Raw genomic sequence first — 121,896 nt, 5'->3', positions numbered from 1 at the left:
CCGAGAGAATTAGTGTACAGAGAGAAGAGGAGGGGACCCATGATGGAGCCTTGAGGGTTTCCAGTAGTCAGTGGGCAAGGATCAGACACAGATCCTTTCCAAGTTATCTGGTAAGTGTGGTAGGACCCATTGAGGTAGGATGAGAAAATATAGACTTCCTTTCAGATGCTGGTACCAAAAACCATGCACATGATAATACATGCCTCAGTTCTGATCTTCTCCATTGAGCTCAAAGTGCCGAGTAATTACAATGTTCCTGGTTTGATTGTGACCACTGACTCTCTGTCCACATCACCCATCTTAACTGTCAAACATTAGGCTAAATGCTCCATCATCACATTGTTGGGAAAGCTGTGGTTGTCTTTGCCTCGTAACACAATAGTTTCCCCCTCACTATTAGATCATCTCTCACATTTTCTTGAAGATTTTCTGACAGTTTTGTTATTTCTGTTTAGTAAATTCTATTTTGTTGGTAATTGTACGTTTGTCATGTCTATGTAACATGCCATATTTGGCCTTGCTTAACCCTCCTGTTGCCTTAGGGTCAATTTGACCCCATTCAATGTTTAACCCTCCTGTTACCTTTATATTTACTGACATATTTTACCCTTGGGGTCAATTTGACCCCGGCAATTAAAACCTCCAGAAAATTATTAGAATAAATATTGTTTTCCAAGTTTAAGTGTGAGGTACTTTATGTTTGTTTGTTGACTACCTAAATAGCCCTTTAAATAAATAAAAAAGTTGATATTTCTTATATGTTTGACACAGTGAAAAACAGCCTGGGATCAAATTGACCCGAAAGAACACCGACATTAAACATTGAATGGGGTCAAATTGACCCTAAGGTAACAGGAGGGTTAAACATTGAATGGGGTCAAATTGACCCGAAGGTAACAGGAGGGTTAAACACTTGAACAATTATTCATATTTTCATTTTACAAAATGGCTCCCACAAACTTCATACTGACATCTGCCTCTGAATGCATCCGTCAATGTGTTTCCTGACCCAAAGTATCTTCAGTTGCCTGGATGTGAGAGAATGAAGCTGGTGAGCCACTGTCTCTTTCATGTGTTGTAAGCGCTGGGGCTGCATGCAGGTCCGCCCACATAAATCAGTGCCAAAGGATCAGACGGTCTCGCCGCTGATTGGCTGCGCGCTGCGCTCCAATCACTGAGCTGTAGTGATTCCTCTCACACGAGATGAAGCGGGCGGCTCGTAAAGTTACAGCTCAGTTAAATGTCACACAGAGAAAACACAAACAGGTTTTCACTACAGGTCGGAGTGACGTCTTCATTTGAATACGAGAAGAAAGCTAAGGGAAGGAATAAGAAAGACCATTTGGATTAACTCAACGACTGTTTATAAATGGATTGAAAGAACCGAGGACGAATTTGGATGCGAAACGGTCAAATGTGAGATCAATGTTTGTTTAAAACGTCACCAGCTTGGAAATTTGAGTGAGGATGACTGCCCTCATGAGGAAGGTGCAACAGGTGCTGTGCGTCCTGCTGCCCTGTGCTCTCCAACTCTGCAGCGCACAGACACAAGGAGGTGGGCTCACACACTCACAGACACGCACACACACACACACACAATCAACTTCTCTGTTCAGCATAATTATTTTTTTAATCTCAAACCCTGGATAAGAGTCGCTCTCTAGCCTGCTCACAAAACACCTGTCCTACCTCACTAGCCATTCACGAGAACCTGTTCCGCACACGTACAACTTGTTTGCTGAGTCACCCGCACCTCTCTCACGACTCTGTGTGAGCTTCACCATGTTTGTCTCAATTGTTTCAAGGCTTTGCGACAGAGGAGCTCAACCTCCGGTTTCTTCCCTTTTTTTTCTTCCTGTGAAAGTGTTTTTTTCTATTTCTTTGGGAGTTCTTCCTAATCCGATGTGAGGTTCTGGTACAGGGTTGTGTGTACAGATTGTAAAGCCCACTGAGGCAAATAGGTAATTTGTGATAATGGGCTATACAAAATAAAATGAATTGAATTGAATTGAATTGAACCTTACACCGCCTGTGAACTCACAGCCAGTCAGCCCAAAAGATAAAACTTTAAAAGTAGATGAAAAAGCTCTCTGACAAGTATAAAACTCCTTTAGTAGGTATTATGATTTAGTAGTTAAGTAAAAATACAATAATGTAAAAATATTAATATTAATAAAAAATTACCGCTTTAAGTATTGTCAAAGTGCTTACTTAGCAGAATGCAAAGCAGCAACACCTCACCATTGAGACGCTGCAACGTAGTAATGTAACAATGACTCAAATGAAAGTAGCTAAGTAAAAAGTGTAATGCTTCCCTCTGAAATAAAGTATAAAGTAGGATAATATGGAAATCCTTAAATACCCCAAGATTGCACTTGAATAAAGTTCTCCAATAAATGCATCCACGTGATGTGTTATAGGCAGACAGAGGTGTTGTGATTTGAATCCCAGTGAGACTCATTGAACTTTGACCTCAGGCTCTTGTTGCAGACACCTGGCTGCAGGTGAATTAAGTGGTGCTCTGATTTTGAGAAAAACAATGTGAACATGAGATCATCGATGATTAGGCCGTTGATGCTCATGTGACAAAGCCTCTGGCAACTGAAGTAAAAACAGTATAACACAAAATACAGTCACATGATTACATGAGAAGGACGATTTGATTGTTTGTATTAGGTTCTGTAAAGTAATGGATGCTGTATGTGTTATGAAATCCAGAACAAAGTACACAACACACATAAGTTAACTTGGTGTGTAATTAATATGTCATTAAACATTCGTCAATTGAAGAGGAGCATGGATGCAAACATTGATGGAAACAGTTGTTTGTTCAGAGTTAGTCATTTCCATAAGCTGAAGACATTTCAGAAGTATATTTTCTCCCAGCAGCCGGCAAGTTGTTGAACAGGATTGTGTTGTGTAACCTAGTTATGACAGTGATGATGTTGATATGTTGACGTAGAAAGGTGTACTCCAAACCTTGGCTCGACATGTCAGTTGTAATATGAGGTTAATTGGCCAACCAGACCAGAATAAAATAACCAATGGTAATATAGTTGTGTGTATGTTTGGGCACTCGTGGTGTCTTTTTATGTTGAAATTCAAAGCCAGTTGTCATTTTAGATCCTCACGGCACTTTTCTGCAAAAAGCAAGGTTTTGATTAGTCAAATTAAGTGAACATGCTTTGGAAAGCACACACACATTAGACACACATTGTCAAGTTGTAAATAAACCACACAAGCCAACTTGTAGCACTTTCATTTTCAAATAGGTTTTTTATTCTAAAAATACCATCATTACAAAATGATGCATATGTCATGTCTGATGGTTTGAATGTGTGATGTTTCAGGGGAGGCTCATGATCAAGTAACATTTCAACGACAACAATCGGTGGTGCCTCTTTAAATTGCTTTTACTTTTACAGGTGTGACATCAAAACAACCGATGTGTCAAAAAGCAAATATGCTGCCGCTCCTGTTGCCAAAGCATGAAGTTAAGAAACTCTCATTTGGCAGTGAAACCACAAAACGAAATGGTTAATGTGCTCAGGTGTCTGTGTGTGTGAGTGTATGTGTGTGTGTGTGTGTGTGTGTGTGTGTGTGTTAGCTCATTTGTGAGGTATGCAGTAATCTCTGGCCCATCCTGTGCCAAGTTTCTGTTTACCTCAGTCATCGTCTCAACCGCTTTATTGAGCGTGTTTATCTCCTCCTCCCTCTTTTCTTTCTCTCTCTCTCTTCTTTAAAAAAACAAACTTGACCCGTGTTGTGTTTTCGTCATGTGTTGGGTTACACTTTACTGCCGAGGACAATAAGCCCATTTAGCGTAAAGTTCCTGTCCTGTATATGATACTTGGCAATGGAATAAGAAGGAAGGCAGACATGCAGTGTCTGAACAGTGAGGAGACACAGAGAGTGAAGTGTCAGGACAGACAGCAAGAGGCTTGGCACCAAGACAGTCTTTAACAATAGGGCCATTGCGTGCATGTGTGTGTGTTAATGTATGTGTGTGTGTGTTTTAACTCTGAACCCTCCACCCCAATCCCTTTTTCTCCATCATCCATCTGCCAACACTGAAAGTCCTCCTTTGACAGAAAAAAGCCCACTCAGCCTGTTGAGATTCCCAGCTTCTACGTCCACAGCGTGTGTATTGCCTGCATGGCTTTGTAACACACTGTGTTGCATGTGTACACACCGGTTTGTCCCCTTCTAGAGGGGGTTGTGCTTGCGCTGTATGCATAGTGTACATACTGTGGCGTGCGGAAGGTTCTTGAACGTACGTGCGCAGATGTTCTTGAGTATTTCCCAACAGGCCATTCAGACGAAGGAGAGTCAACAGCAGCAAGTCATCCACTGATAGCTTAAGGTGGAGTTGATAAAGAGCTTCACCCTTGAGCAGCTCATAAACTGACAGCATTTCAATTGAATAGCTTCTAATGGGCAAAAGTTTCTGAAAGCATATTGCAACTCGATGTGATAACCCAGACATAAAGCCAATTGGAGCATCTAAGAGTATAGAAAGGGTTGATGTTAAAGATAATGTCCTGTTTCATTAAAGGAGATATGGTCACAGCTGAAGCCGAGATATCGTCCCTGTTTGGGTCAATTACTAAAAACACTTAATGCAACTGCAAAGATTTCTGCGAAACTTTTTTTACAAACCACTTTTTGCTTGACAGATAATAACAGATGAAGATTTAAGTTTTTAAATCTAAGTGTTTAATATTTGATTGAACATAAATTCTTTAGTTTTGAAAGTAACATTGATCCTGAGGCAAATTTGCATAATGATTATATATCAAAGTATCAGTTTAATAATCTTACATTTGAATAGCAAAAGCCTTTATTCAAATTTTTCAACATACAAAAAATACGTTAAACCATTTAAACATACATTTCAAGTTATTGCTATAAGTGAGACGTTTAACAAATGAAAAGGGCGTGATATGTTCAGTAAAGATTGAATAAAGGGGAGGGAGGTGGTGGAGCATTTAATCTACAGAAATACTTTGATGTAAATAATTGATAGCACAGTTATTGATGATACTATGGAGACTTTGACAATTGAAATTAATTCTACTAAATTAAAGAGAATATTGTTGAGTTGCATTTATAGAACACCGGGTTCCAGCATTGACGATTTAGTTGAATTTCTTCTTTTTTTGGGATGTATGTAAGAAGAAATTACTTTTTGTTTGAAGTGACTTTAATATGGATCTATTAAAATGGAAAGAACCCAAATAAACAACAAACTTTGAGAATGCAACGTTTAGTTTTGGTCTCTGGCCTCTTATTGACAAACCTAGTCGGATAACTAAGGACAGTGCCACACTTATTGACATTTATTTTTACAAATATTCATGTCCAAGTAACAAGTGGTTTGTTTGATATCAATGATCATCTTCATATTTTTAATCGATCTTATATAATTCAAAATAAATGCTACAAATCCATGTCATTACACCTCTGATGCCACCGTAGACCATTTAAGAAACATTTCAATCATTATGATTGTTGTCGGTGTTGGAATTACTCTGGCAAACAAAATGGTTGTGCCTGATAACAAAACATATTTGTTTGTTAACCTTATAAGGATAATATCAATTCCATGTTCCTTCTTGAATTAAATTAAATGGATTTAATTTAATTTTGATAAAAAATATTGAAAAACAACTATCTGTGCACTGATGGAGATGATTGAAGGAATAACAAAGGCAATTGAAAATGATAAGTTTTCTTTTGGTATTTATGTAGACCTCCAGAAGGCTTGACCTGTAAAGACACCATTAACTAAATGATACAGTATATTAAAATAGCTGAATTGAACATATTAGTGTGACTTTTGGAATAATGCAGTCAAGCTCCCAGGTCAGAATAACAGTTTTCCTGTTGTTCCCATTTATATTTTACTTGGAAAGAATATACAACTTGATCCTTTCTGCTGAGTAATTGCTAAGATCTTTCTAACTGTATGACCCCTGTTTGAAATATGGTCTGTAATATATGTTTAGTCCTCTTAAATCCAGATCACCTGCAGGCTTATGTTATCAGAATTTAGAAAGCTCCCTCCAGAGAACCAACTGACATCATAGTCGTACTCGTCCTTACAAGGAACTCATCTTGGTGAAGACAGTGAGGATTCGCTTTAAAGGGTCAGTTCACCCAAATTACACAAAAACATATGTTCCACTTCCCACTAGCCACACTGACTCTACCCCTGGACAACGTATTGAAATATCTGACTCTGAGCCTCCTGCTTGCATTGTTACAATTACATTGTTGCATTTAAAGAAATCAAATGCAATGTGTCGTCCTCGGGAACAATGTGCTGATTATTCCTGCTAATCCAGAGATGCCACTTTAATAAGAGTAAGACATTATTTTTGGGAAAAAAACTTGAATTTCATTCACTAAAGGACTTATAGATATAAAAAAATAATTCATGCAATGTATGTTTTTGTGATTGAAGTGAATTTACCCTTTAGTACAATTACGCAACATTCTCATAAACACATTAAGGTGATATAAGGTGATCTTATCAGGATTTTATGGATGTAGGTGCATGCGTCTCTTTATTTCTCTCTCTCTCTCTCTCACACACACACACGCACATGCACACACACACACACACTATGCTTGGACTCCCCTGCTTTGCCTTGTGAGGTTAATAATCATAAGCCCTTTTATGCCCTTGATGATCATGTTGTTGTACTCGGCTCCATTTTGACTCTGTTGTCAGTAGAAGGAATGTGTTTGTGAGTGCCAAGCGTTCATCAGGTGTGTGACCTGAGTACAACCAAAACATTCTTTAGATCCTCAATGAGTACAACAAAATCAACAACAAGTCAACAGTCGAATGGTTCATGATTCTGTTTAGATTGAGGTTTCAGTTCCCCCGAATACCAAAATAAAATTACCATTGTTTCCAGTGATATCCGGTTACTATACAGTTGTATTCACAGTTGTAAAACTATTGACATTGTATTTTATTATCAAGAAAAAACATATATACGGACAGAAACTTATCTTTTTTGCTGTTGAATTTTTCACATTTTTATTTTCCAATGCTGTGAGAGCACTAAATTAAATTTCACATCACAAAATCTCGCCGAAAAAAACCCAAATCATCAACTGGGTAAGAAGCAAGACCATATATTTGAGAGTAACGTTAGGAACGAGTAATGTCTTCATAAATTCAAAAAACATTGTATGCTGAATCTTTAAGAGTTTCTTTCAGATGAACAGAGGAGACGAGACACTATTGAAAAACAACCCTTGAGCAAAAGCATATTGCGCTTGTACAATGTGTACATTCTCCAGTATGTGTTTGTATTTTTAGTCAAAGTACATGACATTAAGAACAACACTCATGTTTAATTCTCCCTCCTCTCTGCCCTTCCCTTTCTCTCTGCTGCATCTCTCCTGTCTGACATTTGAATAGCAAAGCAGCCTTCAAGTGACGCTTAATGGCTGAACTCCCACAGACCATAAACAAGGCCTGGTATGTTTGTCTCAGAGAACGACATGCCTTGGTACAATCCTCAGCTTGTTCCACGCTGTTACAGTACATTCATTGATATTGTGTGAGCAGAGAGCACTGTGGTGGTATAAAGCATACAGTGTTCCCTCATAAATTAGTTAACAGACTACTTTTATTTGGATTGTGATACAATTGCGTAAAACATCAGTGAACGTTTTTTCTTTGCGTTTTTTGTGATACATAACCTTTACTTCCCATCTGGAAAACATGCATAAACTAATACACTACTGATGACTGACAATACTGACTCTAACATGCAAAGAATTACAGATAAAGCTGTTTCTTGTATATATTTTTACAACAAATCTGACTACTGTTCTTAGCTAGACATGAAGCGAGCCAACACGAGTGAAGGATTTTTATGTTATTCAATTCAATTTTAATTCAGTTTATTTTGTATAACCCAACATCATAAATTACAAATTTGCCTCAAAGGGCTTAACTATCTGTACACATACGACATCCCTGTCCCCGGACCTCACATCGGATCAGGAAAAACTCCCCCCAAAAAATAAAAGCTTTCACAGGGAAAGAAAAAACCCTCGGCTACAAATGTCAATTGGATATTGAATGAGATTTTCTTCATGCTTTAACAAAACCCAGAACTCGGGGGTTCACTTCGGCTCTTTATATAAAAAGGCTACACATTTTTTTATTTTTTGAAGACATTTTTAGTTGCGGATTAATACATATTTGTGGTTTGTGAATATTTACAGCCGTGTGTAGGATCAGCTGAATGAGTTGTGGATAGTTTGTGGAGGGTTAAGCCAGAAGAGGTTTTGGATATAAAGACAACAGTTGTGTAAAGGCTCGACTCATTTTGGTTTTGTTTTTGGTATTTTAATGGGATCAAAACATCTTGACATGAACAAGAGTTTGTTCTTTGCTTTGGCAGTTGTCATTTGTTCCGGCACCAACAACGGTCTGAGCACGACGGGAAACTCTGAGATCCAGTACAACCTGATGGTAGAGATGTACAGTGGCTGTGAGATTGTGATGGGCAACCTTGAGATTACGATGATGGATCACACCAGAGACTTCTCCTTCCTGCAGGTGAGGCTTTGAACACATGGAGTCATTAAATCAAATATATAGTGAAAGAAGATCATATATACTACTTTCACAGAGCTATTGTTTCTGTGTCATTGAGGAAAAACTGCATGGCAACCAGTCGAGACAAAGATATGGATTAACATAACACAAGCCAAATCTTTGTCTCCGTCTACTATCTCAGATGCACAATGAGTTCATTATGTCCTTTTCTAAATCAATCATGGCGGTGAATCACAGAAAGACCAGACAAGCAAAACACATGTACATGTTGTGACTGATATTAATCACTTCAACAAAAAAAGTCAAAGGAAAGTTGATTAGCCTTATTCTGAACGCCTGGATTTTCATTAATTTCCTCTTCTCATTATTTGCATGCAGTCTATCAGGGAGGTGACAGGCTACATCCTGTTCGCTGTCAACGAGTTCAGCCGGCTGCCTCTGGATCACCTGCGTGTCATCAGAGGCACCACGCTGGTTGATGACCAGTACGCTTTGGCTGTGATGGTCAACTACCAGAAAGAGGGGCAGCACGGCCTGCAAGAGCTGGGTCTCACACGCCTCACAGGTACACAGGAAGTCACTCGGTTAGTGTGTTCAAGTGTAGGAGGCTGGATAAGGATGTGACACTCGGTTACTGTTGGAGCTCCCACACCCACACTATGCAGCCACACCCTCACAGTGTACCGGTCGCCGGCGAGCCGCGGTGTGTGCATTCGCAGTGATGTGAAGTTCCTGGAATGTCTCAACTGCCAATGTAATATAAGCTGGAGCACATCATACTGAGTTTGTTTAAGCAGTAGTAAAGGATGAATCATGGGCCCGTTCAGGCTTGCTTTTCTAATTTCCCTATTTAAATGCCTGTGTGCTGCTCACAGAGATACTGGAGGGAGGAGTCAAGATCATCCAGAATAAGTACCTGAGCTACGCACCGCAGATAAACTGGCTGGACATCATGAAGGATGGAACAGCTCATATCATGATCGAGGACAATGGGCCTGAAAGTGAGTGGAAAAAATTAAGAACACAAGCATCACTTACCTTCCATTTTAATGTCAGACTTTTGATTTAGTCTGCTTTAAAATGTACAAATGCATCTTCTGATAATACATGTGTCTTGTAGAGCCCTGTAACGAAGCATGTGAAGAACTTCCATGTTGGGGTCCAGAAAATGACACGTGCCAGATCTGTGAGTGACATTTACTTCCCATGTATCAACTCACTTCTGTAATGCAGTAACCAAGTCGTTTTTTTCTCACAAAGTTGCACATGTATGGATGTTGTATGGGTTGGCATGGAGGTTATAATAACTATGAAGCGCTGGCTTTTTAAAATAAAGTTACCATCCTCTCAACTCTTTCAGTGACAAAGACGGTGTGCGCCCCTCAATGTAACAGCCGATGCTTTGGTAGAAACCCAAGCGAGTGTTGTCACATTGAGTGTGCCGGAGGCTGCACTCGCCCCCTGGATACTAACTGCTTTGTGAGTGTACCGCTTCAATAGTCCTTTTAACACAGACGACATCTTTCCACGTCACAGCAGGGAAAGCACAGGTGTATAAAATGAAATGAATGGTTGCTGAATACCATTAAGAAATAATGCACTGAGACATTTGAGAAGAACAGACCCATCATGTTGTGCTCTTCCTCCTATGACGGGTCAAAATGTCTGCTGTGAAAAAGGTGTATCATAAATATAAACAAACACAACATATCTATAAGCTCTGCTGTGTGTATGTGACACTTTTCAGGCTTGCAGGAACTTCAACAACTCGGGCGCCTGCGTGCCTCTGTGTCCCCAGACACTCATCTACAACAAGCACACATTCAAACTGGAGCCCAATCCCAATGCCAAATACCAGTATGGCTCCATTTGTGTGGCCCAGTGCCCTTGTGAGTTGACACATGATGCCTTTTATGTTCACACAGACTCACAGTTTATAAACAGTTGCTGTTCTCCTTATAGCATCAATGCATTCTTTTTTAATGATTGTACAATACTTTGTTTAGCATTCCAGGCTTTTCATGAAGCAGCAGTATAATTGTTTTGTTTCTTTTTTAAAGCTAACTTTGTGGTGGACGGAAGCTCCTGTGTAAGCAATTGTCCATCTGATAAAATGGAGGTGGAGAAAAACGGAGTGAAGAGATGTGAACCTTGTGGAGGCCTCTGTCCTAAAGGTATATTCCATTTAATAAAGAAGACACTTGTGTGTCAGCAGCATGTACTGTATAGCTGGTCAAGATGGAACCGATAGTAATTACTTTTCTGTGCTGTTGGGTATCTAAATCACAACAAGAAATGAGGTTATTTGTTGATTGTATTTTTTGTATTATAAATATGAATCTGCTGTCACATAAATGTGTTTAAATTCAAATGTCCCGATAAAATGTGAAGAAGGAGTAGAATAAAGTAGCATAAAATGAAACTGATGACATTTGAGAAATAATAACCTTCAATTTTATATAGCGCTTCTCTAAATACCCGAAGTCGCTTACAGAGTGCAGAGTCCAGTAGTCATACACACACAGTCATCCCGGTGGTGGTAAGCTACATCAGTAGTCACAGCTGCCCTGGGGCAGACTGATGGAGGCGTGGCAGCCAATCAGCGCCTACGGCCCCTCCGACCACCACCAACATTCATTCACATCCATACGAGGCTGCGGTGCATGTCTTGATGGTGGGGGAAACCGGAGTACCCGGAGTAAACCCACGCAGGCACGAGGAGAACATGCAGACTCCACACAGAACGGACCTGGAACGACCAGGACGACCTGGATTCGAACCCAGGGCCTTCTTGCTGTGAGGCGACAGTGCTAACCACTGAGCCACCGTGCTGAGTAAATGTACTCTTTCCAGCACCATACTGGTTGACTCTAACTGAATGTATATGTTCTTCCTCTTCTTCCTGTTCTTCATCTCCCTCCCAGCTTGCCAAGGCACAAAAGAAGGGACCACTAGACAGACAGTAGATGCTCTCAACATCGACAGTTTTGTAAACTGCACGAAGATCAAGGGCAGTCTGCATTTCCTGGTGACTGGGATCAAAGGGTAAATTCATACACAGTTGCCATTAATTCATTAGTTCATTATGTGCAGTATATAGTAGGTTAATAAATATTTCCCTTTGTGCTTTCTGGATGTTGTTTTTTTAACAGATCTATATTTTTGTATCTTTTGTTTTCTCTTTTCAAAGTGATGATTACAACAATGTACCAGCCCTTGATCCAGAGAAACTAAAAATCTTCAACACTGTTCGGGAGATTACGGGTGTGTTTAAATGCTCAGTGTACTTTTGGCCTCACAGTGTTTGCAGTCTGGTAAGTTCTCTGTAATTACAATGTCTTTATTTTCAGACATCCTCAGCATCCAGTCGTGGCCTGAAAACCTGTCTGACCTGTCAGTCTTCTCCAACCTCCAAACAATTCTCGGCAGAAAACTTTACACGTGAGCTTTGTTCGAACATTGTTTGTGTTTCTCTTGTTGACGAAGGTCCTGTTATAACTGTGTTGTTGTATCTTTCACTGTATTGCAGACTAAGCATCACTGACATGAATCTCATTGTCTTGTATTTTTTTGTTCCCTTGTTATACCTTGTTTTTACCCCATGTAGAGGAGTGACCTCTGGAAGGTACAGTAGATATTGAACATATATCCACCTCTATCCGCCTCTTCATGCACAACATCTCGGTTTAAAATCATTATTCTTGGTTTAGATATTATTATGCTATATTTTTCTTTGGTACTGGGATTGTGTGATTGAGATGGTGGTGGGTGCAACTCCTTCATTAATTTACAAGGCTTACTTGCATGCTCTTTCTGATTAAAACTGATCGGCTATTTGGGTGCAATATTTTGGAATGTGATTTCTTATTTTATGGAAGCAAAGAAATAATTTGAACCGTATAAGCAACTGAACTCCTCATGGAAAAGTGGGATCACTTCTGACTTCTCAAGTAATGTTGAATGTAAATACCATGTTGCTTGTTTTATAGCTTTACATTTTTTTACATTGAAACACATTTACTCGATTATATGTGGTTTGTATTTCTCTTTCTATTTTCTATTACAAGTTCTGCAATTTCAAAGACATAATTATAGAGGGACTATTGTTTTTTATGGTTCCAAATTAAGACATGCAATCAAGTAGAAAAAAAAAGAAATTCTCAAATTGGATTAGTGAAATTCACTAAAAAGATTAAGTAACGAGCCGGAATAAAACCAGACCTGTGTGCGGTCAGTTCATGTCCCGTCATTGATATGATTTTGAGTAACTGGGAACCCTGTTAAAAAACTTCCAACCTCACAATTTCTGAAACGGTTTAAATACTCAGTTGTGCATAACATTATGAGGCAATGATTTGCTTCTTCAGTATTTTAAACACAATCAGAACATTGTCGACTTGTTTCTTACACTGCATTTATTCTCTACCTTCTATTTCAGGGGCTACTCTCTTCTGGTGATGAAGATCCGCTCGTTGACCTCGCTGGGGCTACGCTCGCTGCGAAAAATAAACGATGGAGGCGTCTACGTCACAGGAAACCAGGAGCTCTGCTACCATGACACCGTCAACTGGACGCGTATCCTGACCAGCGGCTCTCGCCAACAGCGACGCCACAAGCACATCGACGTCAAGGAAAACAGACCAAGAGATCAGTGTGGTGAGTGAGGGAGGATCATTCTTAACCAGCTCAAGTGTTCAGTGTTTATGATGATACAGTAATGTTTTGTTCTGTTGTGTTTGCAGTTCGTGAGGGCCATGTGTGTGACCCCCTGTGCTCCTCTGATGGCTGCTGGGGCCCGGGGCCAAACCAGTGTCTGTCCTGTAAGAAGTACAGCAGAGTAGGAACGTGCGTGCCAGATTGCATGTTCTTAACTGGGTGAGTCTTAACAAACAAAAAATTTGATATGGTATAATTCACAGTGTTTGTCTTCATATGAGTAATGTTTGCTATGGCGTTGCTGTCCTAAGGGTTTCAATCTTATCTGGAGTCTGTTGAAAGATTCTGAAAGTGATTAACTTTTTGCTCTGACTGCAGGAAGAGGCGAGAGTTTGCTACTCAATCAGGGGAGTGTAAGCCATGCCATCCTGAGTGTAAGGTCCAGGAGGGGAAGCAGACCTGCACAGGCCCGGTATGATTCTCTCACTTTAGTGAGACAAACAACAGTGATATTCACCAAACAAGTTCTCTAATCTTAAGATTAGTGTTGTAGTTACTTTGGATTGGTTGCTGCCACCTAGTGACAGATTCATACTCCAGATTGCCACTTCGCTTTCGTTCGTCAACTTAATTGTCCCTACATCTTTTCAGGGGGCGGATCAGTGTGTTGCATGCGCCAGCCTGCAGGACGGTCCACACTGTGTCTCCTTGTGTCCTGACGGCGTGATGGGAGGAGAGGAAGTGATCTTTAAATACCCCAACAAGCAGGGCAGCTGTGAACCATGCCACATCAACTGCACCCAAGGGTGAGATTGGAGTAGAGTTGTTTATGTGTGAATTAATATATTTGCGTTTGATTGAAGCTCACCTCTTTCTGGTGTTTATAGGTGCTACGGCCCAGGAATTGGAGACTGTGAGGGGTCTTCCCCGTACCTTTCTGGGTAAGTTGAGCCTGACGTGTTTTATGTAACTTAGACATTTTGATTTACTAACAGGTCAATTGACATCTCTTCTTCCTTCTCATCTGTCATCAGACAAGCGACCACAGCCATCGTCCTGGGAGTGATTGCCCTTCTCTTTGTTTTGTTGTCTGTTTTCATGCTAACTGTTCTGTATCGACGAGGTCTTGCCATCCGTCGCAAGCGAGCCATGAGGAGATACATGGAGAGCGGAGAGGTCAGTCCGGGTCTGAGGTCTTTACGATGTCGTTGTGCTTCAGTTCAAGTATGTTTGAACATATGATCTGTGGGTCTCTCAGAGTTTTGAACCTCTGGATCCTGGAGAGAAAGGGTCTAAAGTCCATGCTCGGATCCTGAAGACCACTGAGCTCCGTCAGATCAAGCTACTGGGTAACGGAGTCTTTGGATCAGTCCATAAGGTAATGTTGATTGTGGCAGTTGTCTATTCCATCCTCTTCTTGCACATTTGATTTTGATTTATTATCAATCTCTATCTATTTCTTACCACAGGGCATTTGGATCCCTGAGGGTGATACAGTGAAGCTTCCTGTGGCCATAAAGACGATTCATGATCGCAACAAACGGCAGACCTTCTATGAGCTGACAGATGTAAGAAAACATGACTGAAAAGAAAATATATTTTGTGTACCAAATACTCACTGAAGGAGGTGTGAAGGGTGAATCTGAAAGGTTTATAGCTTGCAACTTTGAGGAGTCATCTTGGGTTTATAGAAGTTACCAGTCGCAAAAAAACGGAATGATAATTCTGTGATTTATTTCAGGAAACTTCTCGAATCACTGCTGTTCAAATGATCTGTATGTGAAGTCAACTAATTCTCTCCGCAACAGCATTTATTGGCAATATGAGGATTATTTATTTACAATATATTGAACATAGAGAGACGTCTAATATGTTGCAGGAACTTGATAAATGTGAGAGATGTATATGGGCATTATGATGATCTTCCCTTTCTCTCTTGAATCAAAGCCTCCTTGAAGAAGTAAAATCTTCAAACTTTTCACAGCCTTCAAGAAGTGAATGTTTGATGCTGACATGATTTAAGTATTTCTCTAAAACCTGAATTTTAATCGGTCATGATTTTACTTTATGCTCACTGCAGCACATGATGGCCATTGGAAGCATGGACCACATTAACGTAGTCAGGACACTGGGTATCTGTCCTGGTGCCAGCCTGCAGATCGTCTCCCAGCTCAGCGGTCAGGGCTCCCTGCTGGAGCACATCAGGAACTGCAAAAACAAACTCAGCCCACAAAGGCTGCTCAACTGGTGTGTTCAAATTGCAAAGGTAAAGGACCAACCTTTTATTGTTTGTCTATGTAGGCTGTGGAATAACACTAATTGGTCTATTCCACTGATATTACAAGCCCTTAAAGGCATAGTTGTTCTTTCTCTTCAGGGGATGTATTACCTGGAGGAGAAAAGGATGGTCCACAGAAACCTGGCCGCGAGAAATGTGCTCCTGAAGAATAATTACACAGCACAGATCTCCGATTACGGCATTGCAGACCTACTTTACCCTGATGACAAGAAGTACTTTTACAATGAGGTCAAGGTCCGTAGCTCGTTTGAGAAAAGATGCAATACTCAGTAAAATGATCAAAGTTCATGAACAGAGCTTTTGACATCATGTTGCGTACATTCACTGAACACTTGTTGTGTTGTTTTCAAATGACGTAATTCATGAAGACATTCTCTGTTTATATCTGTAGACACCGATCAAATGGATGGCCTTAGAGAGCATCTTGTTTCGCAGATACACACATCAGAGCGATGTCTGGAGTTACGGTGAGTTTTAAACCATCTTACAAATCACAGTTGGGGTAATATTGTTGTTAATATAAACACATGGGGAGGTGTGGATGTACCAGCTGTACTAGTCGTGCTGTTTTATGCCACATTATATTTGTCCCTTTTATTTAGGTGTGACAGTTTGGGAGATGATGTCCAATGGGGCAGAGCCGTACACTACAATGCGTCCACAGGACGTTCCTGATTTATTAGAAAAGGGCGAGCGTCTGTCCCAGCCTCAAATTTGCACCATTGATGTCTACATGGTCATGGTCAAGTGTGAGTGCTTGTCTTCTGCACTTCTCTTACATCCGGTCCGACCCACAAAGTGAATGCAGTAATATTTGCTTGAGCCATGATAGCAGATGAATCAGACTGAAATACCTCAACATCTATTGGATGGATTCAGTTTGCCATGACATGTTGTAGTCATGGGCTCCAGAGGATGGAACCCTATAATTACTTTGGTGTTTTCCTGACATTTCCTATTTTTTCACCATGATGTCCATTTTGACTTTTAGTAAATTTAGTCATTCAGTGGACTGTGGGTGACATGTAAAATCCTCAGTGATCCTCTTTCTTTTCAAGTACCACCATCATCAGATCTTAATTGAATGTGTCCAATACTGTTCATGCCATAAATAGCTGCTAAACTAATGACTTTCACTTCTGACTTTGTGTTTAGATCGATCTAGAAAATGTGAGCAAGCTTACAAGCCGCAACTGAGATAGTGGGTATGCTAAAATAGGAATACCTGCTGCTTAGCATTGTCAGTCTGTTTACATGTCTACTTTATCATTTAGCTCAGAGCTTCGCTATACAAGTACCTTACAGAGCTGCTACCATGGCTCAAGACTCTAAGTTGTGTTTATGTTTTATTTCATTAGTTTCAGATGCTGATTATAGTGCATTGGTTCCATAGAAATGAGTGGCAAACTTTGGCTTTTATTTTTTATTTCAAGGTTGGATGATTGATGAGAATGTCCGTCCAACATTCAAAGAGCTGGCAAATGAATTTACTCGAATGGCCAGAGACCCACCTCGCTACCTGGTGATCAAAGTAAGTGTTTATCAGTATTGCAACCCCTCAGTCCAGCGCTTGTGTTTTCTGTGGGCTGAATAGTTCTGTTCATTGTGGGACTGTAGTAAAAACATACATGCAGTACACTAATGTATGTCTTACCTTTGTCCACCAGGAGGACTGCAACCAACAGGACTCAGCCCCGGATGAACTCGCCCAGCGGAGTGCAGACCTGGACGACCTGGATGATCTAAACATTGATCTGGAGGGCCAAGGGGAGGAGGGGGTGCTAGATGGGATGACTCGAGCCCCTCACTACTTGTCTCAAGCCAGGAGCCTCAGTCGCCTCTCCAGGATGGACACTCACAGAGTAAGAGATGCCTCTTCCTGTCAATTTCATGACCAGTTTTATATGTGGAAATGTCTTTTCTCTCACCTCCTGGATCTAAATCTCCCTCCCGTCTTTTTAAGGTGATTATTTCTACATCGAACGTGGTGGGTTACCTGCCTATGACCCCAGGTGTTGACAACCCAGGACAGGTAGCTAAAACGGAATTGTGTTTCATATAACTGAGCATAATTAAGTGAAACTCTTTTAATATATTATCAACATCATTCTACTGCACATTCCTATTTTTGCCCTTTTACTAATGCCGGTGTGTCTGTGTTTTCTTGTGTAGGCCACGTGGCAGTCACGCTCTCGGCTAAATTCAGCACGCACTGTGTCTGAGAGCTCGGAGGGCTGCGGTACAGCAGTGGAGCTGGAGATGAGTGAGGACTTTTCTCTGACAGGTAGCCTGAAGAGGCGACGTCAACGTGAGGACAGTGCTTACATGTCACAGAGGGACAGCTTATCTGGCGGGCCACCAGAGACTCCATCACCAGAGATGGAGGAAGAGGACCAAAATGGATATGTGCTTCCTGGAGAAAGCCCAGAGAGAGGTGATAGCATCATCATATTTGAAGCATATTGAAATTATATTGTCAATCATCTTTCCTCCGAAATGGGTCACAACCAACCTTTTAGGAATGAATTCAACATTTCTGGGTCAATAGTATTTTCTTCAGAGCTCCTCACACATTACTATACTGCAAATCTCATTTTATTCACTTTTTGTTTTTTCAGATACCCTACTTTTTTCATCTCGAGGCGGTCATGGCAGGATGAGCAAGTCTCATTCCTCAGGCCTCCTGGATGACCCGGATGAAGAAGAATATGAGTATATGAACAAGCAGGCATGTGTAACAGCTGTCTCGCCCAGGCACAGCAGCCACTGGCTGAAGCCGAAAAAGAAGCGAACCTCTTCTGTTTCGTCACAAGCGACGGCGTGCTCAGGTGACACCACATCGTCCGTGTGGGTCAGGGGAGGTCACACAAAAAGCAATCACAACTCCGATTCAGAGCAGCTGGGATCTAATGGAGTTGAATATGAATACATGGACATCAGAGGTAATGAAAAAGACGAAAGCCCTGACACTCCTCCTTCGACAGAGACGGGCAGAGAGGTTGAGGAGGAGCGGAAAGAGGAAGAGGAGAAAGAAAAGGAAAAAGAAGAGGAAGTTGAATATGTGGAAGACAGTGACTATCATTACACAAACAGACAGCCGAAGCTGCGTCAAGCTCTTCAAGACAGGAAGGAGCTGAAGGTCGAGGGAAGGGATGAGGACGAGGACGAAGACGAAGACGAGGCGTATGAGTATGAAGACATGGACTCCTTTGTTGCCATGCGGCCTGGAGATGCGGTGGTGTACCACAACCTGCAGAGAAAAGGGGATGGAGCAGTAGGGGACACGGAGGCACATCGATCTGGGTTTGAACCCTTGGTAAAAGTGCGAGCTGGAGTTGGGGTTGGGGAACCTGCAGCTGGCGACAGATCTTTTGACAATCCAGACTACTGGCACAGCAGGATGTTTCTGAAACCCAACGCAGTGCCGACATGAAGAACAATTAAAATCTCATGAACTTCCCTCTGAGACATTATCATGAAGGACCCGAAACAGGTACTACAATCTAAAGTCATGTCAATAATGTAGCCTATGGTACAATACAATATAAATGACATGCTTGACTTTTCAACAGGCCGGTTACAGGCTGATTTTATTTCTTGTATTCTGGCCCATGATTTGGGGCGTTTCCAAAAATAAAAGCACTGTAAAAAATAACATGAACAGAATACAAGCTATATTTTTCTGTTTACATTTTTAAATGAACAAAGTTGAACAAAAATGAACAAACAAAAATGAACAAATTTGTTTGTTTAGAGTTTTAAATGTTTTATATTATGAGACCTCTTTTAATGATGAAATACGTTTTTTACTTATTAAAATATTTTGAATAACTATTCTGAAGCCAAAACGTTTTATTTGAACTTATGTAATATGATAATGTGTGCATTGTGTGAAATGCGGTTTATATTTTTCAGTCAAGTCTCATATTGAATGTAAAATATATTTCTGGACTTTCTCAACAGTAATTTGACAAAGATAAATCTCATCGTGTTGTCAATTACATTCGGTGAAGGGGTTAACACTCCCACTTGGGCCATTGGCTGAGTTTCTGCACTGGCCTCTACATTCCACCTCTTGGGATCAATAAATGTCTTTCCATCTCATGCATGGCCTTCATCAAAAGGCCAATGAAATCAGTAGTTTCGTGTTTCACACAAATACTTTCATAGGATAATAAAACCTGTAAAAAATATATATATATGAACGAGATAATTAGAATATATGTATAATAGCATTTCATAAATTTGCCGAAACTGCTATTTTGTACTTGTCATCATGAGTTTTTTCTGAGCACTTGTGGGTGATTCCTTTTGAAATGTTCATATAGCACCTGACTATTATTTAAGTTATCCTTTAGTACAACATTGATATTGTTGAACAACGAATTGCTAGATATGTCACTGCATCCAGTGCCACGAGATTTTCGGCAGTGTCCCTGCATTTTGGCGGGTCGTGGTTGCTGTGACTCTGTTAGCGTCACGATGAAGGGGGAGGGGCTTGGAGGGGAGGGGGAGGGGCTTGGAGGCTCTGGTGTTAGCAGCGGCCGTGAGAGTGAGAGGTGCTGAGCTTCCGGGGAGCTGTCGCTGTTCAGAGCCCACGAGCGACTGAAACTTCACTGCCAAGATGTCCGACGACGAACCAGAGCAGACTATAGCTGAGGACCTGGTGGTCACCAAGTACAAGATGAGTGGTGACATCGCCAACCGTAAGTAAATGTAGCTCGCAGCCGCTGCTGAATAGGTGAGCGATGAGCTGCTCTAGTCGGCCGCATGTTAAACGGTAACACCTGTCGTGCAGCCATTAGTTCCCAGCAGCAGCAGCAGCAGCAGCCATGTGGTTTACCTGCGAGCCTCACGTACGCCATCATAACGGGCTGGCTGGCGAGCAGGTACAGTTGATTTAATAGTAGCTCATGTTAGCTCCTCGGTTACTGCTGACCAGTCTGTCTGTTTAGCTACACTAGGAAGCTATTCAGCTAGCTTAGCTCAGCCTGTTGCCCAGTAGTCAGCTCACGTTACACATGGTAAGCAAAGGTTAAAAGATAAGCAGGAAGTCATCGGCGTGAAGCCTCCTTGACATTAATTATAGGCTGACATATTCGTGCTAGTTTATCTTTAATTTTAATTATGGTAATGTTGACAGAGCTGACGAGCCGATATGTCTGCAGCAGGAATATTATGAGGTCAAAGCTACAGCTTTCATGTTACTCTTAACAATATTCAGATGGCATTTCCGTTCCGCATTAGTGGGATATATGGATAGGACCTCCTGTCACATAGTTTCCCTGATTTTTAAGTTATGAGTTGTCAGTAATTACATTTTACGTAACTGCTACGAACAAGTTAGTTTTCAACAAATTCAGCACGTAATACTTGACTGACGAAGTTATGCCATCATATTCATCAAAATCATATCAACATCTAATATTATAAAGCTGTTTATTCAATGCTTCCTGCTTTTATATCAAACAGTATATACGTGCTGCTAAATAACGGATGATTGACAGGTGTATTGTCCTATCACCCAATCATATTTAACACCTAGAGTTTGACAATATTGATAAATTCAAGTTGATGTGATCTCTCTAAAACATTTCATAACTTGTGGGGGCATTCAGTGTTTGTTTGACTTGGTGTTAACAGTCAATTTACTGAAACTCATCACTTTTAGATGATAACGATTCTGATATCTGGTCTCATACCTGCTCTTCTTGGTTCCTCTGCTGCACCTCTTGACCATTTGCCGTGTGTCACCCAGAGGCTCTCCGTCTGGTTGTGGAAACAGCCGTTCCCGGGGTGTCGGTGCTCAGCCTCTGTGTGAAGGGGGATGCCTACATCATGGCTGAGACTGGAAAGGTCTTCAAAAAGGAGAAGGAAATGAAGAAAGGTGAGCCGAAGATGATACTAGTGAGGCTGTTGTCATTCGGATGCACTGAGTTAGACCATCAAGAAGTCCTTCAAATTGTTGACCAAAGTGTCACTCCCTCCATCCTTGTACAGTTGTTTGCTAAGCTTGTAGATGATTTCCAAATGAAGACTTGGTGGTTCTCCTTTCCCTCTTCTAGGCATTGCCTTTCCCACCAGCGTCTCAGTTAATAACTGTGTTTGCCACTTCTCTCCCCTGAAGAGTGACCAGGACTCCGCACTTAAAGATGGAGATCTGGTCAAAATGTAGGCACCACGCTTGGAAATAATGTCACCCCGTGTTCTCCCGTGTGTCATGAGTCTGCTGTCCTCTTTCTATGTGATGTCTTGTGTGTGAGGGTTTTATCTTGGCTGATGACTGTCTGCTTCATCAATAAAGTATTGTATTCCTGTCTGTCCTGTGTGGCAAATGACAACTATGGTTGGACACTTTTAAAAGCTTTTTTCAGCTTTTAAAGTGAAATGTCAGATTTGAGCTTTGATGTCCAATCATCTGCTAAATCCTGATTACCAAATATTTTCTAATGCATTTTTGTGCTTTGAAAATAAGAAGTCAGCTTATCTTAGTTGTTGTATTGCCACATGTGTTTTTGTCCTCTGTAATGTTTTGTTCCACTGCATGTGGATTTTCAATGTTTTATAGTTTGTTGTTGCTCGTGGTTATGTGGTTACACACTAGGTTTTTGTATCTTTCTAATTTTTAACTCATAGAGAAGACTTCTGTCGGCTCCTTTGAATTAAAAATGAGTCCTTCACTGTACTCCTGCTACAGCCAAACATATATTAACCTTGAAGTATATCTTCAGTTTTAATGTTATATTTTTGTCTGACCTTTGTTGTCCTTGTTTTTCAAAGTGGATGTTAGCTGACATTCTGTCCTTCCTGAGTTTGTTGGATTGAGTAATTGGTTCCTGTCACAACACTTGTAAACTTGACAATTTACAAGTTAAACTTGTAAATAATTTGGCTCATCTCTTCTTTTACTCATTATTTTTTATAGTGATCTAGGAGTTCACGTTGACGGCTTCATTGCCAATGTTGCTCACAGCTTTGTCGTGGGAGCCAGTAAGGTGAGGACCTTTTCTAAAATGCAGCTTTTTTTCACCATTTTGTGTCCTCCTGTGGAGCGCTCCTTTAAGTCCTCTTCTCCCTGTCTTGTGCCTGCAGGAGAACCCCGTTACAGGCCGTAAAGCTGACGTCATCAAAGCGGCTCATCTTTGTGCGGAAGCAGCTCTTCGCCTCGTTAAACCTGGGAACAAGGTACATGGAAACACTTCCTCACGGCTTTCTCCATGTCCATGATGAGTTACCTTTTCTATATCTTTGGCTAATGAAACGTTTTTGTGTCAGTGTGTGTCTCTTCCACTAGACCAGGGTTTTTCCTGGGTCAAAATGGGTCTTCGGTGCTCCCCAAAAAAAAAATTTGCCGCGCTGGGCGCGCATGGTCTGTATTACCATGTCACCGTAATTAGCAGACGTCTATGTTTTTTGGGGTTTTTTTCAGAAATAATGGAGGCAATGCTTGAGGAAATTTTGCTAAAATAGTTAGGCTAATAGATTGACAATTAGAGATGCACCGATCAGGTTTTTGGGTGCCGATCACGATCACTGAAATCAGTATCTGCCGATCTGATAAAACCGATCACGGTGTTGATTGAAGCATTCTATTTATTGTGTAGCATTATTGCCTAGGAATATGAGGAAATACTCAAACATGAAAGAAATTACAGATTTCTTTAAACATTTAGGACTTTTACTTTGAAAAATGTCCTAATTGATACATTAAAATTGTTTGATTGCTATTGTAGGGGATTTCAGATATGTATGGAACACATCTGTATTATTCATTGCCTGGAACTCTTGGGGAAATCTATTTACAGGACTTTTTTTAACATACAAAAGTCTGACTTTTTTTTATAAACTCTTCCTTGGCATAGTAAAAATGTTTTAATGTTAGCATAATTTAAGCTAAATCTCAGAAACGATCTCTAAAGATACAAAATCAGTTCATTGTTTACTTGTATATGTTCGTGTATGATTTGTCGACATCTTATTTTGATGAACGGATGTTGTTTCACGTGGTTCTTTCCGCTAACTTTGCAAAACCGGATGTTGTCACATAAATCCTTCCGCTAACGTTAACAAAACCCTCGCGCGCTCCGGATAGAATGCGTGTACCGTGAGCATCAGGCTATAGGGGCTCAGACATGTGAGAGTCGGCTGAGTTGACCCAGAGATTCAACTCGGGGGACGGGGACGCCGCTCGGTGGTGAGGATCCCCTCTGACCTCTCACTCTGCGGCCCTCGCCGGGCGCATCGTCTCCGTTGCGGTGCGCGGCGATTGAAACATCTGATAGTTCTCGCAGATGTTACGTCATCTGATCGGCCAAGTTTGATCGGCCGTTTGAGAACGCCGATCAAAACCGATAATGGGAATATCGGCCGATATGGATCGGCGCCGATCAGATCGGTGCATCCCTATTGACAATAGTCCAGGTGTATTCGTGCACGTCGGGCTGTTGAGTGACCAGCAGCTGGCCGCTCTGTCCATTCGCCTCACAGTTGCGTTTTGATCAGACAAGAAGACACGCTTATCAACTCGATTACTATTGATCAAAACAGAACGAGGGTTCGGCTGTAGCCTACTTGAAACATACTATTGAGAACATATTCGCTGACGTGCACCTGATGAATACAGGGTTTTTTTTTTTTTTTTTTCCATTGCAGACTTTTTTTTGCCTTAGGCGCTCGGGATTTGTCATAGGCGCTCGGGAAAACGGCGTAGGCGCGCGCCCAAATGTTCTCTATGCAGGAAAAACCCTGTAGACATGTGAAAGTAATGCATTTTTTTCTGTGTCTCAGAACACTCAAGTGACAGAAGCCTGGAACAAGATTGCTCAGTCTTTCAAATGCTCACCGATAGAGGGTGAGTGAAAAAGACTCGACATTTTGACTTGTGTTTATCTTTTCTGATTTGTTCATGTCATGTGATGACCATGACTCTTACAGATTTATAACATGCAAGTGGATGTTTTGATGAGTTTTCTGCTCTACTCTTCAAGGTATGCTGTCTCATCAGCTAAAGCAACATGTCATAGATGGAGAGAAGACGATCATTCAGAACCCAACAGATCAGCAACGGTAAGTTTGGTAAACCTTTACATGAAAGAAGAAGTGGGATACGTCTAGGGCACGCTGTTGGCACGGTCACACAAATGCAAAATTAACCTTCAACTCCTGTTCTCTCGCATTTAATGCCAGTGAAGGGCATTTGCTAGCAGCGAGGAAGCACTTTCAGCATGAATGTATGACCGTGCCCTGTGGGTGTTTTGAATTGTAGTAAATCTTTTAGACTTAAGATGAACTTGAGTCTCACTTTAGTGTCAATATAGACAGTGTAGATAATGATTGAATGTATCAAGTGAGTTTGTCCTTTTAATCAATATCACCATTCAAATATTGCACAACACCAGTCGTCTGTCTGTTGGGTCTTGTCCTTATTTTTCATTCATTTCACAATCCACCCATAAATAAAATATTTTTCTTAAGCAGGTAACATTTTGTTGACACTTGTGATGTCTACGGTCTGATTGGAATATTACAATAGTAGCATCATGACTGCTGACACATTTAGGGCTATTCACCCAAATCACAAAAAATGCACATTATACCTATATGTTACATATACCATGTCCCCATCTCGCCAGACTGTAAGTCTTAGTTGGATGTTGTAAGCTCTGAGACTTGTTTCACAAGTATTCATATAGTAGAAATGAATGAAATTAGATTTACGGTGCTGAAACCAAACAACCAAATGACATTTGGAGAATTGAAACAGTAAATTGTTTTTAGTTTTTCTCTGGCTGATGTTGACACTCAATTTCAGGAAGGACCATGAGAAGGCAGAGTTCGAGGTACATGAAGTATATGCTGTGGACGTTTTGATAAGCACTGGAGAAGGAAAGGTCAGCGTGCTCTCTCGTCCTTTATTCATACCCATTGCTGCCAAAAGTGTTTATAATAAACAGACAAATTATTGTTTTTTCACTCTTTTCATTTACAATTAGGCCAGAGATGCTGGTCTGAGGACCACCATTTATAAGAGGGACCCCAGTAAGCAATACGGCTTGAAGATGAAAACTTCCCGTACGTTCTTCAGCGAAGTTGACCGGCGCTTTGATGCCATGCCTTTTACTCTCCGGTATGAACACCACACGTGTTGGTTCACTTCTAATGTACATAATTGACCATGTTTTGTTTCACTTCTAATATACATAATCTACCACGTGCTGACGTTTTAATGAATTTATTTAATTCCATTGTCCGTTAGTGCGTTCGAGGATGAGGCCAGAGCCCGTCTGGGTGTGGTGGAGTGTGCAAAACATGAATTGATACAGCCCTTCAGCGTGCTACATGAGAAAGAGGGTGAGTATTTGCCTCTCTTTTAACAAGTTTTTGCTCTGTAACATTTGTCTGTTTTTACTTACAACCCCTACTTCTTTGTGTCTTTGTTAAAGGAGAGTGTGTAGCTCAGTTTAAGTTCACAGTGTTGCTGATGGCCAACGGGTCTCACAGAATCACCAGCGGACCCTTAGAGCCAGAGCTCTACAAGTCAGAGCATGAAGTCCAGGATGCAGAGCTACGGGTAAGATGGTTATTTATCTTCACCTAACATCAAGTGCCATAATCACACAGAAACTGGCTGCATTAAACATCTTATTACTGTTTTACGAAAACATCTCTTCTCTTCCCCAGACTTTACTACAGAGCTCTGCAAGCCGTAAAACACAGAAGAAAAAGAAAAAGAAGGTATGTTATTATTTGCTGTCCTACCATTCACCTCCTTGACTTGTATTCAATTCAGTTTATTTGTATAGCCCAATTTCACAAATTACAAATTTGTCTCGGAGTGCTTTACAATCTGTACACATAGACATCCCTGCCCCAAAACCTCACAATGGTTCAGGAAAAACTCCCAAATAACCCTTCAGGGGGAAAAAAAGGGAAGAAACCTTCAGGAGAGCAACAGAGGAGGATCCCTCTCCAGGATGGACAGGTGCAATAGATGTAATGTGTACAGAAGGACAGATTTAGAGTTAAAATACATTCAATGAATATGACAGAGTGTATGAATAGTTCATAGTAGGCATATTCCACGATGGAGACCTCCACGATCCATCAGGCAGATGGCGGTAGGGAGGAGGAGTGGGCGGAGTCTCAACAGCGGGCGGAGTCTCAACAGGACAGTGGCGTAGTCCAGTGGCGTAGTCGGTAGCAGGAATTCCACGACCCAGACCTCGATGATCCATCAGGCAGATAGGATCTATGTCGTCTCATAGAGTCCGATGACCCCATGAGACGTGAAGTCAAAAGGACTCCGGGGAGAAAGCAGAGTTAGTAACGTGTGATTGAGAGATGAAAATTCATCCTTAAGGAGATAAAAAAGAGGAGATAGGTGCTCAGTGCATCCTAAAACGTCCCCCGGCAGCTATAAGCCTATAGCAGCATATCAAGGGGCTGGACCAGGTGAACCTGATTCAGCCCCAACTATAAGCTCTGTCAAAGAGGAAGGTCTTAAGTCTACTCTTAAACGAGGTGACTGTGTCTGCCTCCCGGACTGAAATTGGAAGCTGGTTCCATAAAAGAGGAGCTTGATAACTGAAGGCTCTGGCTCCCATCCTACTTTTTAAGTCTCTAGGAACCACAAGTAGTCCCGCATTTAGTGAGCGTAGCTCTCTAGTGGGGCAATATGGTACTACAAGCTCCTTAAGATATGATGGAGCATCACCAATCAAGGCTTTGTACGTTAAGAGAAGAATTTAAAAAGTGATTCTTGATTTTACTGGCAGCTAGTGCAGGAGTGATGTGATCTCTTTTCTTAGTTTTAGTGAGAATACGAGCTGCAGCATTCTGGATCAACTGGAGGGACCTAAGAGACTTATTAGAGCAGCCTGATAATAAGGAGTTGCAGTAATCCAGTCTCGAAGTAACGAACGCGTGAACCAATTTTTCTGCATCTTTTTGAGACAAGATGTGCCTGATTTTTGAAATATTACGTAGATGAAAGAATGCAGTCCTTGAGATTTGCTTTACGTGGGAGTTAAAGGACAAGTCCCGATCAAAGATAACGCTAAGATTCTTTACAGTGGTGTTGGATGCCAGGGCAATGCCGTCTACAGAAACCACATCACCAGATAATTGATCTCTGAGGTGCTCAGGGCCGAGTCAAAATACTTCGGTTTTGTCTGAGTTTAACATCAAGAAGTTGCAGGTCATCCATGTTTTTATGTCTTTAAGACATGCTTGAATTTTACTTAGTTGGTTGGTTTCCTCTGGTTTTATCGATAGATATAGTTGAGTATCATCTGCATAGCAATGAAAGTTTATGGAGTGTTTCCTGATAATATTGCCCAAAGGAAGCATGTATAAGGTAAATATAATTGGTCCAAGCACAGAACCTTGTGGAACTCCGTGATTAACGTTGGTGGTTATCGAGGCGTCATCGTTTACAAATACAAACTGAGATCGATCTGATAAATAGGATTTAAACCAAATTAGTGCCGTGCCTGAAATGCCAATCGACTGCTCCAGTCTCTGTAACAGGATGTCATGGTCAATGGTGTCGAATGCAGCACTAAGGTCTAACAAGACCAGGACAGAGAGGAGTCCTTTATCTGCTGCCATTAAGAGGTCATTTGTAATTTTCACCAGTGCCGTCTCGGTGCTGTGGTGTTTTCTAAATCCTGACTGAAACTCCTCAAATAAACTATTATGATGTAGAAAGTCACACAACTGATTTGCGACCACTTTCTCAAGGATCTTGGAGAGGAAGGGGAGGTTAGAGATCGGTCTGTAGTTAGCCAACACCTCTGGATCCAGAGTGGGCTTCTTCAGGAGAGGTTTAATGACAGCTACTTGTCACCTTACCTTACTGATCTGTTCCTCCTCTGTTTACTTCCTACAGGCCTCAAAGACAGCAGAAGATGCGATTGGACAGCCAACCGACGACACAGAAGCCGTACAATGAATTCTGCCTTCCCACACATACAAGACCCCAAAGAGAAGCAGGAGGAAATATGACAAATTGCCCCAAATTCTCAGTCCATTACACATCTTTGATTTCACAAATGAAACGGCTGATTTTTAGATCTTACATGGATGCTTAACCCTTTCCTGCACTCATTGAAAGTGCCATGTTACTTTTTCTTCCCTTACTTGAGAAATAAAGAATATTTCCAAATAATTTTACATCTTTAAAAGTACATGTTTCCACATGGTACATGTGAGACTGGTGCCTGCATACCTTATTTTACTTGACTAATTTTTTGATCCTCGTCACGTTTATATTATTCACAACTTTCAAGTAAAATGGAAGCTTACAGTGGGCATTAACGTCAATGGATCAGTCTGTATTTTACAACTGAAGGATTATTGAATGACACAAACCAAAACATGAGTCACAACGGGTTTATCAAACCTGTTTATTATGTAAACAAAGATTTATAGTGAAAAACCTCTCATAAAATATATATATAAGAGTGAAATCAGACGTTGAGTTTATTCAGCCGGTGCTTTATGAAAAAAATGACCTTTTAGCATTTAAAAACATTGGATCAAAAGCTGTAAAAGTTAAATAAGTGTTCATGGTTAGTCTTCCATCATCAAGGCTGTCATTTAGTTGGAACTAGGGTTTTAACCAGACAATAATTTTAAAGTATGAGCAAATGAAAAGTCTGAGCAAAAGACTAATATTTGTAGGAATACAATACATCATGTCTACTTTAGGGAACCAACTGCTACATGTACTGCCATTCCCCTGACCTTTTTTGAAAAGAAAGAATCTTATATGTTTCACCTTTTAAAGACTTTTCTATTAGCGACACCCGTTACTTGCTTTACTACGTCATTGGTCTTGTGAAACATAACATTTAAAGCTGACCAAGTTTAATAATATATTTTTTGTATGGGTGTCTTCATGGGATTTGGACAAGTAAGAGATCATTTCAGGTCTTGACTTTCATTTCGAGGTCTGGGTCAGATTTATCAACAGCTGATTATGTTGAGAACATGAAATCCTGCTTTGTAGCTCAATCAGTGGGCAATGGAACTTTACATTTAATGAAATAAAACACTTTCATACATTTCTGTTGGTTTTGTCTGAAGGTTTTTGTCAACGTTCAGTCTTGAAAATGTTTCCATCTATTTATCATGTTACTCCCTACTTAAGTCAAAATGGTAACTTAAGACATTGAAAGATGGATTCGATTTTTTTTGGTTCATCGACTCTTATTTGGCCGTTGTATGAAATGTTGGAAATCAATTACTTCAGCTCCTTTATAGAAACATATTTAATTTGTCTGACACACCTGCCTAGTTATTTGATAGATTTCCAAATGGTTTTACCATAGAATATATATTGATAACACTTTAATTACATATTACCTTGATAAAAGTATTGTATCTACATCGCCTTTTCCTGAGAATCAGTATGTTTTCTTTTGGTTAGAGAAGTTGTGCTATGATCAATTAGAAAGTGAATACAATTTGTTTTAGGGACAAATTAAATAAATGTCGTTTCAAGCTCATGCAGTAACTGTCCTGGAGCTTTTGATCATTTCACACAAGCAGATATGAAACTAGCAGATGATGGTCAATTGCATTTCCGTGACATCTAGCATTTAAATTGGTAATTTATTTATTTTAATTTACCTTAATTAACTTGTTTATGAACTTGTCTGTCAATTCACCAGTTAGAGAGTAAAGTGAAAAACCTTTTAAAAACCCAGAATCTGCTCAATTTATTTTCCAGAATAACAGACTAGTTTTTGTTCTAAAAACGGTTCTCTTTTCTATAAAGAGTCTTTAAAAAGTGGATGTTCCATTAAAATATGGCGCCATATGTCTACAAATTACTTAGGCGTAGGAAAGACGCAGACATGACCATTAAAACTACATTTCCCAGTCAGCTCAGACCCACCCCCCCTGTTGGCGCTTGAACATGACGTCAACACGTGTATAAATACCGCACTCTTTCTTCGTCACATCCTTTTTCCGTTGCTCCTCTCGCTTTGGGTAAGTCTCTTCTCTGCCAACTCAATCCACACCAATCCTAAAGATGTCGAGATCATCCAAAGGTACTAATTATTTCATTTGATTGTTTTCACAGAAACTTCTCCTCACGATGAGAGCGAAGGTGAGTTGAACTGCGAGCGGCCGTATCTTTGTGATCCATTTCCTCTTCCTGCTGCATCACTGTCGCTAGCTAGCACCAGAACAGCACTCCTGTGCTGTTGAGCAGTCTATTGACTGAACATGTGTATCTTTCCTTGCACTGTTTATAAAGCTTACATTGACGTGTAAATTGAGACTAGTTTAGAGTTACATTGACATGTAATTTAACTCACGTCTCGATTCATGCGTAAAGCAATGCTAAGTGCTACTGCGCCAAAAGGCCCGCTTGGGTTGCATGCCCAATGCTAGCCATTTTAAGGTCAATACTCTTGACTCTAAAGTGTCCATTATTTGATTGATATGAATCCTTTTAGTATCTGTGTTGTGCTGTGCGAATTAGAGTAGTGGCTTCTGTGCTTCATGTAGTAGAGCATGCTGTAGGTGCGAGAGCACGCATGGCAAACGTGTCTGCACTAATTATTCAATAATGAAAATCTCTTGTCTTCCAGTGGAGGAAGAAGCGTATGCGCAGGTAAGAATCAATTTATTTTGTGCAACGGCCTAGTTCACAGTTGTGAATAATTACTGCATTACACTACATATACAACATAAGCTATTTATCACTCTTGGAATTTGTTGCCCAATATAGCTATTTATAATTTACACAAATCTTTTTCCACATACTTATCCGTTAAGAGGAGAAAATAGTCTTGCACTTGCTGTTTAAATGCTACATTTCATTTGGATTTCATTGTAAGGAATCTTTCATTGCTAGATTGAAGGCAGTTCAGGCTACATGCTGTACAACACAAATGGCAGCTTTTGGGTTGATGTTAAAACTCAACCTAATGTTTAGTTGTAAAGGGCCATGAAATGTGTAGATAGATTTAGCTTTAAATCATTTTTACGGTAAAAATCCATTGAGCAGCAAACTAAATGTTTTCCTGACCACTGCTGTTTTGTTTCAACAGACTGAAGCGTAAAAGGAGGAAGATGAGGCAGAGGTCTAAGTAAGCCCTCATCCCTGCAGCTGTGATCCTGTCTGAGCCTCTCCAGTTGACTGACTCCCTTCATCAGTGGAAGAGACCTAAACCCTGATTTTGAGATGACTGCGCATCTCATGCAGACTGTGGAAGTCTGACTGGAAAAGGCAAAGGCGCAGGACTAAACATAAGAACTACAGCGGCTTCTTCACGGATCATAATGCATATTGTTTTATGTATTGAACAATAAACACTTTAAAATGTACGATACGGTTGTGCCTCTTGATTAACGCAACCATGAACATATTGGTCGATCATCTATTTTGACAAGTGTACAGTAGCTTCAAGGTGGAGTCTGTGATTCTGAAAGTTAATATTTTAAATTGACGTAAACAAATGGACTTCATAACTTGGCGTGTGCCAGCTTTATTATCCCTGTTCTTGCTCCCACTGCCTCACATCTGTGGCCTGTCTGCTGTACTGACAGGCTTGGTGTGCTTCAGTCTGTAGAATGGCACTTGTTTTTTTTCTGCATGACTCGCACAAACTCCATCTCAGACAAAAGTTATGCAAACGCGCACTTTTTTTTATAGCTGTTCATTTATGCATATGGAGGCTATACAATGGCTGGAGAGTTAGACAGAAAACATCCCTGGTATTGATTGAATGGTACATCAGGTTTCAGTAGTGTGGAACTGATTATTGTATAGATACATATGAATGAATACTGGCTAGAGTTTAGACCAGGGCTCGCCAACCTTTTTGAAACGGCAACTTCAAGGGTACAAAATAATACGAAGGGCTACTTGTTTGATATAAACTTCCCGAATAACAATTTTGCATAAATCACCTTTTAATAATAAAATAAAATAAATATACACTTTTATTAATCCCCAAGGGGAAATTAGTTCTCTGCATTTAACCCATCCTTAGTTATTAAGGAGCAGTGGGCTGCGGTGAAGCGCCCGGGAAGCAACTGGGGGTTCAGTGCCTTGCTCAAGGACACGTCGACTTGCAACTAATGGGGAGAGCGGGGATCGAACCCACAACCTTGCGGTTGCAGGACGGCCCTCTTACCCCACTGAGCTACAGCCGCCCCAAATGATCCTGCACACGACATCCACGTGGTTTGATTAACCTGAAGCTTCTAGAACTACGGTCTCTTCTGACCAACGTTCTGATTATGACCATAGATTGTGCGGAAAACACGTAATACTAAAAATGTTAAGAACAATTGGTCCTCCGCACCGACTGTCAGTGTTCGGGTCCTAATATCAATAAGCAGAGTGGCTATGTTTGCACGCGCAACACATTTTTTAAAGCCCGATATCCACTGTTAGAGACATCATTTCAGGGTCATAGTGATATTTTATGCTCATTTCGACTCTATCACTGAGATAAAGATGAACTAAATCCATGTCAAATATACCATTCAATGAAAAACACTATTATACTCATTAATAACTACTGACATTCTGTCAGTGGGTTTCCTCCGAGCACTTCGGTTTCCCCCACAAGCAGGGCTGGATAGGCCATCTGGCATACCGGGCAAATGCCCGCTGGGCCGCGGTAGTTTTGGGCCGAGCCGGCCGGCCGGTCCAAAAAACAAAAACAAAAAACTTTTTTTTTTTTTTGGACCGGCCGGCCCGAAAATATCGCGGCCCGGCCGAAAGCTACCATCGAATGGCCCATAAATCGGGGACAGCGGCCCATTGGTCCATTTTCTATACAGACACAGGGCTGGCCCAATCAACAGAGAGAGAGGTTGGGGGGGTTTACGCACGGTGCTGAGCCTGGATACTTGAGAGATGGAGGGGGAAAAAAGCACACAAAAACGGAAGGGAGGCTGGGAAAAAATTATAGAGAAAAAGAAAAAGAGACTCGAGGCAGATGCTGCCAAATGTGTCAACATTAGGGACATGTTTGCTGCTGCTGCTCCCACAAGTTTAATGTTAACGTTACCACAGCAGCAACAGGTTGAAGAGGAGGCTGGCAGAGAGGAGCAGGAGCAGCAGGGTACAGATACAGAGGAAGCAGGGCCGAGTCAGCCTCTAACTTTAGTTGATCCGGTAAGGAAAATATAGCTACAGACTATAGCTACAGCTGGCTGACGTTACTACACAGCTAGCTTAGGCGTGTGCACACTTGGCGTTTTTTTAAAATGAAAAACTCCGGCCGGAGCGCTTTTTCAGGTAGAAAAAGACGCTGGCAACATTTGTTACAAAAAGCAGCCGAGAGCGTCTTTTGTTGTCATAACAATGTTACTACAACATTTTCGCGATAGTACAAAACGTTAAACAGGTGAATAAGCTAACTACCCAAGACAACAACACTGTCAACATGTTTGAATTCATGCACATATCAATAATCAGTTGATGTGTTTGTCGTAATGCACTTGATGACAATATAATTAGCTAGCTAGCCAACCACACAAGCTAGCCAACCTACTTGCTACGCTAGCTACCTTTAGCTTTTCAGCCGGACAGGTCTTGCTTGTGATTGGTCAGCTGTCAAAAAAGTGCTTGACGTAGCGTAGGGCGTTTTTCTCTGAGAAGTTTAACTTTTTTCAACTGGAAAAGACGCTCTGAGCTGCAGAAAAAAACGCTACCGATGGTGGAGAGGCTCAGCACGGTCTACTCCATAGGATTATAGTAAAACGGACGCTGGCAGCTTAAAAAAATACCCATAGTGTGCACACACTGTTGTTGGGTGTCACATTTTCATATATGTTGAATGTTGTTTGTTTTAATGTGGAACTCAGGAAGAATAGCTGTCACCAAGATGGCAAATAAGTTAATGGGGATCCAATTCAACAAATAATCATCTTAGAGGGCTTATAAAGATGTCGATGTGTGATGCATGATGACTCCAGTGATGTCATTCAGTGACCTACAGTATGGCAACAAGAACAAAAAGCTGCATTATTATTATTATTATTATTGCAAAACTAACAAACATACAAAGAGAATAGAACATGTATAGCCTACAAAGAGCCAATGTATACAGACAGCCACTATGTCAAATACAGTAGTACAAAGTAGGAGCAGATACTTATAGTTTTAATAGCTTTCTTATTGTTTTGGACCTTGTTAAGTTAAAGTTAGGCCTACTTGTAATCATCTCTCCTTGACTCTGTATGTCCAGGCAAGTCAAGCTGCAGTTGGAGTGGAGGCTAGAGGCGGAGCAGTGGAGGATAAAAACAATGAGGAAGAACAGGGTGTAGATTACTTTGCCCGTCCTGACCCTTCATTGAGGCAGGCTTTTTTAAACTACCATCCCAAACAAGAGGCTAAAAGCCCTGTTGTGAGGAAGGTGTTCACCAGAGATGGAAGTTGCAGGAAGTGGCTGACATACAGTGAGGGACGTCACAGTTTGTTTTGTTTTGTATGTCTCTCTCAAAGGCTGCCGTCATTTGTTTGAAGAGAAGAAATTTCACTGGAGTGGACTTCACACTTTCTTTTTTGTTTAGCAGTGAGTTTACAGTATGCTGTATTTATTACTAGTACTAAATTATTTGAATTTATTATTTAATATAATAAAACATTTGAAATTATTCTTTGACTTCTGGTGCTTTTTATTTGATAACATTTTACTTCTACTGTACTTGAGTCAAGTATGGAGATTGTATACCCCATGGCCACCACCGCCAGTCAAGAGTGAGTGAGTACACTGGTCTATTTGCACTGGTACCATTGCTTACTGCATGTAGTCATCTTTGTAGTGGTTTGGGGGAATACTGTATATATATGACTGTACAGCACGTTATATAAGACGAGTATATAAGGCGAGTATTTTTGTGCTGGTGGGTGTGGTCCGACCGATTGGGGTGGGCCTGTCTGGGCCAAAAATGCCAGGGCCTAATTGTTGTCCCAGTCCAGCCCTGCCCACAAGGTGACAGGGGCACACATTGTGTAACTGTCATTCCCTCCCTGGGATAAAAAAAACCCCGCTTTTGTATGTTTTAAATAAGATACAAATAAATATATAATTTTACATTTAATAAAAATATTATTATTAATTATCTTTTTAAATAATATTCAAATTAAGTAACTTCTTCCTTTTAGTGGAGCAGGTCAGGTTTGGGGTCTCGGGATCGAAGTGGGTCCGTGTACGTTTTGTTAGTTTGTTTTTTTGTTTAATTCCGAATACGGAAATCACGTGGTTTTTTCGTTTTCCGTTTGAAACCAAAAACGGAATACCACCTCCGTATTTCGTTTCTGCCGTCTGAAACCAAAAATGACAGAACGGAAGTGCTTAAAATGAAAGTCTAAATAAAAGCCAGTGATACATATTCGTATTAACGTTAGAAGAATATTAATTAATCAATATAAAGAATAAATAATTAAATGGGGATATTTTAACGATGCAAACACATAGCAGGGTAACGTTAGAAGAATATTAATTCGTCAATATAAATAATAAATAATTAAACCTGGATATGTTAGCGACAGTGGTGACGACGGGAAGTTTACTATTCATGTACACAGCAAGAATCACCTTCTCACTTAATCGTTGCATTGTTTAATGCAACACAGTTCCTAATATAGATTAATCAAAGTAACATGGCCAACATCAACGCTGTGTACAAGAAGGGGATGAGTCGACTCTTTTTCCTGAGAAAGCTTCGATCCTTCAACGTGTGCAGCAAGATGCTGGAGTTATTCTACCAGTCGGTTGTGGCCAGTGTGCTGCACTTTGCCATTGTCTGCTGGGGGAGCAGCATCGGAGCCGGTGACACCAGCCGTCTGAACAAACTGGTTAGGAAGGCTGGCTCCATCATCGGCTGCCAGCTGGAGCACCTGGAACAGGTGGTGGAGAGGAGGACGTTGAAGAAACTGGTGTCCATATTGGACAACCCGGACCACCCTCTCCACCACCTCCTACAGGGACAGAGGAGTACTTTCTCCAGACGTCTCCTCACGCTCCGCTGCCACAAGGAGAGATACAGGAGAACATTCCTGCCGACGGCTATGAGGCTCTACAACAGTTCACCTCTTGCCAGATCACCCTAACCCTTCTTATTTTTTTTAATTTTATTATTTTTATTTTTTTTCTTGTGTGTTGCTGCTACTGACTCGACAAATTTCCCCTTGGGGATTAATAAAGTATATATCTATCTATCTATCTATCTAATGTTTCTGTGCACAAGATTGGGCATTGAATTATGAACATTTTGGCATTAGTTGCATGCCAATTGGATACAAATTTACCGCACTATGGTAAAAAGAAGATTTTGACCTTTTCATGACCTTGACCTTGGCCTTTGACCCGATCGATCCCAAAATCTAATCAAATGGTCCCCGGATAATAACCAATCATCCCACCAAATTCCATGCGATTCAAGAAGATTTTGACCTTTTCATGACCTTGACCTTTGAGCAGATCGATCCCAAAATCTAATCAAATGGTCCCCGGATAATAACCAATCATCCCACCAAATTTAATGCGATTCGGTTTAATACTTTTTGAGTTATGCGAGTAACACGCATACAAATAAATAAATACACGGCGATCAAAACATAACCTTCCACATTTTCAATGCGAAGGTAATCATATACACATGTTGATGAGCAGCTTCAGCTAAACTCCAGATTGGGAGTTCATCTCGTGCATCTCCACTAATTGACTCGGGCATTGTCATGTTTCACTCAAACACTGTATCGAGTTGTCCTCTTTACCTTCGTTAGCGGGAGAAGACGTGAGATGTAGAGGAAAGCTTCACAAAGCCGGGAAGGACTGAGGAGGCAGGCAGGAGGACACGTGTTGTGGATCAAATTCAACACGAGCATAAGAGGATATTAATTAAAATACGCCACAAAAGACGTCTACAAAACGCAGAATGCTGTAAAACCGTGACTAAACACGTCGACCTCGCTGAATAACACACGGGGAGAACGTGTTATATTTACTGGCTAGAAAACCCTTTTAACAAATTAAGGATGCAACACCGACAGAAACTACAAATAAACACAGCTGCCAAACAACTCCCTCTTCACAATGCAACACAAGACTTACAATTAAAGTGTCTCCTCCCTAAACACCAACCTTATCATGACTGAAGTGAAGATAAAAATTAAGAAGAAAACATGGACATGTCACTGTTTTGGTTTTCCAGAAGCATCCCTCTAGTCCAGATGTGTTTGAAGAGCTTCTCTAGAATCTGATCAGAACATCGGAATCTCTGGCTACAAATACAAAGACGTCCCTTTTTTCACCCTTCTTTTTTTAATGGTATTATGCAAACAATACATAGACTGATACACAAGCAATCCTTTCCCAATCATCACTTCTGACCAACTTGAAGTCCACGGCGGTGTCTACATGTGCCTCTTTCCTCTGATTCTGGGCATCAGCAGAGAGCGTTTGGGCCTCGCGTTGGGCTACAACAGCTGGATGAAGCTTTGGGCTGCAAGCCTTCAAGATCCGGCACCTTCCGGCATGTTTTTGAAGAGGTGTGTGTGTGTGTGTGTGTGTGTGTGTGTGTGTGTGTGTGTGTGTGTGTGTGTGTGTGTGTGTGTGTGTGTGTGTGTGTGTGTGTGTGTGTGTGTGTGTGTGTGTGTGTGTGTGTGTGTGTGTGTGTGTGTGTGTGTTTAATTTGTGCTTGGAGCATTACCGCCACGAAAACTATTTATTTTCCTGATTCAGATTCTTTGTAAGTTCGATTTTCTCGAGCGCTTATGTTTCTAAATGGCGTGTCGGGCCTTTAATTCATCGCATGGCGGTTTGCGACGCCGAAGGGTTTTTATGAACCGGCTCAGCGTTAAAAAAGCAGAAATGTTACAGATGTTGAGATTTATTTCACCACATCGGTTCAGGATAAGTCCAAGAAAAGAAAATGAGGTTGTCAACCTTTCGTGGCCAACACCAGAGAGTACTGACTCTCCATCATCTGTGACCTTTACGTTTTAAACTGTTTACACACACACACACACACAACACTTTACCAGCGCAGAGCAAACATCCAGAACCCTGTTTTGAAGTCCCGGCCAGTTCCTGTGAAATCCAGGACACTGAAGGGCTTTAAAAAAAAAATCTTAAATGAATATGTATACACAGCGCTGTGGTTGTGATTTACATGAATGTTACAATCCATGTATGACCTGATATTACAAACATTTACCAGTTATCCATTTAAGGATTTAAGGAGAAGAAGAAGAAGAAGGCTTGAATAAAAAATGTAATGAATAATACATTGAGTAAATAAGAACGCATTTTTTGTGCACTGGTGGGCACCATGCTTCTGTTTTACTGCATATAAACTACATATATAAAGTGTGTGCCTTTTTCTTAAATATATAATTATACTATTTAGTTGTCATTTATATTTGTACTTTTATCAGCGAAATGTAAGTAAAGTCCTTCCGCTTCCTTCCTGGGCTCCATCATCACCCCGGACCACAAGTGGGAGCTGAACATCAGCTCCACCATCAAGAAGGCACAGCAGAAGATGTTCTTCCTGCTGAAGAAATTCAACCTGCCAAAGACAACGATGGTGCACTTCCACACTGCCATCATTGAGTCCATCCTCTGCTCCTCCATCACTGGCTGGTGCGCTGCAGCCACCACCAAGGACAGGGCAGGCTGCCCCGCTCTGCGGAGAGGGTGATTGGCTGCAATCTGCCGTCCCTGAAGCGAGCAAGGAAGTTTGCAGCTGACCCCTCTCACCCTGGTCACAAACTGTTTGAGTCCCTCCTCTCTGGCAGGAGGCTGAGGTCCATCAGAACCAAGAGCTCACGCCACACAGACAGCTTCTTTCCGTCGGCAGTCCGGCTCATGAACAGAGCCCGGGTCCCCACTGACCCTCATGAACAGAGCCCGGGACCCCACTGACCCTCATGAACAGAGCCCGGGACCCCACTGACCCTCATGAACAGAGCCCGGGACCCCACTGACCCTCATGAACAGAGCCCGGGTCCCCACTGACCCTCATGAACAGAGCCCGGGTCCCCACTGACCCTCATGAACAGAGCCCGGGTCCCCACTGACCCTCATGAACAGAGCCCGGGTCCCCACTGACCCTCATGAACAGAGCCCGGGACCCCACTGACCCTCATGAACAGAGCCCGGGTCCCCACTGACCCTCATGAACAGAGCCCGGGACCCCATTGACCCTCATGAACAGAGCCTGGGACCCCACTGACCCTCATGAACAGAGCCCGGGTCCCCACTGACCCTCATGAACAGAGCCCGGGACCCCATTGACCCTCATGAACAGAGCCCGGGACCCCACTGACCCTCATGAACAGAGCCCGGGTCCCCACTGACTGACTCTGTCATCCCCAGGACATTTCCTTCCGGTCACTCCCCTGCACACCTCTTTATACTTAATATTTAACATCTAATTTCACATGTCACTTTAACACACATTACACTTAAACACACACTTACAGTACTCTGTCAACAGCACTGATAAGTTTGGGCACTTTATTTTTTTTCATACTTTATTTAAATGGTTTATTTAATAAGGGACAGTGCACATTGATAAAAACATTGCAGTAAATGTGCCAGAGTTAGCCAAGAGGCTATTTTTCATCTGTAGTCCCAATGTTGCTGATGTTAAGAACAAACCTAAAAACATAAGATTGCAAATACAATCTACAGATAAAGCAAATAAAATAGGGGAGAACAATGTTAAAATGGACAGAATAAAAACATAATGTCAGAGATACAACATAAAAGCTTACAGACTAAATGTGACATACAACTGCAAACAGGTGAACGACAAGAGAAGACAGGTGGAGTAAACGACCGACCAGCAAGTCAAGACATACAGAGACCGGACAACAGACAGACAACAACTGACAGACAGACAAAATGAAAGTCCAACCTGGACAGATGGAGGAGGTAGTTACAGTCTAGTGCTGACAGAGCTGGGTAGTAATGTACCATTTCTTTGTTTCTGCTTTAAAAGAGTTGAATGATTGTAGCTCTCTGATAGATCCTGGAATGTAGTTCCAGTGAACTGCTGCTTGTACTGAGAAAGCAGCATGACTAAAAGCACTTTTCCTGAGAGGGACGATACAATCCCCTCTTGCTGCACCTCTTGTGAGCCGATATCCAGTTCGTGTGGTGACAAATTGTTTGAGAGGAGGAGAGGTCAATCCATGTATGATTTTGTACATCAGACAGACGTGCACATATTTAATCAAGTTATCCCAACTAAGCAAGTTGTATTTTTAGAATAGGACAGTGATGAGACAGAACTTTTTTTTATCAAGAGTTTTGAGTGTACGCTTGTATAATGACTGTAATGGTTTGAGCGTAGTGGCACTAGCATGTGACCAGGTTGTTAAACAGTAGGTCATGTGGGAAATAACCATTGAATGCATGAATGTTTTAGCTGCCTCTGTTGACATGTAGTTGCGCGAGAATCGGAAATTGGATAGATTGAATTTTACCCGATTACAAACTTGTTCACCTGTGATTTGAAAGACAGATTTGAATCAAAAAGTACTCCCAGGTACTTGTATTCAGATACAACCTTTAGCCTCTCCCCAGATACAAAAACATCCGGTTCTACACTATCAGAGTTTCTTTTGGTAAAAAACATACACACAGTTTTGGATATATTGAGTTGTAAACAACATTGCGTTAACCAAGTAGTCACATTAGCCATGGATGTAGTGAGTTCTTTTGCTACATCTCCCAAATTGCTGCCATGCAGATAAATGACGGTGTCATCGGCATACATTTGAATATACCAATGTAAAGTTCAAATTATTGCACTATGTTGACTGTTGATTGTTTTTGATTTTTGTGGTGTTGTTTGTCTGTCTTATGTACACACCAGCCGCCAAGTCAAATTCTTTGTGTGTCTAAAACACGAAGCAAATGAATGTTTCTGATTCTGATTCTGATAGATCTGCAAGTAACGATCGCTCACAAAGAACTGGAATCAATAGTACAATATTTACCTCTGCTATGTCGTAGCATAAATGGAAATATTCAACTGAAGTACAAATACCTCACATGGCATGACAACATGTAGCAACCAGAGGCATGATCTCTGGATTATTATTTAATCTTCATAATTGAGCCCAGTCGTGTGACGCGTCGACAGGGGGCGCACGTGACCCGTCTGGACGCTGCGCACTGAAGACGCTGTAGAAGAAGAGTTAGGTTTGTAAACACAACAATATGGCGGACGAGAGGGGTGGAGGTGAAGACAACGTTAACGACATCATGGGGAACCAGTTACAGCTTTTACCAGGTAACTGTTGAGTTCACCTGAAGACTGGTCGGTCTTCTCGGTGTTTCAACAGGAGCGCGTGTCTCTCGTCGCCCTGCTAACAGCTAGCAGCTAGCTGACATGTCTCCAGGGCTCTCAAGTCTCACGCATTGAGCGTGAGACTCACGCATTTCGGTCTTATCTCACGCACTCCCGCCACACATCGAATTCCTCACGCTGAAAAAACCTCTCGGCTATTTAATGCTTGAATGCAGGGGTGAGCCGATCGATTGTTCCGCTGCAGAGCTCCGACGCCGGTCTGCGCGCATTGGGATGGAGCAAAAAAATAGTCACTAGCACCCCCCCGTCAACAACTCTTTTCGGCTCGATGCCGGCGCGCGCAACGGTCAGCTGTATCGGGTGCTGATGGAAATCTCACGCTTGCCTGTCTTCAAAACTTGAGAGCCCTGTGTCTCCCCAACAGGCTACTGTTGCCGTCACATCCCGACTGACTCGTTCTATGAACCTCAGCTGTCACTTTCTGTTCCATTTTACCACCAGAGCGTGTCATTAAAATGATAACGTTGCAGCTGTAGTTTGGTTATAAGTAGGGATGGGTATCGTTTGGGTTTTTTCCGATACCGGTGCTAAACCGGTACTTTTAAAACGATACCGGTGCCTAAACGGTGCCTGAACCGATACTCTTTTTTTTTAACGCACAATGAGGACATTAAAAACCTCTTCGGCCATATTCCCTGTAGAAGCCGTTATCATGGAGCACTGACACACAACGGATATCAGACTGTTAACATACACAATATATGTTCTCCATTATATGATGTGATATGTATTGTCATGTGCAGACCTTATAGGGTTAATCCTGTCACTGTGTTGATGGGCAAAGAGAACAACCAATCAGAGGGACTGAAGATGACACGTGACAAATAAAGTTTTGCTTCTGACAGCGAGAGTTCCACTGAAACAAAGTGATGCCCCACGGTCTTTATTCCTCCGTCATTATATTCCCGGTAACACCGGGTATACAGCCGGGACCGCTGCACATCAACACATCTGCTAGCAGACTGTCACGCTCGTAGCTCGTAGCTAGCTTAAGCATGGTTATAATGGCTAATTTATTATTTCTTGGCCTACTTTTATGAATGCAAGACTTGCAATCAACGTTACGGTACTAATCTGAGTTAAGGCTGCTCGTCATCATCGGTCTCCACGTGTTCAGGGGGACCGGTGACGGTCTCCCCGTCGCGTCCAGCTTGACGCTGGTGTGCTCCACACGGGCTCACGTAGACACACACGGCCACGCCTCCGCTGTCAAAGTTAAATATGAGAGGCTCGTAACCTGCTGACAGGGCGGAGTCACCAGAGAAGTTCACAACAATAGTTTTTTTCAATTTCAATCGGCTCAGGCACCGGAAAGAAGCACCGAAATGTGCGTTGCGTTTCGGTCCGGGTAATACCGGTTGTATTGGAACCGGGTTTCGGTACCCAACCCTAGTTATAAGGCGTTCAAAGAGTGAGCCGCTATGGTTGCTGTGCCATAACAGACAATGAGGACGAGGACGAGGACGAGGAGGAGGAGGAGGAGGAGGAGGAAGAAGGTGACATGGAGACTGAACACCGAGACGGGGAGGCAGCAGAGAAGCCCACCCTGATCAACTTTGACCCCAGTCTACCCACATCACATGCTGTGAGTGATGTCACCGTGGCTTTCTTTTCTCCACATGTTTACTACCGTGCATGTGTCCCTTTCAGTCCCAGAGCGGTTCGTTCTTGCAGCTGTTGTTGTGTTGACTGTGACCCCTGTGCTGTTAGTATCTGGGTTTAGACATGGAGGAGTTTCACGGCCGTACAGTCCACGATGAGGACAGCTGTCACACCATCCCTGTGTTGCCAAACACAGCTGTGATGCTGGTGCCAGGTCAGACGCTGCCTCTGCAGCTCTTCCGGCCGCAGGAGGTCAGCATGATGCGGAGCGTCATCCAGAAAGACCGCACTTTGCTGTGCTTGCACACAGGTAAGACGCATAGCACATGTTGACATTCGCAATCATCACAGTCTGGAGAGAGTGCATTTCTTTGTTTGGCATGTCAGTTAAAGGGTTTACTAGTCATGACAGCTATATGTTTGACTGTGAAAAAGGTTGTATAATGTTTCTTATGAGACACTTGAAGAGCTTTTTAACGTCTGAGAAAAGAAATCCTGATGATAATCTGACTTGGTGCATGCGATTTGAAAGATCTGGGCATGCTTGATGGTAATTGAATGATCCAGTGTTTTTACTGGGATTGTTACCATTGTTTTTGTATGTCAGTCCCCCAGCCTTATTGAAGTACAACACTAAATGACGACGATATCTTTTGATTATTTTTTGTTTTACATTTTAATGGTTTTTTTGGTGTCTGTTTCAGCAGTGATGCAGGTGAGTTGGAGGCAGAGTTTGGAACAACAGCTGAAATCTATGCATACCGAGAAGAGCAGGAATATGGCATTGAAACTGTCAAAGTAAAAGCTGTAGGCAGGCAGAGATTCAAGGTCCATGAGATAAGAACTCAAGCAGACGGGTAAGTTTAATTGCTTCATGAACAAAGGTTAGGGCTGAAAGTCACTGTGCATGAAGACATAATCACTGTGTCGTGGTTCTCCCATGCAGTGAGCTGATAGCTGTCTGTAGGAACTCTACAAAATCTCTGAATAATGTCACTTACATTACCAGTCAAATATAAATATTATTCACTGCTGGCTGGTAACTGGGAAATTGGATTATTATATTATTCTATGATCAATTTGTCTTAATTGCTAATTATGTCATAGATAAGTTATCGCCATAGACACTTTCACAGAGGGGAACATATCAGTGTATTACAAGATCCTCGTCTGTCAAACCAGTTGGATCGTCAATCAAATATCCTATGAAAGTTCTTTTAAAATGATCTAAAAAATATTGGCCACCGTGTGTTCGTGTTTGACCAGCCGTTTCCTGCAGCCTGTTCCAGCCAGTACTCCCCAGTGACTCCAGTGGTGTTCTCATAGTTCACAGCTAGAGGGCAGACTTCAGTCATCCCCAAAAAGTAAACTACATGCTACAGAAACAAATAATTGGAATTAATTACCTTCGCATTGAAAATGCCGGAAGGTTATGTTTTGATCGCCGTGTATTTATTTATTTATTTATTTGTATGCGTGTTATTCGCAAATCTCAAAAAGTATTGAACCGAATCGCATGAAATTTGGTGGGATGATTGTTTATTATCCGGGGACCAGTTGATTAGATTTTGGGATCGATCGGGTCAAAGGTCAAAGGTCAAAGGTCATGAACAGGTCAAAATCTTTCGCAGAACTCAAAAAGTATTGAACCGAATCGCATGAAATTTGGTGGGATGATTGTTTATTATCCGGGGACCAGTTGATTCGATTTTGGGATCGATCGGGTCAAAGGTCAAAGGTCATGAACAGGTCAAAATCTTTCGCAGAACTCAAAAGTATTGAACCGAATCGCATGAAATTTGGTGGGATGATTGTTTATTATCCGGGGACCAGTTGACTAGATTTTGGGATCGATCGGGTCAAAGGTCAAGAACAGGTCAAAATGTTCTTGAATCGCATGAAATTTGGTGGGATGATTGGTTATTATCCGGGGACCATTTGATTAGATTTTGGGATCAATCTGGTCAAAGGTCAAGGTCATGGAAAGGTCAAACTCTTTTTTTACCATAGCACGATACATTTTTGTCCAATTGGCATGCAACTAATGCCAACATTTTCATAATTCAATGCCCAATCTTGTGATATGCGAAGGTATGCGCTCTACCGAGTGCCCATTCTAGTTGTGAATGCCATCATATTGTAGCAGAAGTTTTGTGGATTTATTTGATTTTGTATGGATTAAATAGTTCGAAATTAAACACTGCATATTATCTCATTTTAGAATTGGCCTACATGCCTTTTTAAGTGTGTGTGTGTTTGTGTTCAGCTTCATGGTTCCATCTAAATTATTATTTATTGCTCATGTGGTGTTGCTTAGTGAATGTTTGTTTGTCTGAGCTCCAGGGAGATTACTGAGGGCATCCTGGTTGAGGAGGTGTTGGATAAATATGTATTATTGCTGACAAAGAAAATGCACAGCTGGCACCTTTTTATAATCATCTCAGATTTAGAAACATCCTTTCATATACCAAATAGCATTCATCCAGCGCTCCATGTGTTTAATCTGTTATTCATCTGCTCCGCTTCACTCTCCTTCTGTTATTCTCGTTCACATTTTCCCCTTGACTGACTTTTTTTCCACAACCTATGTTATGGTCTCCCTTCATTTGTCTCGTCAGGATCAAACAAGCCAAAGTACAGATCCTTCCAGAAAGAATCCTTCCAGATCCTCTCTCTGCCGTGCAGCTAGGACCCCTCTCCAGGCTCCACATGCACCCCTCCTCCAAACCCCCGAGTCAGAGCTGCAAACAGGCCCAGCGCTGGTGGAATAACTACCAGCAGGTGAAACACACACACACACACACACAGTACATGTTGTACACATTATGTGCAACATCTTTTGCTATGAAATACAAAAGAAATGTCCATTACAAGGAATTTAAAGTTTGATGTGGCTCACATCGCTATTATGACATTTTTTCACTTTTGGTGTGCATGTCATAAATGAAGAACTGGGTACTTCACTCATCATCGTATGAAGATCAAATGAGTAAATGATGCGTATGTTTTTCATCACAGAGGAAGTTTCACTGTGCCAGTCTCACGCCATGGCCAGCTTGGGTCTACAGACTCTACGACTCTGTGAGTACTGCAGACAGTGTGCACTGCTTAGAATTCCCTTCCGACTCTATATAAACATCCCATTGGAATGAATGTGTCTGCCTCCTGTGTCTCACCTCACAGGAGTCACTCATGTACAGGGTGAAGAAACAGCTCCATGAATGGGACGAGAATCTGAAGGATGACTCCCTCCCTAAGAACGCCGTAGGTCAGCCTCTGTTCAGTGTGTTGCAGATGGATGGCAGATGCATACACGCATGCGCACATATGTCTTTTCGTTTGTGTTATTTTCCTTTCAACCGTTGTTTTCCCTTCGGTCTGGTTTCTGTCAGACTTCTCCTACAGAGTGGCGGCCTGTCTGCCCATAGACGACGCTCTGCGGCTCCAGCTGCTAAAGATCGGCAGCGCCATCCAGAGACTTCGCTATGAGTTGGACATCATGGATCGGGTAAGGAAAGGTCACCACTGACCCCTCACTCCTGCCCGACCACCTCCGCCTGTCTCGTATGTCGCTGCAGCCATCAACGGCGTCATCATGTGATAAGATCTTCCTGCTGGTGTCGTCTGTCTTTTCTCTGTGGTGTTCTGTAGCTGTCAGGGGCTGTTCCTGCAATATCTCAGTCCAAAGTTGGCCTCCACAATGTAAACAGTTTAGAAATATTTTTGTGCAAGCACACAAAGTTTAATTGTATTGCTTGTAAGAATGTATTTGAACAGATCTGTAGGAAGGATTTAGTATACATATGCTGTGTGTCACATTTCACCAGCAAGAGGAATGCTTGGTGGAATATTGACTAACAACAGCTTCACAGCAGTAAATAGTTTCTAACAGATATTTAAGCTGCTCACATACATTTCTAAATCTAAACACTGGATTGTGAATGCAGACTTTGTGGGTCAGTGTGCTATGTTGGAATTTACCTTAATGACGATTAACATTTTGGCTGTTATCATTAGCCTTCTTTGATCAACTAATGCATTTTGTGTCTTTTTAATTAACATTTACATGAAAATGTTATGGCAACAAAAACGAAATAATCCCAGGTGAAGATGGCCAATGTCACTCCGACATTACCCCCCCCCCCACACACACACACATATATATATACATATATAATATACATACACACACACACACACACACACACACACACACACACACACACACACACACAGTGCTTAGTACCGCTGCATCATTCACCAGACACTGCAGAGCGTTCACAGGATGTGTGAAGGGCTTCCTTAATGTGCTGCTTGTTATCGTCACTTTCCCTCCTGTCTGACTGAGCATAATAATCCTCCTTAATGTTGCGAGTCTGTTGCTGCAGATCTGAACTCAAGTCATCTAGCGATTTACTCTTATGGAAGCATAAAGGATGGGGTGGATTAGTATATGCTACAACAATAAGAACACTTTGTATGAAGAACATCTGATATGTCGAGATCCTTTTCACACTTATCTCTCCTCCTCAGTGCACATCCCTGTGCTGTAAGCAGTGCCAGGACACAGAAGTCACCACCAAAAATGAGATCTTCAGGTGAGAACATCATTACTTTTGCATTTTGCTCGTTTATAACAAATACGTTGCACATTGTTAATACAACTTTACAAAGATTTGACATTTGATGAGAGAGATAATTCATCACTCTGATCATCTCAAGTGATGTTGCACTTTCTTTACCTGCCTGGCAGGTAACTAGATTAAGGAGCCGAACATTTCTATGCAGTAAAAATCACTTTAATGAAGGTTTAACGTTTTTGAACACCTAGATGCACAACTTTCTGTCTTTGAAGAGGTTTCAACTTGAGAGGCGCGGATCGATCGGCCGCCTGTTGAGACCAGACGGTTGTCTGAGACTGATCGGCCACAACCGGCCAGTCTGTCTCATGATGGTTTTACAAAGGAGTCCTTCCCTGCAGCAGTTGGGGTTAATGTAAAAAACAAACCAAACAAAAACACGATGGTGGTACACTACTCGGAACATATCTGCTCCCACATTTAATTTGTGGTTATTTTAATTTTGTTATCTACCTTCATCACAGTAATCCCATTAATTATTAACAAGTCAACGTTGATTAGAGTGTCCGTACCGAAGTGGCATAAAATCTGAGGTTACGTCGTTCACATAAGTGACACACACGCACACTTGCACACTGTTATGTAATGCCATCTTATATCTGTTTTTGATGTGTGACAGTTGTATCAACTGTTTTGTTCTTTGTATCTTGATAATCTAAGAGAATGAATGATTATGTGTTTAATAAAGTTAGACACTTCCTCTGACGAACAACTACATATATGCATTTATGTATGCATTTCAAATTTAAACCCAACAATAAGTGGAGGCAGGAAATTGCTATCTGAGAAACTGACTCAAAATGTGTCTCTTTTTTGTGGATTTTAATCTGCAAAGACCTGTGGGGTTAAAAAATTATCTTGTTGAATTTAAAATGAAAAACATTTACCATCCTTGCGCCTTAGTTTTGTAGTGTCTGTGTTTTATTTCTCGAATTACTCCACTTAGACCACACTAGACTCATTTCAAGCCACTGATAAAAAGTATGTTTTTTGTTTATGGTTTTTGAAACCGTAATTTTATTTATATTCTGAGACATCCAAATTTATTCCAAAATAGTCAGAACTGTACTATTTAATATACATGTTTTATGCGCTACACTACTACACACAATGTGTGTATCCATTTTTTGTTTTGTTTTAGTCTTTATTTGACCATTCTTTCGTGTTTTGTCTGAACTGGTAACTGAAGTCATTTTCACTGCTGATCCTGTTCCTCCTGCCGGGCCTCTCCCTGCAGCTTGTCTCTGTATGGACCCATGGCTGCATACGTCAACCCTCACGGCTACGTCCATGAAACCCTGACCGTCTACAAAGCCAACAACCTCAACCTAGTCGGCCGGCCTTCCACACTGCACAGCTGGTTTCCAGGGTAACTTTGCTCTACTTATGGCATTTAGCTCTCACCCCTCCCTTTAGACGAGTGAACGATGCGACCCCTAACACACACACACACACACACACACACAGAATAGATTGACTGACCGCATATTCTGCCTTTTAGTGCTTTCATAAATGCATCTTTATAAATGTGACATTCTATATACGGCCTGACTCATTGCATCGGGGGTCCTAGTCATGCTTTAACACCACATTTGCTCTAACTGTATTGTGACGGATGACCCGTTGCAAAGAGTCCGGCACCCCATACTCCCGCAGCACCCGCCATTAAAAACCCTCAGGGCGGATCTCATCCACCCTCGGCGCCTTGACACCAAGGAACTTTTTGACGACCTTAGCGGACTCCACCAGGGAGTCAAATAGACCAGTGTCTTGAATTAGAAACATTTGGCCTTTCTGTGTGGCATCATATCAGTGTTGAATCTCTTATTAGTGATTTGAGATCATTGTGTGACGCCAGCTTTCTGTAGCGAGCAGCAGGAGAGGGAGACCTCCCAGAGGCTCTCTGTCTCAATCCAACCGCTTATCAAATAAAACACGTACTGCATCCGTAACAGCGATCTGAGAAGATACGGTGAATGTGTGTCACTGATATGGACTGTGAGATATTTTCACCTGGGTACAAACCTGTGTGAATTTAGTGTAATTAGTAAGCGATGAGAGATCATGGTACAATGTGCCTTCAGTGGCTTATTACACCTAGAATATACCATCACAAAGAAAGCATTACGTATTTATTTAAAATTATATTTAAATATGATGTTTAATTAAATGGTTCCATAAACAATTATAGTGTAACACTTTTTTCCATTAGTCGCTGGATTACTTGTTAATGGCACCTACAGTAAGTACCAGTATGATGTGTTTGTAATGGGTTGCATTTTAATAGCAAATATAAAATAAACTAGAGACCATCCTGTGATGGGATGAACTGCATCATCATTCCAAACGGTTCATGTTTTTATACCCTAAAACATTTCTGAAGGGGATGTGTGGCAGCTGTCTCCAATCTGGCCTCGGCTGCTGGTGATTGGCAATCAGTCAGCAGCCGAGGCCGCCCTCATAAAAGCTCTGTTGAGAGTGGAGCAGGAGAGTGAGCAGAGGCGCAGTGTTGCGGTCTGCTCGGTGTTGTGTAGTGGCAAATAAACATGCTATCAAACGGAACCTCTTCGTTGGTGTCGGCTGATCCTGAGTGCTTTTGGGGGAAACCCACGGGTAGCGGCGCGAGAGCTGCTACAGGGATCTTTAATGACCTGTTGTCCTCTTCCTCTGCCCACAGGTACGCCTGGACAATTGCGCAGTGTCGAGTCTGCGGGTCTCACATGGGCTGGAAGTTCACAGCAACCAAGAAGGACTTGTGTCCACCTCGTTTTTGGGGTCTGACCCGCTCCGCTATGCTCCCCCGTATCCCCCACGTCGAGGGGGAGGAGGGGAGAGAGGGCTCTCGCCTTTTCTGCATGTGATGTCAGACCATCAGTTATCGTAAAAAGAAAAGAAAATTCTCACGAGCCTGGACTTCACGCGCTTTCTGGCTGCGTTTACTTTTAGTGATCGATGCCTCACACACCACCTGTCGCCCTTTGCAGCAAAGCCATCATGTTAGTGGAAAGATCCAGTAAAATGTTACTCGCAGAGCAAATTGGAACGGGGAGGAGGAAGTGATTGTTCTCGAAGGTCCTTGATGTGACGACTAAGTGCACTCGTAGAAAGAAATAGAGAATAACTAATGTATTCCCTTACATTCTAGCACGCAGCCAGCTGATCTGCACATCTGTCCAGCTGATTCATTGGTAGCTGCAGACACACAAACACAGATTCCTTTGAGCTCTTTTCCTTTTATGATGAATTTGACTGGATACAAGTGAGATGGAGATATTGATGTTCACCTAATCTGCTGTTAAACCAACCAGAGAATATAAATTCACTTAGCATTCAGGTCCTTTTGTGGGTTTGTCAGATATGTTTTCTGATGTCAGCTGCTGTAAGTCTTCAGAAGGAATACAAGTGTTATTGTATGTGTAGATCTGTCGCTCAGGATTATTTTCAATCTTGGGAGTTAGATTTTATGTATTTTTCTATAGAAGAAGGTTGGAAAGTAATTCACCTACTCATCAATGTCTGCTTTCTATTATCACACCAGTGTTTTATGCAATGAACAAAAAACTGAGGTGATAATGACAATGTTTAATATACTAAAGTAGAGATGTCTTCTTGGCGCCTAATGGAGGACTGTTTTCTTTTTCAATTTTAAAGATGAATAACCCAGAGAACGAGAAGTGCATTTACCTATCTTCATTTATGTCCATGTTGTGTGGCATGTTTTGGTGTGCCGACGCCCCGGTGCAGTGTCTTTTGATACGTTTGCTGAAGCGGGGATCCACAGACCTGAATAAAGATTGTAAATGAGGAAGAGATCAGATTTAAATTTGTAAATATTTTTTTGAATTAATTTTTTTAGTTTCTCAGTTTTTAGGACTTGTGATTTTTTTCAAGGTGCTGTCTCATGATTGTATAAATGTTACTGTAAATAAGAGGCAGATAAAGCCTTCGTGTTCAACATCACTGGTCTTCTACTGTTTGTAGAATCTGTCTCTTCATCCATTCTCATCCGCTTATTCCGGGGTCGGGTCGCGGGGGCAGCAGGTTGACCCAGACTTCCCTCTCGCCCGCAACATTCTCCAGCTCATTCTGGGGGATCCCGAGGCGTTCCCAGGCCAGCCGGGAGATGTAATCCCTCCAGCGTGTCCTGGGTCTTCCACGGGGTCTCCTCCCAGTTGGACGTGCCTGGAAAACTTCTAACGGGAGGCGTCCAGGAGGCATCCGAATCAGATGCCCGAACCACCTCAGCTGACTCCTTTCGATGCGGAGGAGTAGCGGCTCGACTCCAAGATCCCTCCTGATGTCCGAGCTCCTTACCCTATCTCTAAGGCTGAGCCCGCCACCCACGGAGGAAACTCATTTCGGCCGCTTGTATTCGCGACCTCGTTCTTCGGTCACTACCCAAAGTTTGTGACCATAGGTGAGATTGGAACGTAGACCGACCAGTAAATTGAGAGCTTCGCCTTTCGGCTCAGCTCTCTCTTCACCAAGACGGACCGGTACAGCGCCTGTTTTACTGCTGCAGCCGCACCGAGCCGCCTGTCGATCTCCCGCTCCATCTTACCCTCACTCGTGAACAAGACCCCGAGATACTTGAACTCCTTCGCTTGGGGCAGGCACTCTGTCCCCACCTGGAGGGAGCAATCCACCGGTTTCCGGCAGAGCACCATGGCCTCAGATGTGGAGGTGCTGACTCTCATCCCTGCTGCTTCACACTCTGCTGCAAGACGCCCTGGTCTGAGGATGCTGACAGTACCACATCATCTGCAAGCAGAAGAGAGGTGATCCCAAGACCCCCAAACCTGACCTGCTCCACCCCCAGGATGCACCTAGATATCCTGTCCATGAAAATCACAAACGGGACCTGTCTCTTCATGTCACGGAGAATTGTTCAGAAATCATCTTTTCAATAAGTGAAGTCATTGATTGCAATAAGAAGTTATCTAGAATGTGGAAGTATTGGGTTGTGTAATTTAATGTTTTGGGGATGTTTTCATAAAGGAACTAGAATGGGCACTCGGTAGAGCGCATACCTTTGCATATCACAAGATTGGGCATTGAATTATGAACCTAAAAATGGACTGTGCTATGGTAAAAAGAAGATTTTGCACGCATACAGTTTCCCCCTTATATTTCAGTCACATTGTGTTCCCTTGCACCTACATCTATGTATAATGATACATCAATTACCTTATGTTCTGGTACACAATCAGTAAAGATAACAGTTGTTTGAGTTCATTTGAATAAAATTGGGAATAATTATACTGCACGTTGCTGGCCGTTTCTCCATTTTATTCATATCAACAGTATCAATAGTTAACAGTAATAACAGTAATGCCTTTGAGTCAAGTTGAATCAAAAAGTGAGAATATTTATTGTATATAAAGTGTCTTGTGATTGGCTGAGCGAGTGAAGGGGGATGTTGTTGTTTGTGTTACTTGGGAGTGTAATGTCTAACGGTGTTCCCTGTTTAGCGGAGGCTACGGCCCACAGTCGCCTCTACTGTCCCCGAATAAACGGCAATAAGCGAGACAATGTCTCGTAGCGCTCCTGGCCCAGGGTCGCTACATGTTGTATTCATTATAATGCATTGGACGAGTCCAATGTGGAGATGAAATGAAAATATAAAATATCTTGACTATATCTGGAAATATTTTAGTGTACAGATGCTTGCTGTTTAATTTTAAGTTTGCCGACAGGAGGAACGATGTACTCATTCATGTTTTCTGGACATATTTCTGACACTGAAGGTGTATTTTTTTACATTAAAAAAAATGTATACACAGCGCTGTGGTTGTGATTGACATGCATGTTACAATCCATGCATGATACAATATGACAAACATTTACCAGTTTAATAACAGGTGATAATAATAAACATATCTCATTCAAATTACGTGACGCGGTCAGGTGACGTCACAGCAAGGGGCGTGGTCCTGCGACCGTGAAAAGTTCGAAATGGAAGGTTCGGAGTTCCGTTCAGAGAGTCTCACTCGCTCAACCGCCTTTCACCAGTGAACACGGAGTTTTCTCTGGACGAAAAGCAACTCAACAAGCACCCAGTGAACAATTGGGTAAGAAGTAAGAACTCAAACTGCTTATTAGCTAGTTGTACGTGTGTTTTCACCTCGAGTCCAAGTTAAACACGCGCCAAGTTGCTAGCTAAAGTACGGTTTAAAAGATATTACAAGCTAGCTAGATTGCATTAGCTCTTAAACTTTACTTAAGCATATTTCCTCTATTCTGTGAATTGTTCACTTCATATAGTTGTTTAATCCTGATTGTCTTTACTGTATTAAACAAATATATGAAGTGAACAATTTACAGACGAGATAAATTATGCTTCAGTAATGTTTAAGAGCTAATACAATTTAGATAGCTTGTATTATCTTGTACACTTTATTTTTTAGCTATCCACTTCGTGAGTCTGAACCTGAGTGTCTTTACTGGTTCAGACGTATTAGCAATACAATAACTATAACATAAGTATGTATCACGCAGATTGCCTCATTTCAAAGTTCGATATAATATTGGATTCGGTTGGATTATTGATCCTGATTCATAAACATGTGAGCTGTATTTAAATGTAGCATGCTGTGCAGTTGAAAGCAATTTAACACGTCCTATGTATTGTTGGGTATCATTGTTCACTCTTTAAAATGCTTTATGTTTTATAAAAGTAATGCGTAGTTGTGGAAAATGTAAAATGTTTCTCTGCAAAGTGTAGCTGTCAAATAAGTGGACTGAAGTCCAGGATCAGCAGCCCTGCTCCTCCTTCATCCCCTTGTATTATACATTTAGAACGTGTAATAGATCTACTTTCCCTTACCGATGTAGATAATGTGTAAAAAGAAGTGTAATCTTAAAGATCACTGCCGTCACATCACAGATCACAAAGAAGCTGGCCGGCCACTGCAGGGGACAGCTCTCTGGGTGACCTCCATCGGCAATGAGGTCGGCCAGATACTGACCAGTGTCCTGACGGTGCAGGAGCGGCCGGGACTGGACCTGATGGTCTCCGGAGTGTCTGTGTTGGATGCGTACCCTAGAACTCGCAGGAATACACGACTGGTACCTCTGTAGTATCCTTAAGAGAGGCAGCGGCCCCCGAGGGCCACCAGTATGTACGATTCCCGTCAACATATTGTAGCCTTGTGTCCGGGTTGAGCTGGCGGGACTCGGGTGGAGTTGGCCGAACTTCACGTTGATCCACATCTCCGGTGGATGACGAATCTCAAAAAACGTGCACGGGTTCTTATTTTCTCCTCCTCCCCCTTTAAGGTGGTGGAGGAGTCTGAGTCGCTTGCTCCTTGACCCCGAGCCAATGAGCGGTTCAATTGTGTTTATATTGGACTAGAATAAAATAGAATATAGAATAGATAGGTAGGTATTCCTTTATTAGTCCCACTGTGGGGAAATTTCAAAATCCCAAAAGTTTAGAATGAATTATTTAGTATGTGTTGCATCTTCAAATTCACTCTGATTCTTCTTTCAGTTTTGTAAATCACGCTTTGGTGGGTCAAAGTCGGCCTCACTAAAGCCACATTTAGTGGCTAGGAGGACCCCCAGCCCTTCTCCTCTTCCTTTCATTGTTAAAGAAAAGTGGGTACATTATACATATCATGGTATATAAGTGTAATATATTACGAAGTGAAATGTAGTAGTAGCAAAACAATATTCAATATAGTACAGCAGTATTGTACAGCAATATCGTATTGCATATTTAAGTACACTACCGTTCAAAAGTTTGGGGTCACTTAGAAATGTCTTTATTTTTCAAAGAAAAGCACTGTTTTTTCAATAAAGATAACATTAATCAAAAATACACACTATACATTGTTAATGTGGTAAATGACTATTCTAGGTGGAAACGTCTGGTTTCTAATGAAATATCTCCATAGGTGTATAGAGGCCCATTTCCATCAACTATCACTCCAGTGTTCTAATGGTACATTGTGTTTGCTAATCGCCTTAGAAGACTAATGTCTGATTAGAAAACCCGTGCAATTATGTTAGCACAGCTGAAAACAGTTATGCTGGTGATATAAGCTATACAACTGGCCTTCCTTTGAGCTTGAAGTTTGAAGAACAAAATTAATACTTCAAATATTAATCATTATTTCTAACCTTGTCAATGTCTTGACTAAATTTTCTATTCAATTTTCAATTCATTTGAGAAATAAAAGTGAGTTTTCATGGAAGACACGAAATTGTCTGGATGACCCCAAACTTTTGAACGGTAGTGTAAGTCTAAAAAAATACAATATCTATCTATTTGTACACTTAGGCAATGACAAAAGAAAAAACCTGCAGCTCCTCCATTCTATGATCATAAAACTGATTAACGGCAGCTGATCTGTCGTAACAACAATGGTTGTTCCACCCACAGCTTCTCGCGAGTGTCGTTCGCTTGCTGCTGTCCTGGCACTTGAGTGTTGCTGCCGGCGACTCGTCGCAAACACGCCACTGAGTCGTCGCTGTACTGGCACCTAGCGGCACTTACCACAGAGTTGCCGCGAAGTTGTCGCTGAGTACAGGCACCTAGCGGCACTTGCCGCTGACTTGCCACTGAGTTGTCGGTGCCAGTGATTGCACTCACCCTCTCTCCAGGGCAGGCAGGCAGGCAGGGTCAGAACAGGCAGAATACACACTAATAGTGTTGTTACGAGATGTGCCGACGCTTCGAAGCGTGTGTCGAGTAATGGAGGGGGCGTTTCCTCGAAGCGCGTATCGAGGCTTGCTTTATTTAGGGGAGGAGCCAAAAATGATGACATCAGAAGCCTCGCTGCCTGGCTGTACCACGTGACTGCGTCGGGAAGTGGTTCAGATATTGCCGGGAGGTTTGACAGCAATATAAACCCCTCAGGCTCCATTCAACATGTGGGTTGTTGGTTGAGAGTTTGGAGAGTTTTAGAGAGAGTGAGGAGAGAAGGATAGGTGATAAGATGGAACTGTTGAGAAACTGTTATTTCTGAATAAAAATGAATAAAATGTCCCCTGTCCTGTACATCACTGTCCAAGTTACACAAGCATATTCAGTCCCCTCTTCCTAGTTACACACACACGTTCACTGTCCTCTGCCTGCTTAAGCCCATGCCATTTTCCTAAAGTGACATAATAACATTATTACACAACCTGCCATATCATATGATACTCCCATTTTGGGAACATTAACACACAGAATACATTAAAAAAATATTTTATTATGCACATATGTGATAATTTATGTACAGAAATGATTTGGTCGTACATTTTTGTAATTCATAGTCATTCCCAACAGCCATAACAGACACAAAAATTCAATGCATCACATTATGTGGTTCAGATACAGCTGCCTGTGATTATACACTTGGCCAGTAGGTGGTTTCGTGAGCACATGAAGCTTCGAGAAATGAACCCTTTCTCGAACCAATTGGCTGAAGTGGTTCGATGCCTCATGAGGCTTCATCTCACCATCACTACACACTAGCAACACGAAAGACAGGACGACGGACAAAAGACAACAATCCAGCAAGAGACAAGGGAAAGACTGACACAATATATAGGGGGGGGAAACATGTACGACATGAGACGGTTACGAGCCGAGAGTGGCTGAGGGCAGGTGGGTCCGTGTACGTAATGTTATTTCGTTTTTTCGTTTCATTCCGAATACGGAAATCACGTGGTTTTTTCGTTTTCCGTTTGAAAACCAAAAACGGAAAAACGGAATACCACCTCCGTATCTCGTTTCTGCTGTCTGAAACCAAAAACGACAGAACGGAAGTGCTTAAAATGAAGTCAAAATAAAAGCCAGTGATACATATTCGGATTAACCTTAGAAGAATATTAATTAATCAATATAAAGAATAAATAATTAAACGGGGATATTTTAACGATGCAAACACATAGCAGGGTAATGTTATAAGAATATTAATTTGTCAATATAAAGAATAAAGAATTAAACCTGGATATGTTAGCGACAGTGGTGACGACGGGAAGTTTAATATTCATGTAGCCTACACAGCAAGAATCACCTTCTCACTTAATCGTTGCATTGTTTGATGCAACACAGTTCCTAATATAGATTAATCAAAGTAATGTTTCTGTGCAGAGACTATATTTCCACCGCAGAGTAAACGGTTCACCTTTATACCGCTAGATGGCAGTATACCTGTTATTGATACATATGTATTTAATGCCGTTTATTTCCTCTGATATTTATGTTCATGGTTAATTTCCAGCATAGTTGTATACATCATGTATTTACTTGTTTTATTTGGGTCATTTTGGAACTAAACATTCCCACATGGAAGAGTGAGGATATGATGACCACGAGGCAATACATATTGACAATTGAAAAATAAAGAGACAGTTGAGTTTTTCTTATTAAGCAGCGTTCAGTTAGCACCCAGTCACAGCACCACCTGTGCTTCACCTGTAACCTTCATTACTACATCATCATTACATCAACGGTTAATGGGGACACGTCTTTTGTTTTGTTTTTCGTTTTATGTTTATATGCATGTGTGTGTATGTATAGTGTGTGTGTTTATATGTGTATATGTATGTATATGTATACGTATGTATGTGTGTGTATATATATATATATATATATGATTCTTTGAAATAAGTTTTTTCGAGAAATCATAGGTTAGGGCACTTATAAGCTCGTTAGCTTCAGCCTCGACCCTTTCGGTCAGCCACTTTCTTCATTTGTTGAATTATGAGTGTTGTATATTTTGCTGATTGAAATAAACTAAATCATCATCAACATGTAACCTGTTCTGTTGTTACTCTGCAGTCTTAGCCCTCTGACTACATCACATCATCATCATGTAGTACTTTGGTCTCCAGAAGGATGGAGCTCTGTGTTGTGTGTGAACATGTTCTGAGGAGTTGACTCCATGAGTTATTGTATCAGACTGAAACATGGAGAGCAAAGCTCCTCACATCTCTAACATGTCTCACATAGTTTATAGTAGTGATTGTTAGGAGTTGTTGTCTGTGTTTAGCCGTATGGCTATATCTCTGCATGTACATTTAGATAAGCCATATTCAGCTCAGAGCCTTGTTTAGCTTATAGAATATGAATGAATATACACTTTTATTAATCCCCAAGGGGAAATTAGTTCTCTGCATTTAACCCATCCTTAGTTATTAAGGAGCAGTGGGCTGCGGTGATGCGCCCGGGAAGCAACTGGGGGTTCAGTGCCTTGCTCAAGGACACTTCGACTTGCAACTAATGGGAAGAGCGGGGATCGAACCCACAACCCTGCGGTTGCAGGACGGCCCTCTTACCCCACATGACCTTCTTTAGCTCAGAGCAACAAGTCATGGCCTTCTTTAGTTTAGAGCAGCAAGTCATGGCCTTCTTTAGTTTAGAGCAGCAAGTCATGGCCTTCTTTAGCTCAGAGCAGCAGGTCGTGGCCTTCTTTAGCTCGGAGCAACAAGTCATGGCCTTGTTTAGCTCAGAGCAGCAAGTCATGGCCTTCTTTAGCTCGGAGCAACAAGTCATGGCCTTGTTTAGCTAATAGCAACAGGTTTAGCTCAGAGTAGGCCTAACAGGTCATGGCCTTTAGTTTAGAGCAGCAGCTCACATGTAGCCTACTTATATCTGATCCAATGACATCTGCACACTTCTAGATTCGTAAAGAAAGACAATCTTTGGTATTTTCTAATTCTTTATGTCAAGCACAAGTTAACTACTCCCTTAAAAGAGGGAGCCTTCAGAATTAGTGGTAGCATTGCATTAGGATTACATTCTTGTATTTGAATTGTATTGCTGGATCTCAATTCCTCTGATTCTTCCATCTGCAGTCAATCTGCTCGCATGATTTACATCATCAAAGTTTTGCCTTCCAAGAGCTGTTCCAAATGAAAAGTGAATGTCAGATGTATGAACCGTCCTGACTGAGCTTCACTGAAGCTTCATACCTGCTACAGGCTCAGGTCAAAATGGTGTTTAGTATTATGTGATTTACTAGGTTGGCTCAGATTGTTTATCATTGATGTTTGTTCCTGCTGTGTGATTGTAGTGCTCAGACATCAGCTGTGTTCTGAGTGAAGCAATAGGTGTCAGATTGACATCCAAACTGAGGGTGTCAGGGTCCGTAAGCTGCCCTTCATAAACAAGCGAGGTTCCCAACCACATAGGGGTCCTCCTCCAGTGGGAAATCTTCACACTGGGTCCAAATCTGTGATACCCGGCTGTCGGGGAGACCGACTTATTACTTTTTAGCCTGAAACAAGTGATACAATGGTGGCTAATGTATGAAGTTATCATGGCTTCACCGCCCTAAACCGGCTGCAACCGTCTTGTGTGTGTATATTTTGGGGTGTACGTTTGTTACCTAGGTCAGAGGTCGCTGAACAAGCCATCTTCCAGTGCCTTACAGGGCAGGGGGTCAACACACCGTGTCACTCTCAATAGTTGGTGTTACAGGTCCAGCCTTTCCCATTAGAGATTAAAAATGAAATTCGTGCCAGACTTTGAAGACATAAGTGTTTATTCAAAAAGAACATATTTCTCCCTTTAAACCCCCAACATTTGAAGAAAAGAAAAAAACATCCCCTTCAGTTGAACCAAATAAAAAGCACAGACAATAACAATTTGGACACACAAAAAAACATCAGCGTTGACAATTTCTCCTTGAGATGTCGATGAGGCCTTTGAGTCCATCTTTGAACGGTTGTGGCAGATTATTCACTGCATTGTCCAGCAGTCCACTTGTATCAGGGCACTGCAGAGCAAATCCCCTCACTGCAGCTTCCTGGTCCTGTGAACTTGGAAACGGGTTGGTGCCAAAGTCTGACACTCTGTCAGTGAGCCCACTTCCTGGTCGTACCAGTCTGCAGCCACAGATGCATTTGGCAAAAGGTCTGTCGACAGCTTATTTGGGCATCCATCTCTGGCCAAGTCATTTGGGATCCCCCTCCCTGTAATAATAATTCAATGTGGCTGTCACAACCATGCCATGTATTGCAACATGCTCCTTCTAGTATTTGATTCAACATGTTTAAGAAACATTCAATAGTAAAACATTTTGAAAATAATTATTCACATTAAAAAAGGCTTGAAAGACCAACCCGAAGACATACCAGGAATCCTGTGTGCATTCCATGCTTGCACAGTTCGGTTAACACCGATCTGGGCCAACTGGCATGTCAAAGATGACACACAGAACCGAGTCATCTGGTCCTCCATGTCCAGCTCCTCCTGATCCACCAGTTCGACCAATGCAGCTTTCAATGGGTAGTTAACTCGGTTGTTAATTTCTGGCCAGATTCTCTCGATTCTGTGATTCTGTCATTGCAAAATAGAGACATTTTCAGATTCTTGATAAACAAATATTTTCCCGCCCCCAGACTAACTTACTTTCACACATTTCAATATCTTCAGTTAACCATTCTGAATAATTAATGAAAGTGTGAAATAGTTATTTAATTACATGTTGATTAACTTTATAATCAGCAAAACCATTGTATGTCGATCACCTTTGTCGATGGTGTTTGGAGATATGGTGGCCTTTCAGTGTTGTGGCGGTGGCTGGCCAACTTCTCCTGCATGAAAAGAGTGAGGTAGAACTCCTTTCCATGATCCACTCTGACCTGGTCCCACATCCCATATTCCATTACTGCACTCCTGCAAGAAAACATAACATTGGCAGACAGCAGTATGGAGGGTAAGGCTAATGGTGTCAGATACATTTACAAAATGTGTAGTAGGTCTTGTGTTATCAGGTACTGATGAGGTGAGATGAGTTGTAACTTGCTGCTTAAAAAGGGTTTCTGTAGTTTTCAATAAGTTTAATTTAAGTCCTTTTTTAGACCAATATGAATGCAATTTAATACGTTGATTCAAATCCAAACAAAAAATATATATATTATGAAGGTTTTCACATGCGACTAATCCCACTAAAATTGAGCATTTTCTTTTAACCCTTGTGTTGCCTTCGGGTCATTTTGACCCGAATCAATATTACACCCTCCTCCCGCCTTTGGGTCATTTTGACCCGATTCAATGTTTCACCCTCCTGTTACCTTTATATTTACTAACATATTTTACCCTTTGGGTTCAATTTGACGCCAGCAATTAAAACCTCCAGAAAATTATTAGAATTAATATTGTTTTCCAAGTTTAAGTGTGAGGCGCTCATTGTTTGTTTGTTGACTACCGAAAGAACACCGACATTAAACATTGAATGGGGTCAAATTAATCCGAAGGCGGGGGGAGGGTGTAATATTGATTCGGGTCAAAATGACCCGAAGGCAACACAAGGGTTAATACATTAACAAGCCATATTGAATTTAAATCCACTTTCGAAAATGTGCGTCTCTTCCTAATCAAGTACATTTTTCAGAGCTGACAAAATGGTATTCAAGAAATTGTAAGATATTTAATTTTAAATGCATTTTTGTCTTTAAGGACCCACAGACACCCTGTTAAAACACCTCATAAAATGGGGATGATTTGTAATGTTTAGGGTACAAGGACAACAGTCTTTTCAATTACCTGTAAACATCATTGTAGATGGTGAGGTTGTTCTTTACAGGCATAGTAGCTTGTCCAACAATTTTGCTGCAGAAGCCATCTATTGCCAGCACATGAGTCACGCCAAACATGACAATCTTCTCATTTTGGTCCATGTGGATTTTGTGACCCACATAGGCTGCATGGTAAGGAACAGGGTTGAGGTTCCTTGCTCCCTTAAACACAGACAAAAAAGAACATCATGACCTTATTGAATAGCACAACATATTCTAATTTGAGAAAAAAAACCCAACCTGGCATCGTGCCTTATGGTAAGGTGGGTGAATGTTGCGCAAAACAGCTCCAACACGACCCTCTGATGCGAAGACACCTGCAGCTGCAAGACTCCCAGTCATCATTTTCCTGCCATAGGTAGGACCACCCTGAAGATAAAGAAAGGAATACATGTTGCATTGTAATGTTAAGCCATGAAATGTCAACTTCAACTCCAATTAAATTACTATTAATTGTTAAGTGTTTTGAATTATAGATGATTATGAAAACTAGTTGCAGTTTAAACATGTTTTACTCGATACATTTTCATAGTTGTAAGAGAAAAATGTAATTAGCAGTAGGCTACATTATTTAGTGGGATTCAGATGTTGACCTTTAATCAGATCTGTGTCTAACTTTAATGTTAAAAGATGTCGTTATCATTTGTTATTGTAATAAATACAAGCAAGTTACAGAATGACGTCACATGGATCACACTTTACGGCAGGTATTTGCGGCTGGAGCTGCGTGGAGCTGCACAGTTTTCGGACCGTGTTACAATAACTATATAACTACTAAATACAATAGCTATTATGGAGTCCCCCTCTTTGTAAATGTGGGACAGTCTTTCTTACCATCTGTTTGTATGAACCATCTATATCCTGCCTGTGTGCCCGGCCATCACCCCACGAGAACCACACTTTACAAATGTTTCTCATTTTCCCCCTAAATACACCTTTATTGGACATGGGACACTAAGGTAAGGCTTTCTTTCATGTCTCTCCTAATAAATATGGTGCTCTAGTACTTCTAATAGACTGGGTGACTGAGAGTGACACACACCCTGTTCAGGGCTCTCAAGTTTTGAAGACAGGCAAGAGTGATATTTCTGCAGATCCATACGACTGCACCAAGAGGATGACTATGTGCTGGCCTTTGGTCATCTTTTATAACATAATTTATGCATATCAACACTATAAATGAACATAACTAAAGTTTACTTTCAATACAAATCCTTTATGACTCATTTGGTTTGATTTTTAGTGGGCGGGTCATTATGACCCTGAACACAGGTGTCTCATCTCTATTTATCTACATCACCCCATGAAAATTTTCTACTAAATGGTAATAAAATGTAGGAGAATATACATGTTATAGTAAACTAATGCAATTTAATTTAGATTTAGATTTTTTCAATGTACCTAAAAAATTGTTTGAACATGTATTTTCATTAAATCTATGGAGGGTGAATAACTCAATTCCACTAAAACTGATTGGATTGTTAGTAATGGTGTTGGTGATGAGGTACAAACTATAGTTATTAGGATGTTTTTGTTTCTGACCACTTTTGGGTCAAACTGACCCGGGAGCATGACGGCTGTATGTCAGAAACGAACATAACAGGAGGGTTAAAGTATAACATACTAACCTTACACACACTTATAGTTTCGTTGTATGCATTTTTTCGCGCAAATAAATTAACTGCACCCTACCTGTGTTATTGCATTGGAGACTGCAGCTTCAAGTTGTTGGTCCGTCACTCGCTGTCTTTTTAACCCGTGGTCTTTACAAAACTTCCGAATATTGGCCACGGACGTTCCTCTACGCAAGCCACATTCAAATAGCAAGTGTTTTTTTATGTCCACATCACTACAGCCACTATGCATCATTTGTTGTACAATATCTAAGTAAGGTAACAGGCTGGAGTCCATCTTGCGTGCTTCAGTGCAAAAGGGTGTATATAGCAGTGGCGAACCTAAACACGTCTACTGCGGGAGATAAACACAGAATAAACTCAGTTACCCAAAATGCAACCCTTTGTAGTGTCAACTACATTTAACCCTCCTGTTATGTTGCGGGTCAAATTGACCATTTGTTTCTTTGTAAATGTGGGACAGTCTTTCTTGCTCCCTCCAACCATATGTTTCAAAACACACACACACACACACACCGACACACACACACACACACACACACACACACACACACACACACACACACACACACACACACACACACACACACACACACACACACACACACACACACACACACACACACACACACACACACACACACATTAAGTGAGAAGGTGATTCTTGCTGTTTACATGAATATTAAACTTCCCGTCGTCACCACTGTCGCTAACATATCCAGGTTTAATTCCTTATTCTTTATATTGACTAATTAATATTCTTCTAACGTTACCCTGCTATGTGTTTGCATCGTTAAAATATCCCCGTTTAATTATTTATTCTTTATATTGATTAATTAATATTCTTCTAAGGTTAATACGAATATGTATCACTGGCTTTTATTTTGACTTCATTTTAAGCACTTCCGTTCTGTCGTTTTTGGTTTCAGACAGCAGAAACGAAATACGGAGGTGGTATTCCGTTTTTCCAAACGGAAAACGAAAAAACCACGTGATTTCCGTATTCCGTATTTGGAATGAAACGAAAAAACAAACTAACAAAACCTACACGGACCCAGGTGCTCCGCCCCGATGCGCGCACACACGCCGGCATCGGAGCTCTGCAGCCCGCGAGACGGCGACCGGGTCCGTGTACGTTTTGTTAGTTTGTTTTTTTGTTTCATTCCAAATACGGAATACGGAAATCACGTGGTTTTTTCGTTTTCCGTCTGAAACCAAAAACGGAAAAACGGAATACCACCTCCGTATTTCGTTTCTGCCGTCTGAAACCAAAAACGACAGAACGGAAGTGCTTAAAATTAAAGTCAAAATAAAAGCCAGTGATACATATTTGTTTTAACGTTAGAAGAATATTAATTAATCAATATAAAGAATAAATAATTAAACGGGGATATTTTAACGATGCAAACACATAGCACGTTCAATTTGATAATTTAATGACTTTTCCTGTAACTAAAAACATAATTTTTCTAACAAAGGTATATTATAACATGTAGGAACTTGATATATTTGACAAAAATAAATGTTGCTTGATCTACTTATTAGTGTTGAGTGATCTTCTGTCCCTGCGTTGGGCGTCTCTCGTCCATGCATGCTCTCTCAGAACCTGAAACGAAAGGGACAAAATGCAGACCGCGTACAGTCTCTGCAAGGAGAGTCATTCGTCCTGCTCTCAACACTGAAACGAAAGGGAAAAAGATCGTTGCAGTTAAAAGTTTAACCGGTGCCTGGGCCGCCACAGTGCTGACGTCCAAGTTGAAGCGATTCTTCTGTCCCTGCGTTGGGCGTCTCTCGTCCTGCTCTCTGAACCTGATGATGTGGGTCCTACTTACACACTCTGAGAGTGAGTAGTGTGATGTCACTAACGACATCAGCTCTCTTTTAGTGAGCAGTTTGATGGGATCAAAGCTTAATGTGGAGATCATATTTGTACGGCTGAATCCTCCTAACATTTTATCAAATTATGTAAATCGGCTTTGTATGATCTTCGTTTGTAGTAAATTACGTAAAAGTATACGATATGCCTCTATAAAACCTGCTGGGTTTAAAGTAGTAGAAATAGAAATACTAACAAAGTACAACTGTTACCTTAAAATTGCACACTGCAGTATACAGTACGACAGTGATACGGAATTATTGCTGCAAAAAAAACTGCTCTGTAGTTAACGAGTGTGGTAGTATTTTATGATATATATACTTTCATATTGTACTTACTTTTCTTGCTTCTTCTCTCTGTGGATCCGTGAAGCTCGCGAGACTCCTCCTCCGTGAGACCGATACGTCGTCATGGCTCTCGACCAATCACAACACAGAACAATTTGACGTCGCAGGACTTTCAACCGGAAGAGAGAATGTAAACAAAGTAACTCGTTGAGGTTGAGAAGCGATGACAGTAGACGGTTCTCCCGCTTTACAGCAATTGGAATAGTTACTCGGAACCCTTGTTTGTAAACGATGTAATGTAATCGACGGAGTGAGTGGTTGAGTTATTTTTTATTCCAAGGTCTCCATGTCGATAACAGGCAACATCCATTAGCTAACTGCTAGCTATCGTTAGCTAAACACCTAATTTCCCTGCGATAATAATAAAGAGTTAATAAGATACCAGCACCAATGCCTCAAGAAGAAGAGCAGTCTCTTCCGCTGGTTCGCTCCCTGAACAGTCACGTACCCATCAGTGCTGTGTTTCGAAACCTCAGTCCGCGTGTCGTACGACCACTATGGATAGATTACAGCGGGGAACCTCAGGCTTACGTTGATTTACAGCCAGGAACGGGACGAGAAATGGCCACCTTTATCGGTAAGGCAGCTTCTATTACAAGCCAACGGTACTTGTGCGTTTGGTATTGCTGCTTTTCTCAGGTTCGAGCTCCGTTTCTAGTGGTGGAAGAAGTACTCAGATATTGTTTTTCAGTACAAACGCATTAGCATCGTAGTCTAAAGTACCAACAGTAAAAGTTCACATTGTGCACAATGTCCCTTTGTGTCACTCCTGCGACTGATGCTTTCATCCCAGGATATTGTGGCCCTTTTAGTTCACTGAGACATGGGGTCATTTTTTTATTCTGATTATGAGTCACACAATTGGTCACCCATTAGGTCCCTGTGGACAGACCAAAACATGTGACCTGATGACTTTGAGTTCTAAACTTGTTTAGTATTAGAGTTGCCACTGCAATGGTACAGTATCACTTGTGTGCAGTGTAACACACACTCATTTGATGGATTGTTTACCCAGGTCACCCATGGATGTTCAGAGATGCAGATTCTGATGAGCCACTGAAGGTGAACGGCAAAGAACTGTTTCTTCCTAAACCAGCAGAGGGTAGAAATGCTGATATTACTTTACCAGGTAAAATAAGCCACTTTACTTCAGGTTTTAGCCATTATCATCACATGTAATGCATTACTACTAACATACATACAACCAAGGGTACATTTATAATGTACTAAAATCTCTTTTTCGGATACTTCTACCACATTGCAAAAAAAACACAGGTGAATGTCAATTGGTTTTGGAAAGTACTTAAATTAGGACGATTCTGTAATTCCTATCCTAAAATAAAAATGTTTTTATCCAAGAGGCAGTTTGGAAACATGATTTCTGTTAAACCTATAATCCTAAATATCATCCTAAACTGAGAAAAGATAGGATTTCAGACTTAGGAAGTTTCTGTAATGAGGCTCCAGTATAGCCTATGCTTTCCTCCCTCTGTTTTCATGTTTTTGTATCTATCATCTTAAATCCTTGAATATTTCGGTGCAGGTTGATTTTCCTTCTGCATCTTTGGATTTAATCCAATAAAGAAACTATCGAAACACACGTTAATGGCACAAACACGCACATGGCTAAACATAAGCTGTAGACCGATGGCACACGTGAATGTTAGGCTGATATGAAGAAGATTATAAGATAGCAGTGTTTTTTTGACCGCCACTCGGAGTTCCTTTCTATTTTTTGGGAGTTTTTCCTGATCCGATGTGAGGTCCTGGGACAGGGATGTTGTATGTGTACGGATTTTAACGCCCTCTGAGGCAAATTTGTAATTTGTTTGGGCTATACAAAATAAACTGAATTGAATTGAATTGCTGTTGGTTAGCAATTGGCTTTTATAACTGATGACTGTAAATTTAAATTGTGTGGACCCAGTAGTAGAGGTGAAATGCTGCCCCTTATTCCTTTGGATCAACTTACACACTGCACCTTTTTCTTCATTTATTTGTCAGAATTACTGTAAATGCACCCGTAAAACAGAGCTACCTATATTTACACTGGTATCATTTTGATAGTTTCTGCAATTTGAAGGAAATGTTTTCCCTGCCTAACAAGTTCTTAACATTTGACAAACACTTGTTTGTTCGGTTTACACAGTTTACAGCCTCAAGGATCGCGCTCTTCAGATTATTCGGCGCCTGGTACGAGCAGAAGACTACAGGAGGTTGGAAATAGCACGATGTCTCCACGAGGAGCTGGAAGATCAGCCCAGTATATTGAAAGATCTCCACCGCATGAACCAGCGAGTAGAGCAGCATCTACTGGAGAGGATCCAATGCCAGGAGGAATGAGGCATGTTGCTGGATGGATAATGGCCATGTACGGACAACAATGTTATATTCCACACGATTAGAAAGCAAAGAAGACAGAATTCCTGAAGTTGTAAGATTAAATGTTCAACTTAGTTTTGGGTTAGTAAGCAGCTGTTGCAAACATTTCCCTTGAGTTCTGACGTTTGCTGCAACTGATGCTCTGCTGCTTGTTTTATTCACGCATTGGCTTTGGTCAACGTCGTCCTCTGCAGAAAAAAATCTCTCTTTTAAGAAGTGGAGATTGTATATAATGTGATTACAGCATATTCAATTAAATTGTATTGTTTATACCCTAAAATGGTATTTAAGGATTGTAATGGTTATTCCTAAGAGGCCACTAGAGAAATGGTGACATTTAAACCATGAATGCCTGATAATCTTACTCGCTTCTCTATTTTGTTCTACACAGCTGGGTTCTGTCATTAGTATTCTCTCAAAAAAATCCTCTTTGATCATACACACCAGACAGAGTTTTTTTTTGTTTTTGTTATCCATACAGTGTTATAATTGATCTTCTGCCATTGATATCCCATATATCTTGCAGCTGAAAAAAAGTATAATTTGACCTTGTCTTTACATTTTTAAGACTGGGCTGTAAAACAGTGAGTGAGGATTTTATATACTTTTGTTTTTGTCTACTTTGTAATTGTTCCTCTGCCAACATGTTTTAAATATATACATCATTACTGTATCTCAAAGACCATCATTGTTTATTTGTGTAATAAATAAAGTAACATATATATTTCTTACTGTTTGAAAGCTGTGAAAGACTTGATATTTTAGTTATTTGCTAAGTCTCTTAAGTATGCAGATAGATTGATAATTAACTGTAACATTTTAAACAGTCATAAAACAAAAATCATAAAATTGAGACTTAATTTCTCAAAGCATTTAGGGTGACATAGATGTAAGTTGGTGGAAAAGTAGAACATTACTTTTTGTTTAATTGGTAAGTCTGACGAAGTGATGAAGCTGCTCACTTTGAGTACTTAATACAAATAAAGTACACATCCAATAGTGTCTGTTTTGACAACACATGATGACCTATGACTGAGTTGTAGAGTTGTGTGTGTTTCGGAGTGTATTCATTGAATGGGAGTGCTGTCAAGTGCCTGTAAGTTAACTGGTATTATATCAAGTTTGGTATAAGCTGAATAACTGCACATAGTTGATAATCACAAACAAGGATGCACTTTCCAAGTCACATGTCAAAATGTGAAGATATCAGCTTCTCCAATTTACCACAGCAGGGGTTACTGTTACCAAACATGTTGCTAAGCGACTTAGTAACACAACCCTTCTTTGGTTGTGTAAGTCGAGCTGAGCTGGCTGCAAGAATCAGGAACATGCAAGCTGGGAGAAATAAAAAAACATGGGATCCAAGTTGCTTTAGGGCAGAAAAGTAAGTACCTTTTAGTGTCCCTCAGAAACATGCATGTTTTGTTTTGCAGCCGTGTTGTGCATGATGTCATTTCCTTGGACAGAAGGAACAGACGGTATCTAACATTCATGATTCTTCGATTTTCCTGACCAGCATGACATTTTGGCCAAGGAGTCATCCAGTCATGTTTCCACATGTCCAGACAGACCACTGGAGCAAAATGAAAACAATGGTAAGAACAATTCAAACAAATCCTTCAACTAACAAAAATAAATACAATATAATGACACTAATTATTAATAACAAAAACATACTTTGTATTGTGAAACTATGAAAAGTTGTTCCCACTTAGGTTCCAGTTTATCTTGCATCCGTTCCAGCTGCCTTGTTGAAGAACAGAGGTTTGTGAAAACTATCCTAATTAAAAGATCATATACAATTGGGAGGTGACCAGGAGAGCCCTTTGTACATTACAGAAAGGAAAGGATGTGTCTCTAATTTGGCTTTCTTTACCCGATGTATGAATCCCAAGAAGGTGATCGAAACCGCACCCCCAACAGCAGCCTGTTACCGCCGCTGCCACTGGATGAAACTGCAGTTAAAGACCCGAGATCCTCCATGGTGCAAGCATACAGTAGGTCGCACATTGACAGCAGTCATTTGAATTATCTTTCTTTTTTATGATCTACTTCTTTGTCGTTTCACTATTATGTTCATTGTCTTTAGGTGTGCATCAAAACACACCAAAAAACATGTCCCGGTTCCAGAATGAGTTCAACGACCGGGCCAGGAGGGGCTTCTGCTACTGGTTCCTTGAAAAGAAGGGCTCAGCATGTAAGCAATGATCCACATGTCACCTGTACAAGAAGTGGCGTGGCATTCACATGCCCATACACTAAATCATTTTCATTTCTGATCCTGAGGTTCAGATTACTTTGTGCTCAACCTTTCAAAGTCGAACACGTAGTTTAAATCCCTCGCTGCTGTGCCCCTCACTGACTGACAACTGCATGTTGTGAGCAGCAGGTCGGACCATTTTATTGTAATTGTCAATTGTCTAACAGAGACTTGCTAGTTTGCTCACATTTTACTTTATGTTGGTATATTATACAGTGCATTGAGTAAACATAAATTCAAAATGTTCATTTAATAAATGAATGTAAACACTTTTAAATGTCACAAGCAGCATTTGTAAGCCAGGGAATGGTGTCTTTTAGAATAACTCACTTCACAATATGATTTGTTTACACATACAGCTCAGAGAACTGATGCATCTTCATCCCTTCTTTATAGGTAAAGGATACAGCTTTGGTGCCTACAAAACCTGTCTGGGGTTACCAAAAGTCTAACAAAGTGTCACTGTCTACGATTTCTAGAATAATCCTGTCAGAATTTATTAAATCCCTTCAAAGTAAAAACATATGATGTTTAAAATCACCGTAAATGTACAATAATTCATTACAGTGTGGAAAAGTAACTCAAAGTATTAAACTTCGTAACAATTGAATTAGTGAGTGTAATATTGTGCTGAGGAGAATGTGTAAAACACCTTCCCTGACTAAGGTATGCTGAATAATAAAACAAACTCTGAACATCTCTCGCTGTCAATATACAGTATCTGACCTCCAAGAAGGAAATGTAAGAGTCATGGTCATTGTCTAGTGATATCAAGCCTATCATTGTTAAGCAAACTTGTGTGTGGTGCCCCCGCCTCTGACAACGTCTAACAATGTCTTTATTTCCATTTTTGCCTTTAATATTGTATAGTATAGTAGGCCTAGTATATATAATAGCTATACACCTCCGTGCCAGATGTTGGTGCTTCAGTATTTAAAAGCTCTTTCCCTTTTGAGTTTAAAGGTATGCAAGGCACTTGGAAACAGCATAATTTGTGCTATATAAATACACGTTGTGTTGTCTTGTGTTGTATTCTGAGCACCCAATTGCCAAATCACCTGTTTTCGCGGTTATTGTCGCCCGTCAGTCAAATCTCGTTGGTAGAACTGATCTCGTGGGAAGTGGATTAATCTCGGTCGCTCGTATCGTTTAGCCAAACGGTCCAAAACTAAACTTTACCACCAATTTAAACTACACTTTTTCAATTGAATCCAATAGTTAACATGCCAACAAAACGTTGTCATATTTTGTTTTAGTTCAGAAACGTTGTAAGAAATTAATCGTGTGAGCTCCCGAGTGGTGAATGGCTGCCTGAACCAACGCGGTCAGACGGACACGGGACGGGTTCGACTCGCGAGCACTCCGTTTCTACTGTGCCGCTCCTCCGAAGGTACCTCCTGTGACATTAACAACTCTTCAACATTACCACGTTAACTACACGTATCGATGTAGCTAAGTCTGTGATAAACACGTGTCATGTAATAACCCACAAACTGGCTTTTCGTATCCAGAACGGGAAGCTAGCGACTTTCTGAGTCGCAGTTTGAATCAACACGTGAACACAGTTCCCGTTAGCTAGCTAACAGCTAGCGTGAGTTGGCTCAAGTGGAGGCGTAACTAGCTGATTTATCCATTGTAACTGTTGACAGGAGAAACAACCTGACTGTCTAGAATTAATTGGGACACTAGTGGTTAATACTAGCTAAAAAAACATGTCCATAATGTGCTGCATTCCAGTAATTTTACAATTAATAATTGTGAACCGTATCCTTTTTATTTCCCCATTATTTGTTATTGTGGCAACAGCACCACTCTCCCCGGGGTCCATTATCCTAAATACTACCTGGCCCCGGGTTTGCTGTGTGATAAATTGTTGAATAATATCCACCTTACCAAGCTAGGTAACCCCTGTATTTTGTACATCTGGAAACTAGATTTTGACGCAGGGTCTCAAGATCAGGTGATAAAGCTAGAGCCGCCTCAAGTCCCATTATGTTAGTTAAATCGTGCTTCAGTGGTGCATATTCCCATACAAAGGACCAATGGGAAAATTAACATTGCATTTTTTAACATGACTATTTGCTTTCATGTTTTTCTTTGCTTGCATTATGTACTAAATGGCCATACAAATCTGTTCTGTTTATTCATTTTCTTATTCCAAGGAATTGGATTCGTAATCTCTGAAATGAGCAGCAGCAAAAAGAAGTTGACGATTAAGTGGCTACGAACTGCAATCACCTCGTCCCCAAATCTTCAGGCGAGAGATGCTGGATTAGGCACACCCTCTCGCGGGAATGAATCACTGATTGAAGATTCAAGTCCTTTGCCGCTCGGTGACTCTCCAGGACCTGATGGCCTTGGAGCATTGAGTCTGGACTCTCCCAAGAGAAAAGCAGGAGCGCAGGGTGAAAGCACGCCATCTTCAGGGAAAGTTAAGCTGAGGAAGCTTTCAAGTATAAATTCGGAACATTTCCTAACTTCAAAGGTACATTTTTATTGTAAATCTTGCTCTACCCATGTTTTTAATGAAGTGTTTTATCAGAGCTGGAGTCTTAAATGTACTATGTCTTGCATTATGTTCAGTACTACAGAAATTACTGATTTATTTGTATATTTGTACCATAACTATTAGGAGAAACCTCTGGACAATTTATCCAAGCAGACGGAATCCACAGAGAGCCAGGTAGTATCATCACCTCCACCACCTCACTCCTTCCTCATGAGAAAGAAAGAGAGGACACCCAAGGAGAGATCGAAGGCCGTGGTCGCAGCCATTGACAGAGCAAGAGGCCGCACTAGTATCCGCAGGCCTTTGCCATTTGAGTCTTCACCAGTGAAAGCTGAGAACCGCTCTGAGGACGGCACCATTGTTCAGGAAGAACAGTGTTCCCCCCTTCAGGTGTTTGAGGACGTTGAAGCCCAGGATGACGACTCAAAGCTAAAAACAGGCGGACGGGTAAATTAACGAGCACTTAGAAATCTATTTTTGCTGGAGTTATATTTACATTTTTTATGTTTTAGTAGCATGCAATCTTTTATTTAATACATATTTTGTTAATTTAGCCATTTCTTTAAATGTCTTTCGTTTATCAAAAGCAAGGACAACATTTGTACAATTTGTGTTCTTAAAATATAGTGTAAAAGCTAATGGGAGGTGACATTTTTTCCTCCTCTTTGTTGACCTTTTTCAGACTGCTGTGCTAAAAGGAGATCATTCTCCCAAGAGGTTTGTTGTTTCCAACTTTGTAGGAACAACCTCTCAAGTCCAATCCTTTGCTCCAGAAAATGAACCAGAAGCCAAGTGCTGTGACTCGTACCTCCCTGCCCTGGATCATTTAGATGATTCTTCGTCTGGTTTCACGATTCACCAGAAAGGCCCTTTTGACACCCAACAATGGAAAAGTCCTTCAGTGTATACCCAGAAAGATACAACTTCACCTTTCACCTTTTCATCCCCCAATGAAAGCACTGAGGTCGTCCAGGCAGCTGCAGTGGACACGGATTGGCCTTCCTCACTGTCGCCGACTAATGTTCTTATCTCATTAAAGCAGCCCCACCCAACAAACATGGCCCCTTCTCATGCATCCAAAATTCAGACTGACAATGTCTGCTCCTCCAACATTACGGCCTATAAGGACCCCTTTGCGCTGCCACTACACTCGAAAAAAGCAACCCCACGCCGGCAGTCAGATGTTGGTGCTTCCATGCATCATTCCCCCTTCTCCTTTACTCATGGTGCGACTCCTAAAAGAAGAGTTTCACTTGGGGCAGAACCGATGTCAACCAGTTACCCCTCCTTGAACCATCAGGTTGGTTTTATAGACACACACTGCCATTTAGACATGCTCTATGGAAAGCTTGGCTTCAGCGGGACATTCCACAGCTTTCTAAATCACTACAAAAGGAGCTTTCCTCCAGAGTTTAGAGGCTGCATTGCAAACTTCTGCAACCCAAGGATCATGGTGAAGGAAGCCCTGTGGGAAGGTTTGCTCTCCGAAGACATGGTGTGGGGGGCATTTGGGTGCCACCCCCACTTTGCGAAAGACTACTCGAGTGTCCAGGAGCACGATATAATGATGTCCATGAGGCATCCAAAAGCTGTGGCATTTGGTGAGATAGGCCTGGACTACTCCCACAAGAACTCCACGGACCACTCCAAGCAAAAAGAGGTACAGTCTCAGTTAAATACAACTTTGTAATCCAGGAAGTAACTTTATCTTAAACTAAAATGGCCTTTATCATTGTGTAAATGTCCCATATATTTTGTGTGGAATGCAATGACTTTATTGTAAATAATAAATGGCGCTTTCTATGTTTCTTTTGCTGTGAAGGTGTTTGAGCGCCAGCTGCGTCTCGCTGTGGCCATGCAGAAGCCTCTGGTCATCCACTGCAGGGACGCAGATGATGACCTGCTGGAAATAATGAAGCGGTGTGTCCCGAGGGACTACAAAATTCACAGGTATTTTGGGAGGAAAATCGTCCGTCTAATTATTCCCATTTTAAATGTAATTTTCAGAAATACTTCATGCCCATCTTTTTGGTTAAGTTACAATCTTTAAGATAATCACTCAATCAATAGCCCTGTTTTTATATTATTTAGGTTGGCTTTTTTAAGCAATAGTCGATTCATAAAAAAAATTTTTATCAATAAAGTCACAGGAACACAATATGTTTGTCATGGGTTGAAGTCATAAAAAAAATTATTTGTCATTTTTTTAAGCCAATTTGTTTGTTTTTGTCAAATCAACTCGGACTGGAATATTGAAGATTTAAACTTTAAGGACCCTCAAAGAGGTTAATAGTTCTGAATTTAATCTGTGAATTTTCTCCCCTGTGTTTCCAGGCACTGTTTCACAAACAGTTATCCGGTGATTGAGCCCTTCCTGACGGAGTTCCCCAACTTGTATGTGGGTTTCACGGCCCTCATCACGTACTTCAAGGCCACCGAGGCCCGAGATGCTGTCCGGCAGATCCCTCTGAACCGCATTGTGGTGGAGACGGACGCACCATATTTCCTGCCAAGACAGGTACATTTAAATTGATGATTGGTGAAACCAAAACACTGCTCTCATGTCATTAATGAATGCCAGGCTCTTACTATTGTTAATAACATTTAACCTGGCTAAATGTGTCTTATAATTGCAGCTGAAGGCAACTTTCGCTGTAAGTGACTGTGATGGCAGCTCATATAAGAACACTTTTTGCTGACCGTGATATTCTTTTAGTATTGGTGGCACCCGAATCTGCGCGTACCCATAAATCATCCGCCTGTACGAATGAATTATTCTCTCAGATTTAAATACCTGCACCCAACACGTGTTGATTATGTTTTATATTGATGCATTAATGTTTTCTTTAACAAAAATGATTAGAGTCTGCCTCTAGTCATTGTTGATGTTACAATGCGTGCAGTAATGTCAAATATATTGTTCAATCAAGAATTGTTCAACAAACACTTCTACATAAACTAAAAACACGGGGACTCTTGTTCTCAAGGGAGGTGATCCTCAAAGGAATACAGTAATTATTATTATTATTATAAGTATGTACAATATACTGTATAATCATAATCACATTGGACTGCATACTCTTGGTCGTTGCAATATTGATCCAAAGAAAACTCTTCTCCACCTGAAGCTGTTTAAATCATGTAAACAACATGAGATAGGAGCTGAAACACAAGTCTATTGTCATTTGACAATTGTTTTGAATATCTGCCCTAATAGAAATTGGGGAAAGCTATTAGATAGCCAATACTGGCCTTCTCATAGCGTATTGATTTTTTTCACTGATTTAATACATTTCTATTCAGAAATACAAGGTTTAATGTGTCCTTCAGTGTTCCCCATTGATCAAGTAGAGGATGTTGTTGCAGTACAATGCAGCTTCTCCTTTACAGTAAAAAGTCTTTGTGTTGTGTCCAATGATCTAAAGCTTGTCGGAAACAATGTCAAGAATGGACAACAACAATGTGCAAATGTTCATTTTTTGCTACGAAGTGCTAAAAAATGTCAGCTATTGGCCACTGAGTTCTCAAACTATGGGGAGCAATTTACAAAATATATATATTTCTATGTATTCGTGAAAGCTTTTGGATAATCCCCTTTGGTGTTATGCTCCATATGTCACCACAAAACCGACAGTATTGCGCTGTCGACTGTGCTGGTACAATTGTAAGTAACGGGGGAGGACATGTTGACAACACACATGTGATAAGTGTGTCTCCTAACAGGTGAGGAGAGATGTCTGCCGGTTCTCACACCCAGGGATGGGCATTCATACGCTGCAGGAGCTGAGCTTTCTGAAGGGAGAAGACATGGCCACGGTCCTCGCCACCATCCGACACAACACCACTCAAGTCTACGGCGTATGAGCTCTTTTCATGGTGGAGGAGAATTATAGATATTATATTTCAATGTTCATTTAATCAATTAATTCCTCACCATATTTGGTTATTGTTCTTTTTGCTGTGTTGACATCTGTTTGTTCTGTTCAGCTGCTGAGTCGTTTAGTTCGGTTCAGTGGAGACGTATCAAACACCTTTTAATCCTGCCTCTTTACATCCTACATGTATGGTTTGTTGAACGACTCGAGTTCTGACTGAAGAGGACGTGAAGATGACAAATAAAAAGAGTAGAGAGTCGTCTGTCATACAGCAATGTGAAAATGTGTTGTTTGCTGTGAGAAGCTGATTCTTTATTGAAGTAGGAGGGTGGCTGTGACGACAGTCCATTCACTTGTTTGGAGACCACTATATTTGTCCCACACATTTGGCCTGAGTGCTTTTTATTTTCAGAATGATGAGCCTGGCCGAGCTGCGGTTAGTGCTGAGCGTAGATGAGATCAATGTTGGGTGAATAAATGTGTTTCTCTCATATCTTTGACGAGAGGGATGTGTTGAAATACAGATGTTCCCTTTTTTCACAGGTTATTGATCAAAGCTTCGTTTCCAAGAGTTTAAGAGCCTCTTCAGAGCATCGGCCGGAGCACATTGTGTTCACCGTTGTGTGTTTATTTATGTGTGTTTATTAAAAGCGACATGGCAGAAGGCACACGCGTCGGAGCAGACCAAAATCAGATACACGAAACGGTCAATGGATGAGCAGCGCGAGTTGGGTTAAATTACAATGCTGTACCAAACGTTGATCTCGTGGCAATAATTAAGTGTCTTGTAATAATTGTGAGTTTTTGTGTCCTGACAATAAAACGACTGCAGTCCAACCTGTTGAGCAGTCTTCAGGGTCGAGACACTAAACTCTCTGAAAGCTGTCAGACGAGCGCTGAAGAGCAGGCGGACTCTGACATGTTGATTAATGTCTACTGTCCCTGGTGACTAAAACAATAAATGTCTAACTCTATACACAAAGGTGCAGTTCATTTCTGAGGAGAATGAATAGTTCTTGCTGATAATCTTTCAAATACAAGCAGAATGGAGAAGTACATTACAGCATTGACGCCTCAAAACTAGTTCACCTTGTATTTCCTCCGTAAATAGGAAATAAATAAACTTCTGTGGGTTTCCCCGCACCTTCATAATTCCTTCCTTTTACCCAAAATGTTGACCTTGGATGTTTTGTTTAGTTTAATTTGGTAAAAGATTAGAAAGACAAAAGAAGAGTTGATGTTTTATTTTTGCAGGCAAATGTGTGTGAAGAGGAATAAGAATAATAGATATTGGGTGTTTTTATTGATGAATAACATCAGCTCACTATGAAGGATATGAGACAGTTTTTATAATTATTAATTAGAACTATAGACATTAATTTCATGACAATTTTACACATTGGAGATGCAGATCAATATCATTAAGAACATTTGACAAAATCATTGCAACTCGAGTTCTATAAATATAATCACATATCATCTTCCATATTTTATCTAACCATATTTACATCAGCCAAGCTTCATAATAAGTTAATATGAAGGATGCTAAACCAACTCTATAACTGATGAAGACTGCGATGTGGTTAAAAAATCCCAAAAGATCTTTGGTACATTTTTCACATGTTTTCACCTGATAGTCTTGTTTTTTAGTTTGTAATGGCGGTTATTAGTTAAGGGCACAGACTGCAACTTATTTAGCCAAGTCTGAGTAGCTGTGTTTTATGAGCCATGAGCGAAAGAATATATCAAGTTTTGAAAGAGGAGACCAACACGTTCACAGGCTGATTTCTTAATGATTACTATAGAATAATTGGAAAATTGGAAGGCATTCAGACAGCAAATCTTAAATTCTTGTCCATGATCTTCAAAGTGGCTCTGGTTTCTCTGAAACAGGATGAAACGTGTTAAAAAAATAAACATTTGAACATTGTAAGTTGGCTCAAAGGAACATTTGAATGAATAAAACACAGGAATCAAGCAAACCTGCTGTCGCCTCTGTGCTTCCCAGCAGACTGAATGATGTCCTGCAGCACCGCGCCGCACCGCTCAAAGTCCTGCTCTCTCACGGTGAAGCCCACGTCAAACGGGGCGCTGATCTACTCACAAGAGAGGAAGACCGTGCAGTGAGGGGGGCAGTTTTGGGCGACGTGGTCTCGTCAGGAGGGATGTTTCCACTCACTGTGATGGGGTTGTCCTCAGCGGGCTCACTCGGCTCCTCCATGACCTGGCGGCCAACTCTCGGAGACTTCCCCTTGTTCTGTGGTTGACACCAGAGCAGAAAAAGTCTCATGTTTGTAAGCAATTCCCTTTCACATCAGACGTTCACATGAACCATGAGATGACATCATTCCCAGGTCTTGAATACAGTCGGTGCATTTCTATATGGTTTTCCTTTCCATACTGCCCTTAATTCATCTCATGTGATGCATCAAATGTCCCTCTGTTTATTCCATCTGGCCAGTACACTGCATCTTGTGTTGTACTTTGAGTGAGCGGCAAAGAATATGCACACATTATTACATTTTTATATTTTCATAAAGAGTTCAAGAATGAATCCACATGTCGAATGGCTGTCGGAGAGAAAATATCTTACCTGAGGTTTTTGTGATGGGCTGAGAAAGCTGGAGCCTGCGCTGGTCGACTTGCACCACAAGGCCAGAGAGCACAGCAGAACGACAAGCAGACACGTGTTTCTCTTCACAAACATGATCTCTGTTGGGCCTCCTGCACAAAGTATGATGAAATAATCTACAGTGTAAAGAGTTGAAAATCTGATTTTAAGAACGACCAGTTCTCTTTTCTTCAAAAGGGGCCGATACTTTGTTGAGGAGCTTGTGGCTTCACACCTTTATATACCCTTCATCCTCTTGCATTTCGGTTTACAAATGCATTAAATATCACAGCAATGTGCAGTCATATCTTGGTAGCATTGGACTGTTCAAATGTTTAAATTGATAACAAAGTGGGCATTTCTCCGTCGTAACCTAACAGCAAGCCTCCTGATCGTCTTATCTTTTCAATGTGATGATGGAGACAATGGTACGCTGCCATAGAGATATTGGTAACTGGGACTGTATGTCTACATAATAGCTCAACATGCCATTCACAGGACAAGCGCAATACACATGGACATTATTATAAAGAGGGTTTACTTAGGGAAAGAAATCTGCTTCATGTCAATACAGTTAGATATGAAGCTTAATATTGAACAGCACACGGCTCAACAGTTAAGAACTCTCCTCTAATGTGTCTAAGTGCATCAAACTGAGGAATGTGACAACATCTGAGCCCATAAATGTAGATTCGATAATATTACACGTTGTCATGCTACCAATAAAAAATTATAATATATGATCTTTAATAAATCTTTGTTCAGAATGAGTATTGGTCAGTCTATCTGGAAGACTGAAACCTCACTCAGTTTAATACGAAGGTGCCTAACACAATTCAAATACAGTCATGAGTGTAACTCTTTATATTACACTCTGAAGGGTGTGGTAACATTGCTTGGAGGCAGAAAAGAGCCATCAGACAAAGATCTGATGATAGATATCGTGTTTCTTTGAATAAAACACATTACTCACATTCTGCTTCACTGCAGCCCACTGCTCCTGAATAACTAAGAATGGGTCAAATGCAGAGAATAATTTCCCCAGGGAATAAACAAAAGTATACATTTCTACATTTCTTTCTTTTCTTCTTTCTTACAGTACATTGCTTTTAAAATGTGTTACTGTTATCAGAATCAGAATCAGAATCAGAAACAGGTTTATTGCCAAAGAATGAATGTTTTCACAAACAAACGAGGAATTTTTTTTGGTGGAAGGTGCAACATTTGGACATGACAAACAACAATCAACGCAAGGAGGGAGGAGGAGTGGGAGGAAGAGGGAGGAGGAGGAAGAGGAAGGAGCGGGAAGAAGGAGGAGAGAGGAAGGTGGAAGAAGAGGTGGTAGTCCTGGGGGTGACAGTCAGTCAGTCCCGGGGTCCATTGATGAGCCCGACCGCCGTCGGAAAAAGCTATTGGTGTGGCGGGAGGTCGTGGTCATGATGGACGCAGCCTCCTCCCGAGGGAGGGACTCGAACAGGAGTGTCCAGGGTGGGAGGGTCGGCGACAATCTTTCTGGCCCGCTTCAGTGACCTGGAAGTGAACAGGACCTGGAGGAAGGCAGATTGCAGCCGATAACCCTCTCGGCCGAGCGGATGATGCTCTGCAGCCTGCGCTTGTCTTTGGCTGTGGCTGCAGGGTGCCAGACGGTGATGGAGGAGCAGATGATGGACTCAACGATGGCCGTGTAGAACTGTACCATCATCTTCCCTGGCAGGTTGAATTTCCTCAGCTGCCTCAGGAAGAACATCCTCTGCTGGGCCTTCTTGGAGATGGAGCCGATGTTCAGCTCCCACTTGAGGTCCTGGGAGATGATGGAGCCCAGGAAGCGGTAGGACTCCACAGCCGACGGGGAGTCACACAGGATGAGAGGGCGGGTGGGGCTGCATTCCTCCTGAAATCCACAACCATCTCCACTGTCTTCAGAGCGTTGAGCTCCAGGTTGTTCTGGCTGCACCAGGTCACCAGGTGGTCAGTCTCCCACCTGTAGGCGGTCTCGTCCACGCCAGAGATGAGTCCAATGAGGGTGGTGTCATCCGCGAACTTTAGGAGCTTGACGGACTGGTGACTGGAGGTGCAGCTGTTGGTGTACAGGGAGAACAGCAGAGGGGAGAGAACACAGCCTTGGGGGGAACCCGTGCTGGTGGTCCGGGAGCCTGAGACGTGTTTCCCCAGCCTCACGTGCTGCTTCCTGTCGGTCAGGAAGTCTGTGATCCACCTGCAGGTGGAGTCGGGCACGTGCAGCTGGGAGAGCTTGTCCTGCAACAGGGACGGGATGATGGTGTTGAAGGCAGAGCTGAAGTCCACAAACAGGATCCTGGCGTAGGTTCCTCGGGAGTCCAGATGCTGGAGGATGTAGTGAAGGGCCATGTTGACTGCATCGTCTGCAGACCTGTTGGCTCTGTAGGCGAATATCTTGTATGGTCTTTGTTTATTTTGTTATGCGTTACTGTTTCTGTTTTTACCATGTAAAGTACTTTGTCATTCCTTATAAAGACCGATAAAAATAATGATCCATTATTATTATTACTATTATGACTTTGTATTATCCCTTCATGCAAGGCATTACAAGGTTTATACCACAGAGCATAATGCTATAACTTTCTAAACGCTGTGCAGAGGATCTTAACTTAACCTCAGAGCTGCTCCTCTGCTGGACATCATTCATATTTACCAGCTGAGAGGACGGACTGAATCTAACGCCACATATTGAGAGTTGTGGAGAAGGGAGGAAGCAGAAGCTCTGAAGAAGCAGATCGTCGGGGCAACATAACCATTCATGGCAAAGCTGAGATCAGTTAAAATATACTTTTCAAGACAAAGTTGCACATGAGACAGAAATAAATGAAGCCGAGTCAGAAAAAGACATCAGGGCTGAGCAGATTGGGATTGTATGATCGATGGATCTTGTGTTTACATCAAGACGCCACTAGGTGGCGGTAAAGCAACCGTTTACTAGCGAGAGAAGAGAAAACCAACGAAGAAGTCAGGCACAGTTTTGCCGCAGCAGAAGCCCGAACAAATTGGTGTAGAAAAGAAGTAAACATGGATAGAAAGAAACCCTTCGCCGTGACTGCTTCATCGGCGAGTTACATTGAGAAGCGTCTTTACAACCATTGTATTGATTCCCTGTGCGACTGTGTGACATTACATTCATGATAATAGCAGCTAACGTTAGCTAACGTACTCTCAGGCGACATGCTAGCATATAACGTTAGGTTAGTTACACACTGTTTTGACTTCACTTAAAGAGGAAAACAAAACAAAAGTGTATTTCCCTGTATGTCTAACATATTCTTTCTTACAGCTGGTGGACCTGAAAGCTGAGTTGTTCAGAAAGCAGGAACAATTCAAACACGAAAAACTTGGGCATGAACATTCTGGTGCTAGATTCACCCCAAAACCCCAAATCAAGGTACACAATGTGTTATTTCGGAACATGTTTTTACCTGATTGTATAATATATACAGGATATTGACTAACCAGGTGTGTCATGGCTTCATTGTCATGTGTAGAAACCTAATGTCTGGATTAAACAAAACGCTGGTGTTTCTGCAAGAGCTGAGAAAGATGCGGAGCAGCTGGCTGAGGAGCAGAAAAGCCTCGACGCATCCAAGTGAGTTCAGCACACGAGACAGCAGATGTACTGTCACGATGCAATGGAAACCAAAACCTCTGACTCCACTTGTGTCTTCTGATAACAGACGCAAGTTGGAGGAAAAGGCCATACTCTATGACCAAATGATCAAAGGAGACTTTCCAGGTTGGAGTGTAAATGGCATCTCTCTGATACTTAGTTGTACAACAACATGTATTTACTTTTTTGGGGGTCTTGTAATACCACAGATGAAGAGACAGAGGGGCTGTTCCTGGTTGATTTCACCCAGAAGATAATTGACCAAAAGAGGGAAATGCATGGGCAGAAGAAAACAGAAAGAGACGATGAGGAAAGACACAACTCTTCTCCTGTCCCTCCCCCTCAAAACTCGGAAGAGGAATGGTAATGTCTCATTAAATCAATTACAAGGGTTTGACTTATAAAATATAACGTTTAGGTAGTATGTCAATTCAAAGTAGATACAATAACTATATATATGCTGTGTGTATGTGTGTGTATATATAAATAAATAAAAACACAGACAATCCCAATTATCTATTTTAAACAAATACCAAAAAACCCTCCTAAACTCTAAAACACCTCTTGTAACAGTTCCAATAAACTAAGGGAAAATGTATACATTACATAATTCAGATAATGCTTAAAGCATTAAAACATTTGGTAAACTGTTCTCCTTCTGCGTTGTTTCTCTGTAGGGTGGATTATGTGGACGCTTTGGGCCGATCTCGGAGATGCATGAAGAAAGACCTGCCAGGTTTTAAGAAAATGGACCAAGACTTTCAGGGAAAAGAGTAAATATTCTGCAAATAACAACTATTTAAAGGTTCAGGTGATGGTTTCTAGCTGTTGGTGTCATACTGGAACTGCAACTCTTTTGATGATTATAATTCCGTGTAGAAAAGCTTCAGCTGATAAGACCTTACTCTCTGAGGACATGCGTCGAGAGCTGCAGAGGCAGGAGTGGGAGAGGGAGGAAGAGGAGGCTATGAAGAGGCCTGTAGGACCGCTCCACTACGAGGACATTAGGGGACAAGGTTACTATTAAATCAGTTCTAAAACACTTGTGTGTGCATTTGAAAGGTAGTTTTTTTGGTTTGTAGGTCTTTTGCTGTGTAAATAGTGTTGTGTGTCTGTTCTTCTCAGAGGCTCGAGATCTCGGTGTAGGTTACTTTGCGTTCGCTCAGGATGAAGAGCAGCGCAAAAAGCAGAGAGACACTTTAGACATGCTGAGAGACCAGGTGAGCTGCCGATCTATTGACGGATGGAAACATAGAAGTGTTTGTCTTTTGTGTTTGTCTTTTAAAGGTTCCCTTGATAACCAAGCACACTTATATCCACAATGTACCTGACTGACAGAAATATCTCTTCCATGTGCACCTTTATGTCTTTGTTCTTTACAGAGTTTGCTCCATATTGCTACACAAGTCCATTTGCATTTGAATTAATAATGTCCCCGTCAGTTTTTGCTCAGTCCTTGTTTCTTTTTTCCATCTCTCCTGTCATTCAGACAACAGATCAGCGCACCAAGAGGGAACAACTGAAGGACAAGAGGCAGGCCATCCTGCGGGCCCGGTTGACCAAAGTGAGACAGAGAAAGATGAAGAAGGCCAAGCTGGATGGCACTGAGGATGAGCAGAGAGAGGAGGAGAATGACGGTTAGAATCCACAACTACCTCGAATCAAATGCAGCCATGACCGTTTGTCTGCATTTAAAGTCTGTTTGCATTCGGCAGTTCAAGAATCGCACATAATAAGTAAATGAGGGATTGTTTTGAATTCTTTGTCCTAGGACGAGATGACGAAGGAGAAATTATAGGACCGCCAGAGGACTCCCCAGAAGTGAGCACAGTGAAGAAGGTGATAGTGGAGATCCAGGAAAGGAAGGACACCAAACCAGGAGTCCCTCATGTCCGAGAATGGGACCGAGGCAAAGGTAATCCTTATTATTTAAAGGTCCTTATTAATAATATTAAATGAGTGTCAAGCAAAAGTAGGACTTTTACTTTTTTGTTATACTTCTCGGATGAAAAAGCAGCGGTGCAAAAGTAGACAACAGAAAATTAAAAATAATTGCTGAATTCCATTTAGCTGCTGGTGAAGGTGTCCGGCTGCTATGCATGCTAGCTCGCTGTCAACTGTCATAAGTTAAAATGAACATTTATGGAACATGTTTTGACATTTATAAAGATTTAAAATACTTATTTAGGGCGATTTATTGCCAGAAATGGATTATAATATGCTTGTAACTAAGAATTAGTATGTTTTATTTAGCTTATCTTATATCCACATGGAGAGCGGGTCATCTTCCCTGGGCTCAATCCCAATCTCCATTTAACAAAACAACAACACATTAACATAACGTTGAAATGAGCATTTCCACTTTTTTCTTTGTTGTACTGAGCTCCAGCAACTCTACACACATACACAGACACACACACAGACAAACACACATACAGACACACACAGACACACACACACAGACACACACACAGACACACACACACAGACACACACAGACACACACACAACACACACACATACAGACAGACACAGACACACAGACACAAACATCCAGACACACACAGACACACACAACACACACACACAACACACACAGACACACACACACAGATGCACAATGTGTCAGCGAGTAGAAAGGGGGCGGTGGTAAAGTGAATTTGACTCGTTGACAGCAACAAAACATGACAACTTAATGAATCGACCGCTCTCATCCACCGCTGCTTTGTTTACAAGCGCAACACGTAATATTGGCCAAAAGCGTTTATTTTTTAAACGTGCTAAAGCAGAAGCTGTGTGTCTGAAGGTTGTTCTTGTAAACTTTTCTGCTGGCGGACACGAAGCAAGAGCAGAAGAACCATCTGATTCCTCTGCTCTTCACGATTGATTATCATTTATAAACTTCACTCAGGAATGTAAATTATTTTATTGATATTTGGGTGAGGGTTAGGATTTGTTATATAAAGATATAAATAACTCGATAGTGACTACGATGTTCTAAACATAACTGTCACTGCTCTATAAAACATATTTAGTGAAATGTAGATTACAAATAACTTTTAACCCTGTTCTTGATTTATTTGTTTGTAACATTTTAGATATGTTTTTGAAAGCAATCATTTAGTCAAGAAAAAGAACAGAGTCCTGATAAGTGTCTCCTTGTAGTCATAAGATCCTAAAGACACCTGAAGGCCGCTGTAGTTCTCTGACCAGCTGGGAAAGGGAGGGGTGAGCGGGAGGCGTGGTTGGTTGCTATCTGCAACGTCACCACTAGAGGCCACTAGATCTCACACACAGTTGCTTTAAGCGATCACATTTCAGACAGACGTGGATGTGAACTGCAACCTGGCCTGGTTGAGGCCGACGGCCGTGAGGCGGTAGTTCTCGTTGTCTCTGATCACATCCCCCTCTATTAAACGCGTCGTAGTGTTTCGGTGTCATGCATCCTTGTTGCAGTAAAGACAGACGCTTCCTCTCCACTCGCTTTAAGTTACCATCCGATGGATCTGCATTTAGAACTAAAACAAATTTTGTGTTCCCTATCTGCGAGCTTGTTTTAATATCTATGACTCGGAGACAATAATTCAAGCTGAATTATGTATACTTGTGTCTGTGTTTAAGGTTTTTCAAAATGAATGTAAAGCTCTCTGTTGTCAAATACTTGACTTCTTTAACTCCTTTCACTTTTTCTTCCAGAGTTTATGTTTACCGAGTGGACAAATCGCCGTCGCGAAGAACGAGAGTCCGACTTTGCACCTCCCTCTGCGTACTTCTCTGAGTGGAAGAGAGCAGGACCTGGGAAGATTAGAGCTCAGGAGAATAAATCCAAGATGGCCTTTCAGTGGACCAAAGCCCCAGAAGGAGTCTCTGAAAGCAAGGAGGAAGAACCACAATCTCAGCCTAACACGGCTCCACCACCTCCTTCACCTCCTCCTCCTCAACAAAATCTTTCACCTCCTTCACAACCACAGACTTCATCGCAGTTATCACCTTCAGATCTCTCGGCAGATTCAGCTCCTGCATCTGCTCCTCCTCTTAATCCCCAGTACAACCCTTCATGTTATCCTATGTTTCCTTCTCCTCAGTTTGCTGGACCACATCACCAGCCTCCTTTCTTTCCCCAACAATACCCAGACCAGTATCCCCCCCAGTATCAACCCGAGTATCAACTCCAGTATCAACTCCAGTATCAACCCCAGTATCCACCCCAGTATCCATCTCACTATTCACCCCAGTATCCCCCCCAGTATCAACCCCAGTATCCCCCCCAGTATCAACCCCAGTATCAACCCCAGTATCCCCCCCAGTATCAACCCCAGTATCCCCCCCAGTATCAACCCCAGTATCCCCCTCAGGCTCAGGCTCAGGCTCAGCCTCAGACTCAGACTCAGACTCAGGCTCAGCCTCAACCTCAGGCTCAACCTCAGGCTCAGGCTCAGCCTCAACCTCAGACTCAGCCTCAGGCTCAACCTCAACCTCAGGCTCAGACTCAGCCTCAGACTCAGGCTCAGACTCAGCCTCAGGCTCAGGCTCAGACTCAGGCTCAGGCTCAGGCTCAGGCTCAGCAGCCTGAAGACGTCAGCCAGGCCAGACAGCCGACGGAGAGTCTGGACGACATGCTGTCGTTCTACAGGAGCTCAACCTAATCTCTAAATGTCATATTTAAGATGTCGTTGCTTCATACTGAGTGTAAACGCGGCTGTTTCCTTTTCTTTTGTTGGGGAAATCACAGAAACAAAGAGCACACAAGTTCTTAGCTTGGAGTTTTATAATTGAATAAATATCAGGAATTGAAGCGGACATTGTTTTGCCATTATGAAATTTTTTTTAATTACTTCATCCTATAAAGCCTCCACCTCGGAATATATTAGTGTAATGGAAAGAAGGCATGGCATACAGTGGACATAGAGCTGCAGTATGAACGTCTATCCACCAGAGGGATCTGTACACCTTCATTGTGAAAACATCTGCTGTGATTTATCTGAACTGTTAAAGGATGCATTATTTTCGTTGTTGATCAATCAGCTGATGATTTTACCCATAAAGGTTTAATTGTGATGTCGTAACTCCTTCAAGATGACAGCTTCAAATGTCTTAAAGTTCTCCTTCCAACAACCATAACCCAAAGAGATTCAGTTTATTCTCACACAAGAAAAAGAAAAGCAGCAAATTATCACAACTGAGAATTAATTTGTTTCGTGTTTTAGCTCTAAATAGTGAGCTATGTAGCAGTGTTTGAATTACAAATGTCTCTGTCTCTCATCAAGTGCTGCTTAGTCATGGCAGCTGGAAAAGGCAGCAGGTGAAGTTCTGTGAAATCGGTCCAAACGGTTTTTACTGTTCAGCTGTAACCAATCAGTAACCTGAACAGAACCGCTTCATTGCTGCTCCCTGATGCCGGACCCGACTCATCCTGGTGGTCTGCATCGCCTCCTCCGTCAGTCCAACAGAGTCTCAGTCTTCACGGTGTTATTAGAGGGGCATCATCATGCAAGTGGGGCAATGAGTGCTCGAGAGGAACACATTGATCTTCAGCTCCAGGCCTCAAAGCCACGGTCCTCTGGTCTCTGACCCTGTGACTGGTGAACAGCGTTTAAAGGACCACTGTGTAATGTCCAGATGGAATATTGCATAGAAGCTGATGGCATCACTGTTCACAGTCTTTAGATTACGTGAGTTTACATGTGTTGGTATATGACACTGTCCATTGTCTGACATCGACCTCTGCCCCTCTTGGTCCACAGGATCCATTTGACCTGAAACTAGAGAGGAACTAGTCAGAGGAGGTGCCAGTATTTTACTTCATAAGAGCTGGAACTACAATTCAAACACAAATCAAGGACCAAATCCCCCCGTCATCCTCTCAATGAGCTATTTGGCATGATTTCTGAAACTTGGTTCCTTTCACTCTCCAGCAGGAGAATTACTTGGAACTTTGTGGTTCTCCTTTCACTCTGGTTCTCTTCCCGTTGTAGTGGATTTCTGACCGCAGTGTGACCTTAAACACTGCATTTATTTGAGTATTTGTTCCTCCAGCCTCAAGTTAGACCAGTCCAACCGGAGTGAGAAAAACAGCTTAAGCTGTGTGTGTGTGTGTGTGTGTGTGTGTGTGCCCGTGCCCAGTATGTTAAGTGTGTCTTTTTGTGAAGTAACTTGTGTTTGTTTTGAGCTTTCTGAAGCCAATTTGCTGCCTGAGTAAATGTGCTGCCTCCGAGGTGACATTCAAGATGATGCTGATTCAGTGACAAGACCGAGGAGGTCTTGTCACTGAACCATCACTGGGAGCCTCCCAGTGATGGTCATACAGGGATTTAATATATGCTCTTACATGCATCTGTAGTACAGACTCATAACAATAAAGAAAACACTTTTTTAATGAGGTTTACAATGGAATAGTGTTGCAACAGCACACAGAGGCAGTTAAGCCACTGCGTCCACCACTTTGGTCCAGACTGAAATATCTCAATATCTATTGGAGGATTTTCCATTCACTTGTGTTCGCACGTTGATGGTTCCCAGAGGAACCACAGTAGTTATTTGCCTTTTAAAATATAGTTGTAAGACAAGACATACCTGACACAATCTAAAGTAAGAAAGAAAATAAATAAATAAACAGGAGCAACATTATCCAAAGCCGTGATGTGAATTCTTGTGACTATCAGCGCAATGAGGCTAGCATTTAGCTCACCGCACTGCAGAGCTGCTACATGGCTGCAGACCTCTTATGTGTAATATGCACAGGAACCTTTCCTGGACCTCGAGAACAAACCGTTTCTTTTATTTTCAGCTACCATGATGACCATCAACTGCACTCATAACTAACGTAGACTTAAGAAAAAAGTGTACTTCTCAGGTCAATTTCACTTGCTGACTCATCACTTTGATGAGTCTAATCACTTTTTAGGGACAGGAAGGAGTGTCTCATTGATGGATCTGCCCTCCTCTCAGGGAGCAGCTCTGCATTTAGTCGTGGTAGTTTAATCCCGCTGAGGAAAATGGCAACCTGCTGTTTTCATAATAGAACACATGACTTTCAGCTTGTGACCTTCAAATCTAATAGGACTTTTCCGAGTAGTTTAATTGTATCAATTCATTTTTGCAAAGCATTATCTGTTTGACCAGCAGTCACGTATGCACCGTTCAGAACGTTCTCACTCACACAGTGCAGGTGTCAGTTTGCGGTTAATCTTTGTTCCGGTGCAGCGTGAAGCTCCTGAAGCCTCTGTGAGGAAGCTTACGAGGTCCGACACGTGTTCCTCAGTAATCCTGTCTTATGTCCTCTCGTCCTGAGCAGACCATCAATGTTGTCTTAATGGCACTGGAGGTCTTGGATCCAGAGAGAGGGAGTGAGTTGGAGGTCTGGTTCTGGTTAATGACACTTTACTGGGACGAAAGGCAACTAAGGAGCGGTCAGGACAAAAAGCTGTGATGTCCACACCCTCTTCAAGCAACATGAAACTTCAGACATGATAAGAAGATCAAATGCATCATTTCACAGACCTCATAGATATGACAATATACTCGAGTAGTAGAGTAGTTTGCAGGTGAGTTTGTATGTTGTTCGTAACTTTTAAATGTTCCTTCGATTCTTAAAACAAAGGAATAAAAACTGCACCAATGCTGTCCCGAACAGCTCAAATAGCAAATGTACAGTCCATGCAATTTAATTATTTGCAAAGTAAAGCTCTCCCCAATCAGATTACACACAAGTCTTGTCCTATAGTCTTTGATATTAAATCAAGTTGTTAGGTAACTAAACCTTAAATACTCTCCTTGAAAAATCCTCTTGAAATGTATTTGCCTATAGAAGCATAGTGCTATTTGGTTTTGTGGAGCATTAACATTGCTATATTGATAATTCTTAACAAATAGAAAAAATGCTTATAAGAAGAGTTGAGAAGAGAAAATGTATATATCATTTTTGTATTTTGTCTGAGTAGGTGTCCGCTAGTTAGCTTAGCTTAGCATAAAGACTAGAAACAGGGAAACAGCTAGTCTGACTTTGTCCAAGGGTAAAGGAAATCCATCCACCAGCTCTATAAAGCTCACAGATTAATACGTCCTATCTTGTTTGTTCGATCTCTTCAAAAAGCTACTACCTGACTATTTCTTGGCTGAGAGCAGCAACTTCCTGAAGACTCCTTGCTTCACTGGTCCTGTAACATGACGCACAATCTGCTCCATTGAGGTCCGGATGTGCTACAAGCTCAGATAAGACACTCGTCTAGAAGAAGGTTTTTAATTCTTGTTTAAGTTTTATGATGCAGAGTTTCAATGATCCAATTGATTGGGATTGGACTCACAAACTGTGAGAGGGAATCAAACTCATAAATTGTAAATCCGAGGGCACAATCTGCAGCTAGTTCACTGAGCTGGATGGATCTTTGATGTTGGAAGGGTTCCTCAACGATAGTCACCAAAAGAGACACAAATAGCCCAAAGAGACAGGATTTTGAGCTAATTGGATCAGTTTAGGATTCTTCTTTAACTTACAGACATGAACATAAAAACAACTGAAGGGAATAAAGGGAATACCACTGGCTCCATGAAGGATAATAGGCCATTAAGGCTCTATCAGTAAAATCAAGCATATTATTGAGCCATCAAATAAATTTAGAAACCTCGTTAAAGGGAGACTGCAGCCCTGATCAGGAATGCAAACGTGTTATTTTTGTATTTACTCCAGTTGGAAGGTTTTGTCAAAACTAGGATGTGATATTTACATACACATCACATAACTGGGAAACTCCAAAAAAACGGGGACAAATCATTTGTTTTTGAAAGATAAGAAGGAAATAATGCAATTTCTTTTAACTTGAACTTTTTCCAACATTAGGATATTTTGAGTAATAAATTATATAATTGTTTTAAAAACATACAGAATTAAGGTTCAAAATAAATGTATAAAAAGACAAACACACTAGAACAAGACAACATTGATCAAAAGCTGCTCGACAAGTTGTAACTTTGAAATCAGTTTTTCATTCAGGTCATAAAACTATAGGGGTGCTTTTTTGTGAGGTCCAGCAAGACTGAAAGAGACACGAGTGGAAAATCGAACATTCATTAGAGTTTAATAGATTTCATTTCTGATAAGTAAGCAGGTTTATCCATCTAAATTAACTTCACATTAGGTTCTGTACCATCTGAGATGGACAGCTGGTCGGTTTCATTTCCTTTGAACGTGACGTGATTCTGGCGTGTGTGTTCTTCTGTGTGCTTATCTCAGCAGTGAGTGTTATCTGTAGAAGAACTAAAATATAAAGATACAAAGGGAAGAATGGAGCTAGTTTCTGAGCCTCTTGTGTCTTACTATTGCTGTGTCTGCTACAATTATTACAAAAAGTTATCACAAAAAACATTGCTGGTAAATCGCACACTACAACTACAATTTAATAAAACATAAATAATGTTGCCTTTAATCCACAATTAAAGGCAACAAAAAAACAATCCTTGAAAGTACATTTCCCAAATTTGGATGACAAAATCTGCACATAATAGAATTCGGAACAACAAAAACGAGACTTATTTGACCACAATCTTTCAAATCAGAGCAACGTCCAAACGGCAGACAATTAAAACACATTATTTCCATAATACCCCACACTGCTCAATAAGAGCACTGTTTTGATGCTGTGGGCTTGTTTAATGGTCCATCAGTGAATAGCGTCTTCCACTGGTGTGTATCGCCACCGCCACACTGTGAAACGATGTTCTTCAGAAGGAGGCCCGCGTCCCTCCGTCAGCATCACCCCACGGTGAGCCGTAATGAGCTGGTGTGTGCGTAATGAGAGCTAATGCTGCCACGGCCATTGAGCCGCTCTTGCCACCAGGCCATAATGCCACTCCTGCTGTGTTGTGTCAAACAGACACATGCAAAACCCACTGGTGCCAGTGAGCTTGATGGTCGGCCTGCTGCAGTGTGTCTCCAGCAGCAGATGGATCACAGAAGGAGGGACAAAGGCCCCGTGGAGTCTCTAATGACGGCATCCGGCTGCAGTTCATGTCCCGACATCGGGCGGCTGAATTGATGTTGCATTTCATACCTTTGCTCTCTGCTGACCACGTATTGTTAACATTGAGGCTGGGTATGACATTTTACAATACAACACAACACCTGCGTTTTGGTCTCAATGCTGATTACTTTGATAAATAATGATGTTTTTTTTGCCAAAACCCATTTTATCATTTTACAAAAGAAGAAAACCTTTTTGGCAATTTACTATACCTCTAAATGTCAATAAATACCCCCCAAAAGACCAAAACCCAACAATAGATTGATCCTATTAATTATTGCCTGTGTATTCAAAGCCTACTCTACATTATTTATCTTTGCCTTAGACTTCCATTGTTGAACAGCAGCTATTAAAACACATTCTTGAGCCGCATTGTTACTCAGAAGGATGGAAGTGTAAATCCCTATCTGAAGTAAAAGTGTTAATATTATTAATCTAAAAAATTCAAAGTCCCACTTTATTAAAAGTTCAGAAGTAAACCAGTGAAATAAACGACTGTGAGCGACTGTGGGTCAGTGGTTAGCAGGTCCGTCTTTCAATCAGAGGATCGGCAGTTCGATAATCAAAAGTAAATGTAACAGTTTAGCTCCATGCCTTCCTTTTTGTAGTAGTTGTTTTCATCCTGTCACTAAGTATCATGTCATTCCAGATTCTGCTTCCAATCTCGTCGATCCAACTCCCCTCACCTGCCTCTGATCACTCCCTCGTTAGCCCCTCATTCCCTTCACCTGGTCCTCACGCCCTTCTCACCTGCAGCCCATCCCCTCATTAGTCCCTCACTATTTAGCTCCCTCACTTCCACTTGTCCTCTGCCGGATTGTCTTGTGTTTTCGTGCCAAGTTCTCCAGCGTTATTAGAGTATATTCCTGACCTGCCTGTTCTGACCCTGCCTGCCCGCCCTGACCTCTGATTCTCTGCCCTGCCCCTGTTTGGTCTTGTTTGCTTCTTCGACTGATCTCCCGGTTTTGACCCAGCCTGTTTTCAACCAAAGACAGTCATCTTTGTTACTCCTGTCTGAGTCGTGCTTTTGGGTCCACTCTAATATCAGTAAAAGTACAAATTACATCGAAAAATGGTCTCTGTGACAGATGTGACATGGTTAGACGGTAAATTGGTGTGCGAAATACCTGGTGGCAATTGGGGGTCAGACATGTCAAACTATATGGATACCAGTTGTATTTTACTGTTGATGCCACTATTATATCACACACCTCAAACCACACCCTCTGTTCTGTTGGGCCGTTCTGGTCTGGTCTGCTTGAGATGAGTGAGAATGGGTTGCCTGATCTTGATTAAAGTATTGGGCTTCCCTGACACAGTATAACAGATTATCTCCATAGTAAACAATCTAGTTTAGCTATTTAATACATGTGCTGTATCTTTGTAACAGGTTTTTTGGGGGATCACGATGCTGTATTGTACAGCCCTTAGCTGCCAGGGGTTTAAGTCCAGGGTGTGTTGTGACCTATTCCTGGTCACGGGCAAGATTGCATTTATATGCCTCGGAGCGGAAGTGAAAAATATCTCGCAAGATTTTAATAAGCTTTGTGCAATGCCAGAATAGATGGGCTCAGGCTCCATCTGCACATCCGCATTTCAGTAAGGTTAAAGAGAACGAAGGGGAGAATTAATGTATCTTGACGCAGGAATAATGTAGTCTATAACTACTGTATACTGTATTATCTGATGTAGATATTACTTTGATATCGTGGTGTGAGACTCGATATCATCTTAGATTTTGGGAATTGTAATATGGCAGAAGTGTCCTGATTTTGAAGGCTAGGTTACTGTAAATTGATGTAATTTCCTGAATTTGCTAGACTGTACTAGCTATTCTATTATTTACATTAACAAGTGTATTATACCCACAGTACTGAAATATGTCAAAAATATACTAGTGTAAATGTTTTGTGAAAACACCAATACTCAAAGCAACGATTTTCGATGTATTTGGTAAAAGATACAGCAATATTTGTTTTTATTCATACTACCCAGCCCTTAGTCAACTGTTCATAACTTGTTAAACTGTTAATAACTCATGGACTAGATGGAATAGAGACAGTTAAAAAAAAACAAGCCAAAGATGTTGGAAACCACAGGTTTAATATTTAACAATGCATTTGATTAGGTAAGCTTATGGTACTCTTTTTTATTTTGATTTAAAAGTCTAATCTCAGAAGTTTAGCTGTCAGTAAAACATACAATATTCTAATTAAGAAGTATAAAAATGAAATACTCAAGTAAGGAACAAGTACCTCAAAATTATACTTACAGTAACGAATAAAAGTTTTTTCTACGTCTGCTGGCTGATGTGCTTCTTCATTACGATGAACATGTACTGTAGTTTTTATTTGAGCCAACCCCTGCTGTTGAGAATACTCACTAGATCACCAAATCGTCCCTGTGAGTAATGTTTACTAAAAACTGCAGTCCCAGGTCTTTGGTGCGGCTGAGAGTCACAGACAGTAAGTCATTGAAAGTAGAGGAACAATGTATTGAATTTTTATAGATATATGATGACAGCTTTCAGTACTCCACAGTTTTCAATACATCCATACATTTTTATTTGTTTTAATAAAAACACACCGCAGCATTATTGACTTGAATACTGTGTATCTCTGTACGTTGGTGTGTCACAAGGGGCTCGGCATTGATTTGAATCCTCTGTGGATCTGAGGTTTCAGTTTCCTCCTTTCATTAACAGATTTGTGGAGGCTTGGGCTGAACTCATTATTTAAGTTGCTGGCGACCTTAAGCAGCCAGGTAATGTGTTGGAAATGCTGAGGCAAGTTGAAAGTATGAAGTGTTCACATGTGTTTTCAGCTGAACTGTGACTGGGAGGGCAGTTTGTCTCCTGGACGCTGCCTGTGTTTTCTGACCGGCTCCTCACGGTGCTGGATAAAGACATTAGCTGGGCTCTGTTGACACTGCATGCACACTTGTAATGGCCTCATAAATTCTGCTGTGAAAGGGAGAAAAGGAGTGAAAAGGCATGAAAGGGACTGTGGACTCATTGGCAGTCCACTCGCACTCTCTGCCTGCTTTAAACCACCCAGCATGCACCTCACCTGCAGCTCACAGATGCAGCAAATACAACCTCAATGCAGCATTTGACGTCCATGTTTACACTCCACTTCAGAGTGTATATATACAGTACACTTAATAGAGTAATTCATATTTATCTATTTTAACACTAACTCACAAAAAGACTGAGGCTTTTACTAACCTATAGTGTTTGAAGTTCTTTGGCATAAATGTACTTGTAGAGAAAAGTTACCCAAAGTAATTTCATATAAATCATTTGACTGTATCTTGACTATCAAGGCGAAGGTTCAATGTTTCAGACCAAGCTGTTACGCTTCATGTTACTTACTGTCTATTGTGTTGAAAATGCCAAATTGTACACACTCGTTTGTACACACTTGTACAGTTGTTGTGTGTGTGAGGGGGACTAAGCAGCAGATGTAGTCACTTGTGCAACAGATCACTCAACAGGCAACAGAAAATAAAAAAACTGCATTTACAGGCCACATTAATCGAAGGTAAAGTCGCCATCATGTCATACAATTGTATTAATGCTCTATATATTTAATCAGAGAGGCGGGAACTAAGAACATTTATTTTATTGTTTATTAAACCTGATTAAAAGGAGTAAACCCACAACTGGAGATGATAATAATTGTAATTAGCCGAACGAGAATTAGTTTTATTCTGTGGGAGGAAACCTGAGCGCCAGGAGTAAACCCACGCGGACACAGGGAGAATATTCAAACTCCAGAAGGGAGGCGTCTCTGTGAGGCTGCAGCGTTAACTCACTGAATCCCTGAAGCCACTGTGTCGCCCTACGTCTTCAGGGAAAGGGGGAGGGGAGGACGGCTGGATGATGGAAGGGAGGGAGGACGATGGGAGGCAGGGGGGAAGAGGTGGCTACTGATGTTGAACATCACCTGCAGCTTCCTCCATCCTCCTGTTGTTGTCCTCTTCGTTCTCTTCGTCGTCATCCTCGTCGTCACACAGTGTGTTGGTGCCATTTCGTCTGGAAAAAACCTGTCTCCGTCTTCTCCTGTTTGTTTCTTTTCACCGTTTCTTCCTCTTCTTTCTTTTTGTCCTCCTTCGCCTGCATTTTCCTCATCATCTTCTCCACCTCGGTCTTTCTGTCGATCATCCTTTTGCCTTTTTCCATTTCGAGACAGACGTCTTGGAGGACCTTTTTGTTGGCCGCCAGCTGTTAAACTTGAGTCTTCCAGCTCAGACCTTCACTGGCCAGTTCTTCTTGCACCTCTTTGACCTTGGAGTGCAGCAGCTGGACCTCTGATGCATCTCAGCCAGGCTCTTCGTATCATCCCAAGCCTTTTTTAAAGTGGCCTCTAACTGGTTGTTTTTGTCAGTTCCATCTTTAAATGTCTGGCTAGAGCTTCGTTGTTGGAGTCCAATGCTTGTTTACTGGACTCTAAGACCTGGTCCTTCTCGTTGAGGTCTTTGGTGTTCTTCAGAGTTTCTTGATCTCTTCCTCAAACTCAGAAACCTTCTTGTTGTAATTCTGCTGGCTGTGGAGCTCAGCGTCCTCCATCTTTTCCTCCTGTAGTCGGAGTTCTTCTTTCAACTGAGCGAGTTCCACGTCTTTGTGCTCCTGAAGACTCGGCACATCCTTCAACACCTTCTGCGTGAGGTCTCCACTCCTCTCCACTCGGCTTATTTTAGTTACCTCTTGGTAAACTCTGCGACACAAATTCCACTTTTTGATATCAAGTTAATTTTAAATACTTATAATCACACATATCCCTGGAGTGCCTTCACGTAACCCCACATGAGAAGCACTAAATTAGATGTTTAACATTATTATATGACGTTAAATGTTTAAAAAAACAAGGCAAATCAGTCAGTAGATCTTCACCAATGAATAAAACTATTTGGGGCAGATTTGGGAGTCAATTCTGAACCACTCATGAGAAAGAATCCTGAATAAGAGTTTATAATGTGCCCAGTGTTGTCCGAACAGGTCACTGAGGTAGGCTTAATGGTGAAATGTGACCTTCAGTGATTTTGTCTAGATTAGCTGCTTTAAGGGAGGAAGCCGTGTCTCTTGGCAGCACTGATGTCAGTCTTTCTCGCTCTATTGTCACATGGCAAGTATTGATTGTTAGATCCACGGGCTGTTAAGGTGCTACTTGCATCTCAATGTCCCCTGCAGTAGAAGATTAATGTTGCCTCTAAAAACCAGACTGCATCCCGCCTGCATTTTTCTTCATTATTAATGACACTTAAAGAGCAGTTTCCAAACTTAGATACACATCTGATTTAAACACACAGTGGCTCTGACATTACCCAAAAACTAGAACAAATAGTGATTGTAGGATTATTTAAAAAAATAGAAAGAATGTGGAGCTTGGTATTTTAACTAAAGACATCAGCTAGTATGCTCAGTTTAACACAGAGAAGCAACACGCCTGGTTCTGTATGAAGGTACAATATCCATCCACCTAAACAACTCTTAACTAGTTATACATTATGTCTTGTTTGTTAAATCTGCCAGGCACTGGAAGGACTGGCAGCGAGTATGTAAAGCTACGGCTTAAATACGGACAGAGTGGGCAGGTGAAAGTGATAGTGCAGACGAGGTGGGTGTGACTAACAGGTGTATAGAATAAACTGATGAGGTGGGTGTGACTAACAGGTGTAAAGAATAAGGTGATGAGGTGGGTGTGACTAACAGGTGTAAAGAATAAACTGATGAGGTGGGTGTGACTAACAGGTGTATAGAATAAACTGATGAGGTGGGTGTGACTAACAGGTGTATAGAATAAACTGATGAGGTGGGTGTGACTAACAGGTGTATAGAATAAACTGATGAGGTGGGTGAGACTAACAGGTGTATAGAATAAACTGATGAGGTGGGTGAGACTAACAGGTGTATAGAATAAGCTGATGAGGTGGGTGTGAGGTAGAGTAGCAGCAGAGAAGGGAAGCTGAACTGTGACAGCTCCCTGCTAACTTTACCAAGTAATAATCTGGTAGATGACCCGCTGACATCGCACCATGTCACTTTTTACACTTCTTTGTACAGATTAAAAAAACAATATCCAAATATGTTAAATAATGAGAGAGGAATGAATGTGATTGTAGGCATATTTGTTTTATCCTTGAAACAGACCTATATTAACTGCGAACCGGCTGCAGGATGTTGCTTCATATTTACAGTACAGAGATGGGAGTAGTGCAGTATCAGTCATCTAACTCGGTAATTGTTCTACTGTAACTGATACAGTTAGATAAATCAATGTGCTTAGACCAGGCAGCAACCTCCGGGTCTGAACCCAAAGCGTAAGGAAGTGCTTAAACCTTTATTCGTTCACATGGCCATCATGGGGCGACACTTCTGGTTGAAAAAAAGAGTCAGATTGTAGAGAAGATGATATAATGACCCTACTGCCATCTTGATTTATAATAGTAAACATTTTAAACATGAGTTTCTGGTCTCAATCGCTAGTTTCTGGTGTTCTTAAATACAGCATGGTGTAAATGATGGTCCCATTTAAAATAGACCATAACGCAGGGTATACTTTAGGGCGTGGCTACCATGTCAGCGACAGGTTGCTACCATGGCGTTGTCAAGTCTGGGAGTTGTCCGTGGGTTCACGTTAGAATTTTAACCATTTACAAGGGTTTTTCAATTCCTGAAATTTAAATGTAACCTTTTGGTCACCTTAAAATGTCTTAATCATTGTTCGGTTGTACTTAGCTCCACCTCTCGTTTCACTTCTGGTTGCAAAAGGTCAAGATGGCAAAGGCCAAAATGCAGAACTCAAGTCTTCAGAACTGCAGTGCACAAACTAATTGGTCACGTCGCGTTGACTACGTCCTCTTCTTATATCTACATGCTATGCCTTTGACACGTGTTGTTAGAGATGGAAAAAAAGTAACTTCCTGGTTTTTGCAAGAGGAAGGTAAATCTTGCTTCATTACCTTTGCATTGAAAATGCAGAAGGTAATGTTTTGATCGCCGTGTATTTGTATGCGTGTGTGCGTGCGTGTTATTCGTATAAGTAAAAAAGTATTAAACCGAATCGCATGCAATTTCGTGGGATGATTGGTTATTATCCGGGGACCATTTGATTAGATTTTGGGATCGATCAGGTCAAAGGTCAAGGTCACGGTCATGAAAAAGTTCAAAATCTTCTTGAATCGCATGAAATTTGGTGGGATGATTGGTTATTATCCGGGGACCATTTGACTAGATGTTGGAATTGATCGGGTCAAAGGTCAAGGTCATGACAAGGTCAAAATCTTCTTTTTATCATAGCGCGGTCAATTTATATCCAATTGGCATGCAACTAATGCCAAAATGTTCATAATTCAATGCCCAATCTTGTGATATGTGAAGGTATGCGCTCTATCGAGTGCCCGTTCTAGTTATAAATGTTTGACTATCAAGCTCAGTTGAGTTCTGAGGTTTTTAACTGATTTGTTGTAGTTTTTCATTCTTATGTTCATTTCACTTCCATCGGCTTAAAAAGTTGAGGCAGTCTCGTCCACTGCATACCAATGTGCACACACGACACTCACGATGGAGGGTCCGTTCAGGTTAATCCATTGTGGTTTAATGATGGTGATCTGTGCCTACATTAATATGGTCATTAGATTGAATGCTTCCCATGACACCAAATTGATGGATATATTGTTCAGTTTAAGTAAATAGCTGTCACTTAAATCAACAGTGATTCATTTGCTGAAAGCCCATGAATAAATCTCATTAAGTTTTAATGAGTTTAATGCTGTTAATTCCCTTCAGCACAGAACATGTTAAAGCCAGTTTACGAGTACTGAATGGTCAGATACGTTGAATAACAGTGTGTTAAGAGATAAGTATAAGAATAACAGACACCTTTTCTTCATACTAACACATTTCCTTACAGCACAGATGTTTTAATCTTAATCAGATTTCCCTTTGTTCGTCAAAGCTGCACTGAATTCGTAAAAAGTAAAAAACTCCAATATAGTTGATCACTTGTTTATGATATATTTTCATATTCAGTCAATTCCTCATCATCTCTGCTTGACGTTTTAGAGACAACAATAGCTTCTACAAGTATAACACAACCAATTTACTGATCGACCTGTTAGCAGGCAAATTGCACTGTGGGTAATATAGTTGGCAGGTTTTGATAAGGTAGAAGAGTCCTTGTATTTCAAAGAACAGATAGCCCTGGTATTGCTTCATTGACTGTGATCCTTCTTTCAAAAAAGTCAGAGAATGTTAAATGAGTATAACGCTAAATTGGTTGAGTACTCTTATTATTCCATTCAAGCATAAAGTTCGAGTTTTGAGTTTAGCTTATTTCGATCAGCAAAATATACAACAATCAGAATGAAACAAAAGAAGAAGGTGGCTGACCGAAAGGGTCAAGGCTGACTTATTTCAAAGAACCATATATATATACATAGACATACATACACATATATATACATACACATATATACATAGACATACATACTCATATATATACAAACACATATATACATAAACATACATACACATATATATATACATACACATACATATATACATAAAACAAAAACAAAACAAACAAACCAGAAATTTAAAATATTCCACTGTTTCACCCCACAGACAGATATGCACATGCTTTTTTGAGTCTTATGAGCAATCCGCTGTTTGAAATTCCATCTCCCTCTTAGATCATAATCCCCTTCTCTATCTCTAAACATTTTTAAAATATTGCCAGGATGTAAATTATGTTTTGCTTTGTACAGAATTTGTGCTGTTTTGAACTCTACTAAATCCCTAAATTTCAGTGTATGTGATTTCACTATTCCTATTGCTCTCTTTTGCATGATGCATTATGACTGTAGGGTGCTTTTGTAGGTGTTCCCCCACACTTCAACACAATATGTCATGTATGGTAGAACAAGAGTACAATATAGTGTCTGCAATGATTTATAGTTCAGTATGTGCCTTGTTTTACACATTATCCCCACAGTACGTGCTAACTTGGACCTGACATACTTGATATGTGGTTTCCAGCTAAAGTTGTGGTCGATTATCACAGCTAAAAATATGTTCTCGGAAACTTTTTCCAGCATAACACTATCCAACATTAATTCTACTGCTAAATCCATTAAAGCCATTGTAGTTGATCTGTTCGTTCTAAAACCATATTGACTGTCCATAAGCAACTCATATTTTCAAGAATTTTAGAGAACTGGGAGAGCAGTGAAACTGGCCTGTAATTAGTATATAGGGGTTTTTCTCCAGCTTTGTGTAATGGGATCACTTTAGCCGTTTTCATTTTACTGGGAAAGCATCCCATTTGAACGATAGATTACAGATGTAAGTTAGAGGGTCTACTATAGTGTCAATTACTTGTTTTATTAAATTCATGTCGATACCATTCCAATCCAGAGATGTTTTGTTCTTAAACTTGTGTACAACGTCAATAATTATGTCATAAATCTTATTTTTACAGCTTTCTTTCGCCAGAACTTATCCCATTGTTCACTTGTCAGAGGTTCTCACAGAAGAACAAAACAAACCCCCAGCTGTGTTTTGTTCTTTGTCACGATGCGATGGGAAACTAAAATTAGACAGCCATGAACAAGAGTTTGTTTCTGCATCCTACTGGTTCAAATACTTGACAGTACAGGACTCAAGTGTGAGACAACAAGTCAACAAAACTTTCCTGTGTTTTTTAAATATTTTCCTATATATTTGTGAAAGTAGGATGTTGTGTGGACTTAATAAATAAAATAAAAAATATTTTTTCGAATAAGGAGACCGATTTAATTATACTGTTTAGAAATCCAGATAAGAAAACATTCACTTGCTTTTTTAAATAATTCACATCATTTATTAAGTCTAAGATTAAATACATACTTGGTGGCTGGGGAAGGCAGGATAGTTTTTGCATCATTGGGATAAAAAAATTCACAAGAGGTCTGAGAGAACTAGACTTCTGCACCTCCTCTTGGCTTTGTTTTCAGGCTCTAGCAAAGCTAGCCTGTCATGGGGACTTTGGCCAATAACAGGTCATTTCAGAAAGACGGCATTCCCATTGGCTGTTCTAGAAATGCAGATATGCATACATATCCCTTCCGTGATTGCTTGATTCAGCTGCAGAATATCCTGCATATATCTGTCTGTGGGTAGCAGAAATATATACTGTTAGCATTCCCTCCACCCCTGAAATGCTTCACGAGCATTTAGCTCACTAGAACCAAAAATCACTGAATGTCCTCTGAAAGGGATTTACAGGCCCACAAGTTTGCCAAGAAAAAAGGAGCGTTATTCTCATAGAATTGCTGCTAATATTAGAGCATCGGGATCACAATGATGTGGATGCTGAATGATGCAGGATGATGTTTGAAATTAATAACAAATACTTGTACAGGTTACTGTATGAAGCATATTTTAATGCCAGTGCTTGCCTGGTGGGAGGGGCTAAGGACGGCAAGAAGAGAGCTGCAGATGAGTCTACCCCGCCTACCCTGGGGTACCACTTGAAATAAAATATGATGAAAGGTTATTATGGACTTTTTGCCCAATGATGCAAAAAAATAAGCTGCCTTTTCAAGCTTTAAGAACTTAATTGTTTAAGAATTTATTATTATTATGATATAATACAAGTGAAAGGAAACGGATGGAAAGGACGCCAAGAAAATGTCAATGTGTCATTCTTTTTAAACAACCTGATAAACCTATGATGATGTCAACAAGAAGGCCAATGAGGCCCAGGTTGAACATAACTGGAGTTATCCTTTAAGTTTGGTGACTATGCCCTCGGTGCTCCAGTTTTGCTGAAAGACTTGAAAACAGTCACAGGAAGGACTATATCAAGATGGAGTTCCTTTTTAAAGCCCCAGTCTTATTGTTTCACCTCAGAGCAGGAGAGAGGAAGATACGCACTCTTTCCTCGTCTGACGCAAACAGGAGACAGTTTTTCTAATCTGTTACCAAACACACAGACTGACATTGTTCAATACTGTTACTGTACACATCCAATATATCATGGCTGCATACATGTGTGACCTTGATCTCCTACATCCCAACGCTTTATGAGAAAGATCCACAGAGACAAAGGATGATTTATTGATAAGCTTGAACTCCTAATCTATCAATACACACCTTCATTTTGATTTGAAGAGGGGCATCGTAGTGCAGCAGGCTTAAATAATCAGCACACACTTACGTCCTGTTGTGGCAAGGCATTTATCAAGAGGAAATACTCTACACATTAAAGACTAAAGATGGATATGTTTTATATTTTTATTTTTGACAAATCCCATTAAAGTGACAACAATTAACAATATATTCAGCCTAATATGGTTTATTCTCATGTCCCATAGAGCTCCATTGTTTTTTCATCGTGATGAACTTGGCCATAGTGGTTTATTTGGAGTCGATCCCACAAACAACGCCCCGTTGCTGCAAATACTCATTAGAGCACAAGTGTGGATTCATCCACATGGGAAAATAATCCCTAAAAAAATTCTAAATGTAGTCGTGTCTGAGTAATGTTTACTGTCAATCTACAGGGCCAGCTGTTTTAGGAAGTCTCTTTGAAAAGGTGAGTATATATTTGTGATCTATTGGAGATGCATTGTTCTGGTCTTTACATATTCCTTGACTATCATGTATCGCCAAAACATGTAATGTTATTCTCATGTGCTGCAGGCTGCAGAGCCCGCCTACCTCCCCTTTATTGACTCAATATGAAAACACAATTATTGCTCAGACTAAAAGGTGGTCAAAGGTGCAGCCACATTATGTTTTTCAATGAGCCGAACACTTTGTTCGTGACAATACTTTTTTCTTTCTCAAAAGCAGAACACTAAAATAAGTATTCTGATACCTCACTGTTTAAAATAGTTATTCGTTAGTTATTTGTGTCTCCGGTTTTGCATTGGGTCTTGTAGGACAGATAGACAGTTTGATACACAACATAGTTACAATCCGATGTCACTAGCTGTGGATTACTTTGCCTATATGTCCGTGCTTATAATGTGGATTGATGTTTGACCTTAACGTATGATGCATAAGGAGAGACTGTTCATCGTTGTGTTTGAAGGACTCTTGAGCACGAAAGCATCTGTTTGGTGTCGAAAGCTTATGTGTAACAAGGGGACTTCACTGTGCTGTTTGGCCAGCATTAGATCAATTTGTAATACACTGTATGTTTTACATTTCATCATATTTCATGGCCTGAAAAAAGGTAACTTATAAAGGTGAGATCAGTCCGTTTACTAATGTGACGGGCAGTGTTGTGGCCAGGACCTGACTCTTTTCTTTCTCTTTCTGCCTACTGATCCTCCTCAGAGCCACTCCCCATGTCCATACTGCTGTGTGTTGCTACTGAATCTGTAACACACTGCACAGATATTGTTTTAGTGTAATACGTCTCCATCAGCTGAGTAAAAATAGCTTCCCTTACTTCACCCAGTGAGTCACATTTAATTCACAGAGAGGTTAAATTTGAGCATGATGTCCATGAGCTGAAGGATGTGAAGTTGGGTTGTGCAGGAAACAGGGAGAGCAGTTTCCTGTTATGCAGAAACAAGCATGTTGTGCACTAATCAGACAGGGGAGCAAGACTGGTTTATCAATAAGGGACAGCTGATTTAAGATCACACATAATTTACTTTAGTCTTATGAGACTTGATCAGTAATACTGAGAAATACAGCGTTATAATAATATTCAGAAACAACGGAGATCCGAGGACGTATTGTTCTTACCTAATCATAAAGTCAGACAAACAGAAAGCATGAGGGGAAGCTTTGAATGAATGAGATTCATATTTTCTTGTGTTTAAAAAAACAACATATCTTGCTTCTACTCTTCTAATATTGCATGATGTATAAAGTTGTAACTAATGGATTTGTTCATAATAAATATAGTTTTATAAACCATTCATGAGAACAATCCTATGTATGTGCATAGATCTTTGATTCACTTTGCCGTCATCCAAACATCCACATTCCCTCCTTGTGCAGCAGTGACAGTTTTCTTTTTGCTGTAATAAAGGCTCATCAGTTCTGAGTTGTGGTTGATGTTAACATGTCCAACACTTGACTGGACCTGCGGCGGAGCTGTGATCCCGGTCTCCACTGAGCGGTCCAGCGTGGTTCTCCTTTGGGTTTCCAGTCGCGTCCTGCGCACTGAGAGACGCGCACACGACCAGCTGAGCGCGGGTTCCCTCAGAGGAGATCAGACGAGCTGCTGCTCAGGCTCACGCACTCATTCTGTTTGCCACGTTCAGCTGAGTTTGACTCCGTTTTTACACGTTATTAAACCTTTTAAAGCTGCTTTCGTGGACGAGATGTTGGAGACGGAGCTTCGCTAAAATGAACACAGGTGAGATTTATGTAATGCAGCAAGGGTGGATTTGAACCAAATAAGCCTCTATGTATCTGCTTGGTCTTTAATGTATTTTGATCAAATTAGTATTAAGCGAGTTGGACTTAGTTTTAGTTTGTGTCGTATTTTCTTATATTGCCAAAACAGATGGGGAAAACATCGGTAACAACAGGATGTGGATCAAAGCGAAGTGTTTCTTTATGTCCGAGCAGAGGGCTGTGTCAAATGTTATCATGAAACATTATTCCTTTCATGCCTTTCCGATAGAATAAAGAGGCTTCACGCGATTTAGCGCCAATTGAGCTCATTTGTTGTAAAAACTCAAGCTATTATTGCAGTCATCCAAAGGTAATGCCCACTTTTAAAAACAAAATTTGTTTTAGTTTTGGGGGTAGATACTTGCACTTTATGGCTAATCTACAGTTCATTGTCGGTTGGAAGAAACGTCATTTGTTGAGCCTAATTATCCTTATTCAGGTTATTCTCTAAAGATGATCAAATGGTGTTAATACATATCAAATATACTTGAATTGCATGCAATCCTTTTATTGTCACAGTATATGATATTCTTTTTTATGAAGTAAAGCCGATGGGTTTCTATAACTTGAATGACAGGAAGTGAACCAGGGAAATCCCTGAGATTGTTTCGTATTCTTTTTCAAAGGATGTAAAATCACACATTACGCATTGAAAGTATTTGGTCCTTTTATGACCAATCTATTTCTGGAAAAGTTTTCCAGCTGAGCTACATTCGAGAGGTCGACAGATTAGTAAGATTTGTTAAAACAAATCATGGTAATAATCATCTAAATGTGACTATTATACACACACTATTACACTTTTATCAAGTGTAAAGTTAGAATCTTTGACCAGTTTTAGGTCCAAGGGACACAATATAAATGACCTGTGAGCTATTTTAAAGTGCGTAATCTTACAGTTTCCTTTTCCTGTTGTTCTTTCAGACTGCACCAAGCCTTCTGTTGCTCCAAAGCCAAGATGTGTTTGTCACACCAGCCTAAAGCTGCCCTCCCCTCTCATGTCCGCAGCCAGGGGTCCCAAACCTTTTATTGCCCCAAAACCTAAAGTCACACCAGAGCTTAATGGTAACCAAGGAGGATGCTTCAATGGCGGCTTACTAAATTCAGACGACGAGGGTGATGATGAGCATGAGAAAGAGAACAGTCTCAACAAAGTTGTTGCAGACAGGTTGCCAGCAGAGAAACAATTTAAACTCTACATCCTCAAATCACCACAACATAATGTTCATGGGTCGAAGGACGGAGAGGGGACAGAGGAGGAAAAGGAAGAGGAAGCAGATATGATTCATAAGGTGGACGAGGACTGGAAGTTAATTGATAGTGCTTTATCAGAGGAGGCGGACTCCCTGGAAACACTTTGGGTCAGTGATGCTGGGCTCACAGCTGAGTCTGAGGACGCAGTGGAGATGGTTGACACAGACGTGACGGAGGACATAGAAACCGAAGGTTGTGATGCAGGCGAGGCGCTGGCCGACACAGATGGCCTCTCAGTGGGAGACATCTCTGTTAATAGCATTGACGAGGAGGCTCGCTATTGTGCTGAACATAGAGACATGAGGAGGAGGCCGGGGAATCTTCAGATCAATGAGGATGAAACGGATGATTGTACAGCAGATGATTTAACTGAGTCCCTCACAGATGAACCATATCTCATCAGCAATGGAAACGTGAAGGACACCGTTACACAAGATGGAGAGGAGAAAGAAGAAGAAACTGCTCCTGGTAGCGACATCACATGGAACATCCTGACGTTTCAATGTGGCCATAAAGTGAAGGAAAAGGGCGAAAACAAACAGAACGTTAGTTTTTATGACTTTAAACATGAAGACCAGAGACATGTTGCTGTAGAGGACGGTCCTCCTCATGAGCCTTACTACGTCTCCTCAGAGGACATTATCAACAGAGAGATGATATCAAGGTATAACCACGCTCATCGACTACCACAGAGTCCACTTTCATCTGGAAACAACAGCGGAGTACCAGCTGGGAAATATCAGAAAACAGCAGAAAATGGACAAACAGAGTTTGTGTCCTCTGAGGATTACGTGGAGGTTGGTAATCCTCTTCAGTACAGCAGCTACAACAGGGATGAAAATAAGGCGAGAGCTTATCTGAAAATGACTGACGAGCTCAAAGCTCAGACACCGGAGGCCTTTTTTGATCACGTGGACTGCCAGCCGAGGTTCAGGCTTGTGTCCATCTCAGTGCCGACCGACACGGACACCTCGCTGACATCTTCTCTCTCGGAAAGCCAGCTGCTTTCTCCAAGTGACTCAGATGTCTTTGAGGAAGACCTGGAGGGTCACATAGTGCCTTTCCTGGAGCACACCGCTGACACGGAACCGGACAGCAGTGACGAGCACGTCTATGAGGAACCAGGGCACAGTTTAGAGGGGAACAAGGTTTTTCCTTCTCATAAGAGTACAGCAGAGATGCTCGCCTGCTCACGATCACATCACATTCATAATAATGTGGCTGAGTTAGGAGTGCAGTTTGTTCACAGGCCCTACATGAGTGGAATTGGACAACCTGCACTGAGCAGCAGCCCAATGGTCAGCTCAACGCGGCACAAGCGCTACAGTAAACCTCAATATTTGTCCCTGTACCCGCGCTCCCTCTCTATGGAGGGACAGGACATGCCTCTGGGTGTCTACTACAGGGAGGGAGCCCCGAGACAAGGAGGTGCCATCTGTTCATCAGGAAGCTTCTCACGGTGCTCACCGCTGGCATCCAGTGGCCGGTCCACTCCGACATCTGTCGTGGATATTCCTCCTCCGTTTGAGCTGGCCTACATCACCAAGAGGCCCATCACTAAGAGTTCCCCATCGCTTTTCATCGAAGGAGACTCGTCGGAGAAAAACAGGAAAAAGAAGTCCTCCATTAAGCGTTTCCTGATGCTTAAATTTAGGCGGAAAACGGATAGCAAGCCAGTGGATGTGAACCCGTCCTTGTTTAAGTCCTCAGCAGAATCCTACCACCACACGCCCAGCAGACTGCTGGATCTGGAGAGACGCAGCTTCAGTAGCTCTCCACAGCTCATTTCACGCTCTGCTAGTAAACCTCATGTTTCTTCAGAAACCACCTTCTTGCTCTACAAGGAGAGAAAAGGGAACTCTGTGGCCTTTCTCAATCGCAGTGTTGTCCGGGTCGAGTCCTTTGAAGAACGATCCTGTGTGCCTTTCATACCTCTTCCCCTAACCAAGCCTCGCTCCATCTCCTTCCCCAACGTAGATACCTCAGACTATGAGAATGTTCCCGCCATCAGCTCGGACTACGAGAACCTTCAGGTGCCACAGCGGAGGCCAGTCTGCCAGGCGCCGTTCACAGGCTTCTTTGACCGTACCAATCGGGTGATGTCCTCTGCCAATGACACTGACGGTTATGTGGACATGAGCAGCCTCCCTGGTTTCAAGAACACAACGCAGTCACCTGAGCAGGAAACGGAAAGGTATGTGAACAACAGTCTACAAATTTAAGTCTTGAAATCTTAAACTCATCATGTCAGGGTTAGAGAAAAGGTAAAGGTATCACCACATGGAAAGTCCTCCAATAGTTAAATGGACCAAAGGACTGACTGGCTGGCATTACCATCCATAGAGCCGTGTCGCTAGTTAAAACATGTGTCTGTGTGCAGCTGTGTGTTCATATAGAAGGATGCAGCTGGACATAATATTAGTGATGTTTTACACTGGCCACAAGTCTTTTTTATTACTGCTCGGCCATTGTGTGGGTTTAACAATGCCCCTGGGGAGGAGGATTTATAACTATTTATTATATTGAGTCCCCTGATGCTGCTATCACAGCAGACATGGAAGTGCTGATCAGTGGTGGGGAGGACAGTGCAGGAGCTTCCCTGCTATGCAGTGATATGTCTACTCAGCCTCAGCTGTCTGTGTGTAGTTCGGGCAGGTTGGGTGGTGGAGAAGGAAACGCTGGAGGTGGTGTTGGAGGTGGGGGTGGTATCTTCAGATTGAAGTGAAAAAAGTCGGGTTTCATTCATACATATTTTCTTTAGGCGTAAAAACCGGCCCATGTGTTGGGGCCGCAGGGAGAGCCCCTTGCCTCCCTGCTGTAGTGTTATTTGTTGGTATGATCAGTCATGCTGTGCTGACATGAACCCATCCCCCTGCATTCCCGTTGGCTGAACCCATATCATACAGGCCGCTCAGGATGATTCATAGTCAGAGAATTTTGGAGTCATTGCTCTTCTCTCTCCAGTCAGGAACAACAGGCTGAGATCAAATCTCAGTATGTTCTGTAGTCAGCAGTTGTTCACTGCAGTGCTTCCCTCTCATCATGGAAACCATTGTGTCCGTGGGCATGACAGAAATATGTACGACAAAGACTCCTGGAAAGAGAAATTTAGTTGGATATTACAACGTAATCTTATTTATTTCCTTAAGTACTCAATAAGCACTAATAAATGCAAGTCAATAAAACATCTTCATTCTAATTGAGAATCATTCTGGTGCGTTCAAACTGTAAATTCCAACTTTACAATAAAGTGTTCAAATGTAATCTTGTAAAATGTACTCATTGCAAGAAACTTGAATAAATAGTTGTTTGAAGGAGATACTTTCACAGCAATATATAATAGATACACACATGTCTAACTGTAAACATCTTATAATGCCTCATCAAAGCTACAAATGCCAAAATAGAAATACAAAAGGGATAACATTGATAGGTTATTCAAAATGTCAACTATTTATGAATAGGCCTACATTTTCAATTTCAGACATCTAGCTGAAAAAGCTAAATGTCAGCTTTGACTTTTCAAAAGTCAAAAGTATGTGTTTCCGTTCTTTTATTTATTTAGTCTTAAATATACTTAGGTGATGGTACCATACAGTGTAATACATATGTTATTTTGAATATGGATAGGTAAATATCAGACTTACTGATAATATTAAGATTTTAGATTCTGTTGTTCTGCTGTTTTTAGAAGGGTTTGATGGTGGGTGTGCCTTGAAGGCATTACATTTGATAAAAGTAGTCAGTGTTGTGGTCAAGTCAACCTAAACCACATGTCATGGCCGAGTCCAGAGTGTATCGAGACCAAGACAAGACAAAGACTTTTGACCAAATCCAGACAAGGACCGGTGCAAGTCCCAGTATGCTGTGTTTATTTTAGGAAGCCACATTTCCTAACTGAAGATTCGACTGATATCTCCTTCCAGACAGCCACAGCTTCCTCTCCTGCCTCACTTTCTTGGAGCGTGTGAAGAGGAGCTGGGAGGGGTGACAGCTATGAACAAAGAGACAATGCACTGGCAATTACCCTACCTACCTATCCCCGCACCTGTGGTCTTAATATAATCTGGAATCTTCTTTTTCTGACAGAGACAAGACTGACTAAAAATATGGTAAATGTCAAGACTTGAACACTGGTAGCAGTGCATGTCCACTACTTTTTAGATATTTTTTAATTCAGATAAGTGTGTATAGACTCTGAGTGGTGCGGACACGATTAAGCTATTAATTGATCGACAGTCAAAATGTTAGCAACAATATCTACGAGCGATTAATCGTTTCGGCTGAAGCATTTATTCTTTCAAACTTGAAAGGCCTCCTGAAATTATTTAGTTCCTACATTTGTATAAGCCAAACATTATTGTGTCTGTTAATAAATTGCCTTCTTAAAGAATGTTATCAAGCACCCACATTATATTCCTCCTAAATCTGAATAAAACGAGAAATATACTTGTTTCCCTCTACTACTGTTAATGCAAATTAGAGCAGGTAAGATATCAAAATCTGAGCTTTCTTTGCAAGTACTAAACAAAGACAGTGGTATGGTCGTCATTGTCCAGGCCTCCAGTGGATACAGGGCCTGTTATGACTGCAAAGAGATCTCTGGATGGACAACAGAGTCGGTGGTTGAGGCTGTTTGTGTTGCGGTCGCCTGAAGGAGCAATACTAGCAGATCGTAGTGTGGAGATCGTTTGCCCTCATCACTGCTATCACCGGGACAAATAGGTTCACATGAACCTGAGGCTAAATGAAAATGGATACTTTAAAAAAAAATCTCCCTCGACAATTTATCTCCATAGATTTTGCCTTGAGCCTTTATACAACATAGCAGCACTGTGAGAGGTGACAGAGGCAATTCCTGTGGGGGTGATATACAAGCCTGGTATAAGAGCTGTGCATGTCATTTGTGGTTCAAACACCCCGTGGTAGCTCACCCAGTGAGCAGTAATGGGCCATGCAGCTCGAATGTGTGTGATGCAGAGATCTGAACTGCTCACATATGTTCTTCATATGTACAATTTGCAGCTCAGTGGGGTTAAAATCCACTGGCGCTTGCATTGAAACATGGCAGAAACATTGACAAGGCTATTGGTCACATAAAGGCCGACTGCATCACTACTGTAACTTAAGGATGTGTTTTTATTTGGATAGCTTTCACTCTCCACCGAGCAGCATATTCATTTGCTGCTCACTGCAGAAGAGAATCTCGAAGCATAAAATACAGACATGTGTCCCTCGTTGGGTACGGTTGTCAGTGTCACCACAGGCCTTTCACGATCAGTTTATTAGTTTCAAAAGACCTGCAATGTTTTATCGATTCACATTTTCTTCTTTTGTTTAATATATGTTTATTATAGTGATATTTCAGTGCAGACGACCATTAAGGACTATAAAGATGGCTTAGGTGGTTAATTAAAATTCATCTGATTTATTCTCATGAATAAAGGTTTAGGAATGGAAGACAGTTCATATTATAATACCACTGAGGCATACAGTCTATTAACGGTTCCCAGCCTTTGGGTCATCACCCAACCAAGGGGTCACAAGGTGATTAAAGGGAAAACAAAAAGTGTATCTTTTAAGAAATTAGTTGAGTTATTAGTTGGAAATTGTTTTTTCTGTCTCTTATTTTGTCTTGAGAAATATGAGATGTGCATGATGTTGATACATGATGTTGATGCTTATGTACAGATTGTGTTATCTTAATTCAATTCAATTCAGTTTATTTGTATAGCCCAATTTCACAAATTACAAATTTGTCTCGGAGTGCTTTACAATCTGTACACATAGACATCCCTGCCCCAAAACCTCACATCGGATCAGGAAAAACTCCCAAATAACCCTTCAGGGGAAAAAAGGGAAGAAACCTTCAGGAGAGCAACAGAGGAGGATCCCTCTCCAGGATGGACAGGTGCAATAGATGTCATGTGTACAGAAGGACAGATTTAGAGTTAAAATACATTCAATGAATATGACAGAGTGTATGAATAGTTCATAGTAGGCATATTCCACGATGGAGACCTCCACGATCCATCAGGCAGATGGCGGTAGAGAGGAGGAGTGGGCGGAGTCTCAACAGTGGGCGGAGTCTCAACAGGACAGTGGCGTCGTCGGTAGCAGGAATTCCACGACCCAGACCTCGACGATCCATCAGCAGATAGGATCTATGCCGTCTCATAGGGTCCGATGACCCCATGAGACGTGAAGTCAAAAGGACTCCGGGGAGAAAGCAGAGTTAGTAACGTGTGATTGAGAGATGAAAATTCATCCCTAAGGAGAGAAAAAAGTGCATCCTAAAACGTCCCCCGGCAGCTATAAGCCTATAGCAGCATATCAAGGGGCTGGACCAGGTGAACCTGATTCAGCCCTAACTATAAGCTCTGTCAAAGAGGAAAGTTTTAAGTCTACTCTTAAATGAGGTGACTGTGTCTGCCTCCTGGACTGAAATTGGAAGCTGGTTCCATAAAAGAGGAGCTTGATAACTTTATCTTAGGACAGAGCCAGTTTACACTGTTCCCAGTCTTTGTGCTAAGCTAATAGCCTTCATATTTACTACCGATCATCAACTCTGGTAAAGCAAAACATTTTTTTTTTTTTTCAATGTGTCGAACTATCCTTTAAAATTAAAATGAGAGGAAACAAAACGCACTGGGGGTGAACCAACTTCTCACAAATCATGGTTACACCAAGGCCTACTTCATCATGAGGGCTCACAACAATAATTCATTATAGGGGTCACAAGCTAAAATGGACTGAAGTTTAAGACAGTCAGTGTTGAACTTGTGGTTTTCTCATGTATTGTATGTAAACTATATTTCTTTCTCACCAGTGCCTATACAGAAGCCTACAATATGTGCTCGGTGGCTGTCTCAGTGGATGATGTCGGGGGAGAGACAGCGGGTGAAGAAGACCAAGGACGCACCTCTGATGAGGAAGATGGAGGTTTAGACAGCATTTATGACAGACAGGTTAGTTCTGACAAATGTGTGTTGAATTTGTGCCTTGGTGGAAGTAAATATTTTTTTGAATTTTAGATACCTGTTGGGGTATTAATTAAATTGACTGTTTTCACCAATGAAATGTTTACCACTAGCTTTGCTTTAATTCAAAAGTTTCAAATCATTTAATTTGTTCTCTTTTTTTCACCTTTCTAAGTGGTAGGTAGAAATAAAGATACATTTGCATAAAACAACAAACAGTTTTTTACCTTGGGCAATTGCAAAATTGCCTACCCAAACCAGGACTATAATGTGGTTTAATGGAGGTTAATGGACTACAAGGCTGTCCTCATTATTTAGAATTTGATTGACACTGGGAGACAATATAAAAAAGAGAGCCAGCTATATTTATTGAACTGGTGCCAACATGCTTCATCTCTTCCTAACCCTGGGCTTATTACAAGTAAATGTGATTGTTTACAGCTTGACGGCCGATCCAGAGCGTTTTACATCGCCAAAGAGCTGGTGGATACAGAGAGATTGTAAGTTACATGGAAACTAATTACTCTTTTCAAACATCTCAGCTAACAAAATAAATCAGATTCCCTTCGTTTCGCTGTTTAATGGTGTTTCTATTTCTCTGTCCACAGACACGTGAAAGCCCTCAAGCTCCTCCAGGAAGTGAGTGATGCATCTATATTCTTTTTTAAAATTTACTATTGTAATATAATTCTCATGTATGTATCTACACTCAAAAAAACGATTCAAGCCCTTCTTAGAGGTGACACATTTAAATATTGTTTGATACATTTAAATAAAGCAATTACAAAACGAAGATATTTATATTGAATGGGTGTAACACAAAATGTAGGAATACTTTCATTTATTAGATTTATTTAGGTTACACTCACAAAAACGATTCAAGCCCTTCTTCGAGGTGACACATTTAAATATTGTTTGATACATTTAAATAAATCAATTACAAAAATCGATATTTATATTTAATGGGTGTAACACAAAATGTATGAATACTTTCATTTTTTAGATTTATTTAGGTTAGATGGTGTGCATATCAACTCAATATAAATGTGTTTCATTGAGGACTACCCTTTGCGCATGCGCCAGCTGAAAATCAGTTGTTTACATGAGGTGAAGACACTTTCAGGATTGTACGGTGGTGTAGTGGCTAGCACTGTCGCCTCAAAGCCAGAGGTCCGTGGGTTCAATTCCCAGTCGGGGTGTTCCTTCTGTGTGGAGTTTGCATATTTTGTTCGTTAGTTAGTTTATATTTTGAGTTGGACAAACACAAATTAATTAAATTTAATGAATATCTTTATTTTATTTTAGATGTATTTGATACAAATGAGTTGGACTAACTTAATTACATTTTATTGCACTGATGTGCTAAATTTGAGTTGGAGTTGCATATAATTATTGGATGGAAAACCTGCCAACAATTTAATTGAGTTCATCCAATGAGTCATTTCTTTGAGTGTAGATATATTTTCTGTGGGAGGGATGCCAGTGGGTTTTAGGTAACAGGAGGCAGTCTGAGCTCTGCATCAATGAACTTTTATTAAATGCTATTTATGTCCAGAGTACACTGAGCACAAATGCTCATTTTCAGGATCATTTGCTCGCCACTCACATTCTCACCTAAAACCTGCGCACCGCACACACAGTCTGATGTGGGGGCTTTGGAGCAGCTCCACCGCAGCAGCTAGGCCTTTTGTGCCTTGCTCAAAGGCACCTCGGAGGGAAAAACACATGTCTTTCCTAGATGTAACCCTCTGGTGTGGGGTTAAATCTGGTGACGTAGACAGACACTGCTCCAATATTTCTATTAATTATGAGATTTCATTTATAAACTTCTGCTGTCAGATATTATCTGTTTACACTATTGCAAATCAAAGAAAGGAAACATGGGAGAAATTCAGACTTCAGTGAAATTGTGAGTTTAATGAGATTCTAAGCATAAATTATGATTCGCCTTCATCCACACTCGCTTGCATGTTAGGACTTTCGGGAAGCAGTGGGGGCAGCAGTCGGGGACGAGGGGGATCCTGTGTTGGATGAAGAGAGGCTTCGAGAGATTCTCAACGAGCTGCCTGATGTTTACACCCTGCACCGCCGAATCCTCAGCGAGCTGGAGAATCGGATCCGACACTGGTGAGAATGATGTGCCGACGCATGAACACATATGTTATATTTCAAAATGAATTATCTTCCACGCTCTCACCTCTGTTTCTCTATCAATCAGGGAGGAGAGCCAGAGGATCGCAGACATCTACCTGTCCAGAAAAGCGGAGTTCTTAGTTTTCACCACTTATATCGGCCACTACGATCGCAGCATGAGCCTGCTGGAGGACAGCTGCCGAGCCTCCCCTGCCTTTGCAGCCATTGTTCACCAGTTTGAGGTTAGAGCTACAGAGCTTCGCCAACTCTCAACACACAATGTGTAATGCAACACATTATGCAATCCATGAAGATTAACACTAATAACTATGTAACAATGAGTATCTTTAATGAAGTTCATACTTATGCACAGTACTATTTAATTGATTTCTGACATACCTATTCTGGTAACCAAATACAATAAAAAACACAGTTGGGTACATTAAGTGTATCTGGATCACAAACCTTCACTGATTCTTCTGCAAGTTATGCTTTTCAGCCTGCTCTTCCTCACCTGTTCTCCTCCTCTACCTCTTTACGGTGTTTTGCCACTAATTCCTAGTTTTTAGAAAATAACATTTGGAATTCCACTATGCATAAAAAGCAAGCTTGTATTTTGGCATATTATATGTGAAAGTGTTGCTCACTGCTAACAATTAAATGTTTTAAACAACAGGAAAACAGAGGACTACTGGGAACATTTGGAATAATTTAGACATTTTAGTAGAAAACACAGATTACAGAAACTTTGATTAAAAATAACAGGGAAACTTTGCTTTCAACCTCACATAGTTAATGCACATTATCTTTTATCAGCAGAGTTTTTAGTGTGTGTGTTTGTGTGGAATGGCAAAGATGAAGTATATGTTTTGTGGTAGCAGAGATGGCTACGTGTGACAACAGAGCCCTTGTGACTAAAAGGTTCAGGCAAAAGGCAGAAAGCTAAGTGAATAGAAGTAGTGATTTAATTAGAACAACAACTACACAGTGTTCTTGGCTGTTAATGTCATGACACCCGAAGGAAAAATAGACCATATGTTTAGATGTTAAGATCTAATATGTTCGATATGAGCCACCTCAGAACAACACTTAACCAGTGAACATCTCATTTAAAACAAGGGGATCTTAAAATTTATGAAGGTTGAATCTCCCAACATATTCAAACAATGCACTTGAGTGTGGTTAGAATTGGCCTCAATTTAATGAACAAATTCAAGGCAGTGTTTTTAAAACCAGTCATCCAGAGAAGCTATTGAAATAATTAAATGTATTAATAAGTTAAAAATATTAAATGTATATTTAAAAATATACGATATATAATTGTATGCTTAAAAATTTAACAAATCATTATGAATTGTTGTTGGATATTATTTTAATGTGGCTCTGACAGATATATATATATATTTAAAAAAAAAATGTATTTATGAAGTGGGGATAGAAAGAAGGCATTCGACATGTTTTATCACATGCACACATATGATACATCAAACACGCACTTGTTATCCTGTGAGACGCCGTGCTGACATTGTGTTGTTGGCCCTTGACATATGAGGAGTGCTTCTGCTCAAAGCTCCAGTGTTGTTGTATAATTTGCTTCTCAGTGCAACTTTTTCTTTACCAAAACTTTGTACACACGCATTGAGATCCCTTGACTGTTTTAAATAACCTGACATGTTGTTTGGTGACAGTTCATGTGGAGCAATACATAGTGTCGCATGTATAGAGTAATACAGTGACAATGTTGAATTAGTATTTTGTTTTATTTGTCTCAGCAGCAGAGTCCGGCTGGGGAAAAGGTGTCTCTGAAACATCAGCTGTTGCAGGTCATTGTGCGCGTGGCTCAGTACCGCATGCTCCTCACTGGTGAGTCTTGTGTAAACGACAAGATTTAGTATCTTTTCTGGTAAAACATACATTTTACTCATAGTGGTTACATTTTTAACTCTCATAAAGCATTGTATTTCTCTTACAGATTACCTGAACAACCTTTCCCCTGATTCCAAGGAGTATAAAGACACCCAAGGTACCGTAAATAACAGTTAGTCACAGGAGAGCCTCACGGGCCTGTTTGTGAGGGAATTTATTTGTTCACATTCACATTTGGCGTGGAAAGACGACATTGAGAGTGTCAATTTAGATGTTCTTCTTTGTGGTGGAGATCCACTCGGCAGACCTTTCAGCGCTCTTCTGTGTGGAGACTTTAATGTGTAATTCATGAGAAGGCCAGATGCAGCAACACTATCTCTTATCTCCAAGAAGGGAGCCACCCCAATCCAGACATGTACAGGTTCTCTTTTCAGGTTTTATGTTCGGTGACTTTCTACATGGAGAACAAAGGAACATCTAATCAGTTATGATTATTTATGGTATGCATCTGAACATGAAGCGTCTTTCCTGATTCCTTTATGTGTTTGTCTTTTATAGCTGCTGTAGCTGTCGTTTCTGACATTGCAGATCAAGCAAATGATAGCTTGAAACATGGGGTAAGTGCAGGGCTCTCAAGTTTTGAAGACAGGCAAGCGTGACATTTCCATCAGCACCCCCCCCCCCCCCCCCGCAGAACGAAATTTTCGGATATCAGTCAGTCGCGCGCAACTCCAGGATGCTTTATTTTCATTGGTTGCTGGATTAAATCTTACCCAGATACAACAGATTGGCTATTGTGTAGCCCATTTCTTTTTTCTGATTGGCTGATAAGTGGCTCCTCACAGCAGAACTCCAGGGGAGCGCTTGATTCCTCCACGGTGAGGGCAGCGCGGCCAGCTCATGTTTGCGTGCTGCGGCACATTAAAAAAAACATTAAATAGCCGAGAGTTTTTTTCAGCGTGAGAAATACGATGTGTGGCGGGAGTGCGTGACTTAAGACCGAAATGCGTGAGTCTCACGCTCAATGCGTGACACTTGAGAGCTCTGTAAGTGTCATGTATGGACCTCTTGAACCCAACAAACAAACATTGCCTTTTGAATTACATTTCCTATTTTCAATCTAAATGTGGGTCAGTGCAGAAATCTTCTGGTATTTTTCAACCTGGATCATGTTTTTGTGGCTCTTTTTAAAAATTGGTCCAGCAGTGAGTGATAAGGCTGTAACTGGCAGGTGAGAAACAAGCCGCGAAGGAAAACCTGAATGTGCTGTGAAATCTGAATATGAATATTCCGGCAGCAACAGGTTCAACTCTATTACTCTATTTTATTGTCTGTGGGCCTCAGAGGGTCACAGCATCCACAGGAACACCCCCAGTCCCCCGAGCTTTGTTCTTAGTGCTGGTTAGCAAGTGTTACAATGCTAACACACTCAACTGAGATGATTACTATACATCAGAATGTGACCATTATCTTTGTGAGCTTGTTAGCATGCTAACGTAGCATCTAGCTCAAAGCAATGCTGTACTTTTTGGATGGCTCGGTTGGTGCCGCATATATAACGCATATATGACGCGTATATAATGCATATATAACGCATATATAACGCATTAATAACGTAGCTCTTTCTAAAGAGAATAAGCCTGTCTGATCTAGGCAATAGCTATGTCTAAAACAAAGAGACGTAGGCAGTGCCGCCGCTCCCTTGGTGCCCTACTCACTGTGCGTAGGGCACCAAGTCCTGAGGGGGCACCAAAAAATAGGCAACTAAAAAAATCATCATAGTTATAATAATTATAATGACGATATTATTTCAGTATAGAAATATTAGGCACCTTTTAGGCATGTATGTCACAAAACAGGCAGAACAAGAGATATATTTAATTGCACGATGGTCATCATTTCTCTTTTGTTGTTGTCTCATTTTCTCTCCCTGTGTTGTTGTTCTGTTGTCTCTGTGTGTGTCTCAGGAGAACTTATTGCGCCTGGTCAACATTGAGTACAGTGTTCGTGGCCTGTGGGATCTGCTGCAGCCGGGCAGGGTATGACTCTGATAACAGCATTGTTTCCTTGCCAGCCCACCCTGTCTGCCATGCACCACCCTGTGTTGCCCTTTACACAATCATTCAGTGTGGAATCCCCAGCCGGCCAGGCTTTAAAACAACATTAATGATCGCAGATGGCCTCTGGGTGTCATGGACAGTTGACTTGTGAAGTGTTGAGTTTGATACTGTGTATTTGCTGTTTTTAATCAGGTCTTTCTGAAGGAGGGCACCCTGATGAAGGTCAGCAGGAAGAATCGACAGCCCCGCCATCTGTTTTTGGTAATCACTGCTCCATGTTTGTAGTTTTTAATATAACAGACATGTGCCAGTGGTCATACTATGTTTTATTATATTTGTATTTGCTTAATTGTGTACAGTAACCAGAGTCTGTTCCCAAG

General features: G+C 41.2%; 9 protein-coding genes and 1 long non-coding RNA gene across 16 annotated transcripts in view; 8 read left to right on the top strand and 2 right to left on the bottom strand.

Annotated features, from left to right (window-relative positions):
* The first annotated feature begins 1,237 nt into the window (after positions 1-1,237).
* erbb3a (erb-b2 receptor tyrosine kinase 3a) lies at positions 1,238-19,817 on the top strand. The gene is made up of 29 exons (XM_056437936.1): positions 1,238-1,555; positions 8,433-8,590; positions 8,969-9,155; positions 9,466-9,591; positions 9,711-9,776; positions 9,951-10,069; positions 10,338-10,479; positions 10,651-10,764; positions 11,515-11,635; positions 11,781-11,854; positions 11,941-12,031; positions 12,198-12,215; positions 13,029-13,246; positions 13,333-13,465; positions 13,625-13,718; positions 13,898-14,052; positions 14,134-14,187; positions 14,281-14,422; positions 14,505-14,624; positions 14,716-14,814; positions 15,327-15,512; positions 15,624-15,779; positions 15,937-16,012; positions 16,148-16,294; positions 16,979-17,076; positions 17,213-17,407; positions 17,509-17,577; positions 17,718-17,979; positions 18,164-19,817. The coding sequence occupies exons 1-29, from the start codon at positions 1,468-1,470 to the stop codon at positions 18,976-18,978; spliced, it is 4,323 nt and encodes a 1,440-aa protein (XP_056293911.1). The 5' UTR covers positions 1,238-1,467; the 3' UTR covers positions 18,979-19,817.
* A 279-nt stretch (positions 19,818-20,096) lies between these two features.
* Positions 20,097-29,613, top strand: pa2g4a (proliferation-associated 2G4, a). 2 transcript variants are annotated; one of them, XM_056437929.1, is made up of 14 exons: positions 20,170-20,251; positions 20,344-20,434; positions 21,304-21,432; positions 21,611-21,716; positions 22,471-22,540; positions 22,638-22,730; positions 24,333-24,396; positions 24,533-24,611; positions 25,357-25,435; positions 25,538-25,671; positions 25,801-25,895; positions 25,988-26,115; positions 26,226-26,279; positions 28,435-29,613. In XM_056437929.1, the coding sequence occupies exons 3-14, from the start codon at positions 21,384-21,386 to the stop codon at positions 28,495-28,497; spliced, it is 1,014 nt and encodes a 337-aa protein (XP_056293904.1). In that variant the 5' UTR covers positions 20,170-20,251; positions 20,344-20,434; positions 21,304-21,383; the 3' UTR covers positions 28,498-29,613. The 2 variants fall into 2 exon arrangements, with proteins under 2 accessions (XP_056293903.1, XP_056293904.1); XM_056437928.1 differs by lacking the exon at positions 20,344-20,434 and having other exon boundaries at positions 20,097-20,251.
* Positions 29,614-30,494: 881 nt separating this feature from the next.
* On the top strand, positions 30,495-31,889 carry LOC130208581 (uncharacterized). The gene is made up of 4 exons (XR_008834452.1): positions 30,495-30,542; positions 30,637-30,663; positions 31,151-31,173; positions 31,613-31,889. It is a non-coding gene; the product is annotated as an uncharacterized LOC130208581 (long non-coding RNA).
* Positions 31,890-41,731: 9,842 nt separating this feature from the next.
* crbn (cereblon) lies at positions 41,732-52,114 on the top strand. The gene is given in 12 exon segments (XM_056438017.1): positions 41,732-41,834; positions 43,355-43,497; positions 43,623-43,800; positions 43,803-43,824; positions 44,219-44,371; positions 46,133-46,295; positions 46,533-46,595; positions 46,698-46,782; positions 46,907-47,022; positions 48,048-48,112; positions 49,392-49,523; positions 50,832-52,114. Coding segments are annotated over 12 exon segments (1,377 nt in total). The 5' UTR covers positions 41,732-41,761; the 3' UTR covers positions 51,016-52,114.
* An 8,501-nt stretch (positions 52,115-60,615) lies between these two features.
* On the bottom strand, positions 60,616-65,901 carry LOC130208261 (uncharacterized). 3 transcript variants are annotated; one of them, XM_056437290.1, is made up of 6 exons: positions 65,847-65,901; positions 62,915-63,043; positions 62,643-62,836; positions 61,625-61,772; positions 61,229-61,433; positions 60,616-61,066 (listed from the first exon to the last, which is right to left on the bottom strand). In XM_056437290.1, exons 2-6 carry the CDS (start codon positions 63,017-63,019, stop codon positions 60,888-60,890), a joined length of 831 nt encoding a protein of 276 aa, XP_056293265.1. In that variant the 5' UTR covers positions 63,020-63,043; positions 65,847-65,901; the 3' UTR covers positions 60,616-60,887. The 3 variants fall into 3 exon arrangements, with proteins under 3 accessions (XP_056293265.1, XP_056293264.1, XP_056293263.1); XM_056437289.1 differs by lacking the exon at positions 65,847-65,901 and adding an exon at positions 64,367-64,784 and having other exon boundaries at positions 62,927-63,043; XM_056437288.1 differs by lacking the exon at positions 65,847-65,901 and adding an exon at positions 64,367-64,781.
* Positions 65,859-69,640, top strand: vhl (von Hippel-Lindau tumor suppressor). Of its 2 annotated transcripts, none has more exons than XM_056437291.1 (3): positions 65,859-66,151; positions 67,547-67,660; positions 68,681-69,640. In XM_056437291.1, the coding sequence occupies exons 1-3, from the start codon at positions 65,896-65,898 to the stop codon at positions 68,872-68,874; spliced, it is 564 nt and encodes a 187-aa protein (XP_056293266.1). In that variant the 5' UTR covers positions 65,859-65,895; the 3' UTR covers positions 68,875-69,640. The 2 variants fall into 2 exon arrangements, with proteins under 2 accessions (XP_056293266.1, XP_056293267.1); XM_056437292.1 differs by lacking the exon at positions 65,859-66,151 and adding an exon at positions 66,581-67,108.
* A 3,718-nt stretch (positions 69,641-73,358) lies between these two features.
* tatdn2 (TatD DNase domain containing 2) lies at positions 73,359-78,465 on the top strand. The gene is made up of 6 exons (XM_056436727.1): positions 73,359-73,658; positions 73,806-74,129; positions 74,365-75,342; positions 75,505-75,632; positions 76,017-76,200; positions 77,406-78,465. Exons 1-6 carry the CDS (start codon positions 73,359-73,361, stop codon positions 77,544-77,546), a joined length of 2,055 nt encoding a protein of 684 aa, XP_056292702.1. The 3' UTR covers positions 77,547-78,465.
* A 320-nt stretch (positions 78,466-78,785) lies between these two features.
* On the bottom strand, positions 78,786-80,339 carry ghrl (ghrelin/obestatin prepropeptide). Its single transcript, XM_056437293.1, has 4 exons — positions 80,151-80,339; positions 79,737-79,814; positions 79,541-79,653; positions 78,786-79,441 (listed from the first exon to the last, which is right to left on the bottom strand). The coding sequence occupies exons 1-4, from the start codon at positions 80,262-80,264 to the stop codon at positions 79,387-79,389; spliced, it is 360 nt and encodes a 119-aa protein (XP_056293268.1). The 5' UTR covers positions 80,265-80,339; the 3' UTR covers positions 78,786-79,386.
* A 2,814-nt stretch (positions 80,340-83,153) lies between these two features.
* ccdc174 (coiled-coil domain containing 174) lies at positions 83,154-88,860 on the top strand. Its single transcript, XM_056437415.1, has 11 exons — positions 83,154-83,249; positions 83,473-83,580; positions 83,681-83,781; positions 83,870-83,928; positions 84,012-84,165; positions 84,480-84,575; positions 84,682-84,818; positions 84,928-85,022; positions 85,292-85,439; positions 85,574-85,717; positions 87,499-88,860. The coding sequence occupies exons 1-11, from the start codon at positions 83,211-83,213 to the stop codon at positions 88,446-88,448; spliced, it is 2,031 nt and encodes a 676-aa protein (XP_056293390.1). The 5' UTR covers positions 83,154-83,210; the 3' UTR covers positions 88,449-88,860.
* Positions 88,861-106,988: 18,128 nt separating this feature from the next.
* Positions 106,989-121,896, top strand: part of LOC130208658 (FYVE, RhoGEF and PH domain-containing protein 5-like) — a 22,180-nt gene continuing 7,272 nt past the window's right edge. For 2 of the 3 annotated variants that reach the window (XM_056437916.1, XM_056437914.1), the window contains exons 1-12: positions 106,990-107,182; positions 108,148-110,671; positions 115,307-115,445; positions 115,899-115,957; positions 116,066-116,096; positions 117,433-117,584; positions 117,676-117,832; positions 119,363-119,453; positions 119,563-119,613; positions 120,015-120,073; positions 121,424-121,495; positions 121,709-121,777. In XM_056437916.1, coding sequence (XP_056293891.1) covers positions 107,173-107,182; positions 108,148-110,671; positions 115,307-115,445; positions 115,899-115,957; positions 116,066-116,096; positions 117,433-117,584; positions 117,676-117,832; positions 119,363-119,453; positions 119,563-119,613; positions 120,015-120,073; positions 121,424-121,495; positions 121,709-121,777 — 3,414 coding nt within the window. In that variant the 5' untranslated portion in view covers positions 106,990-107,172. Of the gene's footprint in view, positions 107,183-108,147; positions 110,672-115,306; positions 115,446-115,898; positions 115,958-116,065; positions 116,097-117,432; positions 117,585-117,675; positions 117,833-119,362; positions 119,454-119,562; positions 119,614-120,014; positions 120,074-121,423; positions 121,496-121,708; positions 121,778-121,896 lie in introns of all 3 variants that reach the window. The other variant, XM_056437915.1, reaches the window with a different exon arrangement.

This window comes from Pseudoliparis swirei, chromosome 18 (assembly GCF_029220125.1).
Source record: "Pseudoliparis swirei isolate HS2019 ecotype Mariana Trench chromosome 18, NWPU_hadal_v1, whole genome shotgun sequence".
In the NCBI taxonomy this organism is placed as follows: Eukaryota; Metazoa; Chordata; class Actinopteri; order Perciformes; family Liparidae; genus Pseudoliparis; species Pseudoliparis swirei.
Note: the sequence above shows the minus strand (reverse complement) of the source record. Positions and strands in the feature narration are given on the sequence as shown.

Bases quoted from the DNA above. Each gene is read 5' to 3' on its own strand.
- erbb3a (XM_056437936.1), top strand. From the start codon at position 1,468: ATGACTGCCCTCATGAGGAAGGTGCAACAGGTGCTGTGCGTCCTGCTG. The intron at 15,513-15,623 runs GTAAAGGACCAA...CTTTCTCTTCAG, and splicing joins GGTGTGTTCAAATTGCAAAG to GGGATGTATTACCTGGAGGA. The intron at 17,077-17,212 runs GTAAGTGTTTAT...TTTGTCCACCAG, and splicing joins CTCGCTACCTGGTGATCAAA to GAGGACTGCAACCAACAGGA.
- tatdn2 (XM_056436727.1), top strand. From the start codon at position 73,359: ATGAGCAGCAGCAAAAAGAAGTTGACGATTAAGTGGCTACGAACTGCA. The intron at 73,659-73,805 runs GTACATTTTTAT...CATAACTATTAG, and splicing joins AACATTTCCTAACTTCAAAG to GAGAAACCTCTGGACAATTT. The intron at 76,201-77,405 runs GTACATTTAAAT...GTCTCCTAACAG, and splicing joins CATATTTCCTGCCAAGACAG to GTGAGGAGAGATGTCTGCCG.
- pa2g4a (XM_056437928.1), top strand. From the start codon at position 20,170: ATGTCCGACGACGAACCAGAGCAGACTATAGCTGAGGACCTGGTGGTC. The intron at 22,541-22,637 runs GTGAGGACCTTT...TTGTGCCTGCAG, and splicing joins TTGTCGTGGGAGCCAGTAAG to GAGAACCCCGTTACAGGCCG. The intron at 25,436-25,537 runs GTCAGCGTGCTC...ATTTACAATTAG, and splicing joins TAAGCACTGGAGAAGGAAAG to GCCAGAGATGCTGGTCTGAG.
- ccdc174 (XM_056437415.1), top strand. From the start codon at position 83,211: ATGGATAGAAAGAAACCCTTCGCCGTGACTGCTTCATCG. The intron at 83,782-83,869 runs GTGAGTTCAGCA...TTCTGATAACAG, and splicing joins AAAAGCCTCGACGCATCCAA to ACGCAAGTTGGAGGAAAAGG. The intron at 85,718-87,498 runs GTAATCCTTATT...TTTTTCTTCCAG, and splicing joins AGAATGGGACCGAGGCAAAG to AGTTTATGTTTACCGAGTGG.
- LOC130208261 (XM_056437288.1), bottom strand. From the start codon at position 64,585: ATGGACTCCAGCCTGTTACCTTACTTAGATATTGTACAACAAATGATG. The intron at 61,773-62,642 runs GTAATTGAAAAG...GTTTTCTTGCAG, and splicing joins ATCTACAATGATGTTTACAG to GAGTGCAGTAATGGAATATG. The intron at 61,434-61,624 runs GTGATCGACATA...TTGCAATGACAG, and splicing joins TCCAAACACCATCGACAAAG to AATCACAGAATCGAGAGAAT.
- ghrl (XM_056437293.1), bottom strand. From the start codon at position 80,264: ATGTTTGTGAAGAGAAACACGTGTCTGCTTGTCGTTCTGCTGTGCTCT. The intron at 79,815-80,150 runs GTAAGATATTTT...TGTCAACCACAG, and splicing joins GCCCATCACAAAAACCTCAG to AACAAGGGGAAGTCTCCGAG. The intron at 79,654-79,736 runs GTGAGTGGAAAC...TCTTGTGAGTAG, and splicing joins CTGAGGACAACCCCATCACA to ATCAGCGCCCCGTTTGACGT.
- vhl (XM_056437291.1), top strand. From the start codon at position 65,896: ATGCATGCTCTCTCAGAACCTGAAACGAAAGGGACAAAATGCAGACCG. The intron at 66,152-67,546 runs GTGAGTAGTGTG...TTGTTTACCCAG, and splicing joins CCTACTTACACACTCTGAGA to GTCACCCATGGATGTTCAGA. The intron at 67,661-68,680 runs GTAAAATAAGCC...CGGTTTACACAG, and splicing joins TGCTGATATTACTTTACCAG to TTTACAGCCTCAAGGATCGC.